This window comes from Cynocephalus volans, chromosome 4, assembly GCF_027409185.1.
Source record: "Cynocephalus volans isolate mCynVol1 chromosome 4, mCynVol1.pri, whole genome shotgun sequence".
NCBI lineage: Eukaryota > Metazoa > Chordata > Mammalia > Dermoptera > Cynocephalidae > Cynocephalus > Cynocephalus volans.
The window spans coordinates 18,862,728-19,006,906 of NC_084463.1; the positions used below are offsets into that span (position 1 = coordinate 18,862,728).

General features: G+C 42.4%; 2 protein-coding genes and 1 non-coding gene across 3 annotated transcripts; all 3 read right to left on the reverse strand.

Annotated features, from left to right (window-relative positions):
* Nucleotides 1-1,356: 1,356 nt before the first annotated feature.
* HSPA8 (heat shock protein family A (Hsp70) member 8) lies at nucleotides 1,357-6,146 on the reverse strand. Its single transcript, XM_063094301.1, has 9 exons — nucleotides 6,044-6,146; nucleotides 5,053-5,262; nucleotides 4,478-4,683; nucleotides 4,047-4,199; nucleotides 3,408-3,963; nucleotides 2,982-3,184; nucleotides 2,547-2,745; nucleotides 2,120-2,352; nucleotides 1,357-1,783 (listed from the first exon to the last, which is right to left on the reverse strand). Exons 2-9 carry the CDS (start codon nucleotides 5,255-5,257, stop codon nucleotides 1,598-1,600), a joined length of 1,941 nt encoding a protein of 646 aa, XP_062950371.1. The 5' UTR covers nucleotides 5,258-5,262; nucleotides 6,044-6,146; the 3' UTR covers nucleotides 1,357-1,597.
* Nucleotides 3,251-3,337, reverse strand: LOC134377397 (small nucleolar RNA SNORD14). The gene has a single exon (XR_010023446.1). It is a non-coding gene; the product is annotated as a small nucleolar RNA SNORD14 (small nucleolar RNA).
* A 7,333-nt stretch (nucleotides 6,147-13,479) lies between the features above and the next one.
* Nucleotides 13,480-113,116, reverse strand: CLMP (CXADR like membrane protein). Its single transcript, XM_063093746.1, has 7 exons — nucleotides 112,944-113,116; nucleotides 32,303-32,460; nucleotides 21,489-21,690; nucleotides 20,485-20,652; nucleotides 19,892-20,014; nucleotides 15,380-15,521; nucleotides 13,480-14,792 (listed from the first exon to the last, which is right to left on the reverse strand). The coding sequence occupies exons 1-7, from the start codon at nucleotides 112,966-112,968 to the stop codon at nucleotides 14,492-14,494; spliced, it is 1,119 nt and encodes a 372-aa protein (XP_062949816.1). The 5' UTR covers nucleotides 112,969-113,116; the 3' UTR covers nucleotides 13,480-14,491.
* Nucleotides 113,117-144,179: the final 31,063 nt, after the last annotated feature.

The window sequence follows — 144,179 nt, forward strand, 5'->3', positions numbered from 1 at the left end:
AAAAAACCAATGGAACAGTGAACCTAAACAAAGGGGAATTATGGGAGGAACATTGGGACTAAAATACAGTATTAAGCATGTTAATTGCATGTGTGCTGGGGAGATTACAAAACTCCCTTCATTAAAAAAAATTTTTTCCAGTAAGCCTGAATCCCAGACACTGTATGACTTAGTGCTTTATAATTCACTACACCATGATATGGGGGCCAAGAACAGGTTCTAAGTTTACTGAAGCTTGAATTAATGGGGTCCCCAGCGCCAGTGTATTTTGAGGTTACTCAATCTTACTGAGCCTATGTCCTCATCCGTAAAAATCCTTGCTCACAACCTATTGCCTAGCAAAGCTAACTCTCAACCTACCCAGCCCCCATACTTCTCTATTACACAGATCCATTTCACTGATGACATTTAGACCTAACACTTCCAAGATTTGCAATAACCACTACAAATAAACTTCCATTGGCTAGGTTGTACCAATTCCCACAAGATCCCACGTGAATGAAGACATGGAGAAAGGACTTGCTCATCCTTTACAGTAGTCCAGGTCTAACTCAGTCACCAAAACTTGAAATCCCTATGCAAATGTACACCCAAACCTAGACTTTTCCCGAGTCATATTGCTTTATGAATAAAGGGCCAACCCGTGGCTCACTTGGGAGTGTGGTGCTGATAAAACCAAGGCCACAGGTTTGGATCCCTATATAAGGACGTCTGGTCAGCTCACTTGGGAGAGCATGGTGCTGACACCAAGGGTTAAGATCCCCTTACCCATCATCTTTAAAAAAAGTTATAGAAATCATGAATGGTATTATGAATCCCTGGAGACCTCAAATGTAATATTGATAAGCATGAAGAGGAAAAAACATTGTCATGTATGAGCAGTGGCTTACAAAAATGAACTAGACCAATACTGTTAATTATTGGAGATTAGTTATGTACATAATGGGAAGATGGACTGCTCTGCTGTGGGCCTAGCCTTAAAATACCCCAATTCACTGTTCAGAATTACAAGTTTACCACTAGGTCTTGTGAATGAACTTTACAAATCCTCAACCATTTCCTTGCTTTAAGCACAAAAAATGGAGGCCCACAGGGCAGTAACTAAGTGCATGTATGGATTCACCCATGTTTCCAGCCAGCTCTGCCAGGGATGTCACCACACAGGCCTCCTGTCTCAAGCTGAAACAAGGAACAGTAAAAAACCCCAAAGAACAAAAAGCTTGTAAGGGACATACTGTTGAATCTCCACTTGAAAAAGGCCACCTCTGTCTGCACTTCCAAGTTCATGGAATTACACTAGTCTCACCACCTCCACCAAGGCCTGTCCAGCTATTAAAGAGTCACACAACTGTATGATGCCAATTTTAAATACAATTTTATTTAAGACATTGCATTTTCCACTTACAATACAGTACTTATAAAGTGCAATGTTACTTCCTTTCTTTGTGCATATGTTCCATATTCAAGTATTGAGAATGCCCAGTAATTTTCTATAGCAGCTCAACTTTAGAACTGCCACAGAATTTGCTACAAATTTGGGTCTTATCAATGTTTTACTTTGTGGAACAATGCTACATCTATCTATACTTGGGTTGGCTTAATCAACCTCTTCAATGGTGGGCCCCGAGGAAGAACCACCAGATGGAGGAGCTCCCCCGCCAGGGAAGCCACCAGGCATTCCTCCTGGCATGCCTCCTGCACTCTGGTATAGCTTGGTGATAATGGGGTTGCAGACTTTCTCCAGCTCTTTTTGCTGATGTTCAAACTCTTCCTTCTCTGCAGTCTGGAGGAGGAAAGGGGAAAAAAAAAAAAAAAAAAAAAACCATTACATTCTTCAAACAGCTGGGACCTTCTTTAAGCCTGATAACAACCCAATGCCAAGAAACGTGGGATAGACTATTAGAACACAGAAGCACGCTATCATATTTAAACAAGGTCCCGGCTATCCAAAATTCTTGGGTCACTCAGACATCCAAGGAAGGTAGTTACCAACACATTGGAATTCTGGTGGAAACCGCGAATGTCTGGACCATTCATCATTGTGACCTTGAACCTACCAATCTGGCTCAGGTTTTTTGCTGAAACACATTCCCTCACCCACCACTTATAAATTACAAACCTGATTCTTATCAAGCCAGTTGATGATTTCATTACACTTGTCAAGAATCTTTTGTTTGTCCTCATCGTTGATCTTGCCTTGAAGTTTCTCATCTTCAACAGTTGCCTTCATGTTGAATGCATAGGATTCAAGTGAGTTCTTAGATGACACCTTGTCTCTCTGCTTCTCATCTTCAGCTTTGTACTTTTCAGCTTCCTGGACCATCCGTTCAATGTCTTCCTTGCTCAAACGGCCTATGAAATTAGAATATCTTAGTTTAAGCAATTTTCTTAAAGATATGAAAATTAAATTCCCTGTTATCTCCACTAACAATTAACTAAAGAGCACAATATTTTGGCAAGATACCCTTAGACAGTAAAACCTGGAATACACAACCTTTATAACACCTCATCAAGACCACATAGTAGTGCCAAGCGTGCCTACTTACCCTTATCATTAGTGATGGTAATCTTGTTCTCCTTCCCTGTACTCTTATCCACAGCAGAGACGTTGAGGATGCCATTGGCATCAATATCAAAAGTAACTTCAATCTGAGGAACACCACGGGGTGCAGGAGGTATGCCTGTGAGTTCAAATTTGCCCAGCAGGTTGTTATCCTTGGTCATGGCACGCTCACCTTCATAAACCTTGGAAGGGAACAGAAGTTACAACAGTGGACTTAAGGTTTCTATGCTAGTTCTAGTCTTGCCCAAATCTCAACTAGGGAAGATTAGTCGCTCAGACATCCAAGGAAGGAGCTTGCCAACACAAGATTTCTGGTGGAAACTACGAATGGTTTTGGAATCCATCATCATAGCAGGACAAGACTTCCCCAAATTTTGTATGACCTCAATAGGCCAGAAAAGACATCACAGAAACATACCTGAATGAGCACACCAGGCTGGTTGTCAGAATAGGTAGTGAAGGTCTGGGTCTGCTTCGTAGGAATGGTAGTATTACGCTTGATGAGGACAGTCATGACTCCACCGGCAGTTTCAATACCAAGGGAAAGAGGAGTGACATCCAAGAGCAGCAAATCTTGAACATTTTCAGATTTGTCTCCAGATAGAATAGCTGCCTGGACAGCTAGTTTAAAAAAAAAAAAAGTTAAAAAGCCTAACACACCTTCCACACATCGTTAACAAATCTCATTCGCTCAGACATCCAAGGAAGCTGCACCATCATTAGCTAAGCTTTTGGTGGAAACTACGAATGTTTAAGAATCATTCATCACAGCGAGTCATGCTCCGACCTCTTTAAAGAGGCTGCCCACTGAGTTAAATCTGTTCAACTAAGATAAGATTCTTACCTGCACCATAAGCAACAGCCTCATCAGGGTTGATGCTCTTATTTAGCTCTTTTCCATTGAAAAAGTCTTGTAGAAGCTTCTGAATCTTGGGGATACGGGTAGAACCGCCCACCAGTACAATATCATGGATCTGAGACTTGTCCAGTTTGGCATCCCGAAGGGCTTTCTCAACTGGGTCTAGGGTGCCACGGAACAGGTCAGCATTCAATTCTTCAAACCGAGCACGGGTAATGGAGGTATAGAAGTCGATTCCTTCATAGAGAGAATCAATCTCAATACTGGCCTGGGTGCTGGAAGAGAGAGTACGCTTAGCACGTTCACAAGCAGTACGGAGGCGTCGGACAGCTCTCTTATTCTCACTGATGTCCTTCTTATGCTTGCGCTTGAACTCAGCAATAAAATGGTTCACCATTCGATTGTCAAAATCTTCTCCACCCAAGTGGGTGTCTCCAGCTGTAGATTTGACCTCAAAGATTCCATCCTCAATAGTGAGGATTGACACATCAAAAGTGCCACCACCCAAGTCAAAGATCAGCACATTTCTTTCAGCTCCAACCTGCCATTAAAAATAACATCACGTAAATTCCTGATGGCTCAAATTTATGTTATAATAGTCCAAATTTGACAAGTAGCACATACCTTTTTGTCTAAGCCATAAGCAATAGCAGCAGCAGTTGGCTCATTGATAATCCTAAGTACGTTAAGACCAGCAATGGTTCCAGCATCTTTGGTAGCCTGGCGCTGAGAGTCGTTAAAGTAAGCTGGCACTGTGACCACAGCATTGGTAACAGTCTAGAAACAAAAAGATTACAGTGTAACTATTGCACTCTGTCCACAAAAAACCCTGCAGTCCCACATCAAACTGTCAATTTGGATGTGCACTTAAAAATTGTAGCAGCTAGTGCATTTTAACTCTGATGAAAAACAAATGGTTGGGAACCATCCCCAACAACTGTAAACTACTGCATAGTTAAACTTCTTTGCCACTTAAAATCCCGAAATATTCAGGTCAAAGAACTAGCATTCAGACTCCAGTTAGGTGGCTCACACATACTGAGCACTAATCTCACCTTCCCAAGATAGGCTTCTGCAATTTCCTTCATCTTTGTCAGTACCATTGACGACACTTCCTCTGGATAGAAACTTTTTGTCTCTCCCTTGTATTCTACCTGGACCTTGGGCCTGCCTGCATCATTCACCACCACAAAAGGCCAATGCTTCATATCAGATTGGACAACAGCATCATCAAACCTACGTCCAATCAGACGCTTGGCATCTGTAAAACGCATCAAACGCAAAGTTTCATTATATCACACCTTTCCAATAAAACCCAAAGTCCATAAATACTCAAATGACAAGATTTATAGTAGAATAAATAGGTTTAACCAACGCATGGGGACCAAAAATTCACCAAGATATATTTTCTAACACTGAAACCCATCTCTCAGTTTTTATCCCAGTAATAGAATAAATACACTGGAAGATAAACACTCAAGTCTCAGTAAATATAACCTCTTATAAAATGTTTCTCTTATTCCTCGGGGCTTTCTTGGCTGCCTCACATTTGATAGATTGAGTTCCTCAAATTTCTTGCCACCTAACCCTCTTAAGTTCATGCCTTAAGCATATGTAATTAGCGACTTACCAAAAACTGTGTTGGTGGGGTTCATTGCAACTTGATTCTTCGCAGCATCACCGATCAATCGTTCGGTATCAGTAAAGGCAACATAACTTGGGGTGGTTCGGTTCCCCTGATCATTGGCAATTATCTCTACTTTTCCATGCTGGAAGACACCTACACATGAGTAGGTGGTGCCAAGATCGATGCCAACTGCAGGTCCCTTAGACATGGTTGCTAAAGAGAAAAAACCACGTGGTTTGAAAAGCTGCTTAAACACTTAGAAATACGAGTTTCCTACGTAGAACAGAAAAACCTAGCCATATTATACACGTGCATATATACATCACACTTAGTATCTCTCATCTGAGGTAACCACGTGGGAGGTTCCCAGCAAGTCATGCTGCAGTAAGGGTTACCGTGCCAACCACAGCAGAGCCCGCCCCGGGCCGAGAACCATCCATCCTGAGGGTCTGCAATGTTGCTGAGCACGTGGTCAACTCCGAGCTGAGCCCTCTCCCCACCTTGCCAGAACCCTATGCTCCTGGAGTCAACGCGGCTGTTTCTTTAACGACTCCAAGAAGCACCCCCACGTTGGGTGCATGCCAAGGACGGTTTCCTCTAAAAGCTTAAGTGAGACTGGCCTAAGCAGGAAACTGCGCTAAGCGGAAGAAAGGCACTGAGTCCACTTCCCCGCCTGCCCCCAAGGCGGGTGCCGCACCCCTCCCCCACCTCAAGGGTCGCAGCGGGGCCTGGGTGGAGATGGCGCCGCCCTAGGCCGCTCTTCACGCTTCTGGACCCTGCCGACTGCAGCCGAGGGCCGCTGCCACCGCGCCTAAAAAATTAAGCTGCCTAACCGGGATGGAAGGTTCACCGAGCACTCCCCCAACGAAAAGGCTACAAGGCTCTTCAGGCTGCAGGAAGCACACTGGGCTGAGGCCCAGGCTGCACAGCGCCCACCAATTCTCTGAGTTTCCCCGACCAACCACCAACGGCTTAAGAAAGAGAAAAATCTTACCCTGTGAAAGCGCGGTTCAGCTGGCGAAGAACACAAACACACACCCAAACTGCCGCCGCCTTCAATGAGACCCGTTTCCGCCCGCCACCCAGTCTCTTATACCCTGTCTCAGAACCTTCCAGAAGGGGCCCGCCCCTGCCCGCTGCCCGTCATGGCCCACTCGGCCAATGAGCGCCCGGCCACCTCTACAAGCTCCAATGACGAACCCTGCTCCACTCTCAGGCTCTCCCCCTCCCGCCCCCGTCCCGCCCCTCCTCGCGATGACGCACTCACCGCAGCGTTCTGGAACTTTCATGCTCGCCCCCGCTCTCCGAACGGCCCCGGGGAAAGGGAGGGTGAAGTCCACAAAGCCCGCGCGCGGGAGTCCTCGGTCACCCCAGGTGGGGGAAGGGCGCTTCCGCTTCTGCGCATGCGCCCCGCACCTGCGCGGGCGGGAGGGAGCGGAAGGAGGAAGTGAAAGAGGGGCGGGCAGACCTGGAACTAACCAACGACAGCACCGCTAGCCGCGATCTTGGCCCGCGCGGAACCAGAGGAGGAAGAGCGTGGGGTCGACAGGGAGGGGAGTCCAGGAAAAGAAGACGGAAGTGGAGCGAGGACAAAATGGCTGCGAAGGTTGTTGCTCCCCTCCCCCACCCTAGTCCTCAATCCTTTTCCGTCACCCCGCACGGGCTCTCTAGGCGCTCCCGAGTTCCGCATACCCACATTTGGTAGCTAGCGTAGCTTTGGGCTGGGGCTGACCCCGAGGGGCTGAGGCGAAGTTTTTGGCTTCAGGGCGCTGCTACCGTATCTTGCTCAGGGGCACCTAGATGTGGGATTGGAAGGGTCTGGCCTCCGCTTCAGCGCCGGGTGGGGCAGGTTAGACCGGCAGGCCCCCAGCACTCTCTTTTCGCTATGGCAGCGGTTGGCCGGTAGCCCCCGACGCACAGGTGTGAGGGGTCCAACCTCTCAACGCACCCCAGGACACGATCCTGTGTCTGAACCCTCGGCGAAATAGTCAAACCCGGTTCTCGGAGCCCATAGCCCTGTTCCCCTTCTCACCTCCCGCCGAGAACAGATTCGACTTCTTGGCTCAGCCCCTCGCCCACTGCCCAGGCCCCACACTTATGTGATTTGTAATAGAAACAGTGAAAAGGTAACGACTTTTCCTGTGCGTTAGGAATCCTAGGTTTCGGTAGCCCTGTGTCCTTGATTTAGACTTTCTGAGATTTATTTCCAGTGGCTTGAGGTAATATTTTTCCTGCGTGACTTCTGTGAAAAATTAAGTGACAGGCTGTGCGAAGGTTGAGCTAGTGCCCTCGGTGGTGCCTAGAATTTTAAGTTGTGAGGTATGGCGGCAGGCATTTGGGCCTGTTTCATTACCTGGCAGGCTTTCTCTGTGTCCTTTCATTCAAACAGGCAGGGCAGCTTTTATTCCTATCTAGTAAATAAGTAGGTACAGATGGGTGAAAAGATTTTTTAAGGTTACATTAAGAGAACTTTTAGAGGCGGGGCTGGAATTAGAAGGTCTCCAGACAGTGCGAAGAAGGCTGTCAGAAGAATAAGGACACCTTGTCCTTGTCAAAGCCAGTAAAGCCTGGAGACAGACTCAAACATATGAAGGAAGAATTTTCTTTTCATATTTGCCTTTTGGGTGGGAATGATGGCCTGGAGTCCCTGGAGGTCTATATACTTGGCTTCTCCCCATCTCCCAAGAAGTTAATTTTATACAATGCTTTTATGATATACAAAGTGTTTTCATTTTTTCCCCATTAATTACCAAAACAGCAGTTCTCTGAGGTGTATATTATTCATCCTCTTTATTTTTGTTTTTGGCGGCAAGCCGATAAAGGGACCCAAACGAGTGGCCTTAACGTTATTATTCATCATTGTATTAGGAAAATAATGAGGCCCAGAGATATTTGTGGGAACATAAACAGCTGGCTGAGCTAGAGTCAAACCTAATTCTTTTGATTCTAGATTCTTTGGTCTTTTTTATTAGTTACACTGTAGTATTATTTCCTTTCTAGGAGCACACTTAACTCCAACTCCAGGAAGAGGAAGATGTGTACTGTTGGCCGCTCCTTTCAATTGCTTTGGTATCTGCAAACTTCCTTTTCACTGAAGAGCTTGAAGTCCCAGTTTAACAAGTGCAAGTTCTGAACCACACTCTGCATTTTGCATTTTTGTAATTAACCAGTGAACTATACACAACATTTTAGTCATTGAACTAGTGGAAAATAGAACTGGGGCCCAAATCCACTGGTCTGGGGTATCCCATCCAATAGCAGTGATTAAAGAAGCAGAACAAATGATCTTGTGTTTCTGGCCACTCAAAATGTGTTCTAGGACTTGGACTATGTTCTTATTAAATGGAATGATTCAGAGTTTATATATTTAAAGCTCAGAATATAGTGAATGCTCTGTCTCCACTTCTTTAAATGCACAAGGTTTTAGACAGCATGTTTATTCAAGATATAAAATTAAAGTTTGGGTGCACAGGAATACAGTGGAGGAGTCTCGAGTCTAGGGCTTCTGATTGGGGTATAGGATCAAGGTTAACATTTTTGCATGCCTATCACTTGCCAAGCACTGTTCTAAGTGCTTTGCATATATTACCTCATTTAATTATCACTGCAAGTCTAAGATTTAGCAACTGTTTCCATCCCGATTTTGTAGATGAGGAAACGGCACTGAGAGATTAAATGATTAAGCCAAACCACAAAGTTAGATTGTGGAACCTGGATTTCAAATCTGTCTGGCTACAGTGTCTGTCCTCTTAAAACATCTGCTTTCTGCTGTCTAAAACACCAACATTGGGCTAGCTGGGTGGTTCAGTTGGTTAGAGCATGGTGTTACAACACCAAGGTCAAAGGGTTCAGATCCCCATAGTGTCCAGCCACCAAAAATAAAAATAAAAATAAAACACCAACATTGGTGTAAAGGTGAATTCATATTAAAATGAAGATTAGATTGTGTGACTTCTAAAAGTCTCATAATCCTTAACTCTATCAGACTGATCTGCCTCAGGAGTTCCTTGTCAGTATTAGTATCCATTCTTATTTTATATGTCTATTTATTGTAAACACCATGGGAGAGTGGAAGGACCAAGGAGTTTGGAGTGAGAACTGAATTAGAATTCAAGCCATTTACAAGCATTGTGAAGTATAGATAATTTCTTCAGTTTCCCTTTCTGTAAAACATTGCCTTCATGGTTGTTGTGAGAATTAAATAAAATAACATGTAAAATGTCTAATGCTTTGCCTGTCCTTGCAGTTATTTCCCTTATTCCCTAGGATTCTTAAGTCTGTAAGTATCAGAGGGTCCAAAGTCTTTTATCAAATTTTCAGACATGCAAGACCCATAACACATTAACAGCTTCTGTCTTCTCCCTTAACACTCAAAGCTAGTCTAATAACGAAAAGATTAAGAAAAACAGACTAGCATGCTCAGTTTATGGTGTGGGTGCAGATAGAATTTGAATTCAGAAGAAACAAGTCATTTTGGAGATAGTTACTACATAGAGTCACCAACTTCTTCCCCAAGAAGTTAGGAGAAAGGGAAGAAGACCCTGTAATGGGTCAGTACAGAGTAAGAAGGAACAAACTAAGATTTTATAGAGTCATTGCTTTGCTGTATAATTACTGGTAATTATTGAGATAAGAGTATTAGGGTACTGTTAATTGAAAAAACTTCTAAACAGATTGAGTTGCCATAATTCATTAAGAAAAATGCAAATAACAGGTTAATAAACCTGGGGTAGACAGCCCTTTGAGTTCTTTCTCTTTAAAAAAAAGGTTATGGTTTAGAATTTAGTTAGATAATTTGGGCTGGCCAGTTAGCTCAGTTGGTTAGAGCATGGTGTTATAACACCAAAGTCAAGGTTTCAGATCCCACAGCTTCCAAAAGAATAAATAAAACAAAATAATTAATTGGGTAGTATGTATTAGAATTATGTGGTGCAGTGTTACTAAATATGCATTTAAAAAAATTATTAAACATACAAGAATGTTGAGCTTATAGTTCCTTGCTTCAAAACCTCTGATATTAAAAACAACCCTTCTTGGACCTAGTGACATGACTAAAAGATGCATTGTATGCCCTGATTGCCCAAAGACTTGAGTGTATTTACTGCATTTCATCAGGGAAATTTGAAACCAGAATGAGTTAAGCTGTTATTAATATTTTGACTTTCTAACTGCAGCCAGCTATAAATTATAAGGAAATTGAGGCTCAGATAGATCAAATACTTTGTTTAGGATTCCTAGCTGAACCTGAAGTTTTCAAAATCAGATCTACTTTATTCCGCAGCTTCTACTTTTAGGCTAGATTGCTTACCTTTTTGTTAATTTTAAACTCCTTTTAAAAAATCATCTTGGTTAGCCACTGCACTGTGGAGAGGAGTTGCTGTATAAATTGTGCTCCTTATTGGTTATGCTCTTTATTTTTTATTAATTGAAATCTTTATGAGAGATGCTTATAAGTAGCAAAACTGATTGAATTTTCCTTTTTCATAACTTTTTCATCCAGAAGTAGTAACAAAAACAAGATTATAAAAAACAAGAGAGAAAAAGCTCCAAATAATTATAAACACAATTACTAATAAATATGGGGTCTCTGAAGTGTTTGACCTCTATAAACATTTTTAATAAGTTGATATGCCCTTATCTTTGTAGAATCAACTGTACCTATTATTTTGTAGTCTCAATGCAGTTTATCTTGTTGCCTCTCAAAAGACCTGACAAACTAAATTTCTTATCGTTGGTGTGTTCAAGATACTTTGTGCTTAACATTCAACAAAAATTATATGTTACAAGATTTAACCCCATCATTACTTTACCATATAAAAACATCACAGGCAGATATGAAGTTGGAAATTATATCCAAATTTTCAGAAAACTAAACGATTTGGACTTATTTAACTGAATGAACTAAGTGTGTCCCAGGTATGGTGAAAAGCTTTAGAGCAAGGAAGAAAGCAAAGAGAAGGGAAAATCCATAGTGTAGCGTGTAGGTTTGAGGATTTCAGGAATGAGAATGGCGATTAATCGAGATATGACAGTTCTGATAGAACATAATAACATCCTGGCTGTGCTACTGACTTAACCTCTCTGAGTCTTAGTTTTTTAATTTGTATAATAAGAGTATAAATATATCCATATAGGGTTGGTGTGAGTATGAAATTGAAACAAAATATATAATGTACTTTAGAGTGCCTGGTACATGATAATGGTTCATTAAGTGATAATTGCTATTATATTATGATGGACCTCTGTGAAGTTTTTTCCAGATTTATTTGAACCCCTTTTGTATGCTTCTCTGTTGGCACTTCACCTTGGCACAGAATAATTGTTTGGTAATTATTATTTGTTAACTTTGATAAAGTCTTTAAGGACAGCAATTCTGTCATCTCTTGGTATATTACTTATACTTAACATATTGCCAAGTGAGAGAAAAAAGTAGTTGGTATACATGTGACTGAAATCTATAAATAATACATCATATTCAGTCCGAGTACTTCTGTTCTATTGGCAAAAAGCTGATAAACAAATTTCCACTGCAGGTTATGTGAGCTTCAGCCTCTCCTACAGTATCACCTTTACTTACTTATTTTTCAGTTGAGATACAGATGCATCTATATTAAATATTTGGTTTTTGTGATGCTCAAACACAGTCCCAATTGCAAGGCAACTTGGAAGTTAAAATTGAAATATAAGCAGCTTAACACCAGAATGAAACAAAATTGTATATGTCTTTTTGCAACAGCAGTTCTGAAAATGTTTTTATATAGTGTAACGACAAAGGCATCAACTTCGTTATTTTACAAATTTAAGTTTGGCTTATATATTTTATTGAAATGGTTACTTTCTAAACATCCGTATCATTTCATCTGCATCTTCTTCCTACAAACATTTTCTCTTCTACCATTTAGTTATTTTATCCTTTTGTTTGTTTCATATTAAAAATCAAATTTATTTGACTTGCAAAGTCAAGGGAATATGGTTTGGAATAAGTAGTGCCTTTAACTTTATCTTAAGCCCAGAACCTGTCATATCTGGACCCAAATGCCTGACTCAAAGAGAATTGGCACTATCATTACCAAGACTTCAGCACCTTATCTCTCAGAATCTTCAATTACTTCTCAGCTCTTAGCATAATCTGTTTTGTGCATTTTTGTAGATTTCTTTTGTAAATAGGTTTCCAGAATAATTTAGATATTTAACTGGTATTTTAGTCTTCTGATAACTAATGTTTAAATAATCTAACCCTTCTTTTCATGCAAAGGAAACTGATTCCTGCTTTCAAAGGCATAGGCAGGCAACCTTAGGTTCAAAGGTAATAAATAATGATAAGAGAAAATTGCTAGTGATATATGGCTGCAGCCCCCATAATGTACTTGTTGGGCTCAGGTATTCTAGGAATGAGAATTCTCAGAATTACATAGCAGAAGTGATAACGTTGCCTGGATACACACTGTCTGTAGAATAAAAATGTAGTCAGAGGAAGGGGTTTTATATCTTACAGTGAGACAGTATTGGTATAAGAAGCATTCCAAATATGTCATTCTTCTTAAATTAATTGCAGACACTCTTTATGTTACTTCCTCAATGTCTCTCATTTCTCACCTTTTTTAGAGGAAGACATAGCTCAGTTTAAAGCTTTTACCCAAAGATAATCTCCAAGGGACTTTAAAAAGAAATGTGTTTGCACTATATGAGAACACTATTTTGAGAATTAAATGTAGGATTGAAAAACTAGAGACATGGGGCAGAATCCTTGGTCAGCCTTTTCCCTTTAAGCATCTGATTCCCATTTTAGAAACAATGCTTTCATCATTATATTCAGCATTACTTTTTCTTTCCTCTAGCCTGCTTTCCTTTTCATAATAAATATTCTGCTCTTCCAATGGTGATCAGTTGACATTTGTGCTAGGATACTTGAAGGGCTATTTCAGGTTTAGCATTCATGCCATAATAATCATAGTAGTCAAAACTATTAAAAAGGCAAGTTATTGGAGCCTGCTGCTTTCTTTTTATTTCTCAGACACCCCTCTTCTCCCATGTATCAGTTCTTCCAGTAGTTATCCTGGTGAATCCTTTCTGCTAATTCTTTCCAAGATGCTGACAACTAAAATGTTAACAGGCTCTAGCCCAGCCCTCTCTGCCACCCACTAATTATTCTCGCCATCTCTTCCCGAATGCTAGTTCCTTTTCCTTCCAGCCCAGACCTAGACTTCCTTGGAGGCTGAGGCTGGGAAAATACTGAATTTCTTTCTGTTTCACCCTTTTGGGAGGGAATAATGATGGCACATACTTGTAATACCTCTAGGAAATATTGGTATCCTCTGATCTTTTCAATAACATAAGGCCTAGAATCATCAAAAGTCCCAGGTTTACATCCTTCTAAAATGAAAGTAATGAAAGAAGCTCCAAGTTTGGTCCAATACTAAACTTCCTTATATGGCCCCCTTACATATGAAGAGAAAACTGATCTAATCTCCCTTTCTAATCTAGTAAATCTTGAAATTCTGGTTTCACATATTCTCAGAAAGAAGAGGCTATAATGGTATGACAGGTCATCTTTTAGTGTCTTTGGAAGATCTCTTTCTCTAAGACATATTTGTAAGGACATTGTTAAATGGACATGTAGTGAGTGTTTTCTTCCTTCACAGATATCCAGCAGGGAAGTCCTTAGAGGCATCTGATTTGAGGGAAAATCCACAATTGCTCCAGTATATACTTTTTTTTTTTTGGCGGCTGGCCAGTACTCCAGTATATATTTCTGTTTGTCAGCAATCCTCTGAATATCATTAAGATGGAAAGCTTTTCACAGCCTGCTTGTCACACATTTTGGACTCCTTTTTTTAGTTCTTATTTTAGGGTTTAATATAAGTAGGAAGATTAGTAGTAGACAGTGGTAGAAACGCAGTCATTCTTCTCCATCTCCCACTATTGAAATCCCCTTGAAATTATTTTCCAAACCTTATGACAAATGAAGTCAAATCGCAATAGAAGAGACATGTTTCCTTTCTAGGAGTTTCTTAGAAGCAATTAGCCCAGTACTTGGTGCATATAGGTGTTAATATAAGGCTGTGGGTTCTGCTTGACTATATGAATAATCACAATAATCCAGTAGGTTTGCAGAAATGCATAGAAAATTTACAAACAACATCCCATTTCTTCCTGACAACGGTGAATCCAAAGCATTGATACAAAACATCCCTGCTTTCCCCACTCCGGTCTAAAGGCACTGCGAGATGCCTTTTTGGAGATGATCAGTGTACATCCTTTTGCTTGTTCGGTGTCATATAAGGAAAGTGCTCATCTGTATCTGTTCCATGCAATGCTGACTGCTACTTAAATCTCTTATCTGGTTGGAGGGGGTTGTGTGGCTGGTGTCTGAGCTCCAGTGACTAGAAGAGTCCTAAGACCCCAACTCCTGGGAAAGCATTGGAGTCAAGTCCATTCTAGTTCAGAAAGCTTGGAAGGCTCTGCTGTGGCTGGGGATCATGCTGGGTGTTGTTTCTGCTTTGGTCAGAGTGGCATGGTGGACTTTCTTTGGCTCAGAACTTCTCACCTCTGGCCCCACTAGGCTGTATGCCTGGGTGGACAGTCCTGGCTGGGGTGCTGCTTCGGTTGACAGTGTCCGCTGGCTGCGGGAGGCACTATTTGCCGTGGAGCGAGTAGAGGCAGAACCAGAGCGTGAGCTCCGAGAGCCTGAGGAAGAGGAGCTAGGTTTCACAAGGCGGGCTTTTGGGGCTTCAGCATCTTCTCTGAAGAGAAAAAAACAGCAAAGAAAACTTTAATACTGGTAGGACTATGATAGTTTCCACTATGGTTGCCTCTTTCTGAGGTTTCCCAATGAATTCATCAAGCCGTAAATGTCAAATAGTACCATTGGAAAGCAGCCATTTAGGGAAATGGGTACTTCTCATTTCTTAAGACTCAATGCTTGGCTTAGGCAAATATTTTGTTAGCCCAGAGGTCAACCCTGTTACACTGGGGAGAGTATGATCTCACCACTGAAATGGTCTAAACAGCACTCCAGTTTAGGGTTTGTTTACATAAGCCCTTTCATGGCTCATTGGCTATACCTGTTCTTGGTTGTATGCACTTTATAAATGGAAGTTAATCAGAAGTAATGTAAAGTTGAAATTTTAAGTCTCTGAGGAGAGTTACTTTCATAATAAAGTCAAGATAAACCAGACCTTTTGTCCTTAGGCTGGAACTTCCTACCTACCAGAATAATCCTTTTAATAGATTCATGATTAGAGGAAACTGGGGATATTTACACTGACTGAGCATCATGGAGCTGGCCCTAGAAGAAGCCCAACAGAAGTGGGGATCTGAGGAGGTTTACCGAATTTCATTAGGTCTCTCTTCTTCCTCATATCTTTCTTTGTCTTTCCTTCGGATTAGCAGCCACACCAAGAGGAAAATCAGCAGGGCTCCAGCCACTACGCCTGTTACTGCTCCTGCAACCATGCCGATGCTTTGTACATCTATTTTCTCAGAAGCAAAAGCACAAGTAAAACCAAACATAAGCTAGGAAATACATGAACGCAACATGAGTCATGGACAGAATGAATACTGTTAGGTCTTTATATCTGTCTTCCTGAGTAGTACCCCATTACCCTTTCTTGTTGCATGACTATCTCTCTTGATATTTTTGTAATTGTAGTTAGTGAATCACAGACTTCACCAGCAGTTGGCCCAGATTTTAGTGAATGTCTTGATTGGTTTAGATGCTAAAAATGGAGCTGGGAGAGTTACTGTATCATGTTCAAAGATTTGATAGGACCCTAATAGGATGACGTTTGGATGGTCCTCTGGCTCTGCCAACTTCCTTGCTAACTTCTCTCTTCTCCCACAAGTAAAATAAAAAGCAATATAACCTACAATGTTAGACTCTGTGTCGTATTTGCCATTGGATCCTAGAAATTCAGAAGTCAAGGTAAATGTGATTTACACATTAGTAACACACACTTTTTCATTCATGCACCAAATATTTATTAAGTGCCTACCCTGAGCCAGGCACAGATCTAGGCACTGGTGAAGACAGGCAAGGTTTCTGCTTTTGTTGAGTTTACGTTCCATAAGGAAGAAAGCAGATGGTAAACAACTAAAGATAGTTTCAGGTAATGGATAAATTCTGTGAAGGCAAAAGTGTTTGAGTGATATTTTAGATGGGGAATGGGTACCCACTTAAGTTTGGGTAGTCAGGACTCTGAGGAGGTGACGTTTGAGTTGAGATATAAAAGACTATCTTGTGATGTCTAGGAATAGAGAATTCCAAGCAGAAGAAGTAGCAAGTGTGATGAATGTGAGTGAATCTGGAGCATAGTGAGCAAGGGACAGTGTGGGAGATGAGGTCATAGAGGCAGGAAGGGACCAGCTGACACAGGGCCCTATAAGCTGGGCAAGGATTTTATTGTAAGAGCAATGTAAAACTGACATGACCCAAATTACATTTGAGAATGGCTGCTCTTGGGAAAATGGATTGTGGAGAGGTAGGAAAGGAAACAGGAATACCAGTCAGGAGGCTTACAATAGTGCAGACTAGAGATGATGGTGAATTGGGCTAGGGTAGAAGTAATGTACATAGAAACAGGCAGATAGATATTGCTTGTATTTCGGAGTTACAGTCAACAGAATTTGCTGTTTATTCTTGTTCTACTATCTTTATAAAAACCAAATGACCTTGTAATATAAAAATTCATTTTTTAAAGAAATTGGACTTTGAAAATCTTTAAGGTCTCAAAGGACTGGAGTTTATTTTACCTAAGCAATTTCAATTAGGGAATGCTGTTTCCCCAGTGTTCCACCCCCAAGATCACCTGATCTAGATGGACTGTCTATTAATAGAAATTTAGGTTGCTTTCAGTTCACAACTGAAAATAATTTATTATTTTCCATATATATTTGCACACTTGAGGAATGTCTCTAAAGGATAAATTCACAGAAATGTTGCTGGATAAAATGGAATGCACTTTTCCATCTAAAGCAAAATGGATCACTAATTATGGTATGCTCATACAATGAAATACTGTAAAACAGTGAGAATGAACATATTATAGCTACAGGCAACAACAGTGATGAATCTCAAAGACATAGTGTGGAGTGAAAGAAGCCAAACACAAATGGAGTGATTCCAGGGAAAAGTAATCGATAAAGTTAGAGATCTGGATATGGAGGAGTGGTGAGAAGTAGTGGCAGCTTCTTAATCATGATGCTAGTTACACAGGTATATTCACTTTGAAAAACTATTGAGTTGTACACTTAAGATTTATGCACTCTTCTCTGTGTGTTTTACTTCAATAAATCTACCCCCCCAAAATCTATAGATGAAGATAAATTGTGCCACCAATTTATACTCTAGTCAAAAATATAAAAGCACCTGTTTCTTCAAAACCTTTCCAATAATTGGTAATACTTTTTTGATCTGTACTAATCTGACAGCTTAAAATAAAAAGGTAGGGTTTTTTTGTTCCTCTTATTTATGTTTATTAACCATTTATATTTCTCCTATCAACTGTCAAAGTCATTAGAAAAAATCTGAAACTTGAAAACAGTCCAAAAAAAAGTACAGTGCTTGGCAACTTACAATTCTGTAGGGGCAACTTCTAAACCTCTGTCCAGTAGAGATGGAAATAATTGCTGTTCCAGCTAAACAGATGACCCAGAAATTACAGTCTGTGATTCTATAGGACATTAACCAGTTTAATGTCTAACCCAGCGATCTTAACATCTTTATGTTAAATTGTCTCTAGATACCTAACTTCTCAAATGCTCTTCGGACCAGTTTTAACTAACTGCCTTATTAAGTAATGAATTAAATAAAATATTTATTTGTCAGAGTCAAGATTTTACCTTTTTAAAATTATACTTCAGTAACATTCTGTGCCCACTTTGGTTTAGTTATTTTCTCACTGGTTTGAAAGAATTCTTTATTATAAGGGCCGGCCCATGGCTCACTTGGGAGAGTGTGGTGCTGATAACACCAAGGCCACAGGGTCGGATCCCTATAGAGGGATGACCAGTTGGCTTACTTGGGAGAGCGTGATGCTGACAACACCAAGTCAAGGGTTAGGATCCCCTTACCAGTCATCTTTAAAAAAAAAAAAAAAAAAAGAATTCTTTATTATATATTTATAAACCTTAGTTATTAGACTTCACACTCTTGATGGTTTTAAAAATAAATCCACAAATTATTTGCTGCTTCTCCCTTGAAGAGGTAGAGCTTCATTCTACTCCCTTTGAGTGTGGTCTGGAGTTAATGAGTCACTTCTAATGAATCAAATACATCAGATGTGTTGGTATGTCACATCTGAGGCTTCATCATAAAAAAGCACTGCAGCTCCCTCCCTTAGATCTTAGATCTCTTAGATCTCAGATCACTTACTTTGTGGGAAGCCAGCTGCTAAGAGCCTTTATATTATATAGAGGACCATATGGTGAGGAACTGAGGCCTCCAGCCAACAGCCATGTGAATGAGCCATCTTAGAGAGGCAGATCCTCCAGCACCAGTCAAGCCTTGTTAATGACTGCAGCACTAGTTGACATCTTGCTTACCACCTGTCCTGAGGAGAGGCACTGAGCCAGATCTCCCTGCTAAGCCACTCCTGAATTTCTGACTTGAAGGAACTAACAGATAATAAAGGCCATCTTAAGCCACTAAGTTTTGGAGTAATTGGTTACACAGAAATAGATAATAGATACACACTTAGTTTTTGTCTTTTAGCTTGGTTTTTCCCATCTTTTTTCAAGACTCAATCTCTACATTATAAGCCTGGCATACTATTTATTGCACCAAATCAATTTGAACACTGCTGTCATGGCTTGAGGACATGGGCTTCGGTTCAAAAGTCTACAGTTTACCAAACTGATTAAGGGAAAATAATGATAATAATAGCCGGTGTTATTTTATTTATTTATTTATTTATTTTGCGGCTGGCCACTATGGGGATCTGAACCCTTGACCTTGGTGTTGTAACACCACGCTCTCACCGTCTGAGCTAATATTGAGCACCCTCTATGTCAGGCACTCTTCCTAGGCAGTGGTAAGTAAATGTGTTAATTTACATTTCACTACAACTCTGTGAGGTAGTTTCTATTATTCTGTATTCTTTTTCTTTTTCTATTTTATAGATTGGGAAATGTGGAAAGGGAAGTAAAGTGCCCACAGTACTATATAGTTAGTGGTAGAGCTGAGATTGAAATCCAGGCAGTTATCTGGCTCCAAGGCTGATGCTCTTAGTCTCCTTGGTGCTATCTCTCATCTGAAACTTAAATCTAATTCTTGATTATAACACACACACACATACATGCATGCATATGTATGTGTGCGTATGAGGACACGCACAAACATTCTGGGGCAGGAGAAATCTCATCTACTTGCCTAGAATGGTACATGGTATATAACTCACTGGGTGGTTTTGTTTGTTTTTTACAAGTTTTTCTTTGACCCATGAATTTAGAAGTATATTTTGAAACATTTTTATTTTATTTATTTTTATTTTCTAGTGGCCTGCTGGTATGGGGATCTGAACCCTTGACCTTGGTGTTATGACACTGCACCCTAACCAACTGAGCTAACCAGCCAGCCCCTAGTTTTGTTTATTTTTTTTAAGACTGGTGCTTATTTGATCCCCTCTTGGACATAGTAAATTGCTTTAGGAGGCTTGTTCATTCACACATTTGTAAATATAGAGTCAAATAAAATTGTTGAATGGTCCTTGAAACCACTGAGTTTATTTTGGTGATAGCCATATCCTTCTGGAAATAAAGGCTTTGACCTTACTTCACGATTAAAATATCTTCCACTGAACCACAATGCAAAAAACAAAAACAAAAAACTCCTTTGGATACTTACACTGTACAGTCACTCGCACCACACAGCTTTCCTTCCCAGCCTCATTGCCTGCTGTGCACTGATAGAGTCCAGAGGAAGACATGGTAAGATTCTGCAGCAGAACTCGTCCAGGGTTGTTGTAGTCTGCACAAGAAGGAAGAATGACTGTAACAATCTTAGTGATAGCATCTGTATTTATTGTTTACTTTATTGTGCCACTGACCTAAGTTTTCTAGTTACAGTTTGACATGAATGAAATTATAGGAATAATCCCTTTTTGAAACGTGGAAAGAAAGGTGAACATCCTTTCAAGTTGTAGTGCATTCTCAAAACATACACAAGATTGTGAAGATTTAAGGTATACTAAGCAAGATAATTAGGCATAGTGGATTCATATAGTACATTTCTTCCTAATCTCTCTTACCAGTTTTACATGCCATTTGAGGAAAGAAAAGACAAGATTTCTGTCCTAGTCTATGGATGAAAAAATGGCTATTCGAGAAGTTCAGCTGTATATTCAAGGTCATGTAGTGAGTTGCTGACCAACCAGATTTAGAATTCATAGATAGAGTACTATCTTGTTGGCTCAATAGACTGGTAGGAAAATGACTTACCAATCCTAGATTTGGGAGGCAGATGTTCATCCTCCCCCTCTTTCTCCCGGATTCGCTGCCAGTAATACACAATGGGCTTTGTGCCAGAGGATGACTCACACTGCAAAGTCAGGTCACTTCCTTCCGTCAGCTCTCCTTCCAACTCACACTTGGGCTTGGATGGTCTCACTGGCCAAAACAAACAAACAAAAAAATGTAATGATTCAAAGACCTTCAAACACTAGATTTAATGGAAAAACTATGTCCTATTGAGTTATTTCTGCAGCTATCCCTTATGGTCAATTTTTTTTTTTTTTTTTTTTTTTTTTTTTTGTGGCTGGCCAGTATAGGGGTCCAAACCCTTGACCTTGGTATTATCAGCACCATGCTCTACCAACTGAGCTAAACAGCCTTATCATCAACTTTGGAATGGGGATTCAACTAGCCATGCTTTACATTACCCTCAGAAGTACACCCACCTCCGCTCTGTACACACACATACACCCCCCACCCTGATTCCGGCTGCTACCAGTGGTGCTATTGTAATTTTCAGGGGCTGCCTCAGAAATTTACTCATCACTGCTCAGAGAAGAGACACTGTTATTTACTGCAAATTTTAGGAAAGTTGGTTATAATTTTACTGATACTGAAATAGGGATAAAAATTTATTAATTTGGAAATAATTAGATAGAAATTTGTAGCTCTCGCTGTCAAAAAACAAAATGAATTTGATGCATACCTGAGAAATTTAAGTTCAATATAAGGATACCACTCTAATATTAGATAATATTTAATTAAATTTTGTAATGGGCTACAATGAATAATTGTGATTATATTTTCTCCTAGATTATGGCTAAGATACAGAACATGACACACTTCTTCCCAGGGAACTGGACTGGGTGACCTCTGAATGTATAACACAAAGTACTGAACACAAAGTTTTGTACTACCATGATGTATCTGGCTCTCCTTCCCAGAGATGTTATTAATAAGATGTAGGCAGTTACCTTGGCACCCTATCTTACCTAAGACTTTTAAGATGACATGGCTCCACACATAACGCCCTGAATTCTTCACCTTGCAGGTGTACCGGCCCTCATCACTGGGCTTCAGAGGCTCAATCTGCAGGGAAGCATCTCCTGCCAGGAAATTGGAAGCAAAGGCCACTCGGCCTTTCTGTTCCTCAGTCAAGTTATTGTAGACATGACGACTGGAGTACGTGATCACCTGTGGGGCAGACCAAGGCAGGGTGTGGCAGACCAAGGAAGGGTCAAGCAGTGTGGCTCTCAGCCTTCCTCCCTGCTGATGTGAAGATGAGGAAAGGGAATTCTCCCCATGGCACAAAGAAGTCAAGCCTGGGGCTGATTCTAAGGGTCCAAGAGACATCTGTTGTAAGTAAAAGTTAAAAATACGATACATTTGCCTAGGCCTTGCTTCTCCTTCCAAGAATGATAACACGCATATTTGGGTAACATTTAACTATAAGATGCTAATTATTTCATTAAATGCTCAGAACTACTCCATTTTATGGATAAGGAATTTTAATTTTGAGTTATATACTAAAGGTCACACAGCTAAGGCAAGGAAAGGATACCTTTAAAAAAACTTACAGCACGGGCTGGCCCGTGGCTCACTTGGGAGAGTGTGGTGCTGATAACACCAAGTCAAGGGTTAAGATCCCCTTACCGGTCATCTTTTTAAAAAAAAAAAAAACTTACAGCTCTACATACGTTAAGCACAGAACATCTGGAAGAGTACACAATAAATGTTATCAGTAGTTGACTGAGGTGAATTGAGAGAACAGAGGGTGAGGACGAGGAGGGAGACTTAATCTTTTCCCTGTATACCCTTTTCTATCTTTTGCATTTTCTATCTCTTGCATGTGACCTATTCAAAGTAGACTACACTCCTTGTGCTAGGTGCTTTCACGTGCCATCTAATTTATTTCTCACCACAAATTTTTCAGGTAGTTTTTATCCCCATTTCTCAGACAGGTGGCAGAACCAGGATTTGAAAACAGGTCTCTAAACACCATCTAGTTAATTGTTCTCGCATACCACAGTTAACCTCTCTCCCTGTTCCTTTTCTCCCCACCTGTATTCATTTAACTGCTCATTAACTGTTTTTTCAGAAAGTTTGGAAATGAAAGAGAAAAAGTGAAACTGAAAAAGTCAGTGTTTTGTTCTGAAAACTGAGAATCCAGGGGACGGGATTAGAGAAGTTAAGAAAGAGTAGAAGTCAATGGGTAAAATTCAAGTCTGATTCTGAGGGCTTCATTGTTTGGTTTTCTTTCTCTTGTGGCTTTACTACAGATTAGCAAGAGTAAATTAGGTGGAAAAAAATTATGTCCCTTCCTTCCATAAAATACACATGGGCTTCATGTCTTTGTTTTCCCAGTTAGGGAAGCCAAAGTTTAGATTTCCTCAACAGAAAATAATCTCCTTGGTTTTTACTAAAATTTCATGTGCCTACATTACAACCTCTAGTTCTTTAACCTTTCCCTGGGTTCTCCTAGTCTATCACCTCACTCCTGCTAGCCACAAAATCCATGCTGTAGTAGTCCACCAGGATTTCAAGCCATTTAACTTCAGCTTTTTCACCCTGCCACTCAGTAGTCATATTCTTAAACTCATTTGATTTAAACATCAGCAAACAATAAATGGGAATGACTGCTTCCCATCAGGTCTGGAGGAAGCTATTCGGAATAGTAAAACCCTCTTCATGTCTTCAAGTGATTTATAATCTAGTGGGACTAACTATGAGAGAAGTATAGACGTAGAAAAAGGAATGATTTACTTGACATAGTATCAGGGAAAGTGTTCCAGAAAAGTTGGTGGCATTTGAGTTAGGCTTTGAAAGATGAGTAGACTAAAGAGACAAGAGGCAGGGAGAAGAGGGCTGAAGGGAGCATTTCAGATACACAGGACAGCACTAAAGAAGGCAAGAAAGCATATGGGTGTCTCCCGAACACATTTCTAGCTGCAGCTGTTCAAAATTGTTTTACTCAAACCCTAACCGCATTCTCAATCATGTGATGCTCTGTAGGCTCACCAGACGCTTTCCTGAAAAGATTCTAAGCCACCCAATAAAATGTCCATCAGTTCTTTCCATTATATCAAAACTCTTCAGTGTCATCATCCCTCTTGCCCTTACCACCTCTCTCAGAAAAATGTTTTCTCCTTTCTCTGCAAATTCTTCTTCTTCAGCAAATATTTATTGAGCTTGTGTGTCAGGTACCATACGCAGCACTGAGAAAACAAGCAGGAGTAAGACTCAGTTCCTATACTGAAGAGCTCACAGTCCGGGGTGGGTGAGGGGAGGAAATGGGGGAGAACCGAGTAAGAATATTAAATACTGTAACTGATAATACACTTAAAACATCTTCACTCAACATTGCGCTCTCATTTCAAACACCACCATTATTGTGACAATTCTTATATCCTTTTCTCTATTCCCAGCATATTTTTGAACTCCATTTTTGTATTTCCAGCTGCCTGGCTGCTATATCCTTCTGTTCTCTCCAATCTACCTTACATACTGCTGACAAGTTAGTCTTATTAATGGAAAACTCACATTAGCTCTTTTTCAGCTCAAAAACATTTAATGGTTCCCTGCCACCTCTGAATGATGACCAGGCTCAGCCTAGGTTCCTCAAAGTAAACTCTAAACCTTCCCAGTGTCATTCTGTTTAGTCCACTTCACATACCCGGCTGCAGTCAAATTACCTTGTTTCCCTTTCTTTAATATATCATGCTTTCTTTGTGCTCCTGTGCCTTTACTCACTGCATTTTCCCACTTAGAAACTCCCTTTTCTCCATCTCACCATATAAAGAAACCCTGTTCATTCTTTTAAGTCCAAAATCAATGTTACCTCTCACAAAACCTTTCCTGATATGATACTTAGACTGAGAATAGTCTCTTTTTATTGTTCCAATCCATAGCATTTCTTTGCACCATTTTTATTTGAAGAGAAATTGTGAGAGACTTTGAAATGAGCAAATAGGATGCTGTGTGCCCTTTCTATAATGCTGGGCATTGTCCAGGGGACCCTTTGAGTTTATCTGATGTTATACACATCTGTTGTCTTGTCTTTGGCTAGGCTATTTTGCAACTCCACAGTTCTTCATTCAATAAGCATTTACTGAAAAAACAAAAGTCAATAAGCATTTATTGAAAACATATTGTGTACTTGGTGCTATGTTAGAGATGATAATAATACAAAGAATTGAGTATTATAAGTGTTAAAAGATAACTTTTTTTAAAAAAAGTAATGACTCTCATATATATGGAAAATAAACATGTTTCGAAGATTTTACTTCACTCAGTAATCAGTGATAGAACCAGTGAGATGTTTCAACCAGTTCAGATGAGAATTGGAACTAAAAGAGATTTATATTCTCCTTTGGACAAATTCATTTGCATCTCTATGAGCAAGAATAATTTGTATTGCTATAGATAAGGAACATAAGCATCATTATCAGCTCTCCACAAGTTAATTTCTATTTCTGCAGAAACTCATACATGAGAAAAATTAGGACCTAATTAGGTAAATCAGGGTCTAATTTTTCTCCAGAAAACTTGGATTCTAAACCTTTTAGACTCTAAAAGGTGAAGGCCCTTGCCCTAGATGGATTTCAGAGCTGAGACTGGAACCCAAGATTTCTGGGGATAAATCCCTTTTCCTTCCCTTGTCCCCCTGGCCCCCCAACATGTAGCCTTCCCTCCTCCCCATAACTTGCAGCTTCTATTGAAAAGAATACTGAAACCCAAGACAAAATGTCTGTCTAGAAGTAAAGAGTGAACTTTCGACTGAAATAATGCATTTACTGTACTTTTCAGAATGTTCCTTAGCGTGAAGATGATGTTCAGGAGGTACCTACCAATTGTGTGTGTAGTGGTAAGCTGCATGTTTTTTGGTTCTTTTTATAAAAATGACCGGAAAGGGGATCTTAACCCTTGGCGTGGTGTTGTCAGCATCACGCTCAGCCAGTGAGCCAACCGGCAATCCCTATATAGGACCCGAACCCGTGGCCTTGTTATCAGCACCGCACTCTCCTGAGTGAGCCACAGGCCAGCCCTAAGCTGCATGTTATGAAGGGAGGGAGCGGGGGAGGGCTTATAATAAGAATTTTAAAAGAGACAATGTATGTAAAAGGACATTGTTCCTTCACCCAATGACCACTTAGTGACTACTGTGGCTTTATGAATGTAAATTAGACATAGAAATGAAAATCCACCAACATGATGCAGTGCATTCAGTCAGGATTTTTGTCTTTATTTAGCAACACATGTGTGGCATTATTTTGTGCTAGGCACTGTTCCGAGTACTTTACAAATATTAACGACTTGCATTAAAAAAAAGCATGAGACAGTGAAAATTTTAAGGTAAGATTAAGGAGATTAAGGTGGTGAGTCTCTAACACACCACTTAGATTTAAGACCATTCTTTAGTACATATTTGTTGAGTGTCTTCTATCTTAATCTAAAACTGTGGCAGCTGCAGTTTAATCCTGCTAGAATGGGATAGTTCTTCTGGCCCCTCCTGTATTCATGGTAGGCATCACTAATCAATAACTGCACTTTCCCACAGAGGCTGGACCTCCCAGGGAGGAGTTCTTAGGGCCAGGGAGAAGTTTCTATCCTATTCTTACCCCTTAAAATGCAACCAGCCTCTGATATGCCAGGCTGTAACCAGCACCATTTCTGAGTAAATGCATAGTCCCACCTCACTGCTTTTTGTTTTCCTCCCAATCAGATAAAAGCTATGCACTCTGACCCAGAAAAATGCATATAACATGTTATTTTGCAAATACAAGTTATTCCATAGGGTTCCTAGCACTCAAAGTAAAGCCTTCTGCTTTAGACACAGACCAGGAAGAGCTAGGATTATAGCCCTTCTCCCCAATGTCGAACTTGTTTGTTTGAAATGTCTGCAGGGCATTGTTGGTCCAACATCCTGTTGTACTCCATAGGAAGGGTAGGTTTCTTGGCAGGTGGAAGGAGCTGCCATAGAAATGCCAAACTGATGGAACAATGGGGAGAGGAGGAAGTGCATTAGAAGCAAGAAAAAACTGGAAGCTCTAGAGCTTATCTCCGCTCAAAGACTGAAAGTGGAGGGCTGATGTCTGGAGATAAGGCAAGTAAGCTTGGAATACTTAATAGGTGCTCAGTTAACATTCTTTCTTGTCCATATTTTCCCCAGGTGTATAATTACCTATGAGGAAGTCAGTTTGTGCTTCCCAGGAAGAATGAAGAGATGCTAAACCTAGAAGACAGTAAAGGCTGGGTAATTTTTAGGAACTTCGGGGTTTTATGGGCTTTGGGAGCTTGGTGACATTTTTGGTCTGAGGGCTTTAGAATTTCTTTTTTGTTAATTTGTTTTCTATTTTCATTTTCATCATTTAAAAATTTTTTTGGCTAGTCCTGGGATCTGAACCTTTGACCTTGGTGTTATCAACACCACTCTCTAACCAACTAATCTAACCAGCCAGCCCTCTTTCTTGCTTATTTTAATATTTGGGCTAGCATTAGGAGACACCTTTGCCTTGAAGGGAACATTTGACCTTGGAGAGCCTTGGTAGGTGTGACCTAGAGTAGAATCTGGCTGCTTTGGATGCTAGAAGCGTGGTATAACAGTGTCTTTCGAATTGTTTTGAACAGACTCACATTAAGAAATACATTTTTCTTAAAAAAAAAAAAAAAAAGAAAGAAATACATTTTTCTTCATGATCTAGCACATGCATAGCATACATTTATATAACTGAAATATAAATTTCATGAAAAAGTATACGTACAATACGAGTATACGCTGATATTTTCTAGTCTACGTGTGTTAAAACAAAACAAAAACAAAATTTCTGATCGCTTAGGATCCACTAATCAGTTGTGACCCAGATTGTGAAAAATTGCTACACCATGGCACCGTGATTGAGTGGGCGGGCACCATGATTGAGTGGGCAGGCTGCGGAGTCAAATGGTCTACATTCAAATGGAAGTTCTTCCACTTAACAGCTGTGTGCCTCAGTCAGTTAAGTAACATTTCCGAGCCTTAAGGTCTTCTACTGTAAAACAGGGATAAGCTACATCATATGATTTTTGTGGGAATGAGTAAGCACTCAAATGTTAGCATCATCATTTTTATTAGGCTGATTCTGGGATCAAGAAAGCTTCTAAGGCTTCCAAAATTGTTCAGTCCAGTATCTCAAGAATATTAATCATCCCATACATTTGTTAATCATCCCATACATTTGTGTAGCAAAGCTCCCCTGGCTAAAAGCCTTCATCTGTTTCCCATCACCTTTGCACATTGCACACGAATACTTGGCCCACTGAATATGGCACCTATGGCCAGTGCAGTCTGGACCATGCAGAAAGGGAAAGGGGGAAGAATGAAGTGTGAGTGGTCAGGCATGGGAATTTAGAACATCTCTATCCTAATTTCTCCACCTGAAAAAAGAGGGGAAAATATAATATATATAATATATATATATAGAAAGATAGATAGATATAGATATAGATACAGATTTTTTTTTTTTTTTTTTTGGTGGCTGGCTGGTACCGAGGAGGAAATATTACTGTTGTGTGTTCCTGATTGACCTTAGGGGAGGTGGCCACTCTTACTTTGGAAATTTAGTTGTATTTCCAACCCTAGAACCAGGAGGAAAGTTCTAGTGGCCATGCTATCAAGACTGAAATTCTAATATTCCAGAGATTGCCTATCCACCGCCAAATGTTCCCAGCATACTCTGGGCATCCTAGACAAAAAGGATGAAAACATTTCTTCTCAGATTGAAATGCCAAGCTAAACTTGTGATCTACGTCATTGGGTAACCTACTTTAAGCACCACATCCATTTCAGTCCTTCCTGTATTTTCTTTCTCAGTCACCCTCACTCTAATTCTCAACACCCTGGCAATTATATAATCCTGGCAAATTTATCCACTAAATATTTGTTATGCTCATTTTGATATCCCAACTACCTGTCGACTGTCATGTAAGCCCTATTGTATAGTCTGACATTGTTCAACTGATCTTGCTTTTATTTGAGTCTTCCTTAGTGTGCCATACTGTATCAGAGTAATCACCCTAAAATGCAAATATGTCCCTTGCACTCTTAAAATCCTCTAAGAACTCCATGACATCCTAGGATCAATTCTAACCTCCCTCATGTGGCATAGAAGATCTTTCATGTTCTGGTCCAACAACCTCTGCAGGCCCACATTTTACACTCTACCTGTACTAGCTGCTTATGATTTCTCAGAATTTCCCAGCCTTTGTGTCTGTGCTCTTGTGATGTCTTCAGGGCAGTTCCTTCTATCAAGATTTAGATCAGCTATGCTTTCTTATAGGACACTACCCTTGACTTCTCCCCTCTTCCAACTACTCTTGGCCAGTGTCTCCTCTAGATTAATCTAGAGGAGACACTGCTTATCTCTATCATGATATTTACCACTTAGTTCTGAAATAGTCTCTTTATACATTTATCTCTTCAACTTTTGCTGTGGGGTATGTGTCTAGTGGGAATCCAAGAAATGTTTATTGAATTTAACTAAATTGATTTTGATCTTTTAAAACTTCCAGTAGTGCCAAGCTTTTTCTTGCATCAGGGTCTTTGCATAATTAGTTCTGTCTGGACTAATTTTCTCTCCACGTTCTCTTTATTTCCTACATAACATACACATACTACACTTTAAGATTATTTTTTGATTTTTTGGCAGCTGGCCAGTATGGGGATCTGAACCCTTGACCTTGGTGTTATAACACCTTGCTCTATGAAATCATTTTTGAAGGTAATCATTTTTGAAGCTAGTGGTTAACAGCCCAGGCACTAATGTCAGAATGCCTAATTTAAGAAATGCAAAATAAGTGACCCTAGACAATTTGCTCCCTTTATGTGTGTGTAAATACCTTGTTCCTTATTTGTTAAATGGGCCTAATAACAAACCTTCCTTCCTTCCCTCCTTCCTTCCTTCCTTCCTTCCTTCCATCCTTCCTTCCTCCCTTCCTCCCTTCCTCCCTTCCTTCCAACTGTCCTATCACTGTAAGCTCCAAGAAGGCAGGGACTATGGCATCTTCTTCACTATTGTATCCTGGTACCTAGCATGGCATACAGTCAGTGCTTAATAAATTTGTGTAATCTGAATGATTGAATAAATGATCATCCTTGCTTTAGAGTATCAACTGAAGACAAGCAGGAAATTGTGGCTGCTTAAAGCCATATCAGTGGCCTTTTAAAATGAACAATTAACTTCCTAACCCTTGCATTCACTTGGCTACATAAGCAAGCAACTCTTTTTTTCCTTAGTCCAAATGAAAACATTTGGGTGAAAGTTAAATGTGTGGAGTTGTGGGCCGGCCCATGGCTCACTTGGGAGAGTGTGGTGCTGATAACACTAAGGCCATGGGTTCGGATCCCATATAGGGATGGCTGGTTAGCTCACTTGGGAGAGTGTGGTGCTGACAGCACCAAGTCAAGGGTTAAGATCCCCTTACAGTCATCTTTTAAAAAAATAAAAATAAATGTGTGGAGTTGTAAAAGAGCAAATTCTTTAGTGACATTTGTTAAAGATGGTAAGGCAGACTTTATTTAAGGGGGGCCAAGACAATAGGTATAGGGATTGCTGCAGTGGGGTCTTGCAGTTGGAGAGGGAGATTGGGCACAATTCAAACCCCAACAAGTAGAACAAGCAGTAGGATTATAACCAAGAAGAAGGGTGGAGGTTAGTGGACAGAAAATTACGAAGAGGAAACATTAGGGGTAAAGGAGTTTCTGGCTAAATGGGCTTGATGGGATTATTGTTGAAGGCAGGCTAAGGTAAAGGATACTGAGGGTGGTCAGATACCAAGGGTGGGGTATTTTCACTAAACTGACTTAGCAGGATTCTTGCTCAAAATGGATTCTACAAGGACAAAAAGGGGAGCTTAAGATTAGGCCTAGTCAGAAAGAACTCAGGAGGCTGACTCAAGTGTGCTCAGAGGAGAAAGAATCTTTATCAGAGTCATTCTTGGACTTTTAGTGCAGGAACATGGGCTCTTATGTACTTCATTTAGAATTGAGAGTATCATATCTAGGATTGACCAAGAAGTTGTTGGAATAAAAAAGATCAGGTTAAGGTGAACTTGCTCTACAGATAACAGATAGTCTTAGGATGATGCATTATGAGAACAAAATGACAAGCAACATCAAAATAACAAGTGATGTAGACAACTATTTAAGCAGGTTAAAACTTCAATGGTGATCATGAAACTTATTTTCTGTGAAAACCTTAGCTTCTCCCAGCATAATGAAATTAGTGGTGTAGACAGACAAGAAGAAAGGACAACTTTTCATTTTTTAGCAGCAAAAAAAGTAAAGCTCTGAAAAAAAGGACAAAAGTCTTTTTTTGAAAAATCAGCTTCCCTAAGTTACAGAATTTTTTAAATCACAAAATTTTTAACAAAATGTGTCTTTTAGCAACAACAACAAAAAAATAAGTCAATGAGTAAAGGGGGTGAGAATAGTTACACTAGAAAGCATGAATTGAGAAAAGCTACCATGGCTGAGTACAGACAAGGTAGAAAGGACAGTAATAATAGGTTACTGAGTTCTCATTCTCTAATAATGGCCAGCCCAGTGTGTCATCAGGAGGCAGAGCACTGCAGCTTCTTTTTTTTTTTTTAAAAGAAGATGACTGGTAAGGGGATCTTAACCCTTGGCTTGGTGTTGTCTGTACCATGCTCAGCCAGTGAGTGAACCAGCCATCCGTATATAGGATCCAAACCCATGACCTTGGTGTTATCAGCACCACACTCTCCCGAGTAAGCCACAGCCAGCCCTGCACTGCAAGTTCTGTTCACACTGCCAGAGCACTTAGAACCAGTAGACTATCATGGCCCTACCCAACCTGAGCACTGAACACTCAGGGGCTACTCCTTTATTTTCCAACTCCAGAACCACTATCAATACTTTTGCTGGCCAATTGTATATGTGTTAAACATTTCCATTCATGTTTCTCTGCCTCATTTGTTGTTTGTCATATCCCATAGTCTTATAGCTTGGAAGTCATGACTTTGTGCAAAGCTGAAGCATAGGCAGGTGGTGATGGTTTAAGAGGAGGAAGAGGAGCAGTCCTCCTAGAGTAGGCTTTGGGTTCTGGCCCACAAGACTAGGGAATCAAGCTTCTGCATCTTAGTCCCCTTCTTGGGCAAAAACACTAGTAGTGCAGATTCCCTCCCTGGGCAAATGCCAGGTAGCTTTCTAGTAGTTCTGACTCACTCAGAGAACACAGTCTCTTATCCTCACACCTCAGATGCCCTTTCCTGTAGTTTTATATCCAGTGTTTTTCAAGTGTAGCCAGATGAAAAAGCAATAAAGCAATTCTAGCTCTTTCAGACCTAATGAGAAAGACTGAAGGACTGAGTGCTTTGGGTAGAATTAATCCCCATTGTAATTGCTGAGGGTGGGAAATCCTATTATGGTAATTAAAAGGTGGGGCCTTGAAGAGATGACTAGATTGTAGGACCATGCTGTAGTGAATGGATTAACAACGGTGGTCAGGAGTGTGTTTCTGAGGGCTTTGAAAAAGGAGCACACAAGAGGTCAGTCTCTCTCTGCTCTGCCATTTTCTGCCATGTGAGACCCCTGGGTCACTGTTACCACCACCAAGGCCTTCACCAGATGTGTTCCCTGGACTTTGGACTTAAGAGCTTCTGAAACTGTAAGCGGTAAATTTTGTTTTCTTTACAAATCACCCAGTTCCAGGTGTTTTGTTATAAGTAACAGAAATGGACTCATATACTGAGGAAAGGCAAATATAGGAGGATGACGTGGAGGGGAGATTCTAGCCAGGTATATACTTACCACTTTTTGGTTCCCTTCATTATCGGTGAGCAGCCATTCAATATCCAGGGTGTCTTTTTCTGGGAGCCCCAGCTGATGGTGACAGGGCAAAGTGACCTTTTCCTCTGCCACTCTCTTGATCTCAGTGTGGGTCCCGAAGGTTCCAACACAGTAGGAAACTGGAAGAGGAAAACCTCTATTGAGTAATGCAGAAACTGGATGGCAATGTGTGGGGAGCAAATATTACAACAAATAATTATTCGATGTTCCTGTGGGTAAAGAACAGGTCAAGGTGTTGGTAGAATCCTAGACCAGACGTACTAGAAGTCCTGGCCCCTTTAATAACTGAATTCATCACATTTTCTTTAACCCCCTGAATTACATCCTACTAGTGCCCATCTTTCCTACCTTACTGGGCTTCAGTGAACAATGAAATTACTTAGGTCAACTGTGTCTTTTAATCTTTCTGTCTCCTACTAGCAGAGGCTTCCAAAAGAACAATATTCATGGAAACTGTGCACTAAGTTGCCCAGCAACTCATGTTCTTTTTTTTTTTTTTTTTTTTAAAGATGACCGGTAAGGGGATCTCAACCCTTGACTTGGTGTTGCCAGCACCACGCTCAGCCAGTGAGCAAACCAGCCATCCCTATATAGGATCCGAACCCGTGGCCTTGGCGTTATCAGCACCGCACTCTACCGAGTGAGCCACAGGCCGGCCCTAACTCATGTTCTTAAAGTCAGAATTATAGACATTCGAAGCTGGAGAAAATCTTAGAGATAAATCTTATTTTGCAAATGAGATTCTTTAAATCCAGCAACACTTGTTGCTGACCAGGAGCATGTATTTAGGAGGATGAAAAGACAATTACATGAATATTGTAATATAAAGGGAAATCATTTATGATCAATGAGCTATGCTAATTTAGAGGAGAAAAATTATAGGCAATTAATTATAGTGTTCGGGAAAAGCTTAAATCCTTTGAGGGTTTTGTAAATATTAGAAATATGTAACTCATCCAGCATAGTGTTTAGCAGATAGAGGCTCTGAATAAAAGGCAACTGATTGTATTATTAAGGAGGTGGTATTTGATATGGGCTTTGGAAAATGGAATTCAGGTAGATAGAAATAGAGGATGAGGAAAGGTGTTGAGATATGGGTAGGGGAGATAACAGGCACAAGGGCACAGGATGGAAAGGGGGGGGAGCAAATGGTAATAAATAGCTCAGCTTGGCTGGTGTGAAGAATAAATGGGGAAAAGTAGTAATAAATTAGGCTGGAGATACTGAGACATGCATTTGTGAAAGAGAAGTTAAATTTTTGCAATATCCAGGCAGAACAGTCCACCAGGCAACCCTGTGCTCTTTCCCTGACTGCAATGCCTGCCTTTCCACCGTGGATGCGTTAGGGGAAGGCACAGCACCCTGGGCATTGCTTTATTTTTTCATTTTTCATTTCTCTCATGCCTCATAAATAAATCTCTCGGAAATGCTCCTGTTGTGATCAATTGTGCCTGGGCTAGACTGTCAGGTCCCTGAATGTTTTTGGTCATTCCACAAAAACATTGTATGTGGGAGAAGGAAAGTCAGGGATTGATGTCCTCCCCAGAACAGGCCACAGTATCAGGTCACAGGTGGGTTTTCAGGTCACTCCTTAGAGCCTTCTTAGAGACAGGTTAGTCTTCTAGACCTCTTCATAAGCTCAGAAATGCCTCTGGGAACAAGTGAGTTGTTGTAGGGAGTTCCTGCTTCCCTGAGAGACACACATTTTTTATCTCCCCAACTTCTACCTTCCATTCTCTTTAGTTTCATGTCATGTGGTTTCAAAATATGAAACAGCCTTTTCTATCCAAAACAAAATTCCAAGTTACCCCATGTAGATCTTCTCCCTCTGTCCATCCAATCTCCCTTTGGACAATAGGAATTTAGTTCCACTTTTGTCTTTCTTTACCTCTAACTTTATCTTTTTCCAGGAATGGTATTCTGTCAGCAAATTTAGACTCTGCTATAGACTGAAAGTTTGTATCCCCCCCAAAATTCATATGTCGAAAGTCTAACCCCCAATGTGATGGCATTAGGAAGTAAGGACTTTGAGAGGTGATTATGTCATCAGGGTAGGACCTTCATGAATGGGATAAGTGCCCTTATGAAAGAGACACCAGAGAGCTCCCTCGTCCCTTTTGCCATGTAAGGCCATAAAAGATGGTGTCTTGAACCAGGAAGCGAGCCCTCATCAGATTGAATCTGCTGGTGCCTTGATCTTGGATTTCCCAGCCTCCAGAACTATGAAAAATAGATGTGTGTTTAAGCCACCCAGTCTACAGTAGTTTGTTATGGCAGTCTGAACTGGCTAAGACAGACTCCAAGCCTACCTTCTCTCTCTCAGTACCTGGCTAAGGCTATAATCTTGCTGACTATTGATGACTGATGAATTGATATAAATGAAACATCACGTGGATTCTAGGAATGATGTGGCATTTAAGGTGTGCTTTTGCTCTGGATCTTCCTTTATCTCTTTACACAGTAAAAAAAAAAACTCAATGTGAGAAATGATCTCTTTCAAGCCAATCACAATGAAACAGATTGGAAAAGATTCGCAACCTCCAGATTGGAACAGCCCCAAGTGCCAGGGCTTGTGTGAAGTCCTCTCTCCTGGAGAGAACTCACTCTGACACTTCAGAAGGGTTTTAAGAGCTAAAGACCAAGGATCATGACTAATAGAAACATATAAACTTCTTCAAGTTCCCTGTTCATTTCCCAAAATTGATTAGCGGCAAATCTGTGGGAAGGAAAAGTGCCTTCAGGGAAATGAAATAAGAAAGAAGGAAGCAGGGGAGACTTTCATTCTACAGCAAGACTGATTGGGCTGAAACCACAGCAGAGGAAGAGCCCTAAGAGACATCTACCATAAGAGAGGCAGCAGGTGGGTTGCCAAGCCCTGTGGCAAAGAAAGGAGATGACAGGAATCTTTTGGGCCTAGGAAGAGGCCTTCAGAACCGACAAGTTAAGCCCTTGAAAGGTCTTACTGACATTCTCAAGAAGGTTTCTATTATTTCTGTTTAGAACTTGAGACTGCAATGAGAGTGACCACCATTTAGTGAGCACTTCCCGTGGTTTGACTACACATGAAGAACTCAACCTGTGAAGAAAAGATTATCATCCAAATTTATTGATGAAACTTAAAGAGGAGGTTAGTAACCTACCCAGGGTCACACAGTTAGGAAGCAACAGGGATCAGGCTTGCCCCAGATCTGTCTTGCTGCAAAGTCTGTGGTCTGACAGCCATGTTGGGCTGCTTGTTCCCTGTTTTATGTGGCTTCCAGGATGTCTGGCTCTCCCTAAGCTCCTTGAGCTTGAGTGCCGTTCATCACTACCTGCCCATAGCACTCTGCCCAGGGTCTCATACACTGTAGGTGTTCAATTAATATTTGTGGGATTGATTTGAATCTAACCCACAAATTCATTTTACCAATGAGCAAACTGAGGCAGGCCCAGAGGTAAAAAAGTCAGCACAAGATCCTACAATTCGTTTAGTAGCAGAAATAACTCATATAATGACCTATCCTTTCTTAATCTCTAAATTTTCCAGCTATAGAGCAGCTGGAAAATTCACCAGTATGTACTCTACTAAGCAAAGCTTATAAGCAGCAGCTCTGGCTTCTACCCCTGATCACTTTCCACTGGACACAACAATGCTCAAATGAAACCAGTACCCTACACCCTAGGCAAAGCTAGAGAAGCCAGTACCAATTTGGTGCATAGAGTAGGCACTTATACATAGAATAAATAAATGCAAAGAATCAGCTATGAAAGTTGCCAATTTATGCCACTAGAGGGAATCAAAGGCTCAGATTTGGTTAATGTCCTGAAAGGACCGGAACATAGTGGTGGGTGGTGTGCTTTGACAGAGTGCCAAGTTCTATTTATACCATATCCAGAATTAAATACATCAGTGTGGGGACGGCCCCTCCGTGAACACAAATGGCTTTACCAAGGCAGGGAGCCTCCATATAAGAGTGCAGGCACCTCTAGTCTTCTCTGAACCAACCTCCCCTGATTCTAAAGGCCACTGGGATCCCTGCAGATATCTGAGGTTTCTCTGTATTTTTTTTTTTTTTTTTTTACCCACACTCCGTTCTGTAGCCTAAGCAGACAGGGGCTTGGGCTCTGTGTTTAATTCCGATGCTTGACAGTGCTCATGGGAGCTGTAGAGTGTATGTCTGCTGACTGGTGGGTAAGCTGAAAGGGGCGGTCCAGCCACCCTGTGGCCAGCCCTGGGTTCCCTAGGCATTGAGATTCATCTTTGTTAAGAAAGACCTTAGAGATCATCAATTTAACTTATGAGAAAATTGCAGCCCAGAGAATTAAAACATCAAATCACAAAGCTAGTCAGTGGCAGAACTGCAAGTAAGGGAATAGTTGCCACTGGGCTCCTAGGATTTTGTTGCAGCATTTGACTGTGGGGAAGGGTGCCGGACAGTGGCAGTGCCTCCTTGTGCACATGTAAAATGCCTTCATGGAAGCTGCAGGTTCTCCCTAAGTGAGGGATTTTGCATGCCACTCAGCACTTAACAAAGGACTTTTGGGAGCCTGGGAGAATTGCCTTCTTTGAGCCTTAGTGTTCTCATCTGCAGAATGGGAATCTTAAATAAGATACTGAAGTACAGCACCTAGCACAGTGAAAGCACATAGGAATCTCCCCCTAAAATGTTAGCTTCCTTCCCTTGCTTGTCTCTACTAGAAGAAGGGGCTTTTTTCCAGATGACTGCTGCCTACATTCAGTTAAGATTAGTTTAAGGTATTACTCTCTAAAGGGTATTTACATTTTATTAAAGATTCTCCTGAACCCTTAAGACCTTCCTCAAAGAAATGGAGCAGATACCTAGGATGCTGCATTTTAAAAATCGATTTCTCTCATATTTTCCTAACAGAATTCTTCCACTTCTCAAATACTTGCTGAATGCCTACAGGGCTCAAGTTGCCCCTAAATCTGCATGCTTACTCTCCCCAAAGAACAGATCCTCCGGTGCTGCCATCATCAGCACAGGCACCCAGCATTTCCCAAGGTCCCACCTAGGTGAAGCCACAGTGCTTGTGCAGAGGTCAGGAACAGATGGGTTCATTTTTTTAGAATTGTTTTTTACCAGGCTGTGTAGACATGTAGTTCACAAGTAACAATGTTAGAGAGCCATAGTAGGTTACTGTCTGGTGCCAAGTGTAGGAGCTGTGCCATGCACACTGTTTCATGTACAGCAGAGCACCCACTATCGGCAGTTGAGGTGTGGAAGCATCTCCGCTTGATGATTGCACTTTTCTCCATAGACCCGGTATAGTCAACTGTTCACTTGCCTCAATGGGAAGAGAGTTATCCTCTGTTTCACTTTACACAGAATATTCCAGAAAGCCTCAGAAAAATCAAAATCATCAAATGTTAGAAAAATAAAAGGGACAGGGCCGGCCCGTGGCTCACTCGGGAGAGTGTGGTACTGATAACACCAAGGCCATGGGTTCGGATCCTATATAGGGATAGCCAGTTCGCTCACTGGCTGAGTGTGGTGTTGACAACACCAAGCCAAGGGTTAAGATCCTCTTACTGGTCATCTCTTAAGAAAAAAAAAAAAAAAGAAAGAAAGAAAAATAAAAGGGACTTTGGAAATTTTTGAATCCTGTCTCATTTTATCTTTTTCCTCGGATTTTCTTTTTCTTTCTTTTTTTTTTTTTTTTTCGGTGTCTGGGCAGTTCAGGGATCAAACCCTGGACCTTGGTGTTATCAGCACGACACTCTAACCAACTGAGCTAACTGGCCAGCCCCTCTCTCATTTTATAAATCAAGAAACTGAGGCTTAGACAGAAGTGACTCACCCAAAGGCCTCCTGATATATAGATACATATAATTCTGTAGGGGTGAGTGGGGACATGTGTGTGTGTATGCATGCGCATGTGCCTTCCAGACTGTTTCTGGAACGCTGTATGCAATTCAAGAGATAGCATGATGCAATAAAAAGAACATGAGCTTAGACTGAGATAGACCTGGATTTAAGTAGTGGCTGTAAGAACAATTAATTTCCTTACTGCTCTGGGCCCTTTTCTTCTCTGTAGAATGAAAATAAAAACATCAACCTTGAAAGGTTATTGTAGGGATTATATTTGATGTAGGTAAAATGTCTAGCAGTGGTACATGGTATATAGTACACAGTCAACAAATGGCAATTATTAATAATGGTACACACTGCATTTCGAAAGATAAGGAAAACCAGAAAACACACGAAGGAGGTGAACTGGGATTGTGAGGAGTTTGGAAGTCATTTTCCTTAATAACTGTTAGTATTTGGCCATATTTGCTTTAGCTCTCTCTGTATTTTTTTTTTTTTTTCTGCATTAGTTGAAAGTACATTGCAAATGACATGACACTTTTTACCTCTAAATGTTTCAGCAGGCATCTCCAAAAGATAAAGATGTTCTTTCCCACAAATGCAACATCATTAGCAGTTCTAAGAAAATTAATAACACTGTATGGAAGATCATTTCTGACAAGAGTTATTAAGGAAAACTCCAATAAGTGGGATGGAGGTAGTTCTGGAAAGATAGACCTGTTTCTCCTGCACTGAACTGAGGGAAGGAAAACATTCCTGGTGAAGGGAGCACCTTGGGCAAACTGCAGCACCTGTCCTCTCCTGTCAGCCTCCCTCAACTTCCCCCCCATGAACTAGTGAAGTTCCTCTTTTATATATTTTGCTTTCCCAGCCCAACCTCAGAATCTCTCCAGCTACCTCCCTCCATGAGGGTCCTCAGAAGAAGAAACCACATTCAGTATGAGCTGCTAAATGCCTGATACATTTCCATGTCTTCTCAAATATAGTCATGGACTACATAATGACATTTTGGACACATGTATGATGGTGGTCGGAGCAATAGGCTATACCATACAGCCTAGGTGTGTAGTAGGCTCTACCATTTAAGTTTCTGTAAGTCCACCTTATGATATTCGCACAATGATGAAATCACCTAAGGGCGTGTTTCTCAGAAGATATCCCCGGGCCTAACCCGTGGCTCACTCGGGAGAGTGCGGCGCTGAGAGCACAGTGACACTCCCGCCACGGGTTCGGATCCTATATAGGGATGGCCGGTGCACTCACTGGCTGAGTGCGGTGCGGGCGACACCGAGCCGAGGGTTGCGATCCCCTTACCGGTCACCAAAAAAAAAAAAAAAAGATATTCCCATCATAAAAGCAATGTATGATAGTACAAACATATATTTGATATTTAGACAAAGCCTAAATAAAGCTAAAAGAATGAAACTTACAAATTATCAGTGGAATTGCAGACACCTGGGAATCAGTATGGTGCCTTGTTGTTTTTCCTCCCAAGGGGGTGAGTTTTTGTTCCTGGAGTCCCTAAAATTAGTAGTGTGGATACAAGGACCAAGGTGGCAGCCTGATGTGCGTGCTCCAGTTGGAGGGAGAAGTGGCAGATATTGAGCTTCCTGCCTCCTTCTCAGTCTGTGGATTGGTTTTAGAGGAAGAGAAGTATGGGGAAAGAAAAGGAAGGAGGAAGGGAAAAGGAAGATGCGGGGGATGGGAAGAGGAGAAGAGGGAAAGGGGAGAGCCTGACACTGATGAGGATAGCTGGAGAAGTTTTCATACTAAACACAGGCTCATTCAAAACGACCTACTCATCTCTCTTGCCCTCTGTGAAAAACTCTAAATATGTACTTTACATCTATTTATCCACATTAAAAATTTACATTGAGCTCTTTGCCTATCAGGTACAGTGCTGGGAATACAAAGATGGTAACAGTCTCTCCTCCTCCCCCAAACCCTTGGGAAGCTGATGGTTAATAACACCTTACGTTAATTTAACAATGAATAACTAACTCAGCTCATTCAAATGCATTATCTCATGTAAGCCCCATGACTACACAGTGAGCTAATAGTATCAGCTCTGTTTTAGAGAAGGGAAAACAGGACCACACAGATGAGGCCACACGGCTGATGGGTGGCTCTGTGGAGACATAGACCACCTCCATGTTTTATTCTTTTTTCTTTCCCTTACCAAAGGTCATTGTATTTACATTGGAATTGGCAGACTGGAAACAGAGATCATGTGGATGACACAGAGATGGGTAGCAGAGCTGATCTGATTAAACATGCATGAAATATATAATTATCTTGCTAGCTGAGATCCTGAGCCAAAAGCAAGAAGAAATTGAATACAGACAAATGTTAAAAGTTACAGCTAGACACAAGTACAGGGTGGGAAATCTCTGGAGGACCTGGGGGACTACAGAATTTATATTGACCCTAATGTGATGTGGCTGCTGAAAAAGCTGACTGATTCTAGAGCTGTGTTCAGAGGTGTGAGGTCCCAAGCATGGGGAGTAACAGCTCCATTTACTTGACACTAGTCAGACTAGTACATCTAGAGCATCTGTGTTCAGTTCTAGATGCTGAAAACTGGGAGGGACATTGACAAATAGTTAGCTTTCAGAAGGTTGTGACCAGGAAATGATCGGGTTTGAAAAACATGTCACATGGGGAATAGTTGACACATTTGTAGGTGAATAAGTTAGGAGGATGGAAGACAAAGGGGCAGCATGGTAGCTACCCTCCAGCATTTCAAAGGCTACAAAATAGGTAAAGGCTTATTGGGTTTTGTTCCATAGGGTAGAATTAGGTCCAGGTGGCATAATAGGTTCAACCATAAAATGACTGACTGGGAGATCTCCAATACCTCTTACAAAATACTTATGCCATTTGGGCTTAAACTGATAATAGACTATGTAACAATCTAGTCTGATAGGAGAAAGAGCAGTATCATTCAATGAATTTTCCACTACCTGAGCCATTCAAGTGAGGGGTATGTCAGGGGCTGTGAAAGGGATCCTTACATGTGGATTTTGAACTCAATAAAAGTCCTTTCTTACTATAATATCCTATGAAATATTTGAGTGCTTAGTATATTCAAGGCACTGTCCTAGTTGAATGTGATGCAAAGAATAAAATACACATGTACACTATTGTCTGTCAGTGCATTTTTTCACCGTCAGTTAGCTCTTACACAATTTATACAAAGGGTCTAGTTTTGTCCCATTGTTAACAAGACTTTTAAAGATTGTTGAAGGGCTCTTTGAAAGAACTAAAAGGAACTGGCCCATGCAACTATACCAGTTCTTTCCTATCTGTGGAAGATTTAATCCACAAGGGGGCAGAATTTACTTAGAGGATTAGCCAATTTCTCATGTTTAAGATAGTTCCTATATTATTAGTAACAAAGATTAAAATTGACCAAAGAATTGTAGACTACCTTGGATTTAAGCTTGATAAGCACTTTGTTGCCATTTGTGGTTATGTGCTAAATTCATAACCATGTGCATTTAATTTTCACATGGAAAAAATGGAAATCTGAGAAAATATGGTCAGGCATTCGAGAAGAAGTTTATGCAGGAAATAGAAACATACCACTATTTTAATAACTTATTAACTTATGGTCACTATTTTAATTTTTCCAATTCTAACAGGTGTTTACATTGCTTGTCTAAGACCAAAAAATTTGTTTTAATTGAAGAATTTAACATGAAACAAACCGTTTACTGAGATGCTGTGAAGTGTTGTCTCAAGGGAATTAATAAGAAAAGGCAGAGGAAAGTAACAAAAATCTGTCCCAAATGGTTTAGGGAGGCTAAGAAGTGAGCAATAGAGCTATTAAGGTCCAGTAAATCTTGAAGTTTAGTTCTTGTTCTAGGCCAGTAACTTACTGAGTCCTGGAATGCTCTGGCTGTGTGTAATCTGGAATCTTAAGCTTGGACAAGCCCACAGAAGATCACCTACATCATTATCTTGCCTTCAGGCCAATTTCCTATTTAAAATTTGTCTGCTGAAATGTATCAAATTGTTCATATTCTCTTATTATCACTGAGAAAATGAAATCACAGCAATAGTGTTCCAAGATCTTGACAGGTCTGTTAGGAACCAATTTTTCTTCTTATTATATATTATAAGATATTCAAGGATACTGTTTTTTACAACAGTTCCTTAAACAAACACCTTATCCCCAGTGCTTCCAATTCTAGGTGCCGCAAACTAACAGGTACATTGACAAAATAATTGGCATCCTGAGGGGAGTAACCAGGCGTGCATGTTTGTTCAACAAATATGAGTGGCATTCCTGTGACATACTAGGTGGTGTGGGAATACACAAATGAATGACATTGTCTTTTATCTCTGAAGAGATAGCAATCTAGTAGAGAAACAAAACAGGCACCCAGCAAACCCAGGTCAAGGCAGTGAGTGATCATTATTGTGTAAGGATCAGAAAGTGCTTTACGAATTCAGAGGAGGAAGATGACTAAGGTAATAAGGGATGGCTTCATGGAAAAGGAAGTACTGAAGCTGGGCCTCGAAGAGTAGTTTGGAATTTTAGCAGCTATAAATGATAGGCGATGACATTCTCAAGAGTCCGAGCGGCAGCCTGACTGCTTAGCAAGCTAGTTGCCAGGCTGACTTGGCATTTGGCAGATGGGAACATCACTGTAAACCCTTTGTCCTGACAAGCTGTCAAAGTCTGGTGGTGGGAAGGAGGAAGATTAGTAATATCACATACTCAGCATGTCTGTTGTACCACTGTCCTACAGACTGGAGGTTTTCTATGTGGAAATAATGTTTTATTCTTATTTCTCCAGTAATAATTGTTAGGGGAAGGACAGCAACCTGGTTCACAAGGATCACCCTGACATTCAGAAACACAGCAGTTACCCCTCAGAATTTTATTCTCAGTAATATGCTCATATGTGTTCCATGCATCATATGTGTTCATGTTTACATATGCAGGACCATGGTCACACATCTCTCCAGAGACCCCTGCAAGCGTGCCTGTGCCAGTACACAAATCAGATGAGAATGAATGCTTTTGATTCCTGACTCAGAGAACTAGATCCCACGCTAACCTGTTTCATTGACATATCTATTTATAGCCTCTGTCTCATTCCAAATGCTAAGTCCTTTTCAAAATCTAAATCTTTTATTACCTTTGGCACAGAGATTTGAATAGAGGGGGGAAATTAAAAATAGGCACAGACTAATTGCAAGAGGGCAATAGTCAATTGTTAGCGGTCCATGGCAATGAATAGTTGAGATTACGCTCGTAATTGAAATCCACTGGTAAACTGAAGCCTCAATGCAGCCTTTACCTCTATCCTTTCCTCTCCACCTTCCTATCAGAGCTAAGAACAAAGAGAAGATGACTGGTTTGAACTTCCTCTCTTCCTCCCCTCAGTCACTCTTTCTAGGGAGGGACAGAAGAGCCATGAAACAAAAAGAATTGAGAGAGCTGCATTTTCTACTCAAAAGCAAATCACCTGCTACATGATAAAAATGATGGCACAAATTTGCCCTCCTATATACAGAGGCTTCTCAACTTCAGCGGGGTTACATATCGACAAAGCCATTATAAGTTGAAAATATGATAAGTCAAAAACGCATTTAATACACCTAACCTACTGAACATCATAGCTTAGCTTAACCTACCTTAAACATGCTCAGAATGCTTACATTAGCCTACAGTTGGGCAAAATCATCTAGCACAAAGCCTATTTTATAAGAAAGTGTTGCATATCTCATGTAATTGAATGCTGCACTGAAAGTGAAAAACAGAATTGTTGTATGGGTACTAGAACTACGGTATCTACTGAATGCATATAGTTTTTGCACCATCATAGGGTCAAAAATTTTAAGTTGAACCATCCTAAATCGGGGACTGTCTGTATTTTAAACCCCCCGTATGAAACATATCTATCACATAGTTACTAAGCAGTAGAGCCACAATTCTAATCCAGCCATTTTAACTCCAAGACCCATACCCTTAACAGTATATTATACTGTCTGCCAGTATATATATTTAACAAAAATTTCATTGCTCTAGGGTCCCCTCAAAGCTTTTCATTGTCTTCTTTTCTACTCTTGGTCATATACAAAAATGTCTCTCAATCTTTACTTACTTATGCTCCCATTTTTAACATATATATAAACTCATATTCTTTTTATTATTATTTGGAATAGATTATATATTGTGGTTAAACAATGTCATTTTAGAGTAGGCTTTCAAAAATTACACATGATGAATCACGGTGTAATGCTGATCAAAAAAGGTAGACACAAAAGAGTACACTCTATAATTCCAATTATATAAGGTACAGAAACAAAAAAACTAATCGGCTATTAGAAATCTAGGTAGTGGTTACTCTTGGAGGAAGGGGTAGTGAGTATAAGGGAACGTGGGGAGGCTTCTAAAGTGCTAGTTATGTTCTATATCTTGATTTGGGTGCTTGTTACTTGAGTGTGTTCATTTTGGGAAATTCATTAAGCTGTATATTTATGATTATACACTTTTCTGTATGTATTTTTTTTCTTATCTATTGTTGCGTAACAAATTGTCTGAAAACTTAGCACCTTAAAATAACAAACATATATTATTTCATGGTTTCCAAGGGTTAGGAATCTGGGCATGTGTGGGTTAGCTGGGTATCTCTGGCTCAGGGTCTTTCATAAGGTACAAACTGTTGGCTGGGGCATGGTCTCATCTTAAGGCTCGACTGAGGTTGGGGCAGATCCACTTCTAAGCTCACTCCTGGTTGGCAGGTCTCAATCCTTCACAACACAGACCTCTCCACAGGGTTGCCTCACCACATGGCAGCTGACTTCTCCTAGGGTGAGTGATTCAAGAAAGAGCACAAGAAAATGTTCAAGAAACTCAGAGGAGACATCTCATCACTGCTCCTATATTCTGTTTGTTATAAGCAAATTAATAATGTCCACCCACACTCGAGGAAGGAGAATACTAGGAGGCAGGAATCACTGGGTGCAATCTTAGAGGCTGCCTAACACATACTTTAATAAAATCTTAAAAAGTTATATGTATACTTTCTCTCCACTTGCAATGACAATCATTGTCTTACAAAATTAAACAATTCACTAGCTTTTTGGTAACCACAACATTCCTCAAGAGAAGGATATGATGTGAGTTCTTTTTTCTGTTTTATAGAAATTCAATAATAAACTTGATATGAGTGCTGTTATGTTTGCATAGCACTTTTCAGATTTCACAATTCTTTCTCATACATATTTTGAGTTTTGTTATGCAGAATAAGTGAGAACTGTAGTTTAGTGTTAGTTTATTTGATAATAGTCTGAAAATCGTAAAATGCTTCATAATATTAATAATCTAGAAATTTTTGAGTGCTTTCTATGTGTTGGTTACTACTGTATGCTAAGGGAAATATTTATGTGGTTTTTTTTTTTTTTTCATTCAGTCACAACAACCCTAAGAAGCAGGAGTTTGCCCCACTTAACAGAGCGAAATCTAAGACTCAGAGAGGCTAAGTAATTTGTTAAGACCTCAGAGCCAATAACTGGTAGAGCCAAAATTTCAACTCAAACATTCTGACTTCAGATCTTCCATACACTACAAATGATGTAAACAATAATGCTGTTAATATAACTCTGGTAATATATATTCTTCTGAAATTTGTCATGGGGAAGTTTTTACAAAAGGTGTGCCATCGTGATCTCAGGGGTAAAAAAGGAATTATCATCAAAGATTATGTCAGGTAGAATATGAAAGACAGTAATTAACTCCCCATACGGCACTTGTGTGCATTAAAGAATGTGGTAGTCTTTATTCCAGAGGCTGATGCTACTAACATGATCGTTTGGGAGAAATGTTTGGAATATATTCTTACAAATGTGTTTATGAAAAGTTGACCATATGCATCATACCATTTATTTAATAGACTTTTTTTTTTTTTTTTGGCATCTGGCCAGTATGAGGATCCAAACTCTTTGCCTTGGTGTTACAACACTACAACCAACTGAACTAACCAGCTAGGCCAGTATAGATATTTTAAAACAACTTATACATAACTAGTGTATTAGATAAATTCTTTTTTTTTTTTTTACTCACCACTATACTATCGAGGATAGATAAATTCTTAAAGACTACAAAAACTTTAATATGCTTCTTATATCAAGTATGTGAGCAGAACTATAATCAGAGTTAGCTCATGCTTCACAAGGAAAATCTCAGAGCTTCTTTCCTCCCAGAAACAGATAATGGAGATTAAAAATCTGGACCTTGATCTGTATGGTTCTTAATAATGGTATGCAGATAAATGGGCTAACCCAGACTTCGGCTTCTCACATTAAGGTGGCAAGAATAGACCCAGCATTGCAATTTGGCTCTCTACACCCAGTGTATATCCCTGCAAAAAATGTCAAGTCCCAGCAAGGGAGGATTTATAATGCCAAGTAATTTCCCCTAACTTTCCTTTCTTCCTGTCACTCACCCACACCCAAATGACTCAGATGGCTGCTTCACACTTATTTATTCATTCACTCACTCATGTATTTATTCAGATGATCTAACTGTGAGTCTTGGGCTTGTCTTGCCAGGGGATTGTCTCCCAGATGATCTTTGCATTTTCATCAGAGCAGCAAACCAGTTCTGGCTGACCTCCCTTCCCACAGACTCCGTGTATTTCATGCTTGCGGTAATGGGTCAGCAAGGAACAAGAAATCACCCAAGTGCTTTATTATCTAAGATGAGTGATTCCCAAATCTAGTCAATTATTAGCATCCATTAAAAAGCTTTAAAAAACTTGTTTGAATAATGTAATGTGAGCATATGGGAAATACTCCAACAGAACAAAATGTATATAAGTCTCTTTCCCATGCCTGGCCCTCAGTTCCCCTCCTACAGGTAACTCTTGTTACCAGTTCGTGCACTTAAATTTCAGAAGGCATTGCTCCATTGACTTCTAGCTTCTGGAGTTACTACTGAGAAGTGTGATGCCATTTTTAATTCCAGTCTTTTGTAAGTGACCTTTTTTCTCTGGAAGTTTTTAGAGTCTTATGTTCATCCCTGGAGTTGTACAATTTTATTATGATGGATTTTGGTGTAGCTCTTTTTTTTTTTTTTTCCATTCATTTATTGTGATAGGCCATTTAGTCAGAAGACTCGTTTCATTTAAGTGTCAGGAAATGTTGTACTATTTAAAAATAATTTTTCCCCATTTTCTTTTCTTCTCTGTACACCTGTTGCTCAGATGTTGGACCTCCTGGATTGATCCTCTAATTTTCTTATCTTTTCTCTCATGTTGTTCCAACAGTTTTATCAAGGGATCTTTTGAGAGGCATTATACAGTAATTAAAATCAGCAGTTCAAATACCAGATACATTCCTTTCTTGTATAACCTTTAGCAAGTTCTTCATCCTCTCTGTCTCTGTTTTCTCATCTATAAAATGGGGAAAATAATTTTACCCAACTCATGGGCGTTATATAAGGATTAAAACATGTTATGAGAGTTAGGTTAGTTATAATACATGTCTGAGACATAGTAAATGTTCAATAAATATTGCCATTATTATCACTGTTACTATCTGTTCCTTTTATATAACATCCTATTCTTATTTTATGGACACAATGTCTTCCTTTATGTCTCTTAGGATATTGTTTATAGGGCTCTTTGCATAGTCTCTGTTTCTTTTTGTTTTTCTCTTACTTTTCTCAAATGTATCATGTTAGATAGAGAGATAATAAAAAGCTATTTGGAAATGCTGTGAATGAACAGGGCTTCTTGCACAGTGGACTTCTCTGTAGTCTTTTTCATTGTGGAATTCCCAAAGGTCAGTGTCTATAGGCTTTTTCTCTGAAACTGTTCCATTTCTCCAGAGAAGAATTCTTAAATCATCTGTCTGTCAGTGGGAGGTCGGTAATGGCTACCAGTGTTCTCTGAGCTGGACAGGTAAGAGGGGGTAGGGGAGTCCCATTCAGGACGCAAATAGAACAGCCTGACTTTATGTACAATTTGGCTCTTCTCCTGCCTTTTGCTACAACTGATGTCTCTGAGTCTGGTTCTCCCAAACTTTCCTTCTCCTGGGATCACAGAGAGTCAGGACCTCTCTGTGAAGGGTGCAGAAGGAAAAACTTAGATATCTAATTACTTTCTAAAACAAACAAATTTTCACATGATCCCCCAGCTTTAAGCCCCACGCTCAGCCTTTTGCTGTACCTATGTAGCTTCCAATACTTGAGCCTTTTAATGAACTGGCTTGCCCGCCATAAGCACTGGGGTTTCAGCCACTGTGTTTGGTAAGTCAGTTGCCTCTCCCCCGTCAGCTCTCATGAACCAACATTTGCTCATTTCTCTTTCACCTTTATTTCCTTCCCCATTCTCTTGTCCTTGTGAATTTACATTCATTTTATTCCTTTACTTTCATCCTAGTGGGATTTGGGGAGAAACAGAGAAAAACAACTGGGTTCAATATACTGCATTACCTAAAATACCAGCAAATGATTTGGGGGGACAGATGTAGTCTTCTATACTGTAGACATTTTCTTTACTCCATTTTTGAGAACAACTGAAAACTTGATTATATCTATGGCTTTTATCCTCACATTTACCCTGTTCAACAGATAGTCATCTTTGGAGGGTTGCGGTCTCTCAACTGCAATACTGCTTGTGATAACTGCTGTCTAACCCTGGGCCAAATAGGACAGTCCTTTGGGAAATGGAACAGCTTGTCCTCATATTCAGGATGCTCGTGTTGAATACAGGGCAGTCACACTTCTGCTGGAAGGCATTTCTGTTGCAGCACCCTCTGCTCAGAAAAGAAAAGCTTCTGTTTCCCAATAGACTCTCTCTTCTCCATAGAAGCTTGCCTGAGAGAAAGGCTCCAGAGAAGTGTGAAAGTAAGTCTCATCAGGAATGAGAAAATTGCCAGTCATTTTGCTAATTTTGACCTATGAAACCCAAAGAGAAAAAGTGTGAGGGATTTTTTTTTTATTCTCTTGTGTTGTTGTTTCTCCTTCCTTCCCTTTTTGTTCACCAGGCATGTTGTATTTAAGCTATTTTGGTTCAGAGTAGGGAACATAAATCAAGGTTTTCAGAATACAAAAAGAAGTACAGAAATCCTCAGGATGAAGCCATCACGCCTGATATAAATGAAGCCCTGTACTGCCCAGCAGAGCTCTTTCCTTCATCCTCATCTCTTTTGCTGCGTTTGCAGCTTGGAAACCCTACCAGACACTGAGGGCTTCCTAGGAAAAATATTTTGTTTAAATCTTTCATTTTCTCTGTGGCCTTTAAAAGCCACTGTGGTCTTTAGTCCTGGAAGCAGCTTTTGTGGGCATATCATGTTGGTCTCCAGCTGTGACCTTTCTGGGGGCATGAACTCTGCAGAACTCTAGCAGAGATCTGAAGATTCTTGTGCATGAGAAATTGGTGAGGGCTCTGCGGTGAGCCCTGTGAGGAGGTGCAGGGGACACGCAGGCAAATTTCCTTGACTGCCAGTTCCCGTATCAACCAATGAACCAGAAATTGACTATGAATTATGTTGCAGCATTGAACAGGGATTCTGTGGAAGATATGAGAGTAGGATTAACACAATTCCTGCTTCCTGCCCTCATGGACATCCAATATAGTGTAAGGCATATGAAATAATTAGCAAATACTATAAGACGGCACAAAATTAGCACTACCTCTAAAGCCACAGGAGCTCAAAAGAGATGGCAACCAATGAATGATGAAAATCAGTGGAGGACACAAGACTCCCAGTCTGAAGGATCATAGCATTTCAGCAGGCAGGATTGGGTGACAAGTGGAGGGAAATTTTGCAAAGGCGGAGAGGAGGAATGAGTGCCGGATGTTTGAGGGGCAGCAAATTGATCACTCAAGGTTGGATTGCAAGGGAAAGAGAAAAGGAACAAAGAGGCAGGAGCAATTCATTTGCAGAGAGACTTAGGAGAGGAAAGCCTCTAGATAAATACTATAGAAACTGGCCCCTAGAGAACAGCTCTAATTTTTTTTTTTTTTGGTTACTTTTAGTTTAACGAGTGTCTGCTTTTATCTACAATTTTCCCAGCTGACTGGCTTACCATTCTTTGAGATTAATCCAGAGGCAGGTAGAGATTAATTTCTGCCCCTTCTCCCTTCCCCCTCCTCCCCCCAGCCGCCCCACCCCTCTTAAATCTCCAGGCTTTTGGTGGGCTGTGATGTTACAGGTGAGTAAATTAAGATAAGAAGGAATTTGGATGTCTTTCATTCAGCATACAGGCCTTTCTGAGAGCAGAGACTGGAAGGGCCAAATCTCCGTTCCCCTGGCTTGTGTCTCTGCAATAATCTAACAGCCATTTTGCTCAAGTCACTTTTTAAAATATACGGTCAAATCATATCATTTTATGGTCATTGTTCATTTATTAAACAAATATTATTCGGTACCTGTTATGTGTCAGGCACAATTTGAGGTGCTGGAGAAACAGCAATAAACAAAATGGATATTCTCCTTATTTTGTCCTCAAAAAGGTGTGCTCATATCCCTGGGGGTCAGGGACAGTGTGACAGATCCACATAAAGTTACAGAATAATTATATAATCAATATTTTCTCGGAGTATCATTTTAAGTAAATGGTAAGTAATTGAAAACAATGCCCTGTATTTAAAAAATATGTATGGATAGCTAACATCCAAAAGACTGGAGAGATTGCGGAGAGAGAAAAAGGAACTCTTATCCACTGTTGGTGGGGCTGCAAAATGGTGCAGCCTTTATGGAAAATGATATGGAGGTTCCTCAAACAATTACTGATAGATCTACCATATGATCCAGCTATTCCGCTACTGGGAATATACCCAGAGGAATGGAAATCATCATGCCGAAGGGATGCCTGTATTCCAATGTTTATTGCAGCTCTATATACAATAGCCAAGAGCTGGAACCAGCCCAAATGTCCATCATCTGATGAGTGGATAAGGAAACTGTGGTACATCTACACAATGGAATACTACACCGCTATAAAAACAAATGAAATACTGCCATTTGCAACAACATGGATGGACTTAGAGAAAATTATATTAAGTGAAACAATTCAGGCGCAGAAAGAGAAATACCACATGTTCTCACTTATTTGTAGGAACTAAAAGTTAATAAATAAACAAACAAACAAACAAATAAAGGGTGGGGGGAAGAAGACAGAATAACCACAAAAATTCCTTGAACTAAGCGAAGTGCACAGATACGATGTGAGGGGGGGTGGGGGGAGAGGAACAGGTAAAGGGGCATGAAAATCAAGTGCAATGTATTTTGAGAAGTAAAATTAAATTAAATTTAAAAAATAGGGCCGAGCCCGTGGCGCACTCGGGAGAGTGCAGCGCTGGGAGCGCGGCGACGCTCCCGCCGCGGGTTCGGATCCTATATGGGAATGGCCAGTGCACTCACTGGCTGAGTGCCGGTCACGAAAAAGACAAAAAATAAAATAAAATAAAATAAAAATAAAAATAAATAAGTAAATAAATAAAAATGTATGGAGCAGAGTACAAAATTTATATGCATTTTTAAGCTAAAGCAAGACTTTTTTAAAATGCCATGCTTGTGGAAGGTTATGCTGGGTTATGTCCTAAGTCTCCAGAGGTGCAAGCTCCTCTGCCTTTAGGAGCCCAGGGGTGGAGAAGTTTGCAAAACACTGCCCTCCTTAACAACCTCTAGTGGCCTCACCACTGCCTACAAGATCAAGTGGAGACTCCTCAAATTTTCAGGGTCCTTCAGGATGTGGCCATGGGCCAAGATCCCCAGCACTCACTCTCCTTGCTTCCTGCTCTCTCTTTCTATAGCAAGAGTAACCATATCCTTAACATGCCAACTATGAACTATACACTGAGCACCCACCGGACTCTGTGCTGGGTTGGGGGTATAACAGAGACACATTCCTGTGCACAGCATGGATTTCTTCTATCCATTTTCCTATAATACTCTGGTAAACCCTTCTACAATAGTTCTTATATTTTATTGTGCCTATTTATTTGCTTATTTTTTCTCCCACTGGATGTTAAACTCCCTAGGTGGGGACGTTTTTTTGTATCCGTCTTTGTACTTACACAATGTTTTTCACCAAATAGGCCCTCAATGAATATGAGCTGAACCAATTGATTTTTCAGAGGGACATGCAAATCCTCTGGGAAGCTCATCTGAAAGTGATAATTTATTAATTCACTCATCTATCCATGCATTAATGAAATATTTACCACATTTCTACTCTTGACCCAGGTTTATGAAGATGAATAGTAAGCGCACCTCACGAAGCTTATGATTATATGAAGAAGTCTCACAGAAATAAAAGATAAATACTTAATTAGAAGTATTTGATTATATTAATTGTGATGAATTAAATACAATTAATAACTAAATGTATAAATGCTGTAAAGGAAAATTACAGGACACTATGAACATATAATTCCATCTTATTTATTTTTTGGAGGTTGGCCTGTACAGAGATCCAAACCCTTGATCTTGGTGTTACTAAAACCAGGCTCTAACCAAGTGAGCTAATCAGGCATCCCATTAATTCCATCTTTAAGTACAGTTTGATTTCTTAATATCCCACACAGTTATATTGTTTGGATTAGAGAGGAATTCTTCCTTTTTAAACTTTATTTAATTTACTTAAGCCCTTTTTGAACTATATCTTTAGACTGTTCCTCCTCTTAACATAATGACTTCTTTTCCATATTGGTAAATAGGACTTAACTGTACTGGGGGACAAAGGACAAAGGGGGCAGTCTCTTTCACATTCAAAGCAGAGGTAAAGAGAAGAAATAATAGCAATTCTACAAAACCTCTTTCAGAAAGAGAGAAAGAGGGAGCACTTCCCAATGCATTTTATCACTGTTACTTTGAACCCCCCAAACCAGAGATATCACACACACACACACACAAAAGAAAATCACAGATCAATATCCCTCACGAACGTAGATGCAGTTATTCCTTCACAAAATCAAAATCAAGCAACACATGCAAAGAATAATGTGTTAGACCAAGTGGGTTTTATCCCCAGAATGTAAAGTTGGTTTGACATCAAAAAGTCAATTATAATAATTCCCTATCTTTATAGAATAGAGGAGAAAAGCAATATCATGAAGAAATAATTTAACAATTCAATACCCATTCATGAGAAAAAAAATTCTCTGGAGTGCAGCCTTATAACACCAAGGTCACGGGTTTGGTCAGCCACCAAAAAAAAAAAAAAAAAAAAAAAATTCTCAGTAAACCAGGAAGAAAGGGAACTTCTTAAAAAAATAAAAACAAAATAGGACTACAAGTTAAAAAGTGAAAAATGATTATAAATTTAATCATCATTAACATGTCAAACAAACAATTAATTTGACCTTTTTTTCCAAATCGAATCATGAAATGTATAGAGCTAGGAAGAACATTGTAGAACTTCTATGCTAATAGCTAACTTTAGTGAGCACTTGCTGAGAGCTCTACGAGCATTATTTTATTTAACCCTTACAGCAACCCTTTAAAATAGATATGATTTTTATTCCCATTTTAAAGATGATGAAATCGAGGCTTAGAGAAGTCAAATAAATTGCCTAAGGAAATATCAGCTAGTAAATGGCCCAGCCAGGATTTGAATCAAAGATCTGTCTGTTTTGGAGTTTGCTGTCTTAAACACTGTTCAGTACTACTTCTCATCGGACTACTTTACCTTATAAATTAGGCAGCTGAGTGTCAAGTCACATTGATGCAAGTTAATGGCAAAGTTGGGACTAGAACTAGGCCTTCTGACTCCCAGGGCACTGTTTTGTTCAGAAACTGTGTTACTTTCTCATCTAATCCACCCACCCCTTCCTTTCCACCAAAACACACATTTTTCTTTCTTGGAAGCTCTAGACCTGAAATACTAGACAAATAAATATAAATTACAGAGCCAAGGATTGAATTTCATCTGCTGCTCTGTTTAGCATTCAAAACCACAAAACCACAGAGAAGACTCTGCCCACACTCAGAAAAGAGCAAGTTAAAGCAGGATTGAGTGGAATCCTCCCTTCATAGGAATGTAGATGGTGAGAAAGAGTGAAATATTAAAGGGAAAAGAAGGTAAAGAAAATTATGGCTGGGGCTGGAGAACACTGTATGGTAGTCATCCCTCAGAAATGTAAAACTCTGGGACTAGACGGGGGAGTCCCAAGGGTGTAAGCGCCCCAGGAAGCCTCAAAGTGGCCATTCTGTGGACAAAGATCAGTTCTGCCATCCTCACAGCCACAGGGTCTCTTCGAGTTTCCCCGAGAGGTGCTGGAAAGTGGCCTCAGGGGCATCAAGGCTCAGGAGCTCTGCCTGCCCTCTCGGCAAAGTTTGGCAAAATTAAAAAGGAGGAAAGGGCCCGCCCATGGCTCACTCAAGCAAGTGTGGTGCTGATAATACCAAGGCCATGGGTTAAGATCCCCTTCTTACCAGTCATCTTTAAAAAATAAAAATAAAAATAAATAAAAAGGAGGAAAAATTCTTTACCCTCCAAGCAGTGTGAGTTAAGAAGAAAAATGGTTGGTCTGGATGGTGTTTAAACAAGTCAGATGGGAGGAGAAAAAAAATCTCATCACCTTTTCCTTTCACACAAGTTGATGGCCTCACCCAGATAGGAATAAGCCCACCTTCCCTGGCAGGCTCCTAGGTGAGCTTCGTCATTCCTGCATCCAGCCTGGTGAAAGGGAAGGCTGAGCAAGCAGTCCGGAATGACGAGGGCTAAGCTGCTGAAAATGGCTGGAAAAAAAGTAGCTCAGGAGTCAAAAACCTGTTCATAAATCTAAAACTCCATTGCAAGTTGCTTCTAAACACCATCATCCTACACGTGTACATGATATTCACATAAAGCATAAAAAGTGTGGTAAGATCATTGTTTTTCTTCCCCAAATGGACTTCAAAAATAATATATATCTTTGTGTTCCCTCAAATACAAAGAGTATAGAAATTTCACTTGTTCTTCAGTTACATCGAGAAATATTTTCTGGTAGCCCCAGAGGTTAGAAAAAATATGAAAAGAAAATTTAGAGTATTGGGTGGAATTTTTAACTCCTCTCGGTTTAGTTTTATATATTTAAGATTAGGAGCAAAACAAAACAAACAAATGAACAATAACAAAACATAAGGAAGCCCAAAACTAACCTACAAATTCTTAAAATACTGGGTTTAAAAACACAGTGTGGAGAGTGGTTACCTGAGTAGGCTTGGGTCAGATTGGTGACCTGACCCTATCGTTACTGTGTTTGCCTTAAATAAGATCCTTAATTTTTTCTAAACTTAGTTTTGCCTTCTGTAAAATGAGTACAATACTATTTATTGCCTTTTCACGTGGCCATTGTAAGGAATGAACACAATAACTTTTTTTAAAGTACATAGCACATAGTGTGAAATATGTCTTAGCTGTTATAGTAAGAAGTACAAAAGTTGAAAGAAAGTAAGAATCCTGGGGCAGAGGAGACGTGGGTGTAAGAAACCCCTAAGGAAGGAGCAGAACTGAACCCAAGTACTGAGGCAGAACCTCTGCTAGCATAAATGGCACTTTTTGGAGGTAACTATAGAAAGATATGATTTCTATCTTCCTCCAGGCCAATTCATTCCCACGCCAGGGCACACTGCCAACGAGTGGGCAGCAGCCTAATTAGAGACTGGGCAGAGGAATGATTCCTTTGGGAAGTTGTCAAATAGGGAAAGCTATTTAGAGGGTCTGCATGGATATGGCTATCTCCCAAGTAACAGTTTTCCCAATGTTTCCTGTTTTTCTGTGCTCTGAGGTCATAATAGCCCACTAAGAAATTTTAGATTTGTCGGAATGACCTGGAGATATGTTCAGGGAAAGATGAGATGTTTCCAGTGACTTCAGTAAAGAATCGACAGGATCTAAAAACTGGAAATGAGGCTGGAAAAGTAGTGTAGGTCCAGATCAAGAAGAGTTTGTGTGGTGACAGAGACGCTTTCCTCGACTGTAGCCAGGCTCCTTGGAGTCCTCCTTTTGACGAGGCCTGACCATGGGCTCTGTCTTGGCCCACTTACTCCAGTTTTAACAAGAATCTCACTGTGTCAGTTTAGTAAAATCTCCCACTCTTGGCCTGACTACCCTCAATATCTTACCTACTGGCATGTTTTCAGCAAAAATCTTGTTAGGTCCATTTTTTTTTTTTTTTTTTTTTTTTTTTTTAAGATGACCGGTAAGGGGATCTTAACCCTTGACTTGGTGTTGTGAGCACCACGCTCAGCCAGTGAGCGAACCGGCCATCCGTATATGGGATCCGAACCCGGGGCCTTGGTGTTATCAGCACCGTACTCTCCCGAGTGAGCCACGGGCCGGCCCTGTTAGGTCCATTTAGCAAAGAATTATCATACTTCTTAATAATCTTCCATCCACCAATCCCCTTACCCTGCTCCTTGGCTATCAATCCCCACTTTTCCTTATTGTATTCGGAGTTGAGCCCAATCTCTCTCCCCTACTACAAAACCCCATTGTAGTAGCCACTGATGGGGTTCAGGAAACACTACCCCAAAATATGACATGTTGGCATACTGAATATTAAGCTGAAGGAACAGTAGGTGCGAGAAGGACTCTCTGACCTTCCCCTGAAGCAGGCCTAAGACCTTCATGTGTAAAGTGCCCTCCTTATACCTGGAGGACAGGAGTATCCTTATCACCGAAGACAGAGGGACACAAAGAGGAATCAGAATGAACAGGCCTTGCTAAGTTCCCCCCAGTTTACTACCCTTAGTTCATACCTTTTTTCCATGACTTTCCATTCATCATCAAACGTTAATATAAACACTCAGGTTTAACTACTTCTGTGGGTCTTCATTTCCTTACGAATGCCCCCATGTCCCATAAAACTTACATTAAATACATTTGTATGTGTTTTTCCTGATAATCTGTCTTTTGTTATCGAGCCCTATCTGAGAACCTGGAAAGGTAGAAGGAAAACATATTTTTCCTTTCCTACACTCCTTGTTAATAAAATCTTCCTTACCATCTTTAACAAGTGTCATAAAAAAATTTTTCTTTAACAATAACATACTAAAGAGATTGGAGTTTATCCTCGATGCATAGACAAAGGGGAGCCAGTGGAATTTTTAAGCAGGGGTCTTTCACGTTCAAATTTGCACTCCAGCATGAAAGCTCTGTTAGCAGCGTGACATGCACTGCAAGGGGAGGGCTTTGTTTCATGGAGACCAGCTGCAGTAAATCCAAGAGCAGCAATAAACAAATTAACTGGTTTTTGATCCTGTGAAATTTTCCTTCTTCCTTATTCACCTCAAGAACAACAAAATACCTGAGAAAATTGTCAAACATCTTTGCAGTGTTTGTGCTAATGTTGTCAAAAGTAAATTATTTCTGTAAAAATGGCAAGCCTGCTTTATAAAGCCTGTTGGGGCTCAGAGACTGTTTCCCCCTAAAATATAGGTGCTTTGACATGCTGGAATAAAGCAGCAGCCTCAAGGTCCTTCTGACTCTACCATCCCCACCCTCTGTCACTTTCCAAAGCATAGGATGAAGCTGGTTCTTTATCTGCCTAAAGTCCAGACCACCAAAGAAGAAGACAACTGCCTCTCTTGTCCTTTCCCTGAGTTTTCATTAATGTAACTCATACCACAGGAAGAAAGACTGAAGTCTGTCAACACACCTGGACAGACTTTTGTCACAGACCATTATCTTCTGTTTCAGTCCCTGTAAATATTTTGAAGAGAACCATTCATTGTCTGCTCTGTGGGCCAAATAGACTTTGTCCCAGGCCATTGTATGTCCTCCAAGCCCATTGAACCCCCATAAGAATCATTTACTCCTGTCCCTCCATCTGTCCTTTTCCTCTGAAGACTGGTATATAAGCTTCTGTACCCTACTGGGTTATTGGACAGTCACTCTCCTGCTGTTTCCCGTGCATTGCCCCCTCCTAGCACGATAAAATAAAATTGTTATACCTCTTTTTCCTATTAATCTGTGTTTGTCAGTTGATTTACAGTGAACTTTCAGGGGCTTTAAGGGGAAGTTCTCCCTTGGCCCCTACAAGCTTATACACTATATGTGGTCAAGGCTAAGGACTGACAGTAATGTCGTTAAGAGGGAACAGTGAAACACAGAATCTGAATGAGGTGTCTGTCATAGATATTTTGGAGGTGCAGGCTAGGTATTGGGTTGTTTGAAGATGATTGCTGGTTGGTTTGTATTTACAGTGTAACATTTCGTGGCTGGAACCCTGATTATTACTTTTAAGTAATACCTTCTGAAATGTACACCCAAGATATGACTTTATCTAGTAACTTACCATAAATGGAATCTTACTTATGGGCTGGCTAGCGGTGTTTGGTTTTACATGTGGCAGGCTGCCAACATAGGCTGACAGGGTTTGTCCTCCTTCCAAACTGGGTAAGGAAGCCTCACACGTCCAGTTCCCTAGGCCCCATGTAAGTTTCCATTAACAGTTCTCTTCTAGAAAACCAAATTAACTTCCCAGAATGGAATGCTGAAGTTCCCTTGCAGACCCTTCTGAACATTCACAAAGTGATATCAAATTCAGAGGAACTCCCCCATTAGGAAGGAGGAAGGGGGAGATATGAGAGTGAAAGAGGAAAAAAGGCTGGTGGAGCCAGCAGGGTCCCAGCAGGGAGATGGCCATCTCCTAAGAATAAACAGTTTCTCCAGAGGCTGTGCTCGGGCCATCTGCTCTGTGTTTGCTTTGGACAGCCTTAGCCAAGAGGTCTCAGGGTTAGGCTCTCCCCAGAGATGATGAGCAGCTCCAGCTCCCCAGAGCATGCTGCCGGCAGCCTGCAGCCTGTCGCCTGGAGCTGCCCTGTGATTTCTGGAATTTTATAGGAAGGGGAAAGCTGAGCTACAAACCTCTCCCGAAGGTAGCCACCCTGGCTAGGCTCAGTTCCTCGCAAACAAAGAAGTCAGCTGGGTGTCCTGGAGCTGCTGGGCGTCTGCGCAGGGTGGAAGTCGCCAGGCTCAGTGATTGAAACCACATGTGCTGGAGGTTTCTGAGAGCAGTGACCCAGACACCAGGGGACAGGCTGCTGCTGCTTTTTACATTTACTTTGTCCCTTGCGTTTCCAACATCACATCCTCTAGGCCACGAGTGCCGCAGCAGAAAAAGCAGTAAACTTTGTTTTTAATTTAATGAAAAGGCAATTCCCCTTCCCCCCAAAAGCGTATCAGAAAATAACTAGAACCCCCACCCCGCCCCCCAGGGCCCTGGGCCTCTGCTTACAAGTGGGCCAGCAGCCAAGCCCTCTTCTGGATGGATTTCTCCAGCTATGGGACATTCCCTCAGATCAGACAGCAAGAAGGGATGGGTATTTTTTTTGTGATGGTGAGGCAAATTTATCAAACTAGTATAAGATGCACATTAACTTTTTAAATTTAAAACTTTAAAAAGTTATAGGACTAATATATAAATATATTCTCATTATAAAAAAATGGAAACACTTCAAGGCCCCTCTTGATCCATTCCCTTCAATCCTCCTCCCTCCCCCAAGTAATTCCTGTTATTAATTTTATAAATATCCTTCTAGATCTTTCTCTGTGTAGTCAGATGTATACATGTGTGTACATATAGATATATGAAACTTTATTTTACATTTAACCAAAATGGGATTTTATTGTATGTATTCTTTGCAATTTATTTCACTTTCGAGTAAGTGTTGAATTTTTTTTTTTTTTTTTTGCTGGAATACAGAGATGTGCTTTCAGCTTTGAGATGGGGTTTACAATTATCTAAAGGCAAAAGGCACAGTAGAAGGATTAGCCATAGTAGCATATCAGCAATTTTGGCCTGTAGGCCAAATCCAGCAACAGCCCCCTCCCCCACCCGGTTTGTATGACCTGAAGTAAGAATGGTTTTTAAATGCTTAAATTGTTGGAAAAAATTAAAAAGGAGAAAATGTTTCCTGATACAAGGAAATTATATGAAATTTAAATTCACTATAGTCTATGGCTGCTTTCACACTGCAACAGCAGAGTTGACTATTTGCAACAGAAATCTTATGGCTTTCAAAGACTAAAATATTTACTCTCTGGTTCTTTACAGGAGAGCTTTGCAAACCTTTGAGTTACAGAAGTTTTCTTTTTTTTTTTTTTTAAATCTATTCTTTTTTTTTTTTTTTTTTTTTTAAGTTTTATTTTGTCGATATACATTGTGGCTGATTATTGCTCCCCATCACCAAAACCTCCCTCCCTTCTCCCTCCCCCCCTCCCCCCCAACAATGTCCTTTCTGTTTGCTTGTCGTATCAACTTCAAGTAGTTGTGGTTGTTATATCTTCTTCCCCCCCCCCCGGGTTTTTTTTTTTGTGTGTGTGTGTGTGTGTGTGAGTTTATATATTAATTTTTAGCTCCCACCAATCAGTGAGAACATGTGGTACTTCTCTTTCTGTGCCTGACTTGTTTCACTTAATATAATTCTCTCAAGGTCCATCCATGTTGTTGCAAATGGCAGTATTTCATTCGTTTTTATAGCTGAGTAGTATTCCATTGTGCAGATGTACCACATTTTCCGTATCCACTCATCTGATGATGGACATTTGGGCTGGTTCCAACTCTTGGCTATTGTAAAGAGTGCTGCGATAAACATTGGGGAACAGGTATACCTTCGACTTGATGATTTCCATTCCTCTGGGTATATTCCCAACAGTGGGATAGCTGGGTCGTATGGTAGATCTATCTGCAATTGTTTGAGGAACCTCCATATCATTTTCCATAGAGGCTGCACCATTTTGCAGTCCCACCAACAATGTATGAGAGTTACTTTTTCTCCGCAACCTCGCCAGCATTTATCGTTCAGAGTCTTTTGGATTTTAGCCATCCTAACTGGGGTTAGATGATATCTCAATGTGGTTTTGATTTGCATTTCCCGGATGCTGAGTGATGTTGAGCATTTTTTCATATGTCTGTTAGCCATTTGTATATCTTCCTTAGAGAAATGCCTACTTAGCTCTTTTGCCCATTTTTTAATTGGGTTGCTTGTTTTCTTCTTGTAAAGTTGTTTGAGTTCCTTATATATTCTGCATATTAATCCTTTGTCAGATGTATATTTTGCAAATATTTTCTCCCACTCTGTTGGTTGTCTTTTAACTCTTTGAATTGTTTCTTTTGCTGTGCAGAAGCTTTTTAGTTTGATATAATCCCATTTGTTTATTTTTCCTTTGGTTGCCCGTGCTTTTGGGGTCGTATTCATGAAGTCTGTGCCCAGTCCTATTTCCTGAAGTGTTTCTCCTATGTTTTTGTTAAGAAGTTTTATTGTTTCAGGGTGTATATTTAAATCCTTAATCCATTTTGAGTTGATTTTAGTATACGGTGAGAGGTATGGATCTAGTTTCATTCTCCTGCATATGGATATCCAGTTATCCCAGCACCATTTGCTGAAGAGGCAGTCCCTTCCCCAGTGAATAGGCTTGGTGCCTTTGTCAAAGATCAGATGGCAGTAAGTGTGTGGGTTGATTTCTGGATTCTCTATTCTATTCCATTGGTCAGTGTGTCTGTTTTTATGCCAGTACCATACTGTTTTGGTTATTATAGCTTTGTAGTATAGCTTAAAGTCAGGTAGTGTTATGCCTCCAGCTTTATTTTTTTTGCTCAGCATTGCTTTGGCTATGCGTGGTCTTTTATTGTTCCATATAAATGTCTGGATAGTTTTTTCCATTTCTGAGAAAAATGTCTTTGGAATTTTGATGGGGATTGCATTAAATTTGTATATCACTTTGGGTAGTATGGACATTTTCACTATGTTGATTCTTCCAATCCAAGAGCATGGGATATCTTTCCATCTTCTTGTATCCTCTCTAATTTCTCTCAGCAGTGGTTTGTAGTTCTCATTATAGAGATTTTTCACCTCCTTGGTTAACTCTATTCCTAAGTATTTTATTTTTTTGGTGGCTATTGTAAATGGGCAGGCTTTCTTGATTTCTCCTTCTGCATGTTCACTATTCAAGAAAAGAAATGCTACTGATTTTTGTGTGTTGATTTTGTATCCTGCTACTGTGCTGAAATCATTTATCAATTCCAACAGTTTTTTTGTAGAGGTTTTAGGCTGTTTGATATATAGGATCATGTCATCTGCAAACAGGGACAGTTTGACTTCATCTTTTCCAATCTGGATGCCCTTTATTGCCTTCTCTTCTCTGATTGCTCTGGCTAGTACTTCCAACACTATGTTGAATAGGAGTGGTGAGAGTGGGCATCCTTGTCTAGTGCCTGTTCTTAAAGGAAAAGCTTTCAGCTTTTCCCCATTCAGGATGATATTGGCAGTGGGTTTGGCATATATGGCTTTAATTATGTTGAGATACTTTCCCTCTATACCTAACTTATAGAGGGTCTTTGTCATGAATGAGTGCTGAACTTTATCAAATGCTTTTTCAGCATCTATAGAGATGATCATATGGTCCTTGTGTTTGAGTTTATTAATATGGTGTATCACATTTATTGATTTGCATATGTTGAACCAACCTTGCATCCCTGGGATGAATCCCACTTGATCGTGATGAATAATTTTACGTATGTGTTGCTGTATTCTGTTTGCTAGTATTTTAGTGAGGATTTTTGCATCTATATTCATCAAGGATATCGGCCTGTAGTTTTCTTTTTTGGTTATATCTTTACCTGGTTTTGGTATCAGGATGATGTTTGCTTCATAGAATGAGTTTGGGAGATTTGCGTCCGTTTCAATCTTTTGGAATAGTTTGTAAAGAATCGGTGTCAATTCCTCTTTGAATGTTTGGTAAAATTCTGCTGTGAATCCATCTGGTCCTGGGCTTTTCTTTGTTGGGAGCCTTCTGATAACAGCTTCAATCTCCTTTATTGTTATTGGTCTGTTCAAATTTTCTACGTCTTCATGGTTCAGTTTTGGGAGCTTGTGTGTGTCCAGAAATTTATCCATTTCCTCCAGATTTTCAAATTTGTTGACGTGTAGTTGTTTATAGTAGTCTCGGATGGTTCCTTGTCTTTCAGATGAATCAGTTGTAATATCGCCTTTTTCATTTCTAATTTTGGTTATTTGAGTCTTCTCTCTTCTTTTTTTTTTTGTTAGCCATGCAAATGGTTTGTCAATTTTATTTATCTTTTCAAAAAACCAACTTTTTGATTCATTGATCTTTTGAATTGTTTTTTGGTTTTCAATTTCATTCAGTTCTGCTCTGATCTTAATGATTTCTTTCTGTCTGCTAACTTTAGGTTTGGATTGTTCTTGTTTTTCTAGTTCTTTAAGGTGTAGTGTTAGGTTGTTCACTTGCCATCTTTCCATTCTTCTGAAGTGAGCGTTTAATGTTATAAATTTTCCCCTCAATACTGCTTTTGCAGTATCCCACAGGTTTTGGTATGATGTATCATTGTTTTCATTCGTTTCAATAAATTTTTTGATTTCCTGCTTGATTTCTTCTTGAACCCATATGTCATTAAGTAGAATGCTGTTTAATTTCCATGTGTTTGTACAGTTTTCAGAGTTTCGTTTGTTATTAATTTCTAGTTTTAATCCATTGTGGTCTGAGAAGATACATGGGATAATTCCAATTTTTTTGAATTTATTGAGACTTGATTTGTGACCTAATATGTGATCTATCCTGGAGAATGATCCATGTGCTGATGAGAAGAATGAATATTCTGAGGTTGTTGGGTGGAATGTTCTGTAGATATCTGCCAATTCCAATTGGTCTAGAGTCTTGTTTAGATCTTGTGTTTCTCTGCTGATTCTTTGCCTAGATGATCTGTCTAATATTGACAGTGGGGTGTTCAGGTCCCCTGCTATTATGGTATTAGTGTCTATTTCCATCTTTAGGTCTAATAGAGTTTGTTTTATAAATCTGGCTGCTCCAACATTGGGTGCGTACATATTTATGATTGTTATGTCTTCTTGATGGATCAGTCCTTTTATCATTAAGTAGTGTCCCTCATTGTCTCTTTTTATGGTTTTTAGTTTAAAGTCTATTTTGTCAGATATAAGAATAGCTACTCCTGCTCGTTTTTCTTTTCTGTTTGCATGGTAAATCTTTTTCCATCCTTTCACTCTTAGTCTGTGTGAATCTTTATGGGTGAGGGGGGTCTCTTGTAGGCAGCATATAGTTGGGTCCTCCTTTTTGATCCAGTCAGCCAATCTGTGTCTTTTGATTGGGGAATTTAAGCCTTTTACATTAAGAGTTGTTATTGAAGGTGTTGATTTATTCCTAGCATTTTATTGGTTGTTTGTTTGTCTTAGGTGTCTTTTGTTCCTTGCTTTCTGATTTACTGTTTGGTTTCTGTGTTTGTTGGTTCCTTAGGTTGTAGATAGTGTTTTTGTTTGCTTGTTTTCTCTTCATGGATGCCATTTTTATTATACTAGTGGGTATTGATTTTTCTTGGGTTTTTATGGCAGTGGTAGTTATTTTTCAGGATCCAAACCCAATACTCCCTTGAGAATTTCTTGTAAGGGTGGTCATGTGGTAGTGAACTCCCGCAGTTTTTGTTTGTCTGAGAAATATACTATTTGCCCTTCATTTCGGAAGGATAGCCTTGCAGGGTAGAGTATTCTTGGCTGGCAATCTTTGTCTTTTAGTATTTTGAAAATATCATCCCATTCCTTTCTAGCTTTTAGGGTTTGTGATGAGAAGTCTGATGTTAGCTTGATTGGGGCTCCCTTATAGGTGATTTGACACTTCTCTCTTGCAGCTTTTAAGATTCTCTCTTTGTCTCTGAGTTTTGCCAATTTGACTATGACATGTCTTGGAGAAGGCCTTTTTGGGTTAAATCTGTTTGGAGATCGTTGAGCTTCCTGGATCTGAAGATCTGTGATTTTTCCTATACCTGGGAAGTTTTCTGCCACTATTTTGTTGAATATGTTTTCAATGGAATCTCCATTTTCCTCCCCTTCTGGAATACCCATGACTCGGATATTTGAGCGCTTAAGGTTGTCTGATATCTCTCTGAGATTTTCTTCAATGTCCTTGATTCTTTTTTCTTTCTTCTTGTCTGCTTGTGTTATTTCAAACAGCCCATCTTCAAGTTCAGAGGTTCTCTCTTCAACTTCGACAAGCCTGCTGGTTAAACTCTCCGTTGTGTTTTTTATTTCGCTGAATAACTTCTTCAGTTCAGCAAGTTCTGCTACATTTTTTTTCAGGACATTGATTTCCTTGTACATTTCCTCTTTCAGATCCTGTATACTTTTCCTCGTTTCATCATGATGTCTAGCTGAGTTTTCTTGTATCTCATTCAGTTTCCTTAGAATTATCACTCGAAATTCCTTGTCAGTTATTTCAAGGGCTTCTTGTTCTATAGGATCTAGAGTTTGAAATTTATTAACTTTTGGTGGTGTACTTTCTTGATTTTTTGTATTTCTGGTATCTTTTTTTTGGTGTTTATTCATTGTGGCAGGTGGTTTCACAGACCACCGGTTTGAGACTGATGACTAACTAGGATGTTGCTGTGGCTGCCAATTTCGTATGGCTTCCTCCGTGACTGCTCAGTTGGCCTCTAGTGCCTTGTGTGTGTGGTTGCCTCGGGTCTTGGGCTTCTCCAGGGAGCCACCTTTCTGGTCAGCTTGGACTCTGCTGGGCTGGTGGATCGCGTACCACAGGGTGTGTGATCTCTGTTGAGCTTTCACTTCTTGTGCAGGACTTCTCCCTGTTCCCTGTGCTCTGGCCCAGGCTGTTGGATCATGCAGTGGCGCCCCCACCGGGTGTGTGGTTTCTGTCAAGTCTCCGCCTCCCTGGCCGCACGTCTCCCCACTCTGTGCGCACTGTGCTGGGCTGGGGCGTGTCTTCTGAGCCCCTCTTCTATCAGCTGGGCCTTCAAGACCCTGCTCGGCACCGCCTCGCCCAGGAAGTCTACCAGGTTTCTGCTAGGCACAGACGACCGGTCTCTCTGGGTGCCTTTGTAGCACTGTGTAGATCTTTCTTGGGTCTTGTTCACCTTTGTATCCCCCCGGTATAAACCGAGTCTAGCGTCCGCCTGCAGCCTGCTCTCCAGCAGGTTCAAGCGGACCTGGGAACTCTCCTACCACACTATTCCCAACCAGAAATTGGTTAGGCTTTTTTCTGAACTGGTGGCTGCAGAGATGGTATCTGCCTCCCAGTAACAGGAAGTTTACTGGGGGCCGGAGTCCAGGGTGTGGTGGAGTGACAGTCGGCCCGCCCATACTTCCTTGCCCTCCCGACACTGGCTGGGGACTCCCCCCGCCACCAGCCCCGCCAGAGAACCGCGGAGGGAGTGGGAGGGGAGGCCGGCCCGCAGGCTCCAGAAAGCCCCGCGCCGGGCCACGCAAGTGGGAAGGCTCAGTGATGGCCGAGCCGGGCAGGGCTGCGAGCACCTGGGAAAATGGAGGCAGCCCCGGGGCGGTGAGTGGCCTGGTGGTGCAGGTGGGAGCCGGGTGTAATCCCCCCGAACAGATCTGAGCCCAGGGTCACTCACAGGGTTGTGCCAGGTCAGGTGTTCACTCTCTGTCTCTGGTTTGTCTCCTTCCCTGTTCTCGGCCGCTGCCGCCTCGGGCTGTTCAGTCGCGGCACGGCTCGGGCGCTCCCAGGAATCTTCTTTAATGCCGGCTTGAAACCTCGAATCCTGAATAGGGCAGCTGGCCGCCTTCAGCGCGGCCCCGGCCTCCGGGATCCTGTCTGCATCCACAGCAGCCCTGGTGCCATGTTCCCTGATTCGAGACTCGCTTTTGCAGCTAAGAAACAGTTCTTTTCCTGCTCCACACTTCAAAGCTGTTGCCTGTCTACAGAATAGTTTTCAACTCAGTAGGAACTGCCTTGGATGAGAGATGTTCAAAAGGTAATTGGACTATTAGACGTCAAAAGCAAACAAAGAGGGCTGGCCAGTGATTTAGGGGCCTGGGTTCTGTAGCTGGTTCTGCTATTTAACAACCTGTATGGCCTTGGACAATCAATCTCTCTCTTTAAGGCTCAGTTTCCATGTCTGTAATACAAAGGGGGTTAGAGTGCAGCTTTGTAACACCAAGGTCAAGGGCCAAAAAAAAAATCTGTAATACAAAGGGGTTGGACTAGATCTCTAAGCAGCCTTTTAGTGGTAACACTTTAAGATTCTAGCTTTGGAATTCTTGCATTTGTTGTTGCTGGTGAACCATATGTCATTAGTGGACAGAACCCTTCCTATAGATCTTCCTCTAGATTAGAGTATGGGGTGGTGGCCTGGTGTTTCTATTATTCCTTCATCTGCTTCCTTCTTACAGCTCTCCCTTCCCAACCCCTTCTTCCCCTCCAACCTTTGCTAAATGACTTTCTCTCTTCCTTTGTGCCAACTGTAGGGCTCCTCAACCTAGACAACCCAGACTCCTCAATTTAAGGCCAGATAATTCTTTGCTATGTGGGGCTGTTCTGTGCATTATAGAATGTATAGCAGCATCCCTGGCCTCTATCTGGGTAGGCTAGTTGCACCCACTGCACAACACCTCCTCCCCACTCGGGATGTAACAATGAAAAATGTCTTCAGACATTGACAAATGTTTCCTGAGGAACAAAATTGCCTCCATTTGAGAAGCACCACTCTAAACCTAGGTCTCTTTCTAAGCTTAGTTCCAGTTACCTGGTTCTCGTTCAGAATGTGCTCTTCCATTTGTCAATTGCCAAGGCATTTACCATATATTGTAACATCGCTTAACCTTATAAACTTAATTACTTAATTAATTTTAATGTTTACAAGGTGGCTTATATTGTCTTGTATCAATCATTTGCAGTGTGTATATCTTGTACCCCAGAACACAGTGAATGCATTTTGAAGACAGGGACCATGATCGATTGATTAATTGATTGACTGATGTTTTGGGTTTTTTGTTTTTGGTGGCTGGCCAGTACAGGGATCGAACCCTGGACCTTGGTATTATCAGTACCATGCTCTAACCAACTGAGCTTAGATAGAACCATGTTTTATAACTCCTTTGATTTCACCGTAAGTGTGCACAAAGACTTCAACTGTACTTATTCACTCCAATTTTCTCCTCTCCATTGTGGCCCTGACAGATGGGCTACTGTTTCTGGTAGAGGCAGAAAGAAAGAATTAAGTTGACCTAGTCAAATTAGGTTGATCTAGGTGCAAAATCACCTTGGAACAGTTGTGGATGTGATTCTCGGCTGGATGTGATTTCTTAAAACAGGCAGTCCTACTCCTATACATGAGCCCATGATTTTTTCTTTCCAGGCCAGAGTCTCATGTCTCATTTCTGGCGTCCCTGTCCACGGAGGGACATATCAAGAGCCCAGTGGAGGTTCCGGACACCCTATTCCCTGGGCCAAGCCTCTCACCTGTGTGGCAGCACTGCAGATTTCCGGGTGATCTTAGTTCTAGCTCTCAACCTCAATTTTTTAGCAAGCTGCCTAAGGACAGAATCCATTTCTCACTGTCACCATGTGACATAGAATCAGAACACATGAACCTAAGTCCTGACTTTTTCCCCTACAAGCTGAGTGACTACTACCAATCATTCTCCCTGGCCCTCACTGTGTACCTCTGTTAGTAACATCATTGTGGTGGACAGAGCCCAATGTGGCTCCCATGATCCCCAACTCCTGGTGTCCATGCCCTTGAGCATGGGCTGGAACTATGACTTGCTTTTAACCAATAGGATATGGCCAGGGTGATGGGTTGTCACTTCCATTTATGTTAAATTATATAAAATTCCCTCCTTGCAGACTGGAGTCAGGAGTACTCCTGGCCTTGAAAAAGCAAGCTGCCATATTGTGAACTGCCTGTAGAAAGGGCAACATGACAGGGAACTGTGGGTGGCCTCTGATTAATACCCAGCAAAAGACAAACTCTCAGTCCTACAACCACAAGAAACTTACTACTGCCAACAACCATGTGAGTGCGGAATAGTATCCTTCCCCAGCTGAGCTTCCAGATGAGAATCCAGCCTTGGCCGACGCCTTGACTGCAGCCTTGTCAGACTCTAAGCAGCAGATCCAGCTAAGCCATGCCTGGACTCCTGACCCACAGAAATGATAAGGTAATAAATGTGTATTGTTTTAAGGTGCTAAGTTTGTGGTTACATAGCAGTAGATAATTAATACACCTACCTCTTTGGTTTGTGTGTGAGGGCTTTGTAATCTGCAGTGCACTGTACATGCATAAGGCATTACTGAATCCAATATCTAGCACAGTGTCAAGCACACTGAACTTTCAATAAAGATTTGTGGATGATGATGTTTTTGGTAAAGTGAGGTTAAAATGTACATCAAGGTGAGTGAGCATCATGACAGAAAAGAAGACATATGAAGCAACAGAGTGAGTTTTTTGAAAGTGCAGGGGAGTCCTTTGTCTTGCAGATGATGGGCTGATGGTACATGGAGCTCAGGTTAGCAGCTGGTAGATCCCTTTCTACTCCATGCCTCTGATGGTATGCGGTTTGTCCCCATTCTGCAGCCTGATTGTGTGGCAGGGTGCTGACCATCTCTGCTGTCCCAGCCCCTCAGACTTACAGGCCTAGACCTGCATTAGTCACTAAGCCACACGTGGCACTTGAGCACTTAAAATGTGACCAACTGGAATTGAAATGTGCTGTAATTATAAAATACACTCTGGATTTTGAAAATTTAGTATAATAAAAGGAATGTAAAATATCTTGTTAGTAATTTTTGTATTGATTACAAGTTGAAACAATATTTTGTATATTTAGGGTTAAATAAAAACATATTATTAAAATTAATTTCACCTATTTTTTTTTTTTTTTTTTGTCATGGCTATTAGAAAATTTTACATTACATGTGGGCTTGCATTCTATTTCTATATTTTCTATTGGACCACAACACTTTCGAGTGACATTAAGGGGTTAACTTTGTGCTCTGATCTATTGTCCCGCCAACCTATGCCTGTGACTCACTGATTAAGAATTACTGCCCAAGGTAACTCTAACTGGGTTTAGGCCACTGGAAACTGAAGTAAGAAGACATCCCTTTTACTTGCACAGCAGCAGTGCTCTGTGAGTGGGTTTGGCTCTGCTAATGGTTTTAATGTGCTAAGTGAGCTGTGCTTGTTTGTCATTGTGTAATGCAGAATGACATCTCATTTCCAGGCTTAGTGAGCCTGATGAACATGCTAGAAAATCAGCATCTACTGCGTTGCCCCGACTGTCACCCTGCATATCCCCTCCTGCTCTTCAGCTCACACCTATAGCCCTCCCTGGAGGTGACAATGCATGACACCAGCAAATCTGTTCTGGGCCAAACACAGGTAGCTCCCAGCTGCTCATTAACACTGGTTAGGGGCCAAGGGCTGGGTACGGCTGGCTTTACTCACAATGATTGCTCATATGCAAAGCTATCAGGCATACTTCCCAGCATTATTTCCTCTCAGTTCTAATAGTGACACTCATAATTCTGTCAGATAACCATTCATAAAGATTTAAGGTTTTTTTTGTTTTGTGTGTGTGTGTGTGTGTGCGTGCGCGCGTGTCTTTCCTGTTAAGATCCAGATATCCCTGGGAAGGGTAATAGATTCAGCTGTTATCTTTCACTTGTTGGAGCAAAGTATCTTGTGGTTAAAAGCAAGGGCACTGGAGTTAGACTGCCTGGGATTGAAATCAAGCCCTGCTACTTAACAGCTGTGTGACCTCGAGCATGTTACTTAACTTCTCTGTGTCTCACTTTTTTACTGCATGTACTTTTTTATTGCATTGTATTGTGGTAAGAACACAACATGAGATCCACCCTCTTAACAAATTTTTAAGTGTACAATACAGTATTGTTGACTATAGGTACAATGTTGTACAGAAGATCTCTAGAACTTACTCATCTTTGCATAACTGAAATGTTATACCCATTGATTAGCAACTCCTCATATCCCCCTCCCACCAGCTCCTGGCAACCACCATTCTATTCTCTGTTCTATGAGTCTATTTGAAATACCTTATATAAGTAGAATCATGAAGTATTTGTCCTTCTGTGATTGGCTTATTTCATTTAGCATAATGTCCACAGGTTTATCCACATTGCCATTTATTGCAGAATTTCCTTCCTTTTAAGGCTGAATAGTATTCCATAAGAAAAAGAAGAAGAGTATGTACCTAATAGCATGGTTGCGAGGATTAAATGATATCATCCATGCAAAGTGTTTAGGCCTTGGCACATATACACACTCAATACATGTGAACTTTTCATATTTCCTTATTCTTCATTATTAAGTGCCTGTTGTTTGGGGAAAACAGATGAATCAGACAGAACCCTGCTCCTAGGTCACAGTCTTGGTGGGAAGCTAGACATGTAGACAAGTAGAAGTAGGCCCACCCCTCAGCTCTGTGACACGTTCTCATTCTTAAAACTCTGGCCTTAGCTTGCGTGACACCCCTTCTCTAGGATTTCCTCCTCCCAGCTCCCTGTCATTGGTTCTTCTTCCTCATGGGTATGTCCTGTGAATATTCGTTCCAGCTTCAGCTCTCTTTTCTCTCCCCTCCATCCTCGCCCTGGTCATCTCATCACCCCAGGGCCTCCACACACCTAGATGCTGATAATGTAACTTCCAAATCTAGCCCTACCACCCAGACCTCCTTCCTGAAGACCAGCATATCCAGGGAAAGGACTCTCCTTGGATGTCTCACAGGCCCCTCAAGCTCAGCACTGTGCCTATCCAACTGCAGGGGACCACCCCCTACTTAGTTTCCCGCTCTCTTCCTTTGCTTTGCATTCAGCCAGCCCTGGCCCTGTAGACTCTGCCTCCTCATCACCCTTGACTCTGACCCTTTTCTATCCCTGCTGTACTGCTTAGTGCAGACTCTCGGATCTTCTCTGAGTTCTCTCCAAAATGGACTCCTTGCCTTCAGTTTCATATTTTCCAATTTGTTCTAGAATGCCTTTTTTTTTTTTTTTTTTCCAGGCACAACTTCAAGTTCAGCATGGCAAAAAGACTTTTGGGGATCTGACTTTGCTCAGCGCTCCAACCTCATCCCGTGTAACTGTTCCTCTCCAGTACTCTGTTGTGGCTACCCTGGACTACTTCCTATTCCTCATATGAGCCATTATCCTGCTGTCTTTGCACTACTTCTTCCTCCACCTAGAGCACCCTTCCCTACCCTTTTATCTGCCTGTGGCCCCCTGGTCTATCTCCTACTGGTCCCTTAAGAATCAAGGGTCACATACTCCAGCGAGCCTTTCCTGACCACCCCTCCTCAGGGTTCCTATAGCACTGTCTGCACATCTCCACCCCAGCCCTCTGTATGGTGATGTCTTCCCCGCTAGACTGTCAGCACCTGGAGGAAGGGCCATATGCTTCTTCACTTCATCTTCAGCACCTTGTGCACTGCTGGGTACATAGCAGGTGCTCAGGAAATGGTTGTTGAAGAAATGAAGGGATGTGATGTAACTTGCCCTACGGGGAGGCAGTATTGAGTAGTGGCTAAGGACACTAACTGGGGAGCCACACTGTAAATTCAAATCTTGGTTGTCCAGCTTACCTACAGGCAAGTTACTTGCCTCATCCCCTTATATAAAATAGGGATAATGATAGTACACAACCTCATGAGTTAGCAGTGAGAATCAAATAAGTTAACATCTGTAGGACACATAGAATAGTACCTAGCATGTACTAAGTGCCACGTAAGTATAGCTGTTATGTCTAGGGTTTCAGAGCTCTTGAGTAGCTTTCAAAGCTGGCATTAAACGCGGTCTGACCTCAAAGCTTATGCTGTTTCCACTATGCCATGTTGCCGCAGATTTGCATGAACTCTGCACAAGCGCATTTGGATGGAATCTGAACAGAAAGGGGAAAGAGCATCAGTGGTCCAAAATTCTAGCTTAAAGCTTAAAGCTTAGCATGCAAGGATGTGCTTGATTGTGGCAAAAGAATTGGGAGAAAATTTGACCCCATGAATAGGAACTTCCTAAATGTACATGTTCATAAAATGAGTTGGGTTTTTTTTCTGCTTTCTGCCAGTCTCATGATAGCCGCAGATCTTCTCTTCACTTAGCTTAGCAGATGAAAAGGGTATTGGATGCCTAGGATTGTTTTCTTGGACAGTGGGGACCTTTATCCTCAGACTTAAGACTTCTAAGAGATGAACGATCCTGCACTGAATAACTCCAAGTCTGAATGCCAAATCCCCTAAACTCCTGCCCTCATTCCTTAGAAGCTCCATCCATACCTCCCTGACATTTATGCTGGGAAGAGAGCCAACTGGGTGCATGGCCCAGGTTCTGGTCAGTACTGAGAAATGTATGTTAGCAAGACTTCTTCTCTGCCAACTTTCTGTCTACGTTGTATTCCACAGAGACTGAGGTCTAGGGTGTGCCTGGTGTCTTGGCTTCTCTTGAAAGATCCGCCCCTTGTTAGAAGTGTGTTAAGTGTGACTTCTACCCTGTCGTGGCTATATCTTCATAGAGCAGTCAATCACTGTTTTTCAGGGCAAGAATTGTTCCTATTTCCTGCATAGTCAAACCATATGCTCAAGCAAGATATCAAGGGCCCTGAACTTTCAGGAAGCAGATGTCTAAATTATCACCAGAGGAGATGGGCATAAAGTACGTGCCACACATGTGGTACTGAAGAGACCACTAAGTCATGATAAGAAAGGGGTGTTTAGCCTCCTGATATCTTCACGCTTTCTCTGCATGCATGATTTGCTCAGTGTTGAAAGGGCAAAGGACAAATCCAACACTAACCAGGAAGACATCTCTCACCTTGGAACGAATAAATCCCATGGAACGCGGGGACTGTCTGTCACCCATCCTCATAATTCTCACAATGCTTACCCATTGAAACAAACTGATTTGTGAGCCCCTGATCACAGTTATATCCGAGGGGAATAAAAGAATTGCAGGTCAAGTGATTCTGAGCCACTTGGACTTCTTTATAGACACGTTAAGAGGAAAACCACGTCAGCCTGATGTTTTTGGGTCTTTCCATCTTATCTCACCATCTTTCTTATACTACCATACTTTTTCATTCAATAGGTGTTTGGGGGAGCCCCTGCCATGTGCCAGGCAGTGACACAGCATGGGGATGGCAGCAAGAAGTAGGACAAGAGTACCATCCGGGAGCTTATGAGAAAGGCCTGCTGGGCAATTCAAGGGAAAGGGAACAATTGGTTTCTACCTAGGAAACCTACTCTATGGAGCAAGTTATTTCAGATCATCTTTGCCATTTCTCCGGAAATTCTGTATGACAAAGTCCATATGTGAAAAAGACTGCTGCCTGCAGTGATCTGGTGGTCATCATCACTTACTTTAAGTTTTTTCGTCTTATAGAAATCTCTTTTAAGTTTGATTTACCTGATTGCATATGACACTGTCCTGCGGACACCTGTAAAGCCACTGGCAGCTGTCCTCAAGGTCCTAAGGCTAAAGCCTCTGCTTTTTATGCTCTTTTCCTCCCCTGTGTTGGTGTCCCCACTTGATCGCTCTCCCATTCATTCATTCATTCATTGAAAAATTGTTTATTGAACTTCTAACTATTGAAGCATTTTGCTAGGTATTAGGTATATAAAGATGAATAAAATACTGTCACTTTCCCAGCAGAGGAACTCATACTCTAGTGGGAGAGACAGATATATGAATTCATAATTACAGTGTAGTATGCTAAGTGCCTATAAGAGACATAAGGAAACATAAGTGCACCTACTTTCTCTCTGTTCCTACTTATCAAAGTCAGGGAAGAATCTGATCAATTAATTCATGCTGAGATACAGAAGTCTGATGGGACTCAAGTGTGTTACCTTTCCCAGGGGCATTTTTGCTTATTTCACAGCATCTTCATTTTTTTTAGCATGTTTACTAATCAAAGCCAACATCTTGGGTCTGTTGAAATTTTTCTAGTTCTAGTACTATTCCTTTCATTCAGGCTTACATCATTTCACTCGTGTTCTCATTCCAAATAGCTCCCTGCCTCCCTCCTCTTCCCTCTCCAGAGCATTCTTCACAAATCTGTCAGATGAATTTGCCTATAGCCCAGTTTTGATCATAGCCCTTAAATCTGCTGTGCAAGCAATTTAAACTCTCTGCACCTCAATTTCCTATAATAACCATTATAGAATGGTTAGAATGATGCCCTGATGATTTCACTGAATATCTGTAGTGACAAAAATGAGATGTTTATGTAAAATCTTAATAATCGCAAGGAGCTATACACATATATTATTACTGTTCTGTTTTACCGCCCAGCTTAGAAGTGTTCAGTGGGAGAAGGTCTATCTGCAGCCCAGCCCTACACACTCCATTTCAGCTCACTTTGTCAAGCTCTCTGTTCCACAAAATGAATGCTCCGATTGTACAAATTTGGTCTATTCAGCATCCTCTGAGCATGTTTTCTTAGAGCCAGGTCTGAACATTTTCCACACTAGTCCTTCCACTTAGAATGCTTTCTCTTCCACCTCTACTCCCTCCCTCTACCTTTACCCAAATCTGACTGCCTTTCTAGCTAACTCAATTTCCACCTCTTCACTAACGCATTCTTCAAACCACTCTGGCTCTTGGCAATTTCTCCATCTCCCAAGTTCCCTCCCACAGTACCACACACCTGGCATGTAGTGCAGCAGCCTTGTTGATAAATTTATGCAACTTTTCACATCCGTGGGAACTGTTCCTCCCCTAAACTGAATGCCCCTTGTTATGGGTTGAGTTGTCCCCTGCTCCCCGATTCATGTGTTCAAATCCTAATCCCCAGCACCTCAGCATATGACTGTATTTGGAGATAAGGTCTTTAAAAAGGTAATTAATTAAAATGAGTTCATTAGGGTGGGTCCTAATCCAGTATGACTGGTGGGATTATAAGAAGAGATTAGGACACAGATACACAAGGATGACCAAGTGACAGCACAGGGAGAAGATGGCCATCTACAAGCCAAGGAGAGAGGCCTCGGAAGAAACCAACCCGGCTGACACATTGATCTTAGACTTCTAGTTTCCTGAATTATGAGAAAATAAATTTCTGTTGTTTAAGTCACCCAATCTGTGGAACTTTGTTATGGCAGCCGCAGCAAAGGAATATACCCCTCAAGGGCAACCACTTTTAATTTGCTTCAAAGCTCAAATTAGAGAAATATTTGCCAAGTCTCTTGTCGTTTTTTCCCTCTGCCTCTGTATTTCCCATTGTATCTTTTCATGTTGTATATCATATATGTATATGTCCCAACCGTACTCAGTAGTGCCTATAAAGGACCTTGAGCATGAACATTGTGTAAGAAATGCCGGAAAGGGAAACATGTTGAAAGAAGTGTATCAGCCTCTGGGCTGACACATATTGATTGCCCTCAAAGGAAGCTCATTGAGGACACTGGTTCTATTTTCTAAAGATTTTCTCTAGGAAACAAAATGTCTTGCCATGAAACACATCTGGCTGAGAGAGTACAGAGCAGTGACATTAAATGTAATTGACATTAAAGCATCTATCTCTCTGGACCGCTGTTGATGGCACTCCCAAGGTTTCAGGGCTCGTGCTGCAGCAAGCACTGACATTCAGGCTTGCCAGTCATCTGGAACACTGAACTCTTGTCCTCTCCCCCAGACACAGAACAGCCTCCAGGGTTTGAGCAGATAAGTTTCTGATATTTTCACTCCATGGGGAGGGCTCAACTGAAAACTTTTATTTGATCTTTTTCTCTGAGCTTCTTTTTCTCTCCTGCCAGCTTCTCTCCTTTGAGTCCTATTCCATGATCTCACCTGTCCCCAGAGATTTACCTTTCCTTCTTGAAATTTTGGCCCAAGTTTGGAAAATACAAAATCCTCTTTTCTTGCTCTCCTTCATAAAGCTGAGGCAGGCTGGAGCATTCAAAAGGAATTTTACTATCAACTATGGAAGGGAGGACCCCACAGACACATATACATAAGGAGCATAAAAACATTTATGAAGTACTGTATTGGTTTTGAAACAACTGTCCAACTTCACTTGCTCATAGGCACTAATTCTTTCCACCTCTAGTTTGAAGAGATTCCCCTTTAAATCCTGGGCTTTTCTTCCTTTGGTTCTTTTCTATTTTCTTTTAGAGAAGGCATTGGGATTAGCCGTTTATCATAATGCTGAGCTTCTGGCCAAAAAATGAGGTAGATGGCTCACCCCAGCATGAATATGAAGCCCTCGTATTTTTCATCTCTTGTCTCCAATGGCAAGACAGAGTCTGTGCTAAACCGTGCCCTCTCTCACCCCCTCATCCACACAAGTAGGCTCAAGAGGCCTTCCTTGCACCTTATCCTGACTTGACTTCTATTAGTCAGTGAGAAACTGGCTTCTCCTTGTGCTTGGAGTGTGGGCCAGCCAACTTGAAGACACAAAACTAGCCCCCTATCCTACAGCTCCGACTGAGGAGCTTATAGGCATATTGGCTGGTGGGCCAGCTCTACATGGAGGCAATTGCCAGTTCTGTAGTATTTATGGGCCCACATTTTGGAGTTTGGAAGTTTTGTCCATTTTTGTTATCCATGCAACTAGGGCCTTGAGAAGATGGATATTAATGTTAGCCTGGAAGAAACCTTAGATATCTAATCATGTCAGATATCATGAAATATAGCATGGCATTTGAAATCAGAAGATCCAGGTTTGAGCCCTGGTTCTATCGTTAACTAAACAGAATGACCTTGGATAAAACCCCCTCATCTTTTTATGCCCCTGAATAGTAAACACTTTACTCTTCACTGGGATGATCACAATTCATTGTGGAAGCACTGATGATCACTCACTGATCAGAATTTCTGATGGGCGGTTATATGCGCCTTTGATGAATATAATGGGAAATGAAATATTTAGTTACTGCAATTGTTTGGTAGTCAAAAGTATTTCAAAATATGGGGCTCATTGGAAAGAAAACAATTGAAAGAGTCTTGGTGGTTAAAAGTTGGGGACTATTAGAATAGGTGACACAGAAATCCCTTCTAACTCTGACACTCTAGAATTCTTGTCTTGTGTTATCATTGTACAAGGAAAGGATGTGAAGCCTGGGCAAGCATTGAAGGTGGGAATAGCAAGGTGGTGAGGGACTAGCGAGGGCTGGAGGAGGGAATGAGTACCTACCTGATGACCACTATTTGTGACACAGCAAATCTGTTCTCTCATTTAACACAGCCATCCTATGAGGAAGATATTATTATCTTAATGATGGAGAAGCAGGCTCAGAAAGGTTTGGTTTTGCATACCTTACAAGCGGTAGATCTAGGACTTTACTCCAGTTCCAGGTCTGCTGGTTTGCAAAACATGTCCTTTTTCTGATACCATAATGTCCTTTCATCTACAGATGTGGTAGCCAGACTCCAAGATGGCTCCAAAGACACTTGCCTCCAGGTAAGGATTCCTCATGTCTTTGTATATTTTCTTCCTACATTGAATCCGACTGAGCTTTGCAACCTGTAGGATTCTGTACGAGTGATAGTGTGTCACTCCCAAGGCTAGGTCATAAAGCATACTGTGGCTTTTACCTTGCTCTCTTAGATTGCTCTCTCTGGGAAGCCAAACACCATGGCGTGGAGACAATAGAGCAGCCCATGGAGAGGCCCATGTGGGGAGGATCTGAGACCTCTTGCCCACAATCAGCACCATATAAGTATGCCATCTTGGAAGCTGTAATGGACTGAATGTCTGTGTCCCTCCAAAATTCATATGTTGAAGCCCTAATCCTCAGTGTGGCTGTATTTGGAGATGGAGCCTATAAGTCAGTAATTTAGGTTAAATGAGGTAATAAGGGTAGGGCTTTGATCCAATAGGATCATTGTCATTATAAGAGGAGACACCGGAGTGTGCTCCCCTTCCCTCAATTCATACACAACAGAGGAAAGGCCATGTGAGGACGCAGTGAGAAGGCAACCATCTGCAAGCCAGGAAGAGAGCCCCCACCAGACACTGAATTTGCTGGCACATTGATCATGAACTTCTAGCCTCCAGAACTATAAGAAAATAAATGTCTGTTTTTTAAGCCCCTCAGCTGTGGTATTTTATGACAGCTTGAGCAGACTAATACAGAAGCAGATCCTTCAGTCCCAACCAAGCCTCCAGATGACCATAGCTCCACCTTGGCTGCAAACTCAGGAATGATCCTGAGCCAGAACCACCTAGCTAAGCTGCTTCTGAATTCCTGATCCACAGAAACCATAAAACAATAAATTTTTGTTGTTTTAAGCCACTAAGTTGAAGGTAGGGGGCATGTAATTTTTTACACAGCAATTGATAACTGATATGAGATGTGAGGAAGAGGATCATTTACCCCAAGACAGTACACCCCATAGGGAAAGTCATTTGTAGTAGTTTACCTGTGAGATGGAGCTCAGCTATGCTCCACCCCTCAGATAAAAATCTCACAAATGGTGCTTCCTTTTTCCCAGAAAGGTTTGCTAAGCATCCCCTGCAGCAATGCATACAGCTCCAGGGAAAACTTCCATGGATATCACCACTTGGACACTTTGTTTCCAGGACTCTGTCTTTTACTTTGCTAATAAATTATTTTGGTTAAGATATTTATTGAATGGCTTATAACCAAATTAATGTTTAACAGCTTTAGGAGCAGGAACACTGAGGGATACATACATTCCTAGGAGAATGGAAGAATTACAGAGGTCATATCCCTGGAACCAATCTGTCAGTTGGCTCTACATTCCAAAACAAAATTCAGAGCAACTTGGAGAGGTGACCATCACAGTGTAGCCCCAGCAGGGTGGGATACAATCATATTCATATGCAGTAGTACAGTACAGCCAAATAAGCACGTTTTCGTCAATGATAGACACATAAACGACGGAGGTCCCATAAGATAACAGAACTGAAAAATTCTTATCACCTAGTGACATCATAGCCATCATAATGTCATAGCACAACACTCACATGTTTGTGGTGATGCTGGTGTAAACAAACCAACTGCAAAATACGCTGAGAGGGAGTGCCGAGCTCACCCACAGGATGACCCTCCCAAAGTTAGCTCAGACCTTTGAGATAGAAAGCCAAGCATGTGACACATCAGGTCTAACCACGAGTAAAAGGATTGTTGTCTACTTTAGAATTGTTGAATTTTTAAATGATTCCCACCCATCCCCATAGCAAAACAACAGTTAATAACAGCTAATACTCACTGAGTGCTTGCTGAGTGCCAGGCACAATCTCTACCTGTAATTTAATTTTCGTAACTTTGTGAGGGTGGCATTATTCTAATCCCCATTTAACAGATGAGGAAAGTGAGCACAGAGAGATTCAGTAACATCATCAGAGTCCATGCACACGCGACTAGTGACCAGTGTAGAATATAGGAAAATTCATTGCTGTTCCCTTTCATAATACAGTTCATACAATGACAAAATCACCTGATGACACATTTCTCAGTACGTATCCCTGTCCCTGTTAAGGGACATATGATTGTATTCTGAATAGCCTTAACACATTAGGCCTCACTTTATATAATTCCAGTCCAGGAGAATCCTAGAATGTCAGAGCTAGAATATTTTAGCAATCACCCAGGACAACCTCTTTGTGTCACAAATAAAGAAGAAATGAAGGTCCAGGGGTTGAGTGTCTTGCCCAAGTGTTCACAGCATGTAAGTGATGGAGCAGAGACTGGGACTCTGGTCCTTTTGGATTTTAAGGGCAGAATGTTCTACTTCCCTCCAGCACTGCCGGGAGAGTGGAAAGCTATTTTCTTCTCCTACGTGAGATCTTGGAACTGACTCAGGACTGTGCCGTTCCCCTCCCTCCAGCCAATTCTTCATTAAATGAATTTTTTCCTGCTCCTTCTTACCTGGTCCATTCTGCACAAAATGCCCAGGTTTGGTCTCCCAGGCTTTCACACAGATCACTCAACCCACCTGAAAAGTGCACCATGCTGCTTTGCCCAAACTCTGATGCCCAGCCAGCCTTCATCAGGGCAGGAAGATGGTGCAATGGGAAGTGCCCAGACTGCAGATTTAGACTTGGGGCTCTAATATCGGCCACTGATCCACCCTGGGATCTTAAGCAAGTCACATATGGCTTCTCAGCCTCTAAGTGCCCTTCCAATTATAGCCTGCCATCCCATCAGTCAGAGAAAGCAATCCCTTTTAATGACTTATCCAGCTCTCAGCATGCCTAGATAATGTAATACTGCAATCTTGATAAAATGCTTCTCTCCTGGAGAAGACTATTTAAGAGCAAGTACAATGGTAGAGAATTCAAGCACTGGAAAGTCCCAGTGTCGATCGTCACTGGTAGAAATCAGACTCAGGGACTGCAGGGACAGTACTACCTTGCCCTGATGGCTTTGCAGCTCTGGGTGGACCAATTTGCTTAGGGGCCTCATTGCCTCCATCTTTAAAAGGGTGCATGTCATGCTGTTGGATATATTATTTTAGTTTTGCAGTAAATCACAAAGCCAGTAGTATACCTGAATATTTACAGTCCCTAAAATCAGGGTTTGTTCAACTGTCATCCTCACATTGTGCTGGATTCAATAAACACAGAGCCTTTGGACCTAGACAGACCTGGATTCAAAATCTTCTTTATCAGGCCAGCCCATGGCTCGCTCGGGAGAGTGTGGTGCTGATAACATCAAGGCCATGGGTTCGCATCCCATCTAGGGATTGCCGGTTAGCTCACTTGGGAGAGTGTGGTGCTGACAACACCAAGTCAAGGGTTAAGATACCCTTACCGGTCATCTTTATTAACAAATAAATAAATAAATAAATGTGGATCTGTATGTGTTATTTAAAAAAAAAAAAAAAAAAAGATTAAAAAAGTGTCTGGAAAGCCCAGCAAAAACCCAACACCTCCCAGGAACTATTTAACCGGTACTTTCAGTGAGAAGGCAAATAGCCTGCATACCTTCTGGAACATGCTCTACCAGATTACTGAATTAGCCCATGTGGGAGCCTGCAGGTCACTGTGAAGCTGCATGGCCCTGCCATGGGATGACCCACACATGACAGGAAGCAGGAGGAAGAAACGGAGTTATGGTGGGTGGGAAGGGAAAACTGTGTCTCCTCAAGTCTCATGTGGGCCCTCATGCTGCAGGCAGCCAGTGACACCCCCCAAGCAGGTGTGGCAGGCGTCCGAGTGTGTGTAACACCTGAATGAGAACATGGGAATGTGTAGCTTCCTGGATGGAGTCAATGAATGCTTGAAATTGGTGCGCTGCGTTGGTTTCAACAGTGTTAGCTTTTCTCTACTGCCTCAATCCTGCGATAATTATCTCGCACTTAATAGGGACTGGCAAGAACAATTATAAGAGAGTAAGGTAAGTGCTAGTGGAGTGGCGAGAAGCCAGGTGTGCCGTGGGCCACACGGGAGGACACTGTGCTGCCCTGAATCTGCAGGGAGCAGGAGGTGTTTCCATACTTCCCTGCAAATGCTCTCAGCCAATTAATAATTGTTACTTAAAAAATAAACAAACAAAATATTATTTTCAATTTCTAGCCCAAAAAGGAAAAAATGGGGAATCTGTGAATTTTTTTTGTATCCACCATATTTGTTTGTTATATTAAGACCTCCTGCCTGACGATGATGATTTTATTTTTCTAACAAGCTATTAAATGCTTGGAGAACCACAACACAGACCCTGGTGGTACACATTTATCTCAACAATCCAGCTACACCCTCATGAATTTAATATTTTTCCTGAGAGGTAAATAAATACTGACATTTGGGGAAGGACAGTTGTTAGAAGCAGGTTTTGCTGAGTGTCTTTGTCGCACTTTTTAATGATTTCCTAAATGCTGACTCATATGAACACTTTTGTTGTTGTTGTTGAACACTTTTTATTTCAAGGGAAAATAAGAGAGCACAGCAGACATGCAATGCAAGAACCTCGGGGACAGGGGCTGAACTATCGCAATTATTTGGGATGGTCCAAGTTAGAGATAAGTCTTTGATTTACTGATTTCCTAAGATGCACAGAATGGCTTTGTCCTGCTTCAGTTCTCTTCCTTTTGAAGTCTCCTCCTCTGTAAACATCTCAGGCATGCGTGCTTCAAAGAAGTCAACAAGGAATTTGCCCTCCTATTTATTAATTGAAACTGGCAGCGTTAGGTTTCCTTGGCTTTCCTCTGACAGCAACACTGGAAGGGGGCAGGGAAGGCAGTTACTCAACCAAAGGTAGGTACTGTGTGCTCACACGTTGGCTAGCCCTGGGCTCTGCTGGTTGGAATTTGCAAGAGCAATACTCTAAGACTTGGTCTCTAGCCAAAAGTTACTATAATCTATTTGGGGAGGTAGAACAGAAATAGATGGAGCAAATAATTTAACCCGTTAAATATTTATCAAGCCCTTACCATGCTCTAAACCAGTCACGCTCAGCTTGCATGTGAGAAGAACTGATTTTTTTTTCCTTTAAACACAGAATGGATGGGCTTCACCCCCCAGAGCAGCGGTCTTCCAAGAATAGTTTTTGGACCAGCATCACCATCATCTGGGAACTTGTTTCACATGCCAATTCTTGGGCCCAGACTCTCTAGCAGTGGGTTTCAGTAATCTGTGTTAAGACAAGCCCTCCAGGTGCTTATAATGTGCATGGGCTCAAGTTTGAGAACGGCCTGATTCAGTAGGCCTGGTGTGCAATGTGGGGGTTGGCTCCTAAATATTTGCAAAACTGCGCAGAGTATATTGATGTGCAGCCAGGATTGAGAACCACTGTGCTGGCATGTGAGAGAGGCAGGGATGAAGAATATGGCCCCTAACAAAAAGGAGCTCACGGTTTAATGGATGATATTAAACCAAATGCCACAGAACAGCTCTGTCTAGAGGGTAAGTTCCCAGAGAAGTAGGATCTCATCTCAAAGTTGAGCAGGATTCCAAAGAGCTGCAGAAAGACCTTTTAGAAGGACAGATAAGCAAAAGGACCAGAGGCAGGCAGGAGTGGGAAGAACTGACAGCAACCCACTCTTTACTCAGCCTTGAAGAAAGCATCCATTTATTCACTTAACAAACATTTCCTGAGGGTCTGCTCTTATAGATGATTATTTATGATTTATAGCTCACCAGTTTTCAAAAAGGATTTGAGGTGGTTTAAAATGTTAAAACCCATCCAAAACAGGTACATAAATGATGTAAATAGAACAGAGACCCATTAAAAGGAACTGGGAAACAAATCTTTCAGGCACCTGGGATGAATTAACTGAGGGCTTGCTAGGAGCAAGGAATTGCAAGAGGTGCCATGGGGTTTACTGAGACATGGAGGAACTGGTAGTCCACAAAGGAAGATAAGGACATAAATATAACCATATTTAGGCAAAGAGCTATGGAGCAATTGGAGGGGAGAAGAGATGATTTCCAGCTGTGGAAGTGGGTACCCATGCCCTGAAGGAGGGAGAGGGTTTGGGTGTGAGGGACAGGGAGGTTAGAACCACAGTTAGAAGCAAGAAGCAGCATCAGTGGAGTGAAGATATCTACAAAGTCTAGAAGGCAAAGAAGCAGTGGAGATAAAAGAGTAGGATAAATCAATAGGATTGAGAGAGTTCTCACTAAAAAAAGTCGAGGGTAAATCTTAGAGGGTTTTAACTTGAGTATGAGAAATTTGTGTCTAGTTTGCTAGTCAGTGAGGAATGACTGAAGATGTTTCAACATGGGAGTAACATGGGGAAAGCTATATTTTAGGAATACTCATTTAGCAGAAGCGTGTAGGATGGAGTGGAAAGAAAGGTAGGGAAACCACTTAGGAGGCTCAGGCCCAGTCTAGACTCTAGAGCAGAAGTTAGCATGGTCCGAGCTGGAGATGGCAGAGCAAGAGAAAAGAAGATAGTTGAAAGAGATACTCTGGATTTATAATCTACAGCTTGCTACTCGTGGTCTGGGACCAGCAGTACCAGCATACCCGGGGAGCTTGTGAGAAATGCAAACCTTGGACCATACCCAGACCTACTGAATCAGAATCTGCATCTCACCAAGAGCCCCAGGTGATCAGAATGCACAGTAAAGTGAGATAAGCACTGGCCTCGGGGGCCTGGCAACTTACCAAGTATAGGGAGTAGGGGAGGGAGAAGATCCTAAGATTACGTGAGATGTTTCAGGGATCAAGTCATAAGGGGCTGGGGACAGAGTCAGAATAAGTTTGCTTTGAGGCTGAGAGGACCAGACTCATGACCAGCTAATGGGTTTTGAGGTTAATAGAGGGATATGTTGGGAGCCAGAGTGTCTCTGCTTAAGTTTTGTATCCTTACTCCAACCTGTTGTAACAGTGGAGACACTTAAATCACATTTGTACAGATTCCCTCCGTAAAACGGAGAAATGACAAAATTGCCCACATTTTATGGTTTATAAGAAAAAAATCCAAATTAATTGACCAAATATTTATTTGCCAACAAAAATAAAGGTGATAGTGATACTGACAACAGCATAACCAACCGTTTATTGAGTGCTTGCTGTTCCAGGTAAAGTGCAGTGCTAAATAATTTACTTCTATGCAAATCAATAGTTTATGCCTACCAACAATTATCCTTGTCTGATATATACCTACTCCTTTTGTATCATATAATTTATTTTTTTTTGTCTGTCTCCCTCCATAGACTACCCAATAACTAAAATAAGACCTTACAATTAGTAGGAACTCTGATTTTTTTTTTTTTTTTTTTTTTAATGAATGAAAAACCAATTGAGTGAGAATAGCCACCTGCAGAGCACTTTAAACAGCGTGAGGCTTTGGCACATACTATATTGCACTTGTTTATGAATCTGCCTTGTATGAAAAGAGACAAGTTTATCCATTTTCCTGTTCCCAGTAATGAACCCAGTGTCAGGCATGTGATCGGTGTTCAATAAATTTGGGTGAATAAATAAATTTGCAGTTGCACTAAAAGAGTTTTAAAATGTGATAATAAACTCCTAAAGTTAATAAGTGACTTTAGAATCCTTGCAATTGAAATGAACCAAAGAATGTTGTAACATAATCAAGTATATTTTAATTTGGTCTGTCATAACAGAAGGGTCATGATCTCTGCAAAGTTCTAGAAAAAGGAACTATAAAAATGTGATTTTTCACAGTATCATTTCACATTGTAAATGGGACAGGCTATTCTTCCGATAAAAATAGACTACTCTTTAGACTAGAGGCACCCTCTCCAGTTTTACCCACCTGAAGGAAGGATCCTCATATCCACCAAAGCAATGTCCGAGGACACCGTATCCCCGGGAGGGAGTGTTCTGAACAAGTAACTAACCTTGGTATAAACAGGCTGCTAAAAACAGCCTGACTGTACAAAGCAGTTTGAATCCCAGCTCCACCATGTGCTAAATCTGAAACTTTGAGCAATTTGTCTGATCTCTTGGAATTTTAGTTCTTTCATCTGTAAAATAAGAATGAAACTAACCTCTCGGGGCAGTGAACTTTAAAAAAATAAGATAGTGTATATGAAGCCCTTAAACCAGCATTTCATACCTAGCACATGATATTAATGCTCCTTGTCTATTCCTGTCCCTGACTGTCCCATCCTTCTCCTTCCATCCCAGATGTCCCGCTCATGGTTAACAAGGACTTTGTTATTATTCTGCATTCCCACAGGTACATGCAGATCTCTGGTGTCCATGGTGATTATCTGAAAGTACTGATTCCCTGTGGTCTCAGCAGCAGCCAGCCAAGCTTTCCTCTTTTTAGCATCATTGTTTGCAGTTTCCTGACTTGCTAGAAACTCACCTAGCCAGCTTTAAGGATAGTGCTCTTTTTGTCTTTTCTTTTTTTTTGTTTGTTTTTTTGGCAGCTGGCTGGTACAAGGATCTGAACCCTTGACTCTCATGTTATAACACCATGCTCTAACCAACTGAGCTAACCGGCCAGCCCCAGTGTTTTTACCCTACCCAAAGTCTGCAGGGACCTTTTCTAAACCCTCCCCCTAATTTTTCCTCATCCTAGGGACTAAGAGAGCACAGGGTCTACCTAGAACCCATGTAACCCAGTGCCCTCTCCACAAGCAGGTACCATGGAAATCAAGGTGATGCAAAGAGGCTGAACTTACCACAGGTCAGTGATCTGAGTGGACTGTCAACACCATCAAGCCACCTTTCCCTTTCCCAAGCTCTAGTAAAGGTTTGCCACTTCCAGTATGCTTAAGGGGTCTTGAATTAAATTTCAAGGAAAAATTAAAGAAAAATTCAAGGGGCATGAGGACTGAATTCCCTACCACAAGCCATATGCACTTGTCCCACATTAAAACTCCACTAAAAACTCACGATTTGTGGCCATGATCCTTCCATTCATTCCACCCTCCAAACTCCCTTCTGCAACTGGCTTGTTCTTACCTTGCAGGCCTGAGGGGGGAGAAGTTGAGCCCAAGTTCTGGGAAATTGGTGGTTGGGTGCAGGGAGGTTTCTAGTAGTTATCGCCTGCTTCCCCACATCCAGGTGCCTCTTCTCCAACTTCATTTCTTTTGCCCAACCCCGGGGCTACACCCTCTTCAGAGGGATTGACTATAAATGGTCATCAAGGGGAAGCAGCTAGAATGCCAAGAGCTACAAGCCTGACAGAGCTTGTGTATCAGCCTGACAGTTTCAATAGCCCAGAGTCTGCATGGAATCCCAAACAGCCCTGGTTGCTTCCTCCCCAACCACAGGCTGCCTGCCTGCCTCCCTGGCCTTGTTTAAACAAGATGAGGGCAGGCTGTGTTTGGACTAGAAGGCCAGTGACCTTTCCCCAATGTGGGAAAACAGGTCAGCAGGACATTGCTCAGCCTGAACATGAGCTGCTTTCTTGCTTTTACGTCTTCCCAACTTTCAGAAACTGGGAACATAGGAGTTTCATCATCTCAGAAGTCTGCTGCGAAAGGTGAGACATGTCCATGGCTAGTGCAGATGGTTTGAGTCCAAATAGTAATCATTATAGCCAACGTTACTGTGTGCCAGGCACGGCAGTAGGTATTTTGGGGTAATGGGAAGATAGTGTTTAGCTCTGGGCACATAGTAAGTACTCAATAAGTGATAGTTATTATTACCAGTAATCTTATAGATCATCCTATGAAGAGATATCGTCACTGTATTAGTCCATTTCTGTTACTTGTAACGAAATACCTGGAACTTGGGTACTTTGTAAGAAAACGAAATTTATCCTTACAGTTTCAGAGGCTAGGAAGTCCAAAGTCCAGGAAACACATCTGGTAAGGGTTTTCTTTGGTGGTGGCTTTACAGCAATGCAGGGGTCTCACATGGCAGAAAATGGTGGAGCAGAGACAGACTCACCTCCCATGTACTCTTCTTTTAAAGCCCTCAGAACCACACCACTGACCACCATTATTAATCAGTTCACTATGACATGGAACTACAATCTAATCACCTCTTCAAGGCCCCACCTTTCAATTACCAAAATAGGATTTCCCACCTTCAACAGTTAACAGTGGGGATGAAGCCTCAGTGAGGTTGTGGGGGGGCATCCAGTCTACAGCAGTCATTATCCTTTGTTTTTGGCAGCTGAGGAAACAGACACTCAGAGAAGTTCAAGAACTTATTTAAAGTTCCATAGCCATCAAGTTAGAAAGATGGAATGCTAAGCCAGGCCGGTTTGATTACAGAGATGGTGCTGTAGCCTCTATTCTGTGCCACCTCTTACAGTGGTGGCAAGGAGATGATCATGGATTACATCCCCAGCCCTGAATAAGTCACCTCCTCACTCTGGGCTTGCAGTATGAGTTGAAGCGAATGGCCTCTCAGGATCGTTCCAGTCTAACCTGCTCTGACTTCGAGCTGAAGATCATGGGGAAAGGGGTAGCTCCTCTCTAGTTTAAAAACTGCCTCCTTCCTTGTGCAGGAGAAAACTGTTGCAGAGGGGGGAGGATCATCAAGTTTTATGAGAAGCAAATGAAGAGAGCATGGTCCTTCTCATCAGGCCCAGGGAAGAAAAATGGACAGACTACCTAGCCTGAAAGATGTTTCTGAAAGCAGAGAGCCCATTCTTAAACTGACTAAGGCATACCAACCTGCCAAGGCCAGCAAAGGAAGTGGGATTGGAGAATCTTTTTCCTAAGAATCTGAGCTGAAAAACGCTATCGGGGGTTAAAAATCTGCCACCATCATGTCCTCTTTCTACTTCATCCACTGCCCCCTGTTCCCCTAAGTGGGACTTTTGCTCTTTGCACAAAGAATACTGTGTAGGGAGGACCAGGTACTGGGCAGGGCAGCGCAGTGGCATCACACCCTGGAGCTGGGGCCAGACAGCACCAAGGGCAGCCATCCCACCCCCACTGGCTCTCCCCATCAGGACTGCACTGTTTTCATTTTGAGGCTTTTCTCTGAAAGCGCTTCTTTCCTTTCGAATTTGGACACGACTGCAGTATTGGGCTACTTAGTTTGGAATGAAGCAGGTTTCAGTCTGAGGAACCTTTGGGGGCAGCTTTTCTCCTTGCCATGCAACTGCCCTGCAGTGCCCCATGGCGGGGGGGGGGGGCGGGAGGGTGTAGGTCCTGCACAGTAGTCAGAACCTTCCCAAACCCATCCTTTTCTTGTCAAAATTCACCTCCTGCAAGAAGCTCTCTGGGATTGGATTCAGCGGCACTTTATTTTCATCCTGTCCCACCTCTGTGAAATTTACAAAGTTCCTGGACTGCTAATTATGTTCTCATTTCCATTTCTCTGAGGTTGGTGCTGTATCTCAGGTCTTTACTGTTCGTTCTTCCTTCTCTATTTTGTATATTGCATTAGATTGGGTGTCCTGTAAGAACAAGAAGCTCTAGGTCTATTCTCCCTCACCCCTTTTGCCCTCCCTCCTACCCTCTCAACCCCCCATCCCCACCCCCCGCAGGTTATGTAGCGTCTAGTCTGGGGTCTGTGCAGGGATTGGGGCATACGAGAGGGTGGTGGAGAAATTCCTGGTCTTCAGAGACCTCTGGACGTGAAAGACCACCATAAGGAAAGGAGGGACAGAATAGAGCTTTGGTTCCACAAAGGTCCAAGCATCTATTTTTGCACTCTCAAAATGAGCTGTTGGGCCCCTTCTGGGGAGTATCCTCACAACACTGGGGCTCCCCGGAGGCAGCTGGGCTCTGAAGGCCCAGGAGGAGGTACAAGGAGGGAGAGATTGTGCCTTGGCTGTGGGGGCCTCCGGGACTCCCAGGGGAATCCACAGGCTTCATATATATTTATTTGAATTTAACATGCTAATAAGTGTTGTGGAGCCAAGAACCCTGCTGGCTTTTGTGAGCAATGGGCCTACTCGTAACACAGTCTTCTTTGTCTGCAGGGCTTTAGGTTCAAATTGCAGATCTGGGCTTGGAAGCACAGCTGACATGGAAACCTGCCTGGGCCCACAGCAGAGTCACAGTGGGCTCCAGGAGATGGCGGGGCTTCCACCCTGTTTTCTCAGACACTGCACTGAAGCCTAGGACTGGCTGAGGCCATCTTTTCCATCTTCCAGTCTCCAAGAAGGATAGAGTCTGACCCCTCTTAGATAGGGAGGTTTTTACCCCTTCTTAAGTCATCGCTCTACCCCAACCATTTATTGACTCCAATGACAGCAACCTGTGGAAGTTCCTCTTTTTGGCTGACTTACATCTGTTTTGCTGAGCATGAAGCCTTCTTTTTCCGGTTGCTCTAAGGCATGAAGATCAGCTCACAGACATCTTATAAAGACTGTCTGCTTGGCATTAGTTCTCCCTGCCGCCTTCTGGTCCTAGCTCAATCACCAATCCCTCTCTCTGTTCATCACTGGGCAGTGACTCTGTGCCAGGCACTGCGCATACCAAGCCGAGTGAGTCCCAGGCATCATCCTCACAATCACATGGGCTTGTGTGGGAGACATTCAAATACATTATCACAACAAAGCCTGATCCTTGTAACATGGAGCTATGAGCAACGTCTTTGGGGAGCCCAGCAAACAGCAACCAGCTCTGCTTGGGACTGACAAGTAGTAAGGTTTCCCAGAGGAGCTAACCTCTGAGCCTGGCCTTAAGGCCAAGCAAGCATTTCCCAGGTAGAAGAGGAGGAGAAAGTAGAGGGAAGAACTTGCACGAAGGCCAGAAGGTCTGAAAGGGTCTGGCCTGTGTGGGGAACAGCAAGTCATACTAAGGAGTTTGAAGCCTGTCTCCTAGTCTAGAGTCAACAGGTAGCCAAGGACTGCTGCAAGCCACGGGGCCAGGCTGATCTCTTGGCGTAGAGGTAGATAACTCTGGAGACAGCAGGCTGGACTGAGAGGGGGTGGGCTAAAGGAGGGAGGCCAATAGGGAGGTTTTTGTACTAATTCAAGCAAAAGAGAAAGCCATTTAAGGACTGGTGGCACTTAGATGTTTAGCAATTTGTACGTAAGATTTTAAAAATAAAAGTCACATGTACTACTTATTGTACAAAATGTGGACAATAAGGACCAAAATAATGAAGAAAATAACAATCACCTGTATCTGCTCTTAACATTTTGGTACAAATTTCCTTTCAGTCTTTTTTCCATGCATTCATACATTTACACAGTAGGCATTTTACTATGTAAACAGTTCTGTAGTTTTTTAATTACTCAACATTATATCATGAGCATTTATCCAAGTCATAAAATTCTTTTATCTATTTTATTGGCAGCATTACATTCAATTGTGTGTATTCATGAATCATAATTTATGTGGCCCCTTTCCTATTTGGGGACATTTAGTTTGTGCCAGTATTTTTGCCACAGTAAACTTTCTGTACATAAAACTGTTGCACATTATATTTGATTATGTCATTACCATAGGTTCCTAACAATGGAATTATTGGGTCAAGGCTATGAATGTTCTTAAAATTCCTGAAGCTGACTTTTAAAACTGTACTTTAAAGAGGCTTGTGCTGTTTTTACCCCACCAATAATATATGAGCGTTCCTGGAGGGACATTCTGTGTGGGCCACGGTATCTTCCTCCTCACCATTTTGCATGACACCTCTTCGGGGTACATGAGATATCATACCTCGTACCCTTGGATACAGACCAGGAGCTTCACTCTCCTCTTTATCATTTCCTCAAAGTCAACACCCTCTTTTCCCAGACTCCCCAGAATAATCGTCAGTAAGAGCAGGTACGTTTGCTTTGACCTTTTTGAATGAAGTCATTTCTGGAACAAGCTGTTAGGTAGGATCATCCCAGAGTGAGCTGTGTGTCCCAGCTGCAGTGCTGGCATTAGAGCATTTATCCATGACACAGGACTGCTTTTTTATGGCAGGAGCCACCAGAGCTTTCTGGGAGAGACCTTTGTTCTATTCCTGTTATTCCTAAAGTATTCTCATGGTAGTCAGACCTTAAAGCTGCTTCTGTCTGTAAAGCATGGTCTTACACGCACACATTCATAGACACGTGTAGACGTGGGCTGACATTCCTTTTGGTACATGCCAGATGGAAGTCTGTGCATAATAACCACAGGGAAGGATTGCAGTGCCTGGCTCATTACAAAACATTTTAGTGCATATGATCTCATCTTCAGAGTTGGTGGGATTAAGAAAAAGAGCACAGGCTTGGCAATAGGGTATATACCAAATTTCTCAACCTTTAAGAGCCTCATCTTCCTCCTCTGTGAGTTAGTATTCTCATTTTGCAGATAAGGAAACTGAGGCTCAGGGATACGTGACTTACCTAACGTCACATAGCTGATAAATAATGGTGCTATCCAGGGCTCCTACACTCTCCACCACATTTTTAAAATTCCAGGCCTAAGAATCTAAACTTCCATGAACCTGAAGCTTTCCACCTGATGTAGGGGCCAAGACATGGTCCTCAGAACCAGCTCTTCCTACATTTACTTAAATGCTCTTTCTACAACAATATGCTAACTCATATTTCCCTCCACATCCAGTTCTTTGGGAATAGGAAGTAGTTTGAATTTTTGTTGTTGCATATTGTGTGTAATAGGAAATTCCAATTGTTTCCTTCTTTCCTATTCGGGGAAGCAAGATGGTTAACAGAAAAGGATGACATAAGCAAAAATCATCTGAACTAAACCACATTCTGTCCTGAATCTGGCTCCTCTTTCATCTGTGCACTAAAGCACTATCTCCCGAGATATAATATTTCACATCTAGGCCTGACATTGGGTTTCCTTGAGCTGTTTTGTTAAGCACCGAAAAAAATAAATAACAGAGCCTCCTTCCTCCTTTGGAAGATGTATCTGTACTCTGGGGAGACTTTTTGCCATGACCTTGCTAGCCTATCCATCTTCTGAAGAAGGCTCTCTGTCTAGAGGCAGCAACCTAAGGTCCTTCATTTTCTCCTTCTACTTAAAGGCTCATGAATTTCCTTTAATCTAGAAATTAGGAAATAGTTAGGATTTTTTAAAATGGTTGTTTAAGGGTTACTTAATTCATACCCTGTTACTCAACCCAGCATTTTTTCCTTTGGCTTAAGCCATCTGGTTTCTGTTCATTGTGAAACATGAGAGTGGGATGTTAAGCATTTGAAAGTACAGGCAGGGAAAAGGGGAAAAGGGCTCAATATTGCAAAAGTGGTAGCATTTTCTTCATCTTTCATGCCCCAAAAATGTAGCTGGAAGCATTTCAGCTTTGGCTGGATTATGGTTTACTTGGAGCACTGTTTTGTCAACAAGGCTGCCAGCTTATAAGTCTCAGTGTCAACTGGGAACAGCCCTCAATGGGTGCCATATGTTAAAGAGAACTTCAGAGGAAGGTGTTTATCATCAGGATTATGCACAGAAGAGCCTACTCTGAAGGATCATATCCTGGCTTATGCATCAGGTGGCAAGTTTAAGGTTCACCTACTGATTCCCTAACACGATGGTATAAACCTGTGCTGCTGGTCTATGATAAAATGTTCATAGCTTCACTGGGAAGTAAGAAAGAATATAGACATTGCAGTGTTGTGTGTGTGTGTGTGTAAAATGAGTTAACATTAGTAAGATATGGTACTTAGAAGGGTGCCTGGTACACAGTTAACTCTCAGTAAACATTAGTTGTTATAAACCGCTGTCCATGTACGGCTGTTGGCTGTGTTTTTGTTATTGTTGTTGAAATGCCATTTCTTTCTAGGAAAAATTTTAACAGCAGGGTGGTAGTTTATAGTTTTGTTTAAATGTATAGTCAGCAGGCTGGCCAGTTAACTCAGTTGGTTAGAGCACAATGTTATAACACCAAGGTCAAGCGTTTGGATCCCTGCACTGGCCAGCCGCCAAAAAATAAAACCAAACGCAAACAAACAAAAAATCTATAGTCATCAATATTTCAATTTGATTTTGCACCAAATTTAGTTTTTAAATTTTTTGGTCCCTGAAATCTAAAAGTCTGAGAAACACTAATCTCGGCATGTCTATACTTCAAGTCAAATTTTATCTAATCCATAAATAGATTACTTTTTTTTTTTTTTTTTGTCTTTTTCGTGACCGGTACTCAGCCAGTGAGTGCACCGGCCATTCCTATATAGGATCCGAACCCATGGCGGGAGCGTTGCTGCGCTCCCAGCACTGCACTCATCTGAGTGCGCCACGGGCTCGGCCCTAAATAGATTACTTTTTGAGTGACCTAAGGAACCTTAACCATTTGGGCCTTCCACATTTGTTCACAGATATGGATATCTCTAGAAGGGGGATAGGCCAGTGGCCCACAGGCACGCTGCTCTGTAGACTCCCTTCCAAGGTTGAGACTGAGCCAATGGGACCCTAGTTTCTGAGATCACCACTTGCTTTGCTCAGAACTATTTCCTCACAATGTGAACACCTATTCACTCCCACTCATTAGCACCTGCTGGGACTGTTGGGGGTGGGAGCTGTATCTCCCCCCAGAAGCAGCCTCCCCAGGGAGAGCAGTCGATTTCCTTCCGTGAGCCAAGCCTATCAAGCCAAGCCGCAGCTTTGCTGAGAATGAGCAGTGTATGTGGAAAGACCATGGATGCTTCTCCCAAGCTCTACTCATATCACGTGAACACGTGAGAATGACCACTTTGGGTGTCATATACTTCATGTGTGCATGTGGTGCGAGGGACACCAGGTTAATGCTATACTCAGCTCTGAGTCCTTCCCCCGGGTTTAGGACTAGGTGGATCATTCATTCATTGAACAAATACATGCTGAGTACTGAGTGTCAGGCACTGCAGAGGATGCAGAGAGGCAGATCAGGATCGTGCCTTCAGAGAGCTTACGTCTAGAAAATGAAAAAAGACGTGTGTGAATGATTATATTTCAAGGTAGAAGGTGCTGCTGATGTACTGGAAAGTTTATGGGAGTTTAGAGTAGACAGAGATTACTTGGATGAGGGGAGAAACGAAGGTCTTAGGGTAAGGATGGTATTTAGGACATTCAGGCTGTCCTAGAGCAAGCCTCTGTCTTTGAATTCAGAGCCCTTCCCTCAAAATCTTCACTGCTCTAGGGTATTTTGCTCCCTTTGATGTGGTGTGTATTTGGGGGTGGGGGTCTCAGGAGGCAAGGATGAAGGAAAAGGGGGAGATAGGAAGATGGGAAGTGAACATTGACCCTTTGCCTCCTATCCCTGGGTATCTTCTTGTAGGCTCTGGTGTGTCATTCCATCCTTGCTGAACCAGGAACCCTGACAAGAGGGGTCCCTGAGCTGGAGGATCAACCCCCTTGGGTTACATTTTACCTAATTTTTCAGCCCCAGAAACTTGAAGGTAAATTTTATTCTTAAACCCAGACATAGGATTCATAAGAATCTAGAGAAACCAAGCAGGGCTGGAAATGTGTCTGGCCTCAAGATCAAAGTAAATTAGAAGACTACAAAATAGTATGGAAGTCTAGAAGCCAAGGGAGGCTGACGGGTCCTGTACAGTCTGGACTGTAGCTAAGCCTTGGGTCTACACCGTCCCCAAGGCTCATCAGGGATCAGAGGTGGGCTTTCATCATTCTTCCTGAGTCCTTCTACTGGCTCCTCCATGAAGATCAGAACCTCAAAAATTCATTACTAATTATGCTATCCTTTTTGGATTTATGATATATATTTAAAATATTTTGATTGTGGTGATGTTTCACGGGCCTACACAGATACCAACACCTAACAAACTGTATACTTTAAATATATGCAGTGTATTATTGTATGTCCACTATATCCCAATAAAGCTGCTTTTTGAAAAGTGCTTACAAATAGTGTCAAATGACAGCCACAAAGCAATGACCTCAATAACTCAGGCCCTACTCCCCTGCACAGATTAGGCTCTCCTGAGGAGCCCTCTTTGGCACTAAGGCATCCTGTTGAAGAGGTCAAGTGTGCCAACACAGCAAAGATGGTTCGAATGGGGGAACACCCAAGTTTGCATCATTTCTCACTTAGATTCCCACTGTCTTCATCCCATCCTTTCTCCCTAGCATTTTTCTCACTTTCACAGTCAAAGAGACCCAGGCTCAATCCTAGCTTTCTGTCATTTACTAATGGAGTGCCATTGGACAAATTACTTCTGAGTGTCAGCAGATTGCTCATCGATAAAATGGAGTTATTTTAGGGTTGTTATAGAGATTAACTCAGTCTATACATTGGGGGCTTGGCATAAAACATGACTTCGATTAATGATGGTAAACTCTATTCTATTATTATGATAACTAGAGAGAAAGGTTAAAAGAAACAGGAGTGTTTTGTTTGTAAAAGAGGCAAGCAGGATGAAAGACATACATGAAAGGACTTTCTTCTATTTAAAGGGCTTTGGGGTAACAGGCAGATGTGGCAGAACGGACACTGCCTCTGAAGCTCACTGGCCCTCTGTCTTTGGGCAAGTCATGTAAAATCTCTGAGCCTCAGTTTCCATATTTGTAAAATGGGGATTGACACTACATACTTCAGGATGTGGTTTTATTACATGAGGTGACATGAATAGGAAAATGTCTAGCACAGTGCCTGTCACAGAAAAATGTTTTTTTAAAAATAACTTTGAAATTGGAGGGCTCTTTACTTGAAAGCCAGTTATGGTAGTTACTAATCTTTGTGGCCTCAGTTGGTGGTAATTTTCAGGAAAGGAGACTCCGGTTCAGAGTAGAAGGTCCTTCCCCATGGTAAGAACTGTCTTAGCGTGCAAAGGGCCCTTGACAAGTATTGAACTTCCTGATGTTTGTTCAAATGGAGGATGAATGATCATCTTCTAGAAAGGAATTTCTGTTGCGTAGGAGGGGGAACATACTTGTAAAGGTTTCCAATTCTACATTGAATCTTCTGTGTCAGAAGGAAAAGAACAAGGAAGGTTGGGAAAGGTGGAGGCTGCACAAATGAGCTGACGCTCCTTATAACAAACACTGTAATGGCACACATACCCTATAGTGGCCAGAGGAAGTTGTAAACCTGAGATATGGCACTTTCTTTCCAAGAAGCAGAGAGTGGTAGTGGCTACGCTGGAGATTACCCTTCTAAGCTGAGTATTTATGCTAGGAGGAGGTTTGGAAATCCTGGGGAACCACTCTTGTCTCTCAAAACAGAGACCATTGTGCTCTGTAATGGGAAGTCCCAGCAGCAGCCAAGCACCTGACCATGATCAGCAGGAGGGATAGGCCAGGATCACAGGCCGCCTTTGCAATCTCTAATTCAGGTGACTACATTTCTGCGAGGGGTCTTCGAAGGTGCATGTATGTATGCTTTAAAATCTTTGGGCTTGCTGAGGTCTTCATAGAGCTTTGGGCTGGGAGGCAGGACCCTGGGCTGGAGTCCCAACTGTCATTATTTAGCTGTATAATTTAAGGAAAAGCCACCTAATTTCTCTGGGCCCCAGCTTCTCCTGTATTTTTCCACGGGCCAGCAACATTGACTGGAAACTTAATGGAAGTGCAGAATCGCAGTTCCCACCCCAAACTTACTAAATCAGAACTGGCATTTTAACAAGATCCCCAGGTAAATCCTAAAACCCTGAGAAGCACTGACTTAGATGACTTGAATATCATATTAATTTATGGCATCACCTCTAAAGTCAGACTGCCTGGGCTCAAATCTAGATTTTCTTGGTTACTAGCTGTGTAACCTTCGCAAGAACTTAACCTCTGTGACATTCAGTGTCTTCGTCTGTCAAATGGGATCCTGATAGTACCTACCTGAAAGGCAGAGTTGTCAGGAGCATTAAATAAAATAATATATATTAAGAACTTTGCACATAAGGGCTCATTAAATGACTTTTTTTTAATTTTTAAAATCTCTTTGTTTGTCTGGCCAGTTAGCTCAGTTGGTTAGAGCATGGTGTTATGATACCAAGGTTAGGGGTTTGGAACTCCATACTGGTCAGCTGCCAAATAAATAAATAAAATAAAATAAAATAAAGTTTTTCTGTTGCTATGCATGCCATACAGAAAAGAGCATAGGTGTTTATTCATAATATATTTATTGAGCATCTCTGTGTCAGGCACTCTTCTAAGTACCAAAGATAAAAAAGTAAACAATAGAGACAAAGTCCAGGGTCTTGTAGAAACATGCAATAGACAACTACATTGCTATAAAATGAATGTTTTTTTCCTCTCCCAAAGTTTATATGTTGAAATTCTAACTCCCAATGTGACGGTATTTGGAGATGGGGCATTTGGGAGGTGATCAGGTCATGAGGGTGGAGCCCTCATGAATAAGATTAGTGCCCCGAGAGACCCCAGAGACCCTCCCTGCCCCTTCCACCATTTGAGGACACAGTGGGAAGTCACCATCTATGGACCAGGAAGCGTGTCCTCAGCAAACACAGAATCTGCCAGTGCCTTGATCTTGGACTTCCAGCCTCCGGAACTGTGAGAAATAAATTTCTGTTGTTTATAATAAGCCACTAGCCTATGGTATTTTTTGTTATAGCAGCCCAGATAAACTGAGACAAAAATAAACAGTGGGTAAAAAAGGATATTTGAGAGGGTGATAAATGTTAGGTGGGGGACTGGCCGGTGGCTCACTTGGGAGAGTGTGGTGCTGATAAGACCAAGGTCAAGGGTTCGGATCCCTGTACCAGCCAGCAGCAAAAAAAAAAAAAAAAGAAGAAGAAGAAAAAAGAAAAAATGTTAGGCAGAAAATGCAACAGGGTAATGTGATAGTGACTAGGCAGAGCTTCTGCTTAGACTGGGGTGGGGTGAGAGTGGGAGTGCAGGACAGATCTCACTGAGGCAATATTTGCACAGAAACCTGAAAGGCAAGGACCCAGCCTTGCAATGATCTCAGGAAAGACCCTTCCAGAGCAAGGGAAAAACAAGTGCAAAGACCCTGAGACAGAAACAACTTTGACATCTTCAGGGACAGAGGCTTGGACAGGGTCAGCCTGCGAGAGGCCTTGGAGGCCTGGTAAGAAGGTGGGGCTCCCTCCCTGGCAAAGGGAAAGCACTGGGGGCAGGCTGTGCAGGTGAGAGGGGCTTTGGATCAAACCTCAACGTCAAGAGCACCAGCTCACATGCCTCAATGGAAAGATCAATCGGGTCTGTGGTTTCCCCACAAAGGAAATCTGCACATGGAAAGAGACCTACACATTCTCCGTTCCAGTCTCTCCTTGTACAGGGTGAGAGTCAGGAAGTGAGTTGCCCAAGGTAGCTTCTCAACAGCGCCTGAGGTAGGTGCCCAAATTGGCTTGCATACCATGAATGTGTGCTATTTCCAAACAGAGGGAACAGCTATTTCACAACTGTCCTCTCCCCTCTCTTCCTATGCCCCAAGGCTCTCTGTGGCTGCAGCCCTATCCCTCACCCTCACCCCAAGCAATGCCCGCAAGTGACTGCTGTCACTTCACGTTACATATTCTTGCTTCACTGTTACCTGAAGTAAGATCCTCCACCTTACTGTCCTTTTCCAAAACTCTAGTTTCATTTATTGTCGGTACCAAACATTTCGACATTTAATTCCATTTTGCCTGACATCGTTCATCATTTCCTTTTTCCTCTCTCAATCTGGTCCACCAACCAGACTGCAACGGGTCATGGGTCATGTACAGTTTCCCCACTCACAGTTCCAAGCACATAGGAGTTGCTCAATAATTTAAATCCATACATTTTGATAAGATCCACCCACAACCAAGCCCTTTAAGATCCAAGGGAAAACAACACGCACAGAAGAAACTGTTATAAAACCAAACCTAGGTCAGAAACATCTCCTCCTATTATCAGAAAAGTGACAGTTTGATTTCCTGATGTCAGGGTGGGATGAATATCACAGCAGAGATCAGCTTTGTCTGGAACAGCTCTCACTGAGCCCATGAACACATTCATCTCCAGGCCTGCCTGTCATTCCCTCCCCTGGGCTGCCCTTATTTCAAGCTCCCTACTGGGCATGTGACTTGGAATAGAGAGAAAGTTGACAAATGTGGGTTATGCTTCCTTTAGTCCAAGGCTGCTCTGCAATTCCAGAAGAACAACTATCTTTTCCTACCTTGCTTGGTGCCTGTTATATTAAATCTGACAGTCAGGTTTTAGAGCAAAATAATTAACAAAAGATGACACACAACAACACCCATTTAAAAGATTTGAACAACTGCTTTGACCCAGGTATGCTCTGAAATAAGCCAAGGTCTAGAGAAGTTGCTAAAGCATATGAGGAATTGGCCAACCACCTCCTCCCCTGGAGCACAGATTTAATTTCTTCTGTTTATGTCCAAGTGAGGTGATCACTGTGGGTAAGGACAGCCTGGGTAATGTTGATAACTTGTTTGCAAAATTGGGTTAGTTTCTTGCAAGGAGGAGCCAGGCATCAGACGGGAAGACATGTAGGTTTGGAATACCTCTTTGATGGCCTCATTATTCCTTCAATTAGTAACTACTGAGAGTCTACCCTTTGTCAAGCATGGCTCCTAGGATATGCTCTCCCCTCTGTGCACCATGGTCCCCAAGAGCACAGCCTGCTGCTGTCCTGCTGAGCCACACTCTGGTTCATTTGCTATCATTTCAGATGCTCCAGCCTCTCCCTAGTAAAAAAGTGTAGGCCAGTGAATCCAGGAAACTTCAAAGCCTTTGTAAGAACATCCTTATCTTTAAGGAGACAGAAAAGCTTAACCATTTACTCTCTTCATGTCCACACGCTTCCAAGGCACGCCCCCCGCCCCCCAGCCTTTTGCTCCAATTGGGTCGAATGTGGGACCCTTAACCCCTTTCTTCCTCAGATTAGATACTTAAGTCTTCTGGGCTGATACACATCACATAAGGTTATAGCAAAGCTTTTCCCAGGTCAGGTAATTTAGGTATGAATCCTCCATTTCCCCAACTCCTGTCAAAGGTGCCTTAAGTCCTGCTCTAGAGATTCCCAAACGTTTTTGTTTTTGTTTTTACCTTCTGTAGGGATCTTGCTAAAATCTTGGTTCAGTAGAACTGGGGTGGGGCCTGAGATTCTGCATTTCTAACAAGCTCCCTGATGAAACCACTGCTGCTAGTCTGAGGATCTCACTTTGAGTGGCTGGATACTCTACCACTGGCATGATCAAACAAATGGTTTTCTTGGGACTATTTCAGTTTCAGTACTGAAAATCCTGCCTTCCACGTTCTGAGAAACCACTCAGTCCTGGGCAAATTGGGATGGTTGGTCAGTGTACGTATTAAACAAGTCTCAAGCCTTTCCCGTGTAGATAGAAGCCACATCTGGCAACTATCCTTCAAAGGAAGCTCGCTGACTGTCCACTCGATGAGCTGGGGTGGAGGTGGGATGCCAGAAGACGGAAGCAAGTGTAGTGCTCTGCTAATGGTGTGGTGTGCACTGCTCTCAGAATGGGGGCTTGTGGCCACGTGGGGCAGTGGCACAAGCAAGGATTTGGGAGCCAGAAAACCTGGCTTCTAGTTTTGGTTCTACTACTAACTAGCTGAGTAACACCAGGAAAATTTCTTAACCTCTCTGATTCTTATCTGCAAAATGGAAGTTGACAGTATCTGCCTCACAATGTTGTCCTGAAGATTGAATGAGCTAACATATGCATAAGCACTGAGCCTAGGAATCATATTTCTTAAATCCCACCACTACTTGCTGTGAGCATTGGCTGACTTGTGTTTCTTCTGCTCACCCTGCCTCAGCGATACCCAGGTAGGGTTAGTGATGAGCACGGTGAACCCGCTGAGGCAGAAGAGAGAGAGGGAAGCAGATGAAGCGGGCCTTAAACCCCACAGGCCAGGGAAGGACTCTTGCATTCATCTCGGAGGATCTCAAAAGGGCCAGAGAAAGTCAGTCAACACTGCTGGGTTGGCCTTGACCACTAATAAGGCTAAAGTTCAGAATAATGCTGGAAGGAGAAGCTGCATGCCCTGAAAATTACTAAATGGAAAATAAATCACCAAAGCCGAAAAGGGCTCCCCACGAGGGTTTTGTGATGTCTCGCCAGCTCCCCCAGGGAACTGCTCCCTGCACAGCTCTAACTACCCCCTTAGGACAACTTGGCGTCAGTCCTTTGCAGGGAGCTCTTAAGTGCGGTTGGCCTCGTAGAGGGTAGGATCTTCAGGCATCCCAGAAAGACCCCTCTGCCTGCCAACATTCCCACCATCTTCTGTTCAGTGCCTCAAAGTACCATTTCTCTTTCAGGTCTTTTTCATGGTAAAGAATTCTCCATTAAAGATCCTCTAGGGAGAGGTAACATCTTGACTTTTATAAGCTTACATTTTACATTCATTAACTTGTGCATTCCTAAGTGTGTTTGTTTGCTCCCTTATTCATTTGCTTTCCAAGTATCTAACCTGTGCCAGCCATGGGGCGGGGCTTGGTATTACTGAGGATGCGATATTGTCTCCTGTGCACAGTCACACGAAAAAGACAGAGAACCCCAAACTATACCACAATGTAACTCAAGCTGTTCTAAATGTGTGAACAAGGTGTTCTAGGGGTACAGACGGGCAAGCAGAGCTCTCTGACTGGACAGTCAGGGAGCAGATGTGATAGCAGAGCCTGTGGTCTCAAAGGATGGGAGGGAGCTGGTCAGGGGAGACGTGGTGAAGAGACAAGTGGGCCCAGGGAAGTGGAAGGTCAACAGTACAAAGGTCTTCAAGGGCAAGGTGTCAGGCGCTAGTGGCCGAGCACAACCAATGGCTTGGCCAGTTGAGAGCAAAGACCTTCAGGAGTAGGTCCCTTGGAAGGGTTGTAAGGTGTGGATTTGGAGAGGTGGGCAGGGGGACCGAAAGGATAAAAGGCAACACCCAAAGATGAGCTTTACAGAGTGCACAGTCGTCTTCTCTCTCTGTCTCTCCCTCTCTCTCATTAAGTGCCAGATTGGAGAGCAGGCCATTTTGAGCGCAGAGAAAGAGCAGAAAGAAGGTCAGGCTAAGGTGCCAGCATGTGGGGGATGGTCACCTGGATTCCTCAGGGCTTGGGAAGCTGCAGGGCTCCAGGAACAAGGTGCGAGAAGCAGTGGAGCGGGGAAGGTGGCTGTGGAGAGGTGGCCTCATTTCCAGCCTCTACTCCTTTGCAGGTGGAGCTGAGGCTAGGCGGGAGCATGCTGCACGCGGCTGGCTATTGGCTGGAGGGGGGTAGGGGATGGAATACCCCCAGGGGAAAGCAGATGGGGACGAGGCCTCTGCTGAAAACCCAGACTCTCCCTGCCTGGCTCAAGAATTCATCCCAAGTGGGAATTCTAGGCCTGGAGGAATCTGGGACATCAGCTTGGCCCTCTTTAATGGGGAGAAAAATCACACTTTTGCTGTTCGGGTCAGTAGAAAAAAACAGATTTTTCTTCTCACCTTGAGGTTTTCCTTCCCTCCCAAATTTAAAAAGGAAATACAATTCAACACATCTTGAATTTGGGTGTCAGCTCACTGGAGTCTAATTTTGGTCAGGACAAATGACTGCCTGAAAAGTGGAAAACGGAGGACTTGCACTTGTTAAGCCAAACCCTCCCAGGCCAGGTCCCTGAGTGGCCTCCCATCTGTGTGTCATTATATGTATGTCATCTGTGTTGCCTCTTCTGTCCTGTCTTCCCAGGTTGGTGCTGAAGCTGAAGGTAAAGTCAGCTCAAACCTGCCATTTTGCTATATTCAAGCTGTACAGCCTGGGACAGAATGCCTTTGCTCTTAGGTCTCACCCTTCTAACCTGTAAAATAGGGATAATGACACCAACCTAACAAGGTATTGTAAGGATACAAGACATTACTTGCATGAAAGTCCCTAGCACAATGCCTAGTACATAGTAGTTGCTCAATAAAACATCACCTGACACTGAAAGCAAAAATGAACCAAGCAGCTATTTGCCCAGGCTGGGGCAGCCCAAGTTGGCACAGGCACTATGTATCATGTAGTGAAGAAGGCAGAGCCTGGGAAAAGAAGGCTTACATGCTGTTGTAGTGCCTCAGCAACCTGCAAACAGTATGCTGAGCAGCATAGGAAAGGCACCTCTGGCCCAGGACTAAATAACAAAAAAAAGTTACTCTCCCAGAGCAGTTGCAGACAATTGGGGCACAGATAGCGTCTATGAGCCTCTTAAGGTCCTGGAGCAGGGTGATATTCCCCAAAGGACACGAGGAACTCGCCTACAGGGTAGAGGAGCAGCAGTGGCCAAAGCTCTGAAGGCTGGCCCCGATGTCCTGGCATCAGCTGGCTTCAAGCAGAGCCTCCAGATACCCATGGGCTTAACCTTCTCCCAGCAAAGACAGTGAAAGTAATAACCACAGACATTCATTAACTGTTTATTTTGTGCTAAGAAGAATGCTAAAACTTTTTATATGCTTTTCCTCATTTAATTTTCACAAAAAACCTATGACATTGTTACTTGATGCAATAACCAATGAGAAAACTAAGGTTAGGGAGGTGAAGTAACTCGCCCAAGATCACACAATTATGAAGTGGCCGAGCTGAGCTTCAAGCCAGGGTCTGGAGAGCCCAGGGGCCAGGCTGTCAAAGCAGTGGCTCCGTGGCTGGTCTACATGGAAGCTTCATGAGCCTTCCCCCAGCTCTTCCCTTGAAGAGTGATTGGAAATAATTGGAACTGTCATTGGAAGTAATGAGAAGTGACAGAGGTTGGGTTAGAAGGCTTATTGCTCCAAGTCTGAACGATCTCTACAAACCCAAGCCTAAATTTAAACAATGAAGTCATAAAGCAATTTCCCTCTCAGGGATTTGATTTTTACTCCCCCCATCCCCAGCAAGAAAAGAAGTAAGAATATATTAGGGGCTGGGTCTCTGTTTAATTCAAAGGATTTCTTCTGGGACAGAAAATTCCTTCTTGGCTTGATCCTATTCACTTTCCACGTGGAGGAATGCCATACAAAACCTTGGGAAAATAGACCGGCATTCTTAATTGAGATCTAAATTCACTGATGCATTTCTTTTTCCTTTTCTGTAAACATTCGTGAGGGATGAGGACATAGAGGAGGTAGCTGGCAGGTTGTGATGAAGAATGAGACCATAATTTCTACAGGCAAGGACATCGGGAGGTTCATTCCCTCCATGTAGTACCTGGCTGAATGCCAAGGACACACACCAATTAATCCATCCTCTCGGATCCCGACAGGGTGATCCATCACCCCCCCAGCTACTTGTTTAGCACCGACCTCACTAATGCGCAAGTGCTGTAAGGGATACAGGAATATCAGACACAGTCCCTCAAGACGTACATGAGAAGAAATACCCTCCCTCTACAAGACAGCACATAATTAAGTTGCTTCCTCCTTGGAAGTCCTAGAAACCTTGGTACTTTCCTCGATGATAGCACTCTCATATAATTCCTTGTTTATGAATATGTCTCCCCCACTGGGATGAGGTCTTAGATGGTAGAGACTGTGCCTTTTGTATGACTGGAGTCTCAGAGCCTAACTCAGGGTCTGAACTCTAGACAATGCATCCATCTGTAATGGTTTTGTGAGTGAGAGTGCGTGAGTGAAGTAGGAAATGCTGTAGCATAGATGGAGTGCTAAAGAAGATTTTAAAAGGGACGTCAATGATCTGCTGCTGCTGCCATCCATGAAACAGAATGAGCTCAGAGAAGCTGCTCTGGAAACATCAGGAGGGAGGTTTAACTTGGCTCTCCCAGCCTCTACTGTCCTGTGCCGTCCTCATCCTCCCCCCCTTTCTTCTCCTCTGTCGGCTTTTATGACCTGAACTCTCCAGATGACTTTTGCTGCCTCTCTTTAGAAAAACCTCCAATATCCCACACCAACTGGGGAACTGTTTGGAAGATAGTTGCCCACTTGCTCTTCTCCATGCAGGCACAAAGGAAATGTCTTTCTCTCCTGCCTTCTCTTGAAACAAAGCAGCCTTCAGTCTTATCACCACCAGACTTTGGCTGAGGCTACACACACAGTGATCCAACTGACTGCCAAATAGAAAGGTTGGATTTCAGCATTCTTCCCCATTTTGGTCAGTAGGATGCCAAAGGAAACAGACTTTTATTTTTCTAGAATCCAGACCATTAGGAAACTCAGATAACCAGAATTTGGGGGGTGGAGGGAAAGTATAGTCTGCATTCTTTCTTTAGGAAACAAACAAGTCAGAACTGCTGAAAACAGGAATGTAACTAGAAAAAGCAACATATAGCGTGAGTCATACCCAATCCATAAATCTTCACCATCTACAGCCTCAGGAACAAGTGCTAATAAGGGAAACTCATGCATATCACCTCAAAGCAGGGCAAGGTCTCTACAACAATAATCTTGACTACTATGAGAGTCAGAAGACTTGTACTAGAAGGAACCAGTAATCTCTGTATGACCTATGCAGTAGTTCTGGGTTATAAACCATAGTCATTAATCCAAACAAACCATTTCTTAACCATCTGAGTGGAGTAGAGGAAGGGAGTGAATGATAAATGTTCTAGCAGAATTTTCCACTTTGTGATTTGTCGTTTGTCATCTTGCAAACAAAGCCTCTGCTTCAGCCTGACCCTCTCTTCTTGGTAACACAGAACTCTGATTAGAGACTAACTGTGTGCCTCCTGGTAAGAGGAAAGCATGTGCTCTTTGGAATCCAAAGTCCTGGGTTGTGTCCTGGCTCAGCTGTTTACTAACAGGGTACTCTTGAGAAGCTCACTTTATTTTTCTGAGCCTCAGTTTATTTATCTGTAAAATGAAGTAATAATGACAATTACTCTCAAAGAACCATTTGAGGATGAGTTAAGGTATATTAATGTATAGTCATCCCAATCTGTATCTGTGGGTGATTGGTTCCAGGACTTCCTGTGGATACCAAAAATCCATAGATGCTCAAGTCCCTTATATAAAATGGCATAGTATTTGCATATAACCTACACACATCCTCCTGTATACTTGAAATCATCTCTAGATTACATATAATATCTAATACAATGTAAATAGTTGTTACACTGCATTGTTTAGGGAATAATGACAGGAAAAAAGTCTGTCTGTGATGCAGTTCAGCACAGGTGCAACTTTTTTTCAAAAATATTTTTGATCTGCTGTTTGTTGAATTCAGGGAGGAGGAAACCACAGATACAAAGGACTGACTGTAGTTTGTAAATGCTAAACCTTGTACAAATGTTAGAAATTAATTATACTGTCATAATATTCCTCTCCAAATAATCCCCTCTCAGGGTACTACAAGTGGGCTAACAATATACAATTCATACTTCAAAATCCAGTCACAAACTCAAATCCATGCAAGGGATCCATTAAGCACTTAGGTGCACTTTATTATATGTAAATTATGCCTTAATGTAAAAAATAGAAGAAAATGCTTAATGCTTGCAAATAGTTTCATATAGACCCTTTACACTGAAGTTTATCCTGGTGTCCATGCTTGGGGTTGTTTTGCAGGTAACTCTGCTTAGTATGAGGTCCTTTTGGTCAGTATTTTAGTTCTAAACTTCCTGGGCAGGGGGTCTGGTCATCACCCTGACCCTGAATGATGTTCCCAGTGCCACACTGTGGTTCCAGGTGGAGGTCACCCTGCTCTCTCCCCATTAGTTAGTCAGCCCTTCTGGATTTATAATCATATGTTTCCAATTGCCAAGAGTGGACAGTGCCTGAAAAAAATCAGACAAGAATGGTGACACCCATGGATTCCTGACCACAACCACATCTATACCAGCTGGGAAATTCTCAAAATTAGAAAACTCAGAAGATGTTAGTGGTATGAGGAAACTTAGAGATAATCTTAGTTTAATATCCTCATTTTCCAGAGGAAGAAACTGAAGCTTAGAGCAGTATGACTTAGCCAGGATAACCCAACAAAATTACAAAGGAGCTAGAGCTACTGGTTTCCTGTTTTGTTCCTTATACATCTTTGGGACTTTGGGGATGAATTCATTTGTCCTGAATACACCAGACATTATACATGACACTACAGAAGTTTTCAGGATTTTCAGTTATGACGGCTAAATTGAAATGTTACAACATCTGCCCTATTTTTCAGGCAATTTCTCAACACAAAAGCCAATTCCAAATATTCAGCATTTAGCTCATTTTACTGAAGCATTGAGAGAGCAATTGTGATCTTGCAGCTTAACTACATGAGCTGAAAAGGAGCAAGAAATATTTTTCTATTTCAAGAATGTGTGATAGGACAGATCATGGACTTGGGGTTCCAGTCTTGGCCCTTCTACTAAGCTAGCTGTGTAACCTTATTCAAATCTCTTTGGAGTTTGGATTCTTCATCATAAAAGAAGGGGTAGATTTAGATCAAGTATTAACTTGGGTTCCAAGATAGGGTATCAGGAGGCCAGTGAGCCCCTAGGAATTATTGGCAAAACTTGATGTGTATGTATATTTTCTAAGTGGTTTCATGGTTTTCATCAGATTAGCAGAGGGTCTGGGACTTAAACTTTTAAGAACCATTGATTTAGATAGTCTCTTAGCTTCTCCCCAGTTCTGACAATCTTTGACTCTACCTTTAACAAATGTCTGTCTAGTTCATCATCCCCAGATACAGTCAAGAAATACACTCATGTGTGCACTGCCCAGCCAAGCACAAGACAAAAACAGGACGAGACAAGATATGAGCCTTTTGGGAATATAAGATTATTATGACCATCATCATTAATGTGGGAAGATGAGGGAAGGACATGGAATCCTACTGAGACCTGCCATTACACTATAGACTGATGGACTATGCATTCAAGCCTTCCTCAAACTCATTTCTGGGAAACCAACCTCCCTCCCTAGCAGAAGTTTCAACAGGGAAGTCTATTGCTAATCTGGTACTAGCACATATAACAAAATAAGTTTGTATAACAAATATATTATCTGGTCCCTGTCTCTGTAATGTTCTATGTATAACTTTTTTTTTTTTTTTTTTGTCTTTTTCACGACCGGCACTCAGCCAGTGAGTGCACCGGCCAGTCCTATATAGGATCCGAACCTGCGTCGGGAGCGTCGCCACGCTCCCAGCGCTGCACTCTCCCGAGTGCGCCACGGGCTCGGCCCTATGTATAGCTTTTTAAAAATAGGACTGGTCCCATTTGCATGATTGGTCAAGGAAGCACAAAAACCGGCTGAATTGAAACTGGGCTCCTCACAATTATTCTGTGCCACAAAGACTAATAATCCTCCACATGATTCACCTCTCTTGACCTTCAAGTTTCCAAATGTTTTAAAAATCCAATTATCTCTTAACAAATAGTTCACAAGTTTTTGGTTTATGCCAGGTATGGAAGGTGGTACATAGATGAACGAGACACAGTTCCTGTCTTCATGGAGCTTGCACTCTAATGGGGGGATCAGATAAGCATTTGGATCATAATAAAGCAGCATAAGAAGGCTGCTCGTGGAATTCAAAGGAAGGAAAGAAAGTATGTTCAGTTGGTGAAACCATACACAGGCATATGGAGGAAATGGCATTTGAGGTGAGACTTGGAGGGTGAACAAGATTTTGATCGGCAGGAGCAGAGAACAAGGAGGCTTTATTCTTAATAATTAATATTCATTATTTAGGTGGAGGATTATCATAAACAAAGCATGGAATTAGAAAGAAGCATGGGGCATTTTTAGGGCACAGGGAGTAATCCAGGTTCCCTGGAGAGTTATCTAGGGGTTGGGGAGGAGGAGTTGTGTATGATATTGTGTAAAATGTTTAGTACCAGAATGAAGTGTTTGTACTCAATACTAAAGGAATGGGGACTACTAAAGGTTTTTGGAAGAAGGGAGGAAGTACATAGAATTACATAACTTTTGAGTTCAAGATTTCCCCACCCCATCCCCATTTTACAGACAAGGAACTCAGAATGAGAACCCAGACAGCCTGCCAGATTCCCAGTCCCAGTTCTTTGCATTATATCAGCTGCCTTGCAAGGTTACTCTGGTAGCAGTGTGCAGGATGGACGAGGGAAGACAGTTAGGACACGAATGTAGCAGCTATTACAGGAGCTCAGGAGAGAAGGTAAGGTGAAATAATGAGGACCCGAACAGCAGGGGAGGGGATGAGGTGGTGGTCAGAAGAGGGGCCAGGGCCAGAACACCCTCTCCTCTGTGTGATTCAGCACTGTTTGTTCGTTCACATTGGAGAGGTGGGGCATTGGACCTCATGCCCTGGCAGGTCCAGAGAGCAAGGAGTCAACTGGCCCATCCTTGTTCAAACGATGATCTCTCTCAGCCCTCCCAACTCCCCTCCCATACTTCACATTCTCTAGAAAAAAAAGGCCAGAAATCATGCCAGCCGTGATCAGAAGCAGCCCGGAACTGCCCCTTTAAAGGACGAATAGATGATTGTAGGATGCAGGCAAGTCTGTGGGTTTTATTTCTGGCTTTTCTAAAGAGTGCCCAAGCATCCCATGGCTCAAAACCACTTTGCAAATTAGGGCTAATTCAGCCCACAGAACTGCTTCCCCTATGGGCTTCTGACCCATGCAGGGGTGTCAATCCTAGACAGCTTCCCTCAGTGTTGGTCCCCTCAGATGCCTGTCTCTTAGTTGAACAGTTTAATCAACTTGGAGCTGGGATATTATGTGTCTAACTATGCCAAACAAAGGCCTAGACGTGGCAAAAGCTTATTTGTAGGTGTGAATGATGAAAATTCAGTTGTGCAGAATTCTAAGTCAGCAGTCCTCTTTCTCTTCCACCTGGCCTATAGTTTGTAACAGTGTTATAAAGACAGGCCAAAGAAATCATGAGAGGTAGCTCCTCTGACAAAGGCAGAGTCTCCAGAAGGACCAGTGAATCAGTGACATCTTTGGATCCATGTCTTGGTCGGCTCCTCCTTTCCCATGATCTAAGAGGATGACCAACATCAGTGTTCTCATCCTGGCATGCCAGCTGATTTCAACTGACCGTGTGGCCTAAAGTCACTTTTCACTTTCCACTGTAAACTATACTCGATACAGGGCTGGTATAGGGCAGATGCTCAAAAACAGTTAGTTTTGTTTCCCTTCCCCAGATCCCTCCTATAGGGCAGGATCATGCTGACATCTCACATTCGATGTAGAGGACTGAACTTGACTTGGCTATGGTGAACTGTAAGAGTTGTTCTGTAGTGACAGAAAACTGTCCAGCATGGTGCTTTAGTGAGTACTTGTGGAAGCAAATGGCCTACGTTTAAGTTCTGTCTCTGCTAATTATAAGCTTGTGGCCTTGAGAGTTACCTGATCTCTTTATACCTTCATTTCTTCATCTGTAAAATGAGGGTAATACTAATGGATCGCCAGTGGGGCTGGTGTTAAGAACAAATGAGTTAACAAGATGGTACATAAAGAGTTCAGTGTAATAAGGGCTTAATGAATGCTAGCTGTTTTTAAAAGGACGGCTCCAGAGTCTGATTCTACTGAACATCTGGTGATCGGTGCCTTAGTGATAGAGGCCAGTAAAGGTGACAGAGGTACCATCCAGCTATGCCAGATGGTCACAGAGGCAGTATTGCAATACTTGGCTAAATATCTAAAAGAGCTTAGGAAATAGCACCTCCCCACCTGCCCTACTTGAGCAATAGTTTAGGTTAGTCTACCTCTTTTATTCCTCTAACCTGAGTGATTGATTATTGGCCTGAGGCTGGCCTAGACAGGCAAGCAAATGATCTAGTCAGTTTGTAAGTTTTCAAAAAAGACTGAGAGCTCTCACCACCCAGTTCAGGGTGACTTTTTAGTGCTCATTCACTTTTGGTTGGTGGTTCTTCCAGAACATCAGCCTCCCTCAAACTCCTGGTGTTGTAGGCTATCAGAGCTAGAAGGGACTTAGGACCCATCTAGTTCTCTTGTTTTAGAGCTAAAGAAGTGGAAGCTCTGGATAGTAAGTTGTCTGAGGTCACCCGGCTCAAAACCAGGGCCAGCTCTCCTGTGGCCTGGTGTCCAGGGTGCGCTCACTCTCTGCCACACCTGGTTGGCTCTTTGATTGTCTGAACTGCAGCTAACTTTCAGTCCTGTCTCCAGGTGGACCCCGCACTTCCACCATGCAGAGCATGACTTCTCTGCAGCTTTCCCTGCCTGCCCTCCCTGCTTGGGCCCCTCAGATATCCCCAGTCCCCCTCGTGGGTTCTTGCCTCACACACATGTCCCCCATGTGTCCTGTCCTGCAAACCCGCCTGATTCCAGCCCAGGCACATCAGCCTCTGAGGCTTCGGGAGTCCTGCCTGGGAGCCACCAGAAAAAAACAGTCAGGAGAGTTCTTCTCTTTGCCCCACAGCCTGTTTCAGGAAAAAGTGGCACTTGCTCTACTGCTCTTGACTCTGTCTCTCCTCCTCCATTTTTTCTCCGTCTTCTGCACACTCCCTTTGCATGGTCTCCCTCAGACTTGCTCTTCACTTTCTGCTTCTCCTCTTTTTGTCTCTCCTTCCCAACCCTTTCCCTTGGCTTTCCCTTCCTCCCCGTGTCACTCTCAGCGTGTCACCTTCCTGGGGCTCCAGGCGCCCTGCCCTTCTTTCCTCTCCCCTATGTTTTCTCCTCCCCTGCCTCTTCCCCCATTCCCTTCCTCTTACCCTTCAACACATCTGTTTCTAATCTGAGCCCTGAGGCGCCCGTTTGAAACAAAAAAGCTCCCCCCACCCTCAGGAACCTGGCACAAAAATTCCTGGATAAACCTTCCCTCCCCCAATTCTCCAGTTTTTCCAGATATTCCTGAAACTGACCGCCACCCTAAAAAGGACCCTTCACATCAAACGGTTCACGGCCGGCCGAACTCCACCAGGAAACAGTCCCACCCCAAGCCTGCTCAAGGGCCCAGATGTGTGAGACATTGTCGATGGCCGCAGAGGCGGTCCTCGGCTGCCAGATGTGCTCCTCCGTGGCCAGGAGCCAGGGACCGAGCAGTCGGCCCATTCCAGGGTTTGCAGGGACATGCATTCGGAACCAGTGCCTTTCCCGGGGCCCCCCACACTCCCTCCCTCCCCGAAGCACTTACCTAGCAAGAGAAGAAGGAGGGACATCCCGATCTCCGGACGCGGGCACTCCCCCGCTCAGCCGCTGCCTGGCTCCGGGGCGCGCGGGGCGGCTGCAGCCATGGGAGGGCGCGGGATCGGCCCCGCGCCCCGGATCCCCTGCGCCCTGCGCTCCCGGGCGCAGAGGGGCTTCCAGCGCCCGCCCCACCAGCTCGCGCCCGAAGGAGAACCCGGACCGGGGTCGGGGAGGAAAAGGCGAGGCGGAAAGGCGCCACCGCTTCGTGGAACACTTTTCCCTGTTTGGAAAGAAAAAGGAGTGAAGAAAGAGAGTGAAAAAAAAAAAAAAAAAACTGAGCTGGAACCACACGGTCGCCTCCCACCGCAGCTCCTCCCCCGCTCCGCGCTCGCTCCCTCCTCCCCGCGTGCGGGGCGCGCCGTGGGGCCGCGCTCCGCCTCGGGCCAGGGGAGCGCCGGGGGGCACCGGGGGCCGTCCACGGGCGCTCGGCGCAGGGCTGGTGCCGGCACGCAGGGAATCGGTCGCTCTTGGGCGGGCAGCCTGCGGACGAGGCCTCGGCAGCTCCTCTCGGTTCTCACGTCGTGCTCCCCCCGGCGTCCCCCTCGCACATCTGTCCCGTCTCCTCTCCCATCTCTCTCCAGGTCTCCTTTACATTCTCTGGCCTCCCCTTTCCCGCCGCGTCCCTCCTCTCCCTTTCTTCCTCGCCCTCGCGGTCGGGTTTGCGCCGGGAGCTGCAGACCGCCCCGACGCACAGCTCTTCCCGCTTAACCAACGGCCCCCGTGGGCCCGGCGGCCCCGCTTTGCCCCGGCCCTTCGCCTCCGCCCTTCCTCCTCCTGCAGTCGGAGCGGACAGTCGCCGGTCCTCAGAGCTCCGCCGCCCGTCACCCCGGGGAGCGGGGACCCGGAGCGCAGCGCCGTCGGGGAGCTGCGCGGCAAACCGCTCTGCACGTGGCCCTGGCAAAATACGCACCACTCGCTCTGAGAAAGCAAAGAAGGCAGCAGGGATGGGATTTTCTTCGTGCCAGGGTCAGCGCTCCCGGGCGCCAGGGACCAAGCCAACGAGGCCCGCTGAGAACAGGAGGCCGGCGGCCCGAGGGGGCGGGGCCGGGGCCGGAGACCGAGCAGCCCCGCGGACCTCGCCCGCCTCGGGGTCGGCCGCTGGGGGGCTGCCCTTCAGGTCCCTGCCGCTCGGCGGCGGCCGGAGGGGGCGAGCGGAGGAAAGGACAGCGAGGGTCGCGCTCGGGTCTGCAAGGCCTGGAGCTCCATGCGGCGCATTTGTGTCCTGGGCCTCCCATAAAGCCTGGACCTGCGCTCTGGTCCCCGTTTTTGCGTGTCCCTGGGGAGGCTTCTCCCTCAGCCCGAAGCACTAGGACTCAGTGGCTCACCGTCGGCCTCAGCCGAGCCGGTACTGGGAGCTGGGGCCAGGGCTCTGAGAAGCGGGGCTGCTGGAAGAAATGAAGCCCCGCGGGGCTGGGAGGCTGCCCGGCACACCCTCGCCCTGTTTGGCCATTCGTCTCTCCAGGGCTCTTAATCCTCTCTGGTCAGCTAGTTCTTCCCTGTAGTAATGAAGACCAGCCCCATTTCAGAGATGAGGAATGCAGAGGCCTGGACAGCCTATGGGACTCTGAGGAGGTCACTCAGAAGGTCTGGCAAAAGCAGGGGCTGTTCTCGGGGCTTTGGGATCAGCTGTAGGGTTGCTGCAGTAGAATTGCGGCGGTTATTCACTCAACGCTCCAGTGACTATTATGCATCCACTCTGTGCCAGGTGCGTTTGTAGACGTTGAGGACCCGAAGTGAACAGAATGTGGTAATCGACATTTTTAAAAAATTTGGAACGAGCATGTCGTGGACACCAATTATGGGCCAGGAACCATAATATTGATCTTTTCATTTAATTCTTATCACAGTGCTAAGGAATAGTCATTTTTTAAATCCCATTTTAAAGATGAGAAAACTGTAACTTAGAGCTAAATATCTTGCTCCAGATCACAAGATATTAAAACCCTCTATTCGTATTCCAAAATTAATACTCTAATTTAATATTTTAAAATATTGTCATTTTTATATTTAAAATATTTAAAAGGTCTCCTTGACTCTAAAGTAACTTTATTTTCTATTTTATACTTCTTTTCTAATAGGGAAAATAGATATATTCATATCTATAACATATATGAATGCATTGAAAAAAACGTTAATTCTTCTTAAAGGCTGAGGAAGGAGGCAGGGAAACTACATAGAGCAAGTGATTTTTTTGTTGTTTCTGCCTCACAATTTTTAAAAATTTTTCACATCATTTCAGACTTACAGAAAAATTGCAAAAATAACTAAAAAATTCTTAGATGCCCTTCACCCAGAATCTCCATTTTTATTTCTCTCTAGAGGAGGTGTTTTTGTAAAAGTTTTTAAAGCCCTACCTCTATTCCACCACAGCTAGCGGCTTTTCTTAAGAACCTGGTAACACCATTGCTGTGTGTACATGAAGACAGATGTGTGTGGGTGTAAGCAGATGTGTATTTAATTCCACGTTGCTCAAGCTGGAGGAAACAAGACGCCTTCAGCTCTAGGTCCTTAGTCACAAGCTCAGGAAATGATTAGACCAGGCTGAGACTGGGTCATAAACACTCAGTTTTCCCAGGTCCAGAGTCCTGTAGCCAGTAGGTATTTGACATATTCCTTGGGGAGGGTCTTTGGGCCATTGAAGATGACTGTCTCTAAATCAGAAGCCTCTTTTCTGCTGTCATGAGAGTGCCTGTGGGAATACTTTCAAACTCAGCAGCCCGTTGCCTGCCTACACTGGGTTCTACACCGATGGACTGGGTGTCATGGAGGATCAAAAGAGGTATGTGGCAGGCCTTATCCTAAATGGACCCTCAGTCCAGTGAGAGAGAAAACATCAACATGTGAAATGTTTCAACAACACTACAAGAAAGTTCTGTAGTTAAGTGCCAGAGTAAATTATCCTGACAAGAAGAAACAATGGGAATTCCAAGAAAGGAAGGAGCATTCCAGGCTGGGTGGTTGCAAAGGAGAACAATGCTGGAGCCAGGCCTGGGGGTGAACAGAATTTCATTAGATGAGAGGACCTGGGAGGGCCAAGGGCGGGGGCATTTCTGGACAAAGACATGGACTTAGGAAGAGCTTTGGTGTATTCAGGAGGCACAGAATGAAATGAAATGAAAATTTGGTGTTGGAGCAAAATGCCTTGGAACAGTTGGCCTGAAGTAAAGAAGGGTTCTGAATGTGAGGCAAAGGATTCTAGAACTTGTACTGAAGCTTCTCCACGCTCATCAAAACATTTTTAACAAAAAAAGTACCTTGATGAGAACAATATTTTAGGAAGTGTAAATTGGCAGCTTCTGCCCAGGGGTGACCCCAAAGGTTGGCCAAGGGTGGGAAACTTTAGCAACCCTTTTATAGCCTTCAAGCTCACTATCTCCCTATATGGATAATTGACATTGTCTTAGTGTTTGGTACAGTGACATGCAAATGCAGATTCGAGACCTGTTCCTTGTCCTCTGCACTTTCCTGGAGCCAAAGAGTGCCACTCTAAACCTTTCCTCTCTTAGAATTCTGGAGCCACCATGGGGAGTACATGCTGCATTCATTGAAAGAAAAACCTGAATCAGAGGGACTGGTTAGAACCTACTGCATTATATGGACCGATGAGATGTGGGTATTTAAACAAATGCAGAAGACATTTGGAAGAAAGATTAGATAGGGTTAAGTATCTAACTTACTGTGGATGGAAGAGGGAATGGAACACAAAAGAGACACCAAAGACAAGTATAAGTGATTAATATATTGTTATATATACTGAGACTAATAGTAACCATTTATTTATCTCCTAGTGTATTCCAGGAATTATAATCATTATTAGTAAGCCTCAAAATGCCATATTGCAATGAGAAAACTAAGGCTCAGAGAGATTAAATACATTTCATATCATCTCATGGTTAGCAAATGATTGAGGCAGGATATAAAGTTAGAAGATTTAAAGCTTTATATCTCACTGTCTTTTGATGGTACTGCAGACAAATTGGGAAATCAGGTAAGTTAACTTGTCAAGAAGAGAGAGATAAATTACTCAATTACTTTGAGGTATGGTGACTTTGAGGGGATGATAAATCATCATCCATCCATCCATCCATCCATCCATCTATCCATCGATCTTTCTATCAATAATTGAGCAAATCTTTGCTGAGCACCTACTATGTGCCAAGCACTGGAAAATCAATGGTGAACAGAGGAAAGGTTGCCCTTGCCCTCCAGAAGCTTATGGTGAATTAAGGGAGAGGGACCACAAACAAACGATCACAATGTGGAGTAGGCAATGGTCTGATAGAGAACGTGCTGAGTGCTGTGGACCCTCTACCCAGTGCAGGACCCTGTGACTAGTGTTGGAGATGTCAGTGAAGACACACTGGGAAAAAAGCCCTGTAAGCTGAGGGGGAGGGGAGCACAGCAGGAAGAGGGAGACTTGGGCTATCCTCTCACCTTGTAGGATACCTGAGACATGGACCACATCTTTTAATTCCTTTGAAATCCAGAATCCACCTACACCCCCCCCCCCATGAGGACATTTAGGAGAAGTCAGATAAGCTCATGGGCATGTAGGAGAAAGCAGCGGTGGATGATAGAAAGAGCTCTGGGCTAGCAGAAAGTCTGGGCTGTCAGTGACTCTGTGGAGCCTTCCTTTCGTCTTTGCCTAACACTGCTGTAAGGAAGAAATGAAATTTTGATGAAGGCTGCTGCGCCAGTGTCTGACACATAGAGACTCAGTAAATCTTTATTGCAATGAAAACTAAAGTTGAGTTCGTGGGATTTTGTTCCCTGCAGTAAAAAGAGACCATTTCTGTCTTAATTACTTTTTTTGTTAAAACACGGTTATCTGTGTGTATTGTTTCCTTTCCTGCAAGGATGCTTCTTGACTTGGCTGTTGAAGGGTGCTGCATCCTCACATCGGTTCCCATCTCTTGAGTTGAGCTCAAAAGCAGGTTTTACTTTGGTTAATGATGCTCAGAATTACCCACAAGATAAGCTGTCATAAGGGAGCCAAATGAGACAGGGCTAAGATTAAGCACTAAATTTCAGATTGTTGTATTTAAAGGGATATCAGAGACATCCAATCTAACTTTCTTATTTTATAGAAAAAGGCACAAGCTCAGAGAGAAACAGCAATGTGTCTAGGGCCACACAGCTAGTTGGTTGTTATAAGAACCCTAGTCTGACACTCAGTCCAGTGCTTTCACTGTCTCACCCTGACCTGCTGTGATCCCTAAGTGACCTGTCCCCATGGGGAGACCCATGCCCGCCTTCACTCTGCTGACAAACAGAGACGTAGGTGATTTTCCTAAGAATCCAGCAACACATTTCCCTCTTTTGACATGTAAGCACATGACATAGAACAGAAACCACCAAACCAGAGACAGAAACAATCCATATCTTCCCAACTGGGGAAGGGCAGCTGTCAGTCCCTGGCTAGCATGAGCTCTCATGTGCTTTTCATGCATTCAGCCTAGAATACATGTTCCAGCCTGTGGTTTACATTCATTCCCCCTCTGTGCAGCTGCTGCCTCTGCTATCAAGCTGGACGTGCCCTGCCCTGAGAGTTCCTTTTGGTCTAACTTCCTCATTTTGTAGACGGAGACCTAGCCAAGAGATGGGCTGTCTCAGGGTCACACTCCAGTTAGAAGCAGAGCCAAGCTTGAAGCCAGGTTGCCTAGCGACCAGCCCCATTCTCTTTCTAGAGAAGATTATCATACAGAGTAGCTCTGCCTCTTCCTAAAAGGTCAGGAATGAGAACAAAAAACTCCATGGAGTCTGCTGGCAGAAACAGGTATGATAGGGCCTAGGGAAGAGCTGTGATTTTTTTCTAGTGATCGATGAGGCTCAGTTGAAGCCATAAAATAAAACTGAGGACAATATATGCAAAGCCTGAAAATGCCACTGGTAACCTGACTGTCGGGAACTCATATTTCATGGCAGAGATGCTGGGAGCTGTCAGCAGCTGCTTGCAGCTGCTCAGTGACGAGACTGATGTCTGCCATGGCCAGAGGCCAGGCTGAGGAGATGGGAGGGGAGGAGAAACAGAAACAGCCCCCACCTTCCCACCCAACACACACACACACACACACACACACACACGCACACACACGCACACACGCACACACGCACACAGGCACACACATGCACAAATGCAGGACACAAACCGAGTCCGCTGTCTTGCAGCCTCTTGCATAGTAACACATCGTCTCTGACTACACTGTTTCCAGGAGGTGAGTTGAAGTACATCCCAGCCATGGCCTGAAGCCAGTGTCCAAGAGGCAGTGCAGGGTGGTGGGTAGAGCATAGGACCAGGATGGAGCCGTCCGGGCCCTGTCACCTACTGAGTCAGCTGGAACAAAGGATGACCCTCTCTGAGCCTGCTATTTATTGGAAGAAAACAGGGAAGCTAGTGCTTTGTATTCGTAAGTTCATTACAAATATGAGATAACATTAGGAGTTAAACTGTAGGAATTGGCAGGACCTAATTTGAGTCGGTCATTCTTCTCTGCACCTCATGTTTCTCAATTGGAGCAGAGAATCCATCAGTCCAGCAGTGTTTGGTGGACCCTGGTAGACACAGCAGGGCACACAGACGAAACAGGAGTGAGACCAAGGCCTCAGGGGGGAGCCTCTCCCCCGACTTCCCAGAGGATGTTCCCAGCACAGACAGGTCCAGCAGACACTGTTCACGGGCTCACCCAACCCTGTTTCCAACACCCTCTCTTGCCCACTTCCACCATAGAGGCTGAAAAGTGAAACATTCACTTTCCCGGCCTCTCTTGCCCCAGGGAAGGCCATGTGACACCATTCTAGCCAGTGAGTCAGGTACAAGAAGAGTCTACTAGGGAGCTTTTGGTAAACGTTCGTTTTATACATTGTGCAAACCAGAACTGATTTAGTCTCTAAGGAGCATCCAGTTTACTTTTTTTGTCATTGTTTTCTTTGTCTTGTTTTTGTTTTTTATAGCAACTGCCAATACAGAGATCCAAACCCATGACCTGCTGTGTACTAGCACCATGCTCTCCCAGGTGAGCTAACCAGCCAGCTACATAGAAGGGAGGTATAGTAAGTTCTTAAATAACCATAAACCTGAGATAAAACATAGACATTGGCCTAAGAAAGGCACAGGTAAAGTGCTACAGAATTTAAAAGAAGGGAACTATTTCCTCCTGGACAGTGATTGGGGACTGCTTCATGGAGGAAGGGGCATTTGAAGTGAGTAGGACCTGAACACTCAAGGTTGGGAGATTCAGACATGGCTCCTAGTTCCTAGTCCCAATCCAGATACTCCTAACTTCCCCTGTATTCTGAACCACATTATGGGGAATCTACCAATTCTTGCCAGGTGATGTAATTGTAACTCTGGAGATGATCAGATAAAATGACCTCTTGTGCTCGCAGAGCACTTTCTTAGGAAGCCCTTTAAAGATCCAGCCTAACTCATCCCGCCAAAGTGGGCAGAGGTGGATAAAGAAGAAAGAAGAAAGCTCACAGACATGAAGCGACTTCCCAAGATTCTAGAGTGGTTTGGGAAGAGAGCCCGATGAGCCCCTTGGCCCTGTCATCCATCTCAGAGACTTCCACCTGCATCTTCACCTGCCTAGACTCACACATACGCCCCCCAGCCATGGTGGGAGAGTCATACTCACCTAATATAAATCTATGTGATGAATTCCTACTCCTACTGGACACATAAGATGTCCATGAGTAGGATCTGTACTTCGAGTTTATTATCCCTAAGAGGAAGTCATGGACTTGCTCAAGTTAACCAAGTACTTTCTGGTGACCGCTGGAATGTTTCTGTGAGATTCTTGGCTCAGCTTAGGGCTGATGTGTCAAGTGGAAGCTAACCTGGTTTCACTAGGAACATTTTCTAACTCCTCTGAATAAACCAACCTCAATAATCAAGTGTTTAAAAATCATCCATCCAGGACTGGCTGGTTAGCTCAGTTGGTTAGAGCGTGGTGTTATAACACCAAAGTCCAGGGTTTGAATCCCCGTACCAGCCAGCACCCACCCCAACAAAATAAATAAACACAAAAAATTTAACAAAAAATCCATCCACGAGGATGGCTAATATAAAAAAAAAAATAGCAAGTATTGGCAAGTATGTGGAGAAATCGAGACCCTTGGGTGCTGTTGGTGGGAATGTAAAATGGTTTGGTTCCTGTGGAAAACAGTACAGTGGCTCCCCCAAAAATTAAAAATAGAATTACCATATAAGCCAATAATTCTGCTTCTGGGTACATACCCAAAAGAATTGAAAGTAGGGTCTTGAAGAGGGGTTTGTGTACGCATGTTCATTGTTGCTATGTTCACAGGAGCCCAAAGGTGGAAGCAACCCAAGGGTCCATCGACTGATGAATGGATAAACAAAGTGTAGTCTTTCTTTACAATGGACTATTTTCAGACTTAAAAGGAAAGGAAATTCCAACACATACTACAACATGGATGAACCTTGAGGACATTATGCTAAGTGACATCAGCCAGGCACAAAAGAAAAGTTCTGTATGATTTCACTCACATGAGGTACTTAGAGTAGTCAAAATCTTAGAGATAGAAAGCAGAATCATGGGAGGAGAGCATTTGGGAAGTTATTGTTTAAAGGGTACAGAGTTTCAGTTTGGAAAGATTAAAAACATTCTGGAGAGATGGTGGTGATAGTTGCACAATAATATGAATGTACTTAATGCCATTGAAATGGTAATTTTTATGCTATGTGAATTTCACCACAATAAAAAAATCATTCATCTCCACATCTCTTTATCTTTTAAAAACTGCCCCTAAATAGTCCAGATCAGATGTGATCTGTTTTATATTTTTGGAGATCATCATGGTAGAATTAAAAGAGCAAGACCTCAAGTCAGGAAGCTCAGGTTCGAATCTCAGTTCCGCTGCTTGTTAGCTGTTCAATCTTGTTGCTACTGAACTTCAATTCCCTCGTCTTTGGCTGAGTACCATCAAATCTGCCTTGACTACTTCACCAGTCTCATGTGAAGACCTGATAAATTGTGTGTGTGCGTTTAGCAAACCACAGAGCACTAAACAAATAGAAAAGATTTTTCAGGAAGACAATGAGGTTCTCTCTGGGAACTATTGTAATATTTTCCAACATTTCTTGCCAAGAAGTTCCTTCTATCACACCTAAATTCCATCTAATGCAGCCAGCTTGGAAATAGCCTTTCCGCTGGTACATTTCCAAATCCTACATTTAGAGATCCTTCCATCTGGCAGGTGTCAAAGGGGACAGCAGGAACCACAGACAGGACCATTTAGAACCGTCAACTTTTGAGGCCAAGGACAGAGTCCTCTCCAGGTCTGATTTGGTTTGCAAATTCCTGGCTGTCATAGCAACCCCGAAAGCAAAGAAGGACTGTTCAGTGTCTCGTCTTTGACTGCAGCCTGGGCTCAGAAAACGCTCAGGTCAGCCCCAGGAAACAGTGGTCACTGGTAACCCCACTGTGCTCCTCCCTCTGGGTGCAGGAGGGCCAAAGCAGGGAGCTCACCAGGCTGAAGCCCTCCAACTGCACAGCTTCCCTCCTGGTACCCCTGTGGCTCTGCCAGATCCCCAGTGAGGAGGGAGTTTCCAGAAGAGACCAACTGGGAGATGGAATTAACTCTGCAGTGGAAGCAGGCCTGGACATCTGCATTTTTAAGTTTCCTGCCTAGTTCTGGTTCCCAGCTTTTAGTCTAGGGGCAAAAGTGGCTCAGAAGTGAGCCTGGCTGCTGACCTCAGGGCTGATCACATAGGGGAGAACTTTGTAGTTCTACTTTTCTCCTTTTTCTAAGAGACTGGTCTCACAGTAGCAAGAGCTGGGTGGAGAGAGATGGTGAGCGCCCAGGCAGAGCCTTCTGCAGAAAGGGGAGGGCGAAACTCTGGTCGTGGACAAGGATGAAGCAAGAATGGAAAAGAAAAGTGGAAACAGCAGCATGCATCCTGCTGCGTGCTGACTCTCACGCTGCCTCCTTTCAAAAAAAGAACGTCGCATGTTGCTGTTAACACCAAGGTCCAGGGTTCGATCCCTTTACTAGCCAGCCACTAAAAATAAATAAATAAATAAACAAATAAATAAAATAAAAAGAGAATATAATTTCCATGAGGGCGGAGATTTTTTTTAAAATCTCTTATGAAAAATTTCAAACCTAAAAAAAAATAGAAAAAAGGAGAGAGAACAGTGTAACAAAGCCCTCTGTTCCCATCACCCCACTGGAACAATCAGCCACACCAGGCTGATCTGTTTCATTTTTACCCCCTCTGCAACCCCCCTATTTTGGAGCAAATGAGGAAAGATTTTATATCTGCTCTTCTGATCTCCTGTTTTACAATCCAGCAGCTCCTTTGCTGGTAATGAAAGGAAGCTCTGAGGACAGGAAGAAGGGATCAAAGACGACTCGTCAGTTTACCTTTAATTCCTCTTTTAAACACAAAGAAGCGAGGGGCTGGCTGGTTATCTCCGCTGGTTAGAGCATGGTGCTGATAACACCAAGGTCCAGAATTTGATCCCTGTACTGGCCAGCCACCAAACCAAACCAAACCCACAAAGAAGCAGTCACAAATTTTGCATCTTCGAATTGTCACCAAATCTCTGAGTAACATCTGCAGACTCTAACAGAAGATAATACACAATGAAGCTCTTCCCTGGATCAGTTAGAAACTGAAGGGCTGCAGTCTGCGCTTCTTAGAATGCTCTCTGCATTCAGCAGCCTGGTCCTAATCACAAACAAATGATAATTCTGCTCTAGGGGGTAAAGCTCTGGAGAGCAGAAATATGTGCACAGTTGAATGCAGTAAGTGGGAGGTATCATCAGAACTGGGAGGTTTTGAGCCTGGGTGGTCTCCGAGTCATAGATTTTGGAGATTGCTCTCGGGCCCCCTAACCTCCTTTTTAATGGAAATCTCTCTGTTCTGAGTCTACAGCTCCCCCCACCCCTGCCCTGTCCTTTCTATCCTCCACCCCCACATTCGACTGTGGGCAGAAAAACTAAACAGGCAAAAGAATGAGGATGAAAGAATTTTGGAAAAACTCAAGTAGTTATAAATCTCTCTAAACCTCTAAGTCCTCTGAGAGTCAACAAGGAGTTGGGTTAAAGGGATTATGTGCAAAGAGAAAGAGCTGCAGAGAAGCCTACAAGTAACTGTGGCTGTGGAGTGGCATTTCTGCACAAGGCATGTCCTCTTTTGGTCCCCATCCAAGAAGTTGTGGTTCCTGAAGTGCCAAGAGAGCCATGGTCAAGTGTGGAAACTTCTGTGTCTTTATCATCAAGATGTCATGAACAATATTATAGTAAGGTGCTAATACTCCAGTGCTTTCCAGACTGGGATACTTCAGCCTCACAGAATAAATAGGAAATGTCTTGACGGAATTCAATTATACCTAAGATTTTTTTGAGGGGGGAGTTATTATTTTTAGTATTAAAACAATTGTGGGTATGTGATTGTAGTGGATTGAATTATGTCCCCCCAAAACTCCCTGAAGTTTGAATTGTGTCCCCCAAGTTTCATGTATTAGAAACTTAGCCCCCACTGTGACTGCTAAGAGGGTGGGAAATCCTATTATGGTAATTGAAAGGTGGAGCCTTGAAGAGTTGATTGGACTGTAGGACCGTGCAGTAGTGAATGGATTAAAAATGGTGCTCGGGGTGTGGTTCTGAGGGCTTTAAAAGGAGAGTCTGTCCCTCTCTCTGCTCTCTCTGCCCCCACCATCTTGCAATGTGAGACCCCTGGGCTACTGTTGCCACCACCAGATGAACTTTGGACTTCTCAGCCTCAGAAAGTGTAAGCAGTAAATTTCATTTTCTTTATAAATCACCTAGTTCCAAGTATTTTCTTATAAGCAACGGAAATGGACTAATACAGTGATGGAATAGCATATAAAATTTTCATGAATTTATGAAGATAAACACATGAATTTAAGGAAGTGTCCCAATGGTAGTAGCCTATTTGGAGAAGTATTTTCTTTTTTCTGCCATTGGGAGTATTTGGGGTAAATCTGACAAGTGCTGCCCTGGTGTTTCGGGGTAGGTGAGTTGTTATGATTTTGCAATCTCCGCCCAGCTAACTTGGCCTCTCTCATCTGCTGTCAGCAGTTTTAGGTCTCCTGGGATGGGCTCACCCTTTCCTTTCTCTGAGCATTTGTCCAAACTGTCACTTATGTCTGGGACAGCCTCCCACCTACTGACAACCACATCACATCTCTTCTTCTTACAGTGCAATTCAAGGTCATTTTCTCCATGAAACTTTCCCTGACTAAGCTAACAGAACTGAGTCTCAAATAAGAATCTGAAAAAAGTACCAGTGTGGGATGCCAAGACTGCATTTTGATACTAAATATTTGTACAGTTTTGTATAGGACTTAATGGTGTATTAAGCTGTCAAATGTACATCTTATTTAGCAATCATTACAACCCTGAGAAGCATATAGGGCAAGGATTAGTATAATCCTCATATACCAGCCAGGCGATGGAGACTTACAGAAGTTAAGTAACTTGCCCAGAACTACACAACTAGAAAGTGGTTCTTTTGATTCTGTAAAGAAAAATTGAACAAAACTTGGAAATAAAGCAGGAGGGTGACTGCATGTCTTCTCAGTGTTATACTGGGGCATTGTTTAAAAACTCTCCTAACGATTGTTTAGTTTTGCAAAGTCAGCTTCTTGGGCACTCAATCTGTGCACTCGCCCAGAACCCCGAGTTTAGGAGAGCCCCCTAATTTGTTTAATGCTCTGCTGTTGCTGCTTTAAAATTCTTAATAATTTTGCCGAAGGACCCCTGCATTTTAATTTGCACCAGACCCAGCAAACTGTGTGGCCGGTTCTGTCTCTGGGAGAGTATACTGATGTTTGACTTTGTTATTTGCAATTAAGAGCTCAGACTCTGTGAAGTTAGATGTTAACCTGTAGATATGGATCCAGTAGAGATGCACACAATTTCTGTCCATTAGAAAAGATAACCTATGGGCCGGCCTGTGGCTCACTTGGGAGAGCGTGGCGTTGACGGCACCAGATCAAGGGTTGGGATCCCCTTACCGGTCATCTTTAAAAAAAAAGAAAGAAAAAGAAAAGAAAAGATAACCTATGCTTTTATTGCCCTGTGGAACATTAACTAGATTTGTCCCTAGCTTTAGAAAACTCATCACGGTGCCCTTCCTCTGCAGGCTATATAAACCCCACTTCCTTTACTGCTCTTGAAATCAATTTTCCCATCTTAGTGAGTCCCTCAAGGATTAATAAATTAAATAAAATCTCTGGCAAGTGTTCCTTCTATTTTGTAAGAAAATTGTGTTTCTAAGTTTTTTGGAAATTACATTTTGACAGCTCCATTTTCCAAGCCCTTCCCATCATATCACGCTACCAAAACCACAATCTGCTGATTGAGAGCGTGCACTGAGTTCTGTTTATGCATTGATGTTCATACAGCTGAGGCACAACTGTTAGTTTTTGCTTATCTTGTCATGCCTTTTATGCTACATATTCTTTTAAAATTGGTATTGACTGATGTTTAAAAAACAGATAGTAGTCAACATGGTTCAAATTCAAAAAGTTCAAAGGGTGCATAGTAAAGACTGTATCTTCCACCACTGTCCCAGATGCTCAGTTTTCCTCCCCAAAGACAACTTGTATAACCTCTAGTATTATATTCTATATGTACCTTCAAATATGTTTATATATTCTTCTTTTTTTTTTTTTTTTTTCATAAGTGGTAGAAGATCCTACATGCTATCCTGCAACTTGCTTTTTTTTTACTTAACAATACATCCTGGAGATTATGCAATTTTAGTGCACAAAGACCTACCTCATTGTTGTTTATGACTATCTTGGTATCCCACTGGATAAATTTACTATAATTTAACCATTCTTTTATTAATAGATATTGAGGTTGTTTCCAATCATTTGATATAACAAGCAGTGATTCATTGAATAACTATGTGCATGTATCATTTTGTATATCTGTGTAGGATAAATTCTCAGGAGTAAAATTCGTTGGTCAAAAGATATACACATTTATACTTGAAGTTTCTGAGAAATTGCTCTCCATAAAGGTTGTATCAATTTATTTCCACTCCTGTCAGTAATATATGAAAGCCCTTGTCAACACTAGAATAAGATGTGTTGTGACATTTTTGAACTCTGAGAGGGGAGGTAGGACCTTGTAGTTTTTCTTGCATTTCTTTACTTAATAATGAGATGAATGAGATGAAGGTTTTTTTGTTTGTTTGTTTTTGCATATTTGAGAATAATTTTTTAATGGGGTAAATGCCTTTTTATATCATCTGCCAATTTTTCTATTGGCTTGCTAGCCTGTGATAAAAGTTGTAATTACTGGTTTTTCCTTAGATTGCCCGTTTCAAAAAAACCAAACTTTTTTTTATACTAGATAGACTTTTATTTGATGTTGTTGAATATGTCGATATTTTCTTCTATGACTTCTACTTTTGAGTCATCATTAGAAAAGTCTTCCCCATGGGCCAACCCCGTGGCTCACTCGGGAGAGTGTGGCGCTGGGAGCGCCGAGTCCGCGGGCGGGTTCGGATCCTATATAGGGATGGCCGGTGCGCTCACTGGCTGAGTGTGGTGCGGATGACACCAAGCCAAGGGTTGCGATCCCCTTACCAGTCACAAAAAGGAAAAAAAAAAAAAAAAGTCTTCCCCATTACAAGAAAACACTCCCAGGTTTCCTTTGGTAAGTTTATTGTCCCAAGTTTCACATATAAATTTTTCACCATTTGGAATTTATTATGGTGTTAGCTATGAAGTAGGATTTCAACTTTATTTTTTTCTCAAATGATTACCATATTGTCCCTTAGCCATCTATTAAATATTTTCTCTTTCTCCACCAATTGGAGATCCCAGCTTGATTTACACTAATTTGCCATATGTATTTGTGTGTGTTGTGTTTTAAATTTTCTCTTCTATTCCATGGTCTGTCTATTCATTGCATGAAGACTGCATGATTTATGTTATTGTAGCATTAGAATATATTTAGTTAGTATCTGATAAGGCTACTATTGTTGGCTCTCTGTATTTGTGGGTTCTGTGTCCGAGGATTCAACCAGCTGTAGTGCAAAAATATTGGGAAAAATAATTGTCTGTACTGAACATGTACAGACTATTTTGTCATTATTCTCCAAACAATACTGTATAACAATTATTTACATAGCATTTATACTGTACTAGGTATTATAAGTAATCTAGAGATGATTAAAGGTATACAGGAGGATGTGTATAGGTTATATGCAAATACTATGCCATTTTACACCAGAAACTTGAACATATGCAGATTTTGGTATCCACACGGGTCCTGGGATGCACTCTCCAAAAGACAACTGTACTCTCCTTATTATATTTCTTTTAAAACATTTTCATGATATTCCTGCATGTTTATTTTTTACATGTGAACTCTAGAATCAGCATGATTGGTTAAAGAAAAAAACTTATTTCATTGAGAGTGCATTAAATTTATAAATATGTTAGGGAGAACTGACTCTTTAATAATGCTGTATCTGGCTACCAAACAGCATGGTAAGCCTTTCCATTTAGCCAAGTTTTCCATTCTGCTTAGTTTCAGCATTTAAATTTCTTAGTCATCTTGCATAATTCTTAAGTTTATTCCCAGATATTTTTTAGTTGTTATAAAATAGGTGTTTTCTTTCAATATATCTTTTGCTTGCTGTTTGTATGTTGAATTCTGTAGATAATTGTGTATAAGTCAGCTAACTGGATTTCCTTATCCTATTAACTCTAACACCTCAAACCAAGCACCTCAGATAATTAATTGGTGGTTGAGTGACCCTTTGTGTGCCTTCTTGGGATCTGTGGCTTGTTAAGGTTTCATGACGGTTCACGCTGGGGGAGAAACAAAGAGGGCTGATTTCATTTATCTTCTCAGTAAGAAGAGTAGATCATTAGTAATTTCTTGGCAGGCTGGCTCATTCTTAGGGACTTCTTAGAAAGTTGGTGTTAGGGCTTACAAATGGCCTGCTGAAATCTGCTCTGTAAGAAAGCTTAGAAGGGATGACTTTCCTTTTGACTTAAAAACACGAAACAATTCTCTAGGGAGTGACCAGGCAAGGAAGGTCATTCTTACCTAACCAGGGATCCATCCTGAATTTAACCACACAGTGGGGATTGAAGAATTGGGCAGGGGAAGAACCACTGTGCAACATGATTAAAGCTCCATGGAAGTTTCACAACAGCGATTCTTTTACAGAGGCAGAAAGAAATAATATACGGGCTGGCCAGTTAGCTTAAGTGGTTACAGCACAGTGTTATAACTGATCAGGTCAAGGGTTCTGATCCCCAAACTGGCCAGCATTAAAAAAATAAAAAAATAAAAAGATAATGCAACCTGAGATTCGGCAGGCTTTTTTTTTTTTTTTTTTTAAACAATATTGGTGATTGCTCTGTAAAGGTTTCAGAAAATGTTTGTTACATCAGTTTTAGGACTTCAATTTAGCATCACTGGAATTCGGCTAGAATTCTAAAGGGTTAAAAGGAATCCTAGTATTTGACCTAAATACCTACAGAATACCCTCTCTCTGGCAATATTCAACACCTCAAAATGAAAATTCATGAGCTCATTGGGATTGCTAGAAAAGGGCACAGCAGTTTTCACACTTATTTTACCAGCAAGATAACACTTTAATTTGAGCCTCTGATTTCTCTCACCCTGTGGGGGAGGCAGGGTTGCTTGCTGGGGCTCCGGGGCCTCTACTCTGCCTCTTTCCTTGGTGGGTATTAGTGTGAGTGGTTTGACTTATTTTTTCAATGTTGTCTGAGAATCTGGGGCTAACATTTCAGCATCAGGGAGTCAAGTCAGATGTAAGGGTCTCAAAGCCGTCATCCATCACTTTTTCTCATCCTCCTTCTTTATTAAAAGTCTAGCTAAGAAAAAAACAAACAAACAGTGTCTAAGTTTAAAAGTTCAGGTAAAACTCCCTTAAGTCTGTGACCTGATTTTCTTCAGCTTGGATCTTTTTAGCTTCTGGATGTGGACTTCTTCATGGCTTCTTGAGCCACAGTGCCATGTCAGACAAAAGCACACCAAGGTGGGTACCTGCTTTCCTCAGCCAACAGCTGCAAGGAGTGTGACAGCTAGCTGAGCCTGGGTCACTCCCACTTACAGCAGCTGCATAACCGCGATCCAATCATCTAATTAATAATTTCTGGCCATTTTTCTTTCTGGGTTCATTTGCCTCAGTGCTCTGAGACATCCAAGTCATCCTTTCCATTTACACTCTTCTTAACCAAAACCTTAGAATATGAAGTAGGAGGGAGGAAAGCCAGCTGGAGAGGCCTCAGTTCAGCAGCGTCTCTGGCCTGGAGCAGGTGCACCCCCTTGCGCTCCCTGCCTTCAGACACACCCTCAGCCTGGGCCGCTGGCTTTCCTGGCTGCTCCCCTGGGTTGACCCATTTCCTCCTCTCCTGTCTACTGCCCCACCCTCCATCCCGGCTCTGTCCTCCAGCCAATCACAGTAAGACTGGACCTGGATTCCTTACAACCTGACTCACAACAGCTCTGCAGGTGCCGGTGCTGGGGAGACAGAGTAAAAAGACATGCACCCTGGCCCTGAGGACTGCTCAGAGGCTCTCTCTCATTCTTTTATTTGAAAGAGTGAATTCAACTGGGGGCTCCCATCTTTGAAGGAACCTAACCAAAAATTTTTAAAAGCCCGGAAGAGAGGAGAGAAATGTGATTGAGAAGGGACAGAAAAACTAGACATAGTCAAAAAATAGCCACCTGAAGGAGAGGTGACAGCTTTCTTCTCATGCCTACTCTGGTCTTAGAATTCTTTTAGCTCATTTCCAGATTCTCATTTACAATTAAACACAGGTGGTCTTGAAGTGTACTTGGGTATCATGCTGTGCTGGAAAGATCCTGAGATTAGGAGAAGGGGGTCTTGGGTTCTAATCCAAGCCATCGGTTTATAGTGTGACCTTGGGCCTCGCCTCACCCGTGGGATTAATTTCTTTGGAAATTGCCCTCCCTACCTCATCAGGCTACTGTGAAAAATCACTATGTATCTATATGTATGTGTATGGACTTATATGTATGTAAAAACACACATACAACAAAATATACATGTACATACATAAATTTAAATTTTTCACAATAAATAGTTATCATTTATTTAATACCCCTTATATATCAGGCACCATGTTAAACCTTTTACATATATTATCTCATAGATCCTCACAATATTCCTGCAAAATGGCTAACAGCAACCTCCCCCACCCCACCCCCAGACATACCATATTACAAACTGAGGCTTAGAGAGGCAAAGAAAGTTACTCAAGCTCACAGAGAAAGTTTCTTTTGCATAGCAGCCAGCACTGTGCTGTGCAGCAACAGGCCCTCAGTCATGATGATTCCAATGGCTATCGCGATGCTTCTCAGTCTAGACACTACTTTCTCATGGCATCTCTTCCCATATCTGGAATAATGAATGTCTCCAATTGCAACACAGGCGGTCAAGTTCCTAGATACCTTGAATCTGTTCTGTGCTGCTCAAACTGCATTCCATGGCTGAGCTATGCAAATTAGGAGAGTTCTAGTAGCTTGAACTCCCCGCCTGGGCCTCCTCCAATTGCGTCAGCATTTATAACATTTCCAGCTCCACTCCTTACCTTCCTCTCTGCCCACTCCGTGCCCCAGGAAAATGACCTTTGCTCTGTTCCTAGTACATGCCCCAGGCTCTCCCACTTTTCTGCTTTTGCTCAAATTCTTTGCTCCATCTGGATTGCCCTTCTGTCTCCTTCTTGGGCAAATTTCTGAATATTACTGATCCTTATGGCTTTGCGCAAAGTCCTTTTTTCCTGTGAAGTCTTCCCTGATCTGTTCAGTTGGAAATGGTCATAGGACATTTTTTATTTCTTTTTAGTGGAACTTTCCTTATTTTTCCTTGTAGACATATACTTTCTCAAGGCTAAGTTAGTATTTGTTTCATCTTTGTATTCCCAGCCTGTAACACCTGACTTTGTATGGAATAGTCATTTATTCATTTACTCAATGGATAAATGAATGCATGAAGTACAAATCTTGAGAGGGTGCTGAATTTTGTGTGGTGTTAAGTCAAAAGATGTGCCAGAAGAATTATATTTGTTCATTTATTAAGCACATACTAGGTTCAAGGTCTTCTCCCAAAATTTATTACACAATTTTTTCTGTTCTAGAATTTGTAGTCTCTAACAATCGAATATGAATAACAAACAAAACGAGCACATGGTCTGCAGAAGAAACACATTAAACCAAAGTAAAAAAAAAAAAAAGCATTCTAAATGTGATGGATGAAGGAGGAAAGGGTAGTTGTGATAGAAACTGCAATGAGAAAAAATAATCCAGGGTCTAAGAGGAGTATAATAAACTGTTTATGTCTCTTCAGAATTCATACGTTGAAATCATAACATCTGAGGTGATGGTATTTGAAGGTGGTGCCTTTGGGAGGTGATTACCTTATGAGGGTGAAGCCCTTATAGATGGGATTATTGACCTTCCAAAATGACCCCAGAGAGCTTTTTAGACCACTTCCTGCCATGGAGAAGACAGCAATCTGTAACCCTTACCAGAACCCAACCATGCTGGCACCCTGATCTTGAACTTCCAGCCTTTAGAACTATAAGAAATAAATTTCTGTTGTTTATAAGCCACCTAGTTTATGGTACTTTGTTCTAGCAGCCCAAATTAAGACAAAGAGAGAAGATAGAATGACTAAAAGAAAGATGGTTTTTGGATATTGATTGAGAACCTACAAGCTGGCACTCTACAGAACATACGTTTGCTCTCTGAGACCCTTTATGGTCACAAAGTATGTTTTAAAGAACATCTACTCAACCTGCAAACATCTACTAAGAAAGTACTTTGAGCGAAGGCTCAGGGTTACAAAAGTCAAAATGACATTTTCCTGCCCTTGAGGATCTCACAGTCTACAGGAGAGCATGTGACAAGCATTCTACATAAGTTGGTTTGGGATGCTCTTGCAGGAGAGAGGAAGAACTTTCCATGGGCAGGGAGGTCTCACATTGGACACGGCGTTTGACTAAGGTCTGAGGAAGCAGTGTGGCTTGAAGTTTCAGAGTACAGACTCTAGAGTGAGACAGGAGGCAGAATGCTCAGACTGGAATCTGATTCTGCCGTAACTACTTGTATAATTCTGACATGCCACCAAGCCTCAGTCTTCCCCTCTGTAAAATAGGTGATTATATTAGCTGTACATAGAGCTATTATGAAGATTAAGTATGAAAATCCCCAACCTCTAGGTAAGATCAGTCCCACCCCACCCCAGACTGACTCTTCATTCAAGATTCAAGTGAAAAGTGCCTCCTGGTTCACTCAGGAGTTGAATCTGTTGTTTGTTTTTAACCTTGTGGCCCCATAAGTTGGCATCTGATGGAAAGGTTGATTGGTTAAGCAGATTACTTTTAATCGTATCAAAGTTGAACTAAGTGATTTTGCAGGCTATGGATCAGATTTCCAAACTGGCGCTTACATGAAATGATAGCTTATAGATATATAAAGCTGCCCAAGACTGAAATGAACAGGTTTATTTTCTAACATGTTATTGGATAAGCAGGGGGAAGAGAGAATGAGGTCTTTATCCATTGTGGGGAATCTGTGAATTTGGCAGGCTCCTTCTGTGTGGGAGGATAAGGGACTCCTGAGAGCATTCCTACCCTGTGGCATTGGTTATTCGAGAGTGGATGATTTTTTTTTTGCTTGTACTTTTTCCTTTATAGAGCTAACTGGCATCCTATTGCACTGAACGTGCCTGACTGCTTATTACAGCATTGATTCTGGGTTAAGTGAGCCATGAACTGTTAAAACTAGGAAGAAAGCTCATACGTCTCTAATTTCTGTTTTCAGCAAAACTTGTTTTGATATAGACTTTATGATAGAAACGATATAGAACTATGCCTGCATAGATAGTAGGGTTGAAAGCAGTTAGAGATTTAGATTATTAAAGTCGTTTCCTGAGAGGGTGGAGTTATCTTTTCATTTAGTAGTAGTCTCCTGTTACAAATGAAAATTTCTGTATTTCATTACTATGATGAAAGAATGAAAACAAGACAGGAAGATTGGAGAAGGTGAGAGAAATAAACAGAAAAGATGGAGACAGGAGGGAGGTGGGAAAGATGGAAGGAAGTTCAGAAAGATTGGAAGGGAGGGGTGAATAGAGAAAGAATGGAAAGACAGAAGAAGGAAAAAAAAAGTTTGGAAAGTGGAGTTGAGCCTCAGGGTGGCTGTGATGTTGGAAAGCAGGGCCAAAACCTAAGATCTCCACTCAGAAGTTTCCCTCATTCATTTGGAAAACCGTGCTGGAAAGCACTTGGGAGACCTTCATTTAGTTCAGGCCTTCTTTCTAATTAACCCAGTACATCCCATTGCATATGCAATCTGCACCAAACCATGTAGGCTGGGAGTTTTCTCCATTTTTTTGTAGTAAATAAATCTTATGCTGCAGGCAGGGTCCAAGGCTCTACATTTCACAGTATTTACTCTGCAGTGCTTCCAACTCTTCCCAGTATTCCAAACTCACTTGGCAAATGGGGTAAACACAGGAGGCACTGTCTCAGCTGAAGGCTCCTGTGTGGATGGCAGTGGCCCAAGGAGGAGGTGGTGACCCGAGGAGGAGGTCCACCATTCCCTGGGCAGCTCTGGCCTCTGGCACCCAGCATCCCTAGCAAAAAGGGACCGTTCGGGGGACAGTTTTGTCTTGGCTTGACCTTCCATTGCCCACCAATCTTCTTCACACATGGGAAGCACTTTTTCTTAGAAGGCTCCCAGATGTCACAATATATGAATACAAATTCTATAAGCTGTAATTAGCTTACTTTTGAGCATACCCATGGGCTCCTATTGAAATCTGCTTGGGCACTCTCTGATCAGGCTGCATGCTCCTGGAAGGCTTCTGGGGCTGCCTCTTCTGCCGTATCTCAGTTTCTATATGGGTATCCTCAGCAATGAAGACACATGATCAGAGCTCCCTCTTCTCTCCCCCGCCACCCCCCAACACTAGACGGGCGCCCATCCATTCCTCTTCCTCCCATCTCAGGAGGAGGGCTCCTTTTCTTGTTCAAAACTCATGCTCCACTCTGCTCCCCAACCTTGTTTCATGAATTGACTCCCCGTCTTCCTCTGCCTGCCCTTCTGCTCTGGACCCTTCCCTCAGCATGCACTTATGCACATACGTTTATGCTTCTCTTATCTAAAAGAATTCCCCCCTCCCTTGACCCAAATCTCCCCACTTCTCCCCTTCAAGTCTTTAGGGAAAAAAAAAACACGCTTGAAGTTTGCCCATCTGTAGTGGATCGAATTATGTCCCCCCAAACTCATTGAAGCTTGAATTGTTTCCCCCATGTTTTATGTATTAGAAACTTAACCCCCACTGTGACTGTTAACAGGGTGGGAACTCCTATTATGGTAGGTGAAAGGTGGGGCCTTGAAGAGGGGATTGGGTCGTAGGACCATGCAGTAGTGAATGGATTAAAAATGGTGGTGAGGGATGTGGTTCTGAGGGCTTTAAAAGAAGAGGAGAGTCTGTCTTTCTCTCTCTGCTCTCTCTGCTTCCACCATCTCTCAATGTGAGACCCCTGGGTCACTGTCGCCACCACCAGATGAACTTTGGACTTTCCAGCCTTAAGAAACTAAGCAATAAATTTCATTTTTCTTTATAGATTACCCAGTTCCACATATTTTGTTATAGCAACACAAAACAGATGAACACACCATCCTTAATAGTTTTCTTCTCTGTTCCTTGTTTTTACTGATTTATTTCAAAGTAAAAATTGTCTTTTTTTTTTTCCTGCTTATAAAAGCACTATATTCTCATTTAAAAGTTCAGACAATCCATAAAGAAAAACAAATTAAAAAGTAGCAATAACCAATAACCCAAGAATTCAGAAACAATTGATATAGACACTGTTGGGTACTTCACCAATAGCCATTTTTCTTTCTTTTTTTTTTTCTTTCTTCTTTTTTTTCTTTTTAAAAGATGACCGTTAAGGGGATCTTAACACTTGACTTGGTGTTGTCAGCACCACGCTCTCCCGATGAGTCAATCGGCCATCCCTATATGGGATCTGAACCCGTGGCCTTGGTGTTATCAGCACCACACTCTCCTGAGTGAGCCATGGGCTGGTCCCCCAATAGTCATTTTTCTACACCTTCCCACCTTTCAGATACCACAAGTGGATTTTCCACCCTCTTAACATTGTTACAATGGGCATTAAGTTTCCAACACATGAACTTTTGGGAGACACATTTGACCAATAGCATATGGACTATTTTTCTCAATAACATCTACATATTTCATCTATAAGATTGTAAACTTCTTGAATATATGTATATGTGTGTGTGTGTGTGTGTGTGTGTGTGCGCATCCCACAATTCATTTTTTGCTATATGAGTAAATGTTTTTCTCCTTTTTTCAAAAATAGTTTTTTTAAGAAGATGGACTTAAGTTTATGTAGATATTTCTTGTGCTTCTAGGTGCCATCTTCTTTGAGATCATCTAATTCCTTCCTTCTTTTTAAGAGTGAAGAAGCTTAGTTCTTTAAAATAGTGGCAAGGTGTCTTAGTCTATTCGCGCTGCTACAACAAAATACCTGAGACCAGGTAATTTATAAAGAATGAAAATTCATTTCTCACAGTTCTGGAGGCTGGGATGTCCAGGATCAAGTCTCTGGCATTTGGTCTGGTGGCCTTCTTGCTGCATGGCAGCCTCACGTGACAGAAGACAGAAGGGCAAGCTAGCCAAACACCGTATGAAGCCTCTTTTAATAAGGGTCTAATCCCACTCATGAGGAAGGAGCCATCACGGTCTAATCATCTCTTAAAGGCCCGGTCTGTTAACACCATCACACTGGCAACACCTGAAATTTGGAGGGACACACTCAAACCGTAGTACAGGGTGAGGATAAGAAGGCAGGTTTTAGATCCCAGTTGGGTTATTTTCCACTTGCCCACCCCATAGGTAAAGACCAGAGTCCCTTTGCTGCTGCCAGGCTTAGGCATTTTATGTACTTTCTCTCCTGACTTAGTTGTCAACATTTAATTCTGGATTGTTTCCAGGTTAGGGCCTTCAAGTCCCAGGTCAGCAAAAGCCTGTGAATTGCAGTGAGAAATTTCAAAGCTGACACTTGCCAGTTCCCATTGAGCTCCAGGTAGGAAATATCCCCAGCCTCGTCCATTTTTAATGTCACAATCAGTCTAGCAGAAGAGATCACCTCCAGGTAAAGTCATTCAGAACAGGGCTTTGTCATTTTAGCACCATCCAACTGAGGTGGATCATGGGGCTACTCTTGCTTGCTTGCTGGTCCTGAACTTCCCAGGTGATGGGGCTTGGGACAAAGGACAAAGGCCATTTTTCCCTGCACCTTTCCCCTTTCTGTCCCAGGATGGTCAGGCAAATCTCCACGATAACAAAGCCCTTTGCAGAGTTTCCTAGGACTCAACCCCAAAGAACACTGGGCTTGCAATTCTAGTCCTGGTTGTACTGCTGACTAGTTATGTAATCTTAAACCATTCACTTGGCCTGGCATGTTCCCCATTTTCTCCTCTTTAAAAGGGGAATAGTAGCACTATATCACAGCTTGTTTTGTAAATGAGATTATCATGAAAGCACTTTGTAAAATATAAATCACTATATAAGCATGAAGTGATGCATTTTCAGGTTATATTGGTCAAATGCCAATTTCCTTTAGGATACAAAATGCTGGAAGTGGGGGTGGGGGTGGGGGTGGAGCAGTGTTCAGTATCTCAGAATAGAGAAAATACCCTTCTTTGCAGGGTCTGTGTAGCTATGTCTCCTAGCACCCAGGAAACCGGTCATTTTTAGAGTGATCTGCTTTTCTTCATCCTCACAAAGAACAGAATAGGAGGAAATTGTTGTCAGTCAATAAACACCACACATTCATGCATTAATTCCTTCAAAGAACATCTATTAATCACAGAGATGCACCACACATTACACTGAGCTGGGTGCCAGGGATACAGAGATTAACATCAACCCACGTGCATAAACATTTAGAAAAAAGTCTGGAAGGATATTAACCAAAAGTTTTTTCCTTCCTCCCTTTCTTTCTTCCTTCCTCACTTAAGTGAAATTAATTTCACAAAACCCTAAGCCCTGAGTCAAGGTAACTCAAATGTGGTTTGTTCTGTGGCTCACTGGAATCTGCCCTGCCACCTCGGGCAGCTCCCCTTGCAAAGCCAAGACACACACTTGTCTGTCTCCCACACTGGGCTCTCAGCATCCTGCCAGTGCCCATTCTGCACACATAAGTGTTTCTGAGTCATGTGAATGGAATAGTGCACAGGGCATTATCTCTTCTGTCATAGCCTGATGTCATGAAAAGAAATGTGGAGTCCAACACATTTGTGCATTCTCAGCTCCATCTTTTACCAGCTGCACGACCTGGGGCAGGATCTCTTTTACCTATCTGTAAAATGGGGTTGTTGTGAGGAGCACAGACAACTTGTGTGAGTTCCCAAGAGCAGTCCTGAGCTATGGCAGGTGCTCAATGCATGGTGGCTGCCCTCTGTCACTTGGGGCAGTAGGAGGTAAGCACCACATTAGAGCTACAGGATAGCAGAGAAAGCTGTAAATATTTCATGTTGGGGTAAACAGGGCAGGATTCCAGGGGGAGGAGTATTTAAGGAAGACCTAGAAAGAGGGTCCCCATGTATGGTAGGTCGCAACGGGGAAACGGAAATGCGATACTAGGGAGGTCTGGCCAAGGCAAGGGGGCAGGAGAGTGCAGAGTTTTGAGGCAGTAGAAAGCAGAATGGTTTATCTGGAAGAAGATGCAACTAGAAAGGTGAATTGGGGTCAGGTTTTATGGGGTACTGAGTGGCAGGCGGGGCATTTGGACTTTTCATCGTGTAGGAAATGGAAAGCCATTGGAGGTTTTGAGCAGAGGAGAGACAGGTTTAAGAAGCTCCGTTTCTTTCGGGAAATTGTGGAAAAAGTCACCAGCAACTACAGCTCAGTGCAAAGATGGGCGCACATTTTAGAGGTAGGCTTTGCTGAAATCATTCTAAACAAATGCTGCTGTGCGAGCCATTCACGTGCTCTGTAACGCTAAGTCTATGATGAAGGTCTCGGAAGAGAGAGATTGGAGTTGTCTTAGGTAAGGATGGGGTGGGACAAGATGACTCAGGAGAGATTTTTTGAGAGGAGGGAAACATGCAGGGAGCTATGTTCTCAGTGCACTGTAGTTTAAATGGATTAGTCATGTAAGATCTTAAATGTGGACCTACAACTGGAGTCCTCCGGGACCCGGGGTGACAAGACAACTTTATTTTAGCCATAAAGCAGCACATTCTTTAGCTCTGGGTAACAATAATGTCAAATAATCCCTGAACACAGGCAAAGAAAGATGAGAAAGAAAAGGAAAAGGAAGGAATAAGGAAAGAGGGAGGAAAGGGAGAAAAAAGAGGAAGGTACTGGAGAGAGGAAATAAGAGAGATCATAGATCGGGGTGCATTCTGCTCACGGTCGCTGTGCACTGTGCTGCACTGCCTGAGGCACCTGCCCTGCCTCAAGTGGCCCAGCCACCTCAGCTGGCTGAGAGCAGGTTGGGAATGCTAGAGCAAGACTGCAGGCAGTCTCATCTTTTTCACTGTAAACAATCCAAATGGAAAAATGTTGGACAAGACTCCACTGGCTCAGACTGGATGGGGAGGTCTATTCATCAGTCTTTGAGCTTTTTCACTTCTGGAGATTGTCACCATGTCAGATCCATCTGGACATTTCAGCTTTTTTCTTTTTTTCCAAATGTTTTTGCCAGGAAGAATATTTAACACACTTAGATATAAGCAACTAGGACATAGAGGGAAGAAATTGGGTGTTAGCATCTGTTTCTTCCTTTTTTATAAAGTCCAAGTGTTTTGATGGGATCATTAGGTCCACTGAATAATTTACTTTTCATTAAATAATTCATTCATTCAACGACTATGTCACAAGGACTTAGCAGATACCAGGCACTGTACAGGCTACTGTTGGGCTTCTAGCAGGACGACCTATGCCCTAAAGATGAGATCACACAACAGACGAAAGAACAACAGAGAAGATATTGCAAGACATTACCCTAGTTACATACCTGGTAAAAAAAACAAAACAAAAAAACAAAGCTGGGCTGGCCGATTAGTTCACTTGATTAGATTGCGGTGCTGATAAGGTCAAAGGTTCTGATCCCAAAAACAAAAACAAACAGATAAATGAAGCTCACCCTCATGAGTTCCCCTTACAGCTCTCTACCACTCCGCCTTTTCCTGTTTTCTACTTGTCCCACTTATACCCTCTGGGCTTAAAAGTACTTTTGATTGAAAGTACCTTCTAGGCTAAATAATTCCATTTCTTTTGCAATCAGACTTCAACCGTAATTTTTTGTTTGTTTCACTCCGCTTCCCATCTGCTATGAACTGAATGCTTGTGTCCCCTCAAAATTCATATGTCGAAACCCTAATCCCCAATGAGATGGTATTAGGTGGTGGAACCTCGGGGAGGTAATTAGTTATGAGAGCAGAGCCTTCATGATGGGATTAGTCCCCTTACGGGAAGAGACGCCAGAGAGCTTGCTTCCTCTCTCTCTTTGCCTTATGAAGATACAAAGACAAGACGTCTAAGCTAAGAGTGACCTCACCAGACTCTGAATCTGCCTACACCTTAACCTTGAACTTCCCAGCCTCCAGAAAGAAATTTCTGTTGTTTAAGCTACTTATTGTAAGGTTATAGCAGCCCGAACTGACTGAGACACCATCTTTACAATTCTCTCATTTATATTGGTAGCAAGTTATCAAGTCCTTCTTAGGGGTCAGGCCTTTTACTCTAATTATTGTTAAGCCTCACAATAACCTCTTAGAAGAAACAGAAACTCAGCTGGATTTCATTATTTGCTGGAACACATAGCTAGAAAGTAGCAGAGTGAGGGTTTGACCCTTCCATCTGTTGGACTTCTACAAAGTGGCCTCCTTCCCAACACAGTGTCTCCCAACCCACCACCGTGAGTTCTTCCCCCTCTGCTCCTGCTCCTGCCATGGAACCAGAGAATTTCAGTCAGGAGACTGTGCCCCTTGGTTTCCTCTCTATTAATAAATGTTTGATTGATTCTAAATGAGCTGTCACTATGCCTTAGAGTGAGAATTACAGTTAGCTCGTAAGCAGATTGTAAAGTGACAGCCATGTGACCCGAGCCATTACTGTGACAATAGCTGAGGAGGATGAGTATTTAATTTTAATTACAGAGATGGAGGAAGAGGATCAGGGGTCTGGAGGGAAAGGTCAGGTGTTCCAGACCTTATGAGCCATTCAGGATTAAGAAGTTAGTCTTTGTTCTATCTCTCCACGTTCTTCTGATTTTTAATTAAAATCTTGTTAAGTCAAAAACTCCTTATTGCATTTAAAAACTGCACTAGATTTGTTTCCCTAGTCCTCTTGGGAAATAGGAGTGATAAAGTGTGAACGCCTATCACCTATGAAAACTTGTCACCTGAGGAGCTTGGCTCAGATCTACAGGCATAAAGCATTTAAATAGTCTTTTTCTTTTCTTTTTTTTTTTTTCCTGATAATTATCTTGAGGTCGCTTTCCTGAAATAAATTTCTAGGGATCACTGACAATTGCACCTTGCCCATGTGGTACTAGTCCTGACATACTTCAGCGGGGAGGTAAACTCTTGGGAGGGCAGTCTTGGGAAGGCAGCATGACATCATGGTTACCCTTGTGGGATGCAGCAGCGAGGCTTTTATTTCCCAGCTATGAGGCCTTGGTCAATTCATTTAACCTCTTTAAACTTTGCTTGCCTCACCTGTAAAATGATGAGGATAATGTCATCTATCCCACAGGGTTTTGATAAATGTGATAGTGTATGTGTGCTGGCCCCAGGGCACCTCCGTGTGAATCAGCGACGGGCGCCCCCTCTCGGTGGATGCTACCTTTTAGGGTTAATGTGGGGAATTATAAGATGGTGCCCCTTCTGCAGGGAGCACAGCTCTGTGCCGGGGACTAGCTTCAGTGAGTGGAGCAGCAGACTGGACTTAGGTCCCACTCATCCCCCATAACCACACACAGCAAACCTATCTAGTGCCTTGGACATTTTAATCAGTCAGGATTTGCTAACTATTAGTTATTTTCTTTACCATATGTTCATCAGTGCCAGAAGAAACAGATGAGACTGATAGGAGTTAAGGCTTCCTATCATTAGCTATGAAAGGAACGTTGCTGCCTCACCTGTTTTTGTTGGGTTTCTGAGAAGATCGGGCCATGAATGCTGAGTTCCTGCAGGCTGGCCTGCGAATGGCACTGAGGGGAGGGGAAGTTGGTATCGATACAGGTGACTGGGGTCAGGGAAACAGCACATGGAGGCCACGTTTTCAAAAGCTCCAGGTCTGCTTGGAAAAGCAAATGTGCGTGGAAATATCGGAAAAACTGGGTTCCAGCCCTGATTCCTCAGAATGTTTGCCCCATGATCATGGGCCAGGACTTTAACTTCCTCAGTTTCCTCATTTTTAAAATTTGGGTTACAGTCACTTTCCTATGTATGTTGCAGGGCTTTGAGGATCAAACAAGATAATTTATGAAAAAGTACTGTGAATTCTGCAAGGTGCAATCTATACAGAAATTGTCATTTATCTTCTCAATGTATTTGTAAGGAGGCAGGCTTTTGGATTGTGAGCATCCTGGGGGCAAAGACCTAAGCCTTGTCTCTTCTTTCCAAGTTTAACATCCATAGCCTTCTGTAGGGATGTGGGTCTGGCAGGGTGCCAAGCGTTCTTGGGCATCATCTGCTGGATCTGGATGGAACTGCAGGGTCAAGGCACACCTTGGGATTCATCCCCTAGCTTTGCAGCTAATGTTTGGCTGTCTCTGACGGGGCATTCTGGAGCATTCTCTACTATTGGCCAGTGGAGACTATCTTTGCATTGCTTGTTCTGCCAGAGATTCATACATGCTGACACCTATGACTAATTTGTCATATCCAACATCTAGATTTGATGTGAATTTCCAAAAACAACCTATGGGAAACATCACCTGAACTTTCAAACCTTCCTCTCCGCTCTCCACCCCAAGACCCCCATGTAGTCACTAAGCTGAACCATCACCACAAAACCCTCCAGGGAGAATAACAACTGAATTATGGAGAGAGTGAATTAATGGTTCATCTTCATAAAGTCTGGCTGCGTCCAGCACAGAGACACTAAGAATCTACGACTTCACCTTTTTTTCCTGAAGCATTCTTGAAATGCATGACTGGGCACAGTTCCAGTGGGAAACTAAATAAATCAGCAAAACAGAGTTTCCTGCAAGACACTGAGAATTTAGAATGCAAGATAGCTTCAACTTCGGTTTGTCCTTTTCTTAAATGATGTTCTCTTTAGTTTTCATGGATTCGTGAAACACATCATTTGCAGTTGAATCTATCAGTTTTTGTGCAAAGCAGGAAAAGTAAAAGTCCTGTGTGTGTGCTTTGATTGATTACAGGAAAACTGAAGCCTGGGTATGTGCAGCAATTTGCTCAAGATCCCAAAAGACACAAGTCTCAAACATGTTTGAAATGTTTGGGGAACAGGTGAATTAGAACCCAGTAAATGTTTAGCCTTCTTCCTTCACTGTGTCCCACCTTACTTCCATCTTCTGGAACCAGTGAATATGCTAATTAAGTTGTCTAGCGTTAAGAAAAAACAAATTCTCAAATTCTTCCAAGACCTGGATCTGGCAGTCTCTCATAAGGTGGAATTATTTCCCGGGAAGTGCAATTATAATTAGGAATGTTGATTTACACTTTAGCTTTGGAACAGGAAAAATACTGACGATTTTTCTTAGCTCCAACAGAACTATGATAAAATAGGAGTGTTGCAATTGGAACCCTCATGTAAAATATTTAGGCGTGGATAGGAATGTGATCATGAAATTGCTCTTTTCCTCAACAGTCTAAAGATGGAAAACAATGAACTAGGAGAAAGAGTTTAAGTAAGAGGGAAACTGGAAGAAACCCTTGGACACAGGGATCCGGTCTACTTGGTAGCCCATAATTCCTCCCTCTTGTCTGCTTTCTAGTTTTCTCTTTTCTCTTGAACTTCATTGTATGGACAGCACACGATGTGTTCAGTCAGCATCCTCCCTGCCCAGGGCAAGCTTTAACATGAGCTGGAGCAGCTCATAGAAGTCTTCCTGTTGAGCCCCACCTGGTTCTGGCCACTGCAATT

Coding starts and splice junctions, on each gene's coding strand:
- CLMP (XM_063093746.1), bottom strand. CDS start 112,968: ATGTCCCTCCTTCTTCTCTTGCTAG. Junction 32,461..112,943: donor CCTCCTTCTTCTCTTGCTAG/GTAAGTGCTTCG, acceptor TTCCTCTTCCAG/TTTCCTACTGTGTTGGAACC. Junction 20,653..21,488: donor TGTCATCTTAAAAGTCTTAG/GTAAGATAGGGT, acceptor TGTTTTGGCCAG/TGAGACCATCCAAGCCCAAG.
- HSPA8 (XM_063094301.1), bottom strand. CDS start 5,257: ATGTCTAAGGGACCTGCAGTTGGCATCGATCTTGGCACCACCTACTCA. Junction 4,200..4,477: donor CAGAAGCCTATCTTGGGAAG/GTGAGATTAGTG, acceptor TTTTGTTTCTAG/ACTGTTACCAATGCTGTGGT. Junction 1,784..2,119: donor ACTGGCTTGATAAGAATCAG/GTTTGTAATTTA, acceptor TTCCTCCTCCAG/ACTGCAGAGAAGGAAGAGTT.